This window comes from Rosa chinensis, chromosome 6 (genome assembly GCF_002994745.2).
Source record: "Rosa chinensis cultivar Old Blush chromosome 6, RchiOBHm-V2, whole genome shotgun sequence".
NCBI classification, from domain to species: domain Eukaryota; kingdom Viridiplantae; phylum Streptophyta; class Magnoliopsida; order Rosales; family Rosaceae; genus Rosa; species Rosa chinensis.
This window is the reverse complement of record NC_037093.1, coordinates 11016983-11160685: the sequence shown is the minus strand read 5'-3', so window position 1 is coordinate 11160685 and position 143703 is coordinate 11016983. Positions and strand designations below refer to the sequence as shown.

The 143703-nt window shown below is 38.8% G+C and overlaps 10 protein-coding genes and 1 long non-coding RNA gene across 11 annotated transcripts; 3 read left to right on the top strand and 8 right to left on the bottom strand.

Annotated features, from left to right (window-relative positions):
- The first annotated feature begins 4327 nt into the window (after window positions 1–4327).
- On the top strand, window positions 4328–6365 carry LOC112172572 (cyclin-D3-1). Its single transcript, XM_024309972.2, has 4 exons — window positions 4328–5097; window positions 5208–5409; window positions 5548–5678; window positions 5791–6365. The coding sequence occupies exons 1-4, from the start codon at window positions 4570–4572 to the stop codon at window positions 6046–6048; spliced, it is 1119 nt and encodes a 372-aa protein (XP_024165740.1). The 5' UTR covers window positions 4328–4569; the 3' UTR covers window positions 6049–6365.
- A 20999-nt stretch (window positions 6366–27364) lies between these two features.
- Window positions 27365–30966, bottom strand: LOC112172320 (DNA-directed RNA polymerases II, IV and V subunit 3). The gene is made up of 3 exons (XM_024309612.2): window positions 30441–30966; window positions 29885–30122; window positions 27365–27906 (listed from the first exon to the last, which is right to left on the bottom strand). The coding sequence occupies exons 1-3, from the start codon at window positions 30884–30886 to the stop codon at window positions 27634–27636; spliced, it is 957 nt and encodes a 318-aa protein (XP_024165380.1). The 5' UTR covers window positions 30887–30966; the 3' UTR covers window positions 27365–27633.
- A 5704-nt stretch (window positions 30967–36670) lies between these two features.
- Window positions 36671–39654, bottom strand: LOC112170804. The gene is made up of 2 exons (XM_024308101.1): window positions 39597–39654; window positions 36671–37482 (listed from the first exon to the last, which is right to left on the bottom strand). Exons 1-2 carry the CDS (start codon window positions 39652–39654, stop codon window positions 36671–36673), a joined length of 870 nt encoding a protein of 289 aa, XP_024163869.1.
- Window positions 39655–55369: 15715 nt separating this feature from the next.
- Window positions 55370–58172, bottom strand: LOC112173265 (cyclase-like protein 2). The gene is made up of 8 exons (XM_024310862.2): window positions 58083–58172; window positions 57466–57759; window positions 57208–57252; window positions 56942–57014; window positions 56690–56787; window positions 56439–56509; window positions 55893–56036; window positions 55370–55677 (listed from the first exon to the last, which is right to left on the bottom strand). The coding sequence occupies exons 1-7, from the start codon at window positions 58165–58167 to the stop codon at window positions 55911–55913; spliced, it is 792 nt and encodes a 263-aa protein (XP_024166630.2). The 5' UTR covers window positions 58168–58172; the 3' UTR covers window positions 55370–55677; window positions 55893–55910.
- Window positions 58173–68171: 9999 nt separating this feature from the next.
- On the top strand, window positions 68172–70476 carry LOC112174723. Its single transcript, XR_005801253.1, has 3 exons — window positions 68172–68349; window positions 70059–70129; window positions 70229–70476. It is a non-coding gene; the product is annotated as an uncharacterized LOC112174723 (long non-coding RNA).
- An 18750-nt stretch (window positions 70477–89226) lies between these two features.
- On the bottom strand, window positions 89227–94643 carry LOC112174694 (hydroxyacylglutathione hydrolase 1, mitochondrial-like). Its single transcript, XM_040509610.1, has 6 exons — window positions 94411–94643; window positions 94239–94295; window positions 91758–91858; window positions 90278–90352; window positions 90087–90185; window positions 89227–89508 (listed from the first exon to the last, which is right to left on the bottom strand). Exons 1-5 carry the CDS (start codon window positions 94628–94630, stop codon window positions 90129–90131), a joined length of 510 nt encoding a protein of 169 aa, XP_040365544.1. The 5' UTR covers window positions 94631–94643; the 3' UTR covers window positions 89227–89508; window positions 90087–90128.
- A 4956-nt stretch (window positions 94644–99599) lies between these two features.
- Window positions 99600–101634, top strand: LOC112169555 (cyclase-like protein 2). Its single transcript, XM_024306598.2, has 6 exons — window positions 99600–100315; window positions 100415–100459; window positions 100637–100709; window positions 100884–100981; window positions 101188–101258; window positions 101363–101634. Exons 1-6 carry the CDS (start codon window positions 99889–99891, stop codon window positions 101489–101491), a joined length of 843 nt encoding a protein of 280 aa, XP_024162366.1. The 5' UTR covers window positions 99600–99888; the 3' UTR covers window positions 101492–101634.
- Window positions 101635–101721: 87 nt separating this feature from the next.
- Window positions 101722–110513, bottom strand: LOC121048811 (cyclase-like protein 2). Its single transcript, XM_024306603.2, has 8 exons — window positions 110323–110513; window positions 104670–105082; window positions 104461–104505; window positions 104272–104344; window positions 103480–103577; window positions 102687–102757; window positions 102116–102260; window positions 101722–101942 (listed from the first exon to the last, which is right to left on the bottom strand). Exons 2-7 carry the CDS (start codon window positions 105067–105069, stop codon window positions 102135–102137), a joined length of 813 nt encoding a protein of 270 aa, XP_024162371.1. The 5' UTR covers window positions 105070–105082; window positions 110323–110513; the 3' UTR covers window positions 101722–101942; window positions 102116–102134.
- LOC112169557 (cyclase-like protein 2) lies at window positions 106422–110451 on the bottom strand. The gene is made up of 7 exons (XM_040508337.1): window positions 109910–110451; window positions 109651–109695; window positions 109356–109428; window positions 108554–108651; window positions 107556–107626; window positions 106984–107130; window positions 106422–106776 (listed from the first exon to the last, which is right to left on the bottom strand). Exons 1-6 carry the CDS (start codon window positions 110307–110309, stop codon window positions 107005–107007), a joined length of 813 nt encoding a protein of 270 aa, XP_040364271.1. The 5' UTR covers window positions 110310–110451; the 3' UTR covers window positions 106422–106776; window positions 106984–107004.
- Window positions 110514–119457: 8944 nt separating the features above from the next.
- Window positions 119458–124941, bottom strand: LOC112169556 (cyclase-like protein 2). Its single transcript, XM_024306599.2, has 7 exons — window positions 124451–124941; window positions 122295–122339; window positions 122023–122095; window positions 121235–121332; window positions 120561–120631; window positions 119993–120139; window positions 119458–119782 (listed from the first exon to the last, which is right to left on the bottom strand). The coding sequence occupies exons 1-6, from the start codon at window positions 124866–124868 to the stop codon at window positions 120014–120016; spliced, it is 831 nt and encodes a 276-aa protein (XP_024162367.1). The 5' UTR covers window positions 124869–124941; the 3' UTR covers window positions 119458–119782; window positions 119993–120013.
- A 10483-nt stretch (window positions 124942–135424) lies between these two features.
- LOC112173669 (cyclase-like protein 2) lies at window positions 135425–140941 on the bottom strand. Its single transcript, XM_024311352.2, has 7 exons — window positions 140354–140941; window positions 138216–138260; window positions 137941–138013; window positions 137141–137238; window positions 136460–136530; window positions 135870–136018; window positions 135425–135679 (listed from the first exon to the last, which is right to left on the bottom strand). Exons 1-6 carry the CDS (start codon window positions 140775–140777, stop codon window positions 135893–135895), a joined length of 837 nt encoding a protein of 278 aa, XP_024167120.1. The 5' UTR covers window positions 140778–140941; the 3' UTR covers window positions 135425–135679; window positions 135870–135892.
- Window positions 140942–143703: the final 2762 nt, after the last annotated feature.

The following is a 143703-nucleotide window of genomic DNA, read 5'->3' as shown; positions in this document are numbered from 1 at the left end:
CCAGTCTTATTATAGGGTTCTGGGAGCACGTCAAAGCAAAAAGCGTACGACTACGGCTTCTGTCTTCGTCTGTCTCTCTCTGTGCTCTCACTCTCTCTCTCTATAAAACTGGCTCGCACAGACAGAGAAGAAGGCATTATTTACGACTTTCTAATGAGACACCAGAGCCCTAGAACAAGTCAGCCTCACCCCTCGAACCACTCTCTCTCTCTGCGATGGGTGATGACGCGCCCATCTGGTTTCTCTCTTGCTTCCTGGGAAAGGTCTCATCCTGGTGTCGGGTGATGGAGAGGAGGCGGACGGGGTCGCGTGGGATCGAGGAGAATGCTGGTCCTCTTTCGTTATATCTTGTTTTGTTTTTTCTCGTTTGGACTGGGTGGGTTTGGTTTGTCAATGGGACATTTACTATTGTTTTGCTCTACATTTCCTCTCGTGATTTTGCTTCACTTTTCATCTGTCTTTCTTTTATGCCCAAGTTTTTAACTTCATCGAGTCAAATACCACCACAGGGAGATGAAAAGAAAAGCAGGAATATGTGATGTTATTTTGGTAAGTAATTCAAAGATAAGAAATAATAAATGACTTACTCGCAAGGTATAATTTTCACCTTAATATGTTTGGTTGAGTGCTGACGACCTTAATGAACTGCAATGGTAGCATGTCATTTCATTTTTAATGTGAATGTTATTGGCGATCATTATCATTAACAAATACATTAAAACAAAATTGTAGTTATATTATAACAACTTAGGGCACGTTTACTTACTTGGAATGGGAGGGAATGATTACGGGGTAAAAATATTCCTGCTTTTACTAACACATAAAGGAATCAGAATGATTCGGGGTAAAAGAATTCTTGCGTTTACTAACATATGAAGGAATCGGAATGGATGTAAGTCCCACCTCCTTATCAGGAATCGATTCCTGAATACTCAGGAATTCGATTACGAAGGGGGGAGATGAGTTTAGGAATCATTCCTCCGGAATCAATACCAATTCATTTCTTCTCCCATTCCACTTGTCTCCGATTCATGATTATTTTTCATTCCAAGTACGTAAACGTGCCAATAGAGTTAATGGCTTACTGTAAATATCATAGTTCTTCCCACGCATTAGCGATGTGGGATTTGTGGTATCACAATATCTCATTCTTTTAGATCTCAGCGTGTTCGTTAAGAAGAAAAATCACTCCTATGACAAGTCTCTTAAACGCATGACACACTCATTTACCTTCTTTTGAAGTTCGAACCCACGTTTCTTGCATTGAAACTTAGTGGAGCAACACCTTTTCCTACATTGTTCAAATGCCCCAGTCATAACCATGGCTAAAAGCTCCCACAAAGACACCGGATGGGCTTTGAAAAATCTCTTGTTTTATATATGTCACATTACGTAGTGGCCATACTAATCTTCTCTGGATGAATTCCAAATGTTGCAATGAACGCTATTTGTATTCTTATGACAACACAACTCATTGTTGAAAAACTTAAAAAGTTTTTAGTCAATAAATTTGGAGGATTATTATTGAATATCTTCAAAAAGCATAAGTCAAGACTGATTGAATGTAATTTTTGTAATCATAGGCATGATTAGACACTAATTGTGTGTTTACCTTATGCATGAGTACTCTTACTAGTCTCTTACATATGAGATTTTACTCATTTATACCCTAGTCCACAGAAGAGCTATATATATGATTTATAGTAAGCGCACAATTAGGGGGTTGTATTGTATATGGAATTAGTGGAACTTTTAAAGAAATCTATGGAATTTAAAAGTTTGGGTGTATTCAATATAGACTTTTAACAGTTCATGAAAGTCTTGAGGTATTCAATTAAGATTTTTAAAGACTTCATGAATTCCACCAAAATTTAGGGGTATTCAATTAGGACTTTTAAAAATGAATAAAAGTACAGATGTATTCAAAATATCATTCATACTTATGAAATTAGAAAATCATGAACTTTGTAGTGTTAACTATACATACCAAACTCCAATAATTTTTCAGCCTCCAGACCAAAGATTTGAAAAAGTCTATCAAAGTTCCCTCTTAAAAAAAATAAAATAAAATAAAGTCTATCAAAGTTCTTCTCTCTATGCACGAAGAAGTTAGTCCTTTATTATCTCTCTTTCTTAATTTTTTGTCTTTTCTCTAATCTTTTATGATATCAACGTTTTTTATTTATTGTAATTGTTGAATGTGATTTTTTTTTTTTTCAATTGTGATACTTCGAACCCTAATAACAATAAAAATGATTTATGAAAGCCTAAAACCCAAATATTGTATTCTACCCCTAAGACCTTGAACAGTGTTGCTATGGCATACTAAATTTTATCTTATTAATTAATTATTTTCATTAATTTGAATTTATATTATGGTTCAAAGAAAGGTTGAACAATTGAATTTCAATTGATTGATTATAGATCAAGACATTGACCAATATTGCTACAATCAAGGTTCGAAAAATCGCTAGGCGCTAGTCGGGCGGTGGCTAGAGGACTAGCGCCTAGGCGCCTAGGCGGGTGCCTAGACGGCGCCTAGGCGGTTTTACTTTTTTTAATTTTTTAATATATTTTTATAACATATGAAATATAAATAAGAGTTTATAACTTTATATAGAGTTAAAAAATATATAAAGGCATGTTATAATTTTTAAATAAGAATATAAGAGCAAGCCCAAGCCCATGAATCCATCATCCAAAATAAATCAAGCCGTCCAACTTTCTTTCTCTCTACTAATTCATAAACTCAGCCGCTCTCTCCCCCTTTCTCTCTGCAACTCCGTAACTCTCTCTCATCTCTCTTGAGTAGTTTGCTTCTGATTTAGAAGAAAAAAGATCAATGTCTCGTACTATTCACAAGTTTACAGGAGGCAAGCCTCCAAGGAAGTAATTATTTGAGGCTGGTGGCAGATTGGTTGAAGACGAAGCTCTTGATTTTGGGATCAAAACGTCGGAGTCAAAGTGGTCAGATGCAGAAGAGGAGGAGGAGGAGAGGGAAATGGAGTAGAGTTCAGATTGGGTAAGGAAGTAGAGGTCCGATGTTTGGGGAGAGCAGAGGCTGCAGGTTATTTTTCTAGTTTGGGGATCGAATGGGTTTAGGTTTGGCTGATGTCTGCCAAAAAAAAAAAAGGAGGCCGAAACCGCCCAGGCGGACGCCCAAGCCGCCTAGGCGGCCGCCTAAAACCCATCCGCCTAAGGCCTCCGATTATACATTAATCTCCTCGGTCTGCTGCCGCCCAGCGCCTAGGCGGCCTGGGTGGCCGTTTTTTAGAACACTGGCTACAATATATGTTAATCGGCGAAAACAAAATTGATGAGAGTAATTAACCATAAACATCAAGTGATCTGTATTGTATATTTATGTTGTTGGGAGATTAGGAATGAGAACAAACTCGCTAGACAGACTAACAATTATTCATTTGAGTCAATTTCTATTAGAAGATACTTAAGCATTGAAGAGACAACGAGTTATTATCTTGTTTTGTGTTTAGGGTGCATTTGTTTTGTTTTTTGTTTTTATATTTTGTACATGCTAGGAAATCTATAGAAGTCATTTATAATAAAGTATATAGATTTTCATGAATTAATAAAAGTCTGTTGCTAAAATCAATGACTTTAAGAAATCTATAATAGTTTATCAACTTTTTAAAAAGTCTGTCATTTAAAAAAAATCTACATAAATCCAAATACAATACACTCCGTTAGTGTCTAAATGATGTCGATAACTACAAGCAGATTACATCATAATCAAGGCCAATACTTGTATTCTGGTTTATACCCTTTAACTTTTTCTTTGCAATGAGGCAAAAAGAAAGTTATAAAGCAAGTTTGACATGTATATTTCGAAGTGTCAACAAACCCTATTAGAAAATACTCAATAGTGGGGATTTGTTAAGACCATTTCAAAGAGGGGTCCAAAACTCAAGACTTGTGAATAGCTAATTTCTCCTCCTGTCTTTTTAACCATGACTTAGAAATTAATTAATAAAACCCTTTGAACAAGAAAAGCAATGAAAACGTAAATGTTTGGAAGTATGAAAATCCCAAAAGTGTACAAAAAAAGAAAATAAAATAAAACACTGCTAGGCTTCTGCTACTACCAATAGGACAATAGTCTCTCTCTTTCTCTCTCCCTCTTGACTGAGCAATGAGCACAGTGTCTCTTTATTGTGGAGACTTGTATTGTATATAAGAGGTTGTTTTCATGGGGGTCCGGCTTGGTCTGTGTGCCGTTACAGTTTTCTTCTCCCCGCCAACGAAACGAAACACACCGAAAGCACGAAAAGAAAAGAGAGAGAAAATAAAGAAAGAACTTCCTCCAAAACCCAATATATATAAACAAAGGACAAGCGTGAAACCCACTCTGCTCTAAAATCAATCCCCTACTCTCTCTCTCTCTCTCTCTCGCCTTTTTCTTTTCTCTCTTTCTCTCCTCTCCTCCTCTCTCTAGCCTCGTCTCTCTGCATCCCCCAAAGAAATTTAGAGAGAGAAAAATGGGTGCGAGGGTGGTTTGCTTTTCTTTTGTATAATGAGAAGAGGATTGAAACCTCTTCTTCTTAGAAGAAGATGGCAATGAACCACAATGAGCCACAAAATGAGCAAAGCAGTTCATTCTTGCTGGATGATGCTTTGTTCTGTGGAGAAGAGAAATGGGAGGAGGAAGATGAAGTGAGTGAGGTGTACAATGGTGATGATGATGAAATAAACAACGATAATGACGACATTATTAATGGAAAAACCCAAAAAAACCCTTCTCTGTTTCCTCTGTTTTTGTTGGAGCAAGATCTGTTTTGGGAGGATGAAGAGCTTCTTTCTCTCTTCTCCAAAGAACAGAAGCAGCCGGAAGCCCATCTGAACGACGCCGTTTTGGTGGCTCGTCGCCGGGAGGCGGTGGAGTGGATGCTGAAAGTGAATGCCCATTATGGATTCACAGCTCTCACTGCAATCCTAGCAGTGAACTACTTCGACAGGTTCATCTCCAGCGTCCATTTCCAGAGAGACAAGCCCTGGATGGTTCAGCTCGTCTCTGTTGCTTGCATCTCTCTGGCTGCCAAAGTGGAAGAGACCCAAGTCCCTCTTCTTCTAGACCTTCAAGTAAAGTCTCAGTCTTTGACCCATTATTATTGTTCATCAAGATTCAATCTTTATTGTCATTTTCTGATTGAATTTCCCAAATCTGATATCTGGGTTTTGTTCTGGGTCAGGTGGAGGACACCAAGTATGTTTTCGAGGCCAAAACGGTTCAAAGAATGGAGCTTTTGGTGCTCTCAACTCTTCAATGGAGGATGCACCCAGTGACTCCAATCTCTTTCCTTGACCACATCATAAGAAGGCTTGGATTGAAGACTAGTCTTCATTGGGAGTTTCTGAAGCGCTGTGAGAGTCTGCTTCTGTCTTTGGTGTTGGGTAAGCAAAACTCCATGACGGTTACTAATCAAAGCTTAGAACTTTCGATAAGAACAAAGAAAATGTAAGATGCACTTTCGAGCTTTGGGTCGTTTAGTTAATTTTATTCACTTTTTTTTGTTGATGGGTTTTGATCAGATTCAAGATGCATTGGTTATCTCCCTTCTGTTTTGGCCACTGCTACAATGATGAGGGTCATAGACCTTGTTGAGCCTTGTAAAGCTGTGGAATACCAAACCCAACTTCTGGGGGTCCTCAAAATAAGCAAGGTATGTTTCTGTTTTTGTTTGGGTTCAAGTTTTGTGCTCAAAAGAAAAAAAAAACCTTTAATGCTTAAGATCTTGATTAAGTACTTAAGTAGTGGTGCTGCATTGTAAACAGGAGAAGGTGAATGACTGTTATACCCTCATCCTTGAGATGTCAAACTATGGCTGCAAAAGCAACCCCCTTAAACGCAAGCATGCGCAAATCCCAGGGAGCCCAAGTGGAGTGATTGATGCATACTTCAGTTCTGAAAGCTCGAATGACTCCTGGGCTGTGGGTTCATCGGTTTCTTCGTCGCCGGAGCCACAGTTCAAGAAGATCAAAGCAGAGGCTTCATCACTCAACAGGCTCTTGGGCATTGTTGGTAGTCCCTAATAAATCATGAAATGATTAAATTCCATTCCTCATATTCCTATTATCGCAATTTCACTTTTGATGCTGCTGCAACAAATGCAAGTACTCTGCTTTAAACTTCCACCAATGCCCTCCCCCACACCAGCTGGGAGAGTTGTGGGGATTGGGTGGCATCTTAGAGCAAGAGAAGGGACAAGATCGGGAGGCAAGAAGAAGAATCTTCATGTATATTTTTATCAAGCTGCTTCTCTTAATATTTTCCATATCTATAAGTCTCTTTTTGGACCCATTTGGACATATTATTTTAAATAAATAAATTTAAACACCAATTTTGTTCATCTGGTATTCTCCAATATCATCTGCGTTCACTTGCCATTAGCTCGATCTCCTTAACCAGAATTTATGCAGAAAAATGTGTGTCAGATGTGTCAGGTATCCAATCCTATATTTATTTTTATGGTCATGGAAAATGGGTTATATATTTGATTTATGATATCCCTTAAATTAATCAAGAGGAAAAATTAATCAAGGGGTAATTTTTGGAGGTGGGTTTGCATGTGGAGAGAGGAAGAGATTGTCGGGGAGTGGATTTGGTTTGAAGAGAGACTTTTTGATTGGGGGGTTTGACCTCGTTGAAAGAGCTTCTTCTTCCTCCTCCTTTTTGTGTGTTTAATTTTGTTAATGTGAAATGTTGGTGTTTGTATTAGATTGAGGTGACCATAATCAATCTTAATTAAAATTAAAATCAAAGGAAAAAAAAAAAAAAGACGCCATATATTTTTTTTGGATAAAAAAATATAAAGGAAACAAGACACCATATAAAAAAAAAAACAAGACACCAAATATTGCTGTTAGCTCTTGTACGCATTTTGGCTACGAGTGCAGGTTGGTCATGCAATGCAGCTGGCCAATCTTTTCACTCTAATCAAAGGTATTAGGTACGTATGCCTAGTTGCCAACTGTGATCACTTGGGATGGAAGTGCTTTTGTAGAAATCTCGTTTGCTCACAACTCTAACAGATTTCTTATAATTTTTATATTATAGAGAAGCAAAAGTCAAAGTTTTAATAGAAATGTCAATGAGTTTGCAACGGAGTACATGGCTAAAAAACACCCTTGTGAAGAGGCCTCCGAGCAATACGGAGCGACCTCAATAGGCGAAACCTAGGGTTTCGTTGCTGGCGGTGGTGATCTTACGGTCCCCAGACCAGGCGGCGACGGGGCTACGACGGCAAGGAGAGGCGGTGCAGTCTGGGTCGTCGGCGCCGGTGTTCCAGATCGTTTTGCTCGACGGAAACGTTGAGGTTGTACAGACTCTGATTCGCGGCGGCTTCGGCTAAGGCGGGTCAGTGTGCGGCCTGTGGTGCGTAAGGACTCTTGCGTGCCGGGTTTGGTTTGTCGGAGGTTCACAGCGAAGGCGGTGGATCACAGGCAGCTTCTGAGGCAGGGATTTCCGGTGATTTTGATCGTTTTCTTTGTAGATCCAGGTCAGGGCCAGGTCTCCTCCCTTGAGGCGATGGCCGAGCTTCGCGGCCGGCCACCGGAAGAATGGACGGAGCGCTTCCCTGGGGCTCCGATCAGGTCGTCCTGAAGGTAGATGGGAACGAGGTGGGTGGTGGGCTGTGGGCCCTGTCGGGTTGGGCTGATGCCTAGCTGGGCTCACCATCTCTTTCCCTTCTCTTTTGGGCCTGATTTGATTTGGGCTGGTAGTGTGGCTGGTTCTGTTTGTTTTATTTTGGGTTACAGGACCAATCGTTTCGGTTCAAGACTACTACGGGAGTTGGTAATTATCTGAAATAAGATTGGTGTTCTTTTTTTCAAGCGACTTATGGATAAGGAATTGCTCCTATTTGTTTGCTGGGAAGTGGCTTCTCTGTTGGTACCGCAATTGCGCGCCTGGCTAATGGGGAGGCTAGTCAATGATTTTGCCCTCGAAGACACGGAGTTCTTCTTTGTCTATGAGTTCGCTTACAAAGCGGGCTCAAAATTAGCTTGTAATGAGTTTACATTGCTTAGATAGGAGTGTGGTTGTTACCCCGCCATTTTTCTGTCTTTAAGTGTATGTTAGACTCTGGCTTATTGGCCGGTCATCTAATGCAATAACCCTTTACTTCAAAAAAAAAAAAAAGTCAAAGTTTTAAGTAATTTTTCATCCTCAACTCCAACATATTCTTTATTTTACAGCAATCTCTAAAATCTCCATAATCTTCCTTAAAATTTTAGAAATTACTGTAAATTTAGGAAATTTTGTTTTCTCTTTCCTCACTATTCTTAAAATAGAGATAGTTATAAGGAATCTGTTGGAGCAAAAGAGACTTATTTTTTCCTAAAATAGAGAAAAATCAAAATATGGGGAAGTTGTTGGAGTTTCTCTTAAAGCACCATGAACTTTCATAATCAATCCAAGTGCCGAAACATTTTATTACAGAACACTTCAATCTTACTCTTGCCTATTTGGTTAAGCAACATATGCAAATAAAGATCTACGATTAATTTAAAGTGCTTTTAATAGTGTCAAATAATCATTTTTGAGTTTTTTTTCTACGTTGTTGTTAAAATTGTTGCTATAAAATTTGTATAAGTCCACTAGTGACGATATTACATTACATATATATTGCTTTTACTTAACCACTCTGCTGAATTATAGTATAGGTTTTATTTCAAATGACATCGGTATCGGTAGTGTTTAGGAATAAACTATCGAGTTATATGTTATTGTGCTTCTTTTTCAATACGAGATTTTTGTTTTTGTTTCTACATATTCTTAGCGTGTATCAAGCCACTCGCTCTCAACAAGTGATACAGTAGAACTTGACTAAAACAGTAAAAATTGATGTGAATTTTTACTGTTTCTACATATTCTTAGTGTGTATCAATTCGCTCACTCAACAAAAGTTACAGTAGAATTTAACTAAAACTTGATGTTGGACAAGAAATTTTTGGACACCAACTGATTGCAACAATACTTAACTAAAACATGTTACCTAGTTGGTGGTTATTCGTCGAACTGGCGGTTGACATCTCATCAGCGATCTGGCCTGATCTTGCAAGATGGTGGTGTTGGTATTGCCCTACCAATTGAGCTATATCATTTTATTATATTTTACTTTGTATTGTAATCACTGTTAGATCTTAATGATGTACAGTTTCTAGAATTTACAGTGACCGATAAACAAGAACTTTCTTGAGTTCCCCATGGTGTGACTTCCCCAATCACTAAGAGCAATTGCACCAATGGTCTAATTGGCAGACCAAATAATTGATAAGGACAAAATGATGAATGCAACGGCAAAATGGGGGTGTTCATTTTTAGAACTGAAAACGGACATACCATAGAACTGAAAACGGACATACCACATCAAATTAAACTAAACCGATGCTTTTGGTGCGATTCATATATGTGTTTTTCTTATTGCTATTTTTCATTTCATTGAGTTGTAACTTAGTTTTAATTGTACTTAATTTTATTTACTTATTATTTAAAAAAAAAACTTTTAACTCATCTCACTCTTACATGTGCGAGTGAGAATTGAATCTATGACCTTTTCATTTCATTGAGTTGTAACTTAGTTTTAATTGTACTTAATTTTATTTACTTATTTTTTAAAATATTTTTTATAGGTTTAAATTATAGAATAAATTATAATAAATTCAATTCTACTATCTTGTTGATGTATGTTTATAACTAATTATATACAATCACAAATGAAGGAGTAAACTTTTTTTATTTTATCAAAAATAAGTATTAAATCATTAAAGTCAGTGTGGCCAAAATTAATCGAAATTGAACTTAACTAAACCGATTTATCAGTTAACCAATATAGTTGGTTAACTAAATTTTTCGTGCAGTTTTGTTAGTAAGAAAAAACCGAACCTATTGAACCAAGTCCACGCCTACGGAAAAGTACTGCTCGACCAATCGGTTAGCCCCTACCAAGTTGACTGATTGGGTGATTGAAAATTGGTCACCGCATTGCCTAATTTTGGCGGTGAAATCCACAGGTTGGATATGAAAATTATCAATGGTTATTTAATTAAAATCGTTGAATCTGAGATCTGATGGTTTTAATTAAATGACTATAGTAACTTTATTTTACCCTAAAAATTATTCAGAAAAAAAAATTTCAACATTTCTTTTTGCAAAATTTATTATATTGAAGTTTAAAGTTATATTTGGCTCTTACTAATTATTGTGGTATATAGAACTTAATTTCTTAGAAAAGAAAAAATTAATTAAATATATAAATTTTTTATATAAAATATTATATCATTATTCTCATTTATGAATTAATTTATTAATCAAATTTTAAGTTTAATTGTAGCTTTTAGTTATATTTGGCTCTTACTAATTATTGTGGTATATAGAACTTAATTTCTTAGAAACGAAAAAATTAATTAAATATATAAATTTTTTATATAAAATATTATATCATTATTCTCATTTATGAATTAATTTATTAATCAAATTTTAAGTTTAATATTCTTTTGAATTATTGATACATTCAAATTTTAAAGTGTGGACAGCAAATCGACAGCTGCCAATATTTTTGTTTTTGGTCAAACAGACAGCTGCTAATTTGGTACACAAATTAGCAAATAGCAATTACCCTTAATGACTTAATCTATGAGTGCATTTGCTCTCAACCTTTTACTAAGAAAAATGGGGATCGGTTAGGCCAATTATTATGAGATATTTTAGTTAGTCCAAGACTTTTACTGGTTTGGAATTGGAGGGTCAACTCAGTAAAAGTTGAGATCCTTTTTTTTTTTTTTTTTTGAAGTGCAATCATGAAGGTGAGTTAGTTGGTGGATGGTTGAAAACTATTGTGAGAGGTGAAAACTTCCCATTCTCTATCACATGAGTGTCGTACCATTGATCCTTTTTTTCTGATCTGAAGTTTCGTACCATTTGATTACAGTGTACTAGTGCGTGCAGAAAATCTTAATCTGTCAAGTATGATTGATTAAAAAAAAAAAACATTTTGTAGGTCAAACCAAACCAAACCAAACCAGTCATATTATTCAAAATCATCACTCTGGCCACTACTGCAGTGGAAAATGATGCCTCTGCTTCTTGCTCAGGTGCGATCATGTGCCATTGCAAAAAGATATTATGTAGACACATGTAATTGGATTGCCTAAAAAATAAGATGTACTTGTATTTGCTTCTTTTGGTTATTTTATTTCATGTTGCTTCCATTTGTTTAATGTCTTGCCTTATTTGAGCTATAGCAAATTACCATATACAATGATCCTTTTTCTCAAGATTGTGCACGCATTATTAACTAATATTATCACTCCTTGCCAGCTATGTATGCATGCATGAGTTTGAAGATCTTAGCATTATATTAAACATTTTTTAGCAAATGATAATCATTTTGTTTTCCATTACTTTGCCCATGCTAGATATGTGACTATGATTATTTTTTCCCGTTATTTTGCCATGCTAGATTAGTGACTTGAGCATGTGAGCCTCATAGCCAGATATTGCAGCAATGTCTTTAGAACCTCTCCTTATTTTGCTGGATTGGACATATATTGATCAAATAACAAAACACACTTATCATTAGCTGACCTCTAAAAAGAACATACAACAATACCGGCTATAAAAACATCTACCATTTGGCGATTTTCCGGTAGACCATTAGGTTATTCACGAGATGAGCCAAATTAGGCTCACGGAGCAAATGAACAATCTTGGCCGAATTGGATCCACATTCGAAGAGATCAAGTGAGCAACCAAAAAGTAACCGTGGGCACAAATGGTGCTACACCGATGCCGGTCGATCAGGTTCACCGCGGAGGCACCACCTTGAGCTAGCTTAGTCGTTGCCAATCAATCCATCATAGCTTTGGTGCAGCCATCAAGCCAAACCGAGATAAATAGGGTAGGGTAAAGTTAAAGTTTAAGCATCTCTCTTTGTTGTTGAGAATGCTCTACTTGATGACTCAACTTAGTGCCTATATAACCCCTTTATCCCAGCTTTAGGCCCCTGGGTCTGAGATTCATTCCCTAGCTACTTCGTTCTTTAATCCAATCTTTCCTTGTGTATAGTAATCGGATTAGACTAACTTAGCTATGTTGTACGCCATTACGGGATCTTTTTCAGGGTAAAGTAATGTGAAAGTTTTGTGACACCCATTACCCGTATAAAGTTGCACATTCTCTTGGTCATGCCCCTTTGCGTGGAGATTCATGATGCTCCATTTTAGTGGATCTTAATAGTGCATGCCTCATTCGCCCGGCCCTCCTAGCTTTCTTTGTTCTCTTAGCTTTTTTAATTAATTTTCTTCTTCTTCTTCTCCTGGTAACAATAAAAAGAAAAGTTAATTTTGCTTTCTTCACATGTTTTATGGTGATAGTATTTCATTTTATCTATTTGAATCGATTAGATCGATGAGTCTAAGTAGTGCATGCAAGCTCTTAGAAATTATATGATGCTCATTAGAAAGCAATGTCTTATTTTTCAAAGATTAATTAAACAGACTAATTTGAATCTTATTTCCCATCATATTACTATATTAGCAATCTAATTTGGTATGAGGGGAATATGGATGAAAAAACAAAAAACACAATGTCAAAACTTGTACCTTGATTAATGCCTATCACTATCTTTAATAATGAATGAAGCCATTATTCCTAATCTTTTCCATAAACCCTCCTATAAGCAATAGCAATGTGGCATATATTTGCCAAAGCAAAGTATTAAGTCTTCCCAAATCCCACTATACATAGAAAAAAAGCAAGAGATAGATTTTTGGTTTATGTTTTTGGATAGTAATTTTGATGGAGCACTCACTAAATCTATAAAAGGTAAAAAGACAAAAGGTGGGTTGATTTTGAATTTGGGAGACAAAATCTTTGATTTTGTGGGAAGATTGTCTTTGCTTTGTTCCTTTAATTTTTTTTAATTTTTTTTTGTCTCCCTCTCTACTTTAAGGTTGGTAGAATGCAGATGGTTGTATATGCATGCGAATAGTGATAATGATTCATGAAAGAGAGAGTTGTTCATTTGGAAGGGAAACAGCTTGCTCCCAAGGAGTGGTGAAGATCATTGAGGTCATTTTGTCCCCACTCCAATAATTGTAGAATAATATATATGATGGCTTAACTTTGCCTTGCTGATCTTAAAAACTTTGATATTTCTTGACCTGGTCTTTCTTCTGCATTACTAATTATTGTCTCATTAAATAGAATCACAAGAAATGGAATTGGAAACTAAATTCTGGAAAAACTAAATTCTTCTTTCCTCTGCTTCTGAACTTCTTCTTTAATCTCTTCCACAGCTGTAAAGATCAAAAGGACAACAAAGTAGAGGACCATTAATTCTGGATTGTGGGGTCTGTCTTTCAACAAAGATGAATCATATATAGATAGCCTCATGTACCGGCCCGGCCAGGGGCTTTGTTCTTCTGTAGAACATGGATACAACTTCCTCATATAGGGATTATAGATATATCATTTCTGTAGCCACTGCCATTTTCAGCTCCTTGATTTTTAGCGGACCTTTTGACTGAAATGCTCCACAAAAAGAAAAGGAACACAAATTATGATGGTCATCTCAACTTTTCATAATATCTCAAATTCTCAACCATCAATTATGAACATTGACATTTCAAACCATACTTCAGTGACTGCATAATGTGTTTTGGGTATTAAAGTAAGAGTGTGATTAATAAGTTAATTCCCAAAATACTGGTTCTTTCATTCTTTGAGATATATAGATTAAGATTCCACAATGGGAGTCTAAAATGTTATAACTATTCTGACAAAGAAATCATTTCTCTTGTATTTGTAATTACAGAAGTAATTTGCTCGTACGTACTTGTGTATAAGATACGTATAAGTGTATCCATTAGTAGATTCACAAAATCTTTTTTGAGAAAAATAAAATGCTAGAAGCTTATACATTAATATATTTGAAACATTTTTATCGAATGCATTTTGCTAAACTAAGTGTATGAAACAAACTATCAAGTTCATCTCTAAATTCTCAGCCTACTGAAATAGCTAAGGTGGGTGCATGCATCCTTATTGATATTTCTGTTTGCTGAATTATACAAAAAAAAAAAAAAACTGAAAATTACTTTATCGTTCTAGCTGGTGCTTTCCTTCTCACTTTTCTTGGTTTTACACACAACTACGTACATCTTCATATTTAGGCCTCTAAAAGTATAGTTTCCTTGCAATCTTCCCCATTTGCTGACGTGTCAGCCGGAAGATTAATTGCAATAGGTTGAAAACTAAGGTGAGGGGAAAGTTAAATGTGTACCCAAGGAGACAAAAAAGAAAAACAATGAAAGTTAAGGAAAATGCTGAACTTTAACCTTAAGATAATATACATAAATTTTTCAATCTGATTCCACAAAATGAATAACCTATATATTAAATAAGTAGATTCATTTCTGGTGTGTTTAGTTTTTGGGGTCACAAGGACGAACCTCAAACCTCAATGATATATATATATATATATATATATATATATATATATATATATATAGCAGGGCGTTCTGAAGAGGACGTCCGCACTTTCGCTAAAGTGCCGACGGAGCTGCTGCTGCAGCTTTCAGGGGGCGACTGGGCGGTGGGGCTTGCCTGACGGAGGCCAGAGGTATCCCAGACAGCTTCTGGGTAGCGATCGAGGTTGCAGGTTTTGGGCAGCGACCTCACCTGCAACTGCAATGTTCTGGGCAGCGCTGCAACCTGATCGCCAGCGACTCCACCTGATTGCAGACCTGTCCTTCCGGCAAGCCCCGCCGCCTGAAAGCTGCTGCAGCAGTGTTGTCCGCACTTTACCGAAAGTGCGGATGTCCTCTCTAGAACTGCAATTTACACAAACAAACCAAATCTGTCGAACTGAAACCGTTCTTGTACATTGTTGTAAATTGCAGTTTTGAATGCGTTAACGATCATCAATTTGACTGAAATTTTGCAGAGATGATTTATATATTAGGACATAAAAACTGAATAGTTAAGATGTGAATATGTAATCGTAAAGTGGTCAAAAACTGGAAATCTATACCTAAGCTTAGGTAAGAACATCCTTAGCCAAGAAGGACTGTGTGTGTGTACAGTCTTTTTTATGCTAAGGACCTCCTTAGATTTTAAAATCTAAGGATTTTTTTTGAATAGACTCACTTTTCAATCGCATATTCACATCTTGACTGTTCAGTTTTTAGGTCATAATGCATAGATCAATTTTGCAAATTTTCAACCAAATTGATGATTGTTAAGATATCGAACTAAATTAAATTAATGAACGAATCAAATTTGTCCAATCTAAATCGTTGGTGCAATTAGTTACTCAAAGATAGGGTTTAGGGTTTCACCAAAACTATTCACAGTGATTGCATTGTTTTTTCTTCAGCTTTTGCTGAAACGTTTCCAGCTTCGATCTGGATCAATGTGGTAAATTATATGACAAACCGTTGACTATCTTACATGGAGGGGTCACACAATCACAAGATTAATTACTAGTCATTTCAGCCAAACATGTTAATGATCGGTCGATGTTCACAAACCTCAAAGATAAGATGTGCCCTACAGAGCTTAGATGATGAGATGCAGCTACCATATTGGCCCCAAGAAAATCAGAAAGGGAAGCCTCAAATTTTTGCAGCAGCCACAGCTCCCTTTTCTGAATTGGCATATACTACTACCATGCACATCCAATGCGTGACCCAAATTATTGTAAGTGCCAAACTGGCAAAGCCAATGCATGTCCTTCAATTCAAATCTCTCTTCTGTTGAACGGTTAATATTATTTGACATTATACTCTGCACAGATCGATTGCGCATCCTATGTGATGGTCACTGTCTCTCATATAATTCCAAACCCAGAAACCACAGTTTCACCCCTACATATTCATCTCTACATGTGAAAACTAGTTGGTTCTACACCTAACATAATGTTGGCCAATCTAGGGTTCATTGAAAGGCTTTCTCAAAGCAATTTATGACCAATCTAGCTCAACCAGACAATAGTACTAATTGAACTGAGCTCCACCCTGTTCATGGCCACTTGGTTTTCTGACCATTTAATGTACCCTGGAATTCAATAAGTAGTGGAAGCTGGGCAAACCTTACAAAACCAAAATCTCATACTAGGACCGTTTTACTGTAAAATCTCCTTCAATGAGCCCCAAAATGGGTTCCCCTCATGTGTGACATGCTCACATTTCTATATAGAGGGGTCCAAGGGGAAGAAAATGATGAAGGAGAATAGACAAGGACCATTCTCTCTATGTATATAGAATTTATGTTAAGATCACCCTTAATGTTTATGAGATAGGTGGTCCAAAATCCGAAGATTGATTTCTCTCTGGGAAATCACTATGTAAGTACGTAGTGTTTTGATAGGGTTCTTTTCACCATCCAAGGTTGAAATTAGTTTCATTCTGAACAGTACTACGTACCAAATTAATGTGTATCTATTTACACAGAGAACCTGCAAATTAGTGATTATTAGTTTTTTCTTGATAGGAACCTTAAAAACTAGTTACTCGTTACTAAATCATGCATGAAAGAACTTGTATAATATACAAGACTTAATTATTGCGCAATCATGCTCATTATTTTTCTTGTATGGTATACTGATTACTTTAGGATATGTTAAAATTTCAGGATTATTAAGAACTAGATTCTTTTCGTTATCTACATCTTTCTATCCTTAATTCTTTAAAATTAGTGCTATGTTAGTTGGTATTAGATTCGCACTTCAGATTTCCATTTCCCATTCCTAAAAAATAACCTAATGAATAAACACCAATTGAGGGGATTTCGGGAGTTTAGTAGTAGATTGAGCTCCATCATGCTGACATTGATGTTGGCTAGCCATTGAAACTGTCATTGCTTCACTTGATAGAGTAGGCTCAATCCTTGATGTAGATTGTACCCTCAATCTTTGAGCTATATTGCTTATGGGAGCTCTTTTAATGAGGACCACTAAAATGAGAACTACTTGAAGACTTTCTAATCAATAATTTAGGAGACTCACTGTTCAGATTATATTACGGTAAATCAATCATTAGATGTTTATATATGTATAAGTAGATCAGTTCTAAAAGTTTTATTCCAAATTTCTAATCGTTAAAGTATCAAACTAGATCAAATCAATGGACGAACCAAATCTGTCAAACATGAACCGTTCACGTTCATAACTAATAATTCACTATTATGAATGTCGTAACGATTTTCAAGTTAGTTGAAAAATTGCATAAATAATCTATACATAAATATCTAAACATCTAACAGTTTATCTGTGGAAATGTGATCGAAAAATGGGTCTAACACAAAAGTCCTCAACTATTTCTCATTTTAGTGGTTTTCATTAGAAGGGCTTTCGTCACTTACATATGGTGGTCGATGCTGTAGATATTTTGCTTAACTTAGAGCTGTTATTTCTCGGAAAAAGGGGGAATTGAACTTCGAGCTATTTAAGTTAGAGTTATCCTACTCCCTAATTCTTCTCTCGATTGTCATTTTTAGTTCTTTGCACTCATCTTGTTGTCTCCTTCTTTCTATTCCTAAATCTCTTCTTTTACATCCTCCCCTACTTTACATCTCTTCTCAATCTCTGCACTAAATTTCTAATCCCTCAATTGGTGCTAGGCTAGTACGTAGAACAGTTTATTTTTAAACATGAATAGTAAAAGACATTGCATTTTTCCAGCCATAGACATGAGTTGGGATCAAAATGAAAACGATCATTCAAACCATAAAGATACAGTATACATTCGCTATTAACCACGAAGTTGTAAATAGAAATTTACCAGCAACCACTGTAAAGCCAAATAGGGTTCTAGACCAGAGGGGTAAATGGTCCCTATTCTCTTCTTTCTGTTTAGGGTGAAATTTATTGCAAAGCCAAAAAGGGCACCCATTCTGGGCTCTAGAGTCCCTTTATGTAATCAGAAGATAAGGACAAGAGAAGTTTTAGAGGGTCGTGAAGGGGGGTCAGCCTTTGCCTGTCCCATATCTGTGAAACTTGGCTGCCATTCTGTAAGCATGTCTGGTTTCTCAGACAAAGATTTGGGTATCTTTTGACAGAGCTAGGAGCCTAGGAGTTACCCACCACCCCTCGTCAACAAATGTATTGATTCAAAGGGTTTTTTTGGACTTCAGAAATTCTAAGCTTGGTCCATCTCTATACTATAGTAAAAGGTGTTAGGTGACAACTTGAAATGCCCATCCAATACAAGGCCCACTGGTTAATAGAATGACAATTTCTGCAGGTCCACAAGGAATAAATTGACAACTATATTTCTGAAAACCTCCATTACTTCCACTTCCAACTGATTTATATTTTATAGAACACATCCAAGGAGGAAGGAATTCTCTCTTTTGGTCTTGAAATCAATTTTTCCAAGTGAATATTTACTTGATACATAAATGTTATGAATAATGAAAGAATTGGGCCCTTGTATTTATGATAGATAGTTTTAGGTCGATTGTATCTATAACTACATAACATACACTAATTAACATCTGTTTATTAAGTCAAAGAACAAGGATTGAGAGATAGCAGTTACATTTACTCAAACTTTTCTTAATTTAAAGTGCTTAGCAATTTTACACATTTTAAAAAATGTAAGCACAAAAATATTTGTCAAAATGCCTGTTAATGGATAAGGAAGTACCCAGATTGCAATTAAAGTCTTAAAAAAATCGCCTCAAAAACAGTTAATGTAAAACAACTGAAAAAACGAGGCAAACCTATCTTGTCAAAAAACTCCTCAGAGAGGTTCATAAGGACTATATGATTCTCGTGATGCATTAATGGTTCATGGGGCATATAACCAATCAGTTAAAGGGTATCCCTACAACAAAACGGAATTACATTTCAAAATCTCTACAAAGGACCACAAGAACATGTGTCCACCACCACCTTAAGAACCCGTGTGTTTACTTCACATAGCTGTTGCCCGAAGAATTGAGGCACCTTGTTGGGATTTAGATATTAACATATGGTGTAATAATGTGACATGGACTACACAATTCCCATGTTTTGTAATGTGATATAGACATTATTAAACGACCAATATATTTAGAATTATATATGAATTAAATGAAACAACTAGGGTCTTAGACTTTAGAGTTTATCACTGACTTAGTGGAAACAAGAGGTTCTGGCTTTTATATATGTAGCCTCATACCTCACCCTGCAACTCCAAAAATGGTATTATAATTTTGGCCCACATTTCCTACTAAAAACCAGAGCCCGTGACCATTGTCATAGTATACCGGTCAAAGTTGGTATGCCATCTACTCTTTCCCTTGGGCAGAAACACAGATGAATAGATAACAATAAGGGCATCTCCAACAATAGAGTCAAAAGTCAAAATGACTACGTTGCTTTTTTTTTCATCATCTCCAACCCAAATTAAAAGGGTGTCAAAATGGCTTTTGAGTCATAGCTTGAGTCAAAATGACTAAATGACTAAGGAATGAAGGTAGAAAGCCAAAATGACTTAGGAGAAGAAGGCTGGGTCCCACCTTCCACTATTTAAAATGAGTTGCTCTGATTCACTCCTCATGAATTCGATTCAAAATAGAATGCCAAAATTAATTGATATCAAAAATTAAAAAATAAATATATAATTATTTAATTTCTAATCTAACAGTGAGAAAAATGCGATGAATTAAATTCAATGGCTAATAATAGAGTAATGTAGTTTTAAACGAGAAAAACTTGAAAAAATAGAATAAAAATTTCTATAAAAAAATTAAACGACGATATATTATATAAGATTATTATGTATGATATATAAATTCATATTGTAGTTAAATAATTATCTAAAATAATTAAAATTATGAAATGGGTATGACTTTTGACTAAAGGGGGTTGGAGATGCAAAATATAAATGAATAGTAATGACACTAGGGGTGTCAAATTTTCCAAATGACTTTGGCTTTTGACTAAAGGGTTGAAGATGCTCTAAAGGAGAAGAAGCTTCATTCATCACAACGATCTTATTGTTTTACACTTTTTTGGGACTTGGCCACATGAATTCCTGGAATTATGAGTATGTAACATAAATGACTTATTCTGCCATGTTGTAGAAAACGTCATAAACTTGTCAAGTTTCTTATATCTTCTTGCGAAGTATTCTGTAAAGGCGGGTCTAGGTGTAGGTAGTTTTAGGTCATTTTTCGAATAATTTGTCTAAAACATGACAATACAAAGACGACACTATCTACTCAAAAATCAAAATGTGATCAGCTCTGCGGGGTCTAGTTGTAGGTAATCCTAGGTCATTTATTTATTGTATAACATTTTGTATAGTACACTAAGAATTTAGGGGAAGTTCTAGATCAAATTCCTATAAAATTTTAATGAAAAAAAAAATCCAAATATTTTTTTTTTTTATCACTCTACACCTAATGAATTTCTTTGTTCTAAGAATTACACAAATTACCACTATTTAAATTTGACAAACATTAGTGTTAGCCAAATAACCACCCTTAAGTATAATGAGTACATGTAATAATATAAGAATTTAAGAAAAGTTGTCGAACCCACGAGGATTGGATTCATTTCACTAGCTAGGGTATTAATCTAAGGAGAGCTAGAATATGCTAATGAACAATTACAAACCTAAATTCACAAGGAAATTTAGGCTCATAGTGAGTATGTGCATTGTGGTGGTAGTGAAATTATATGTTGGATAGAGTGGTGAACCAAATTAAAATAAATATTCAAATGTAAACTAAACTACTTTAAAATAAACTAGTAATATAATGGATGAAGTTAGAAGTTGGATTATCTACCACTAACCTCCCTTGCAAGTATTGAAGTTCAAATAAAAGTGATGCTATTCTAATTTCCCAATTACCCTCTTTGCATCCGGATAAGACTACAAATGCTTAACTCATTTAATGTTATCAATTCTAATCAGATAAGTGTTTGCCTCAAAATCGTCTCTGCCGAAATGAGGGCCGAGGGACTTGTGGTTGAATCATCCTTCTAAATTACGCGGGCGTGCCAACTAGCGGCCAAATGGTCGACTGAGGTTCAGATCTGATTTGCGCTTGTATCTGACTACTTTCAAGTGATTGTAGGCCGAGGAAGGAACCCTCTCGGCCGTTAGGTTCTAAAGCCTCTGTTGCAAGGATTTCGATTAGGCATCAATTCTGACCGGGATCTTCTATCATGTCCACTTCTTGGGTAAACTCAAAGGTTCGGGTGACAAGCGAGAGATCTATCGGGTGAAGGTACTCGCAAATCACAGTGAAGACGAAGGTGAAGTGGACTCGATTGTCAAAGCGTTGTGAGATGATATGTGTGTGAACAACGAATCGCATCAATCCAATCCGAACTGACCGAAAGAGATCAATGGACGATAATTCTACGTTACGAACTACTCCTAAATGTGAAAAGTAAAGTACATATAAAGTAAACAAACAAGAAAGTAAAGTGCTTGAATGTCAAGTATTGAATTGAAACTAAGAAACTAGAAATGAAAATGAGTTATGAAAGTTGAATCGAAGGCAAAGTACCTATGAGATGGTAAGAGAAAAGTTTGTGAGTAAAAGTTGTATATTGATTTGTTTGTGTGGTGCAAGACCCTTTACAATGAGTTACAGAGTGCTATATATACAAATCAAAACCCTAGCTAACTTGTCCTCCAAGACGTGGAATTTAATTAGGATTATTCTCCTTCCTTTTAGGATTGATTCATCTCATAAAGCTTTGACTTGGCCAATATCCAAAATCTTCACAATTGAAACCATTAATTGACTTGAACTCCTTCCTTGAGAGGATTCCTTTTTTTGAATGGATTCTCGACCGAAATTACTGTCAGTTGGATTTGGCCGAGCACATTTTTAACCTCTTCTTAGCCCGTTTGTGTAGTTGCCCACATGAACTTGGGTCGTCCAACTTCGTGTCTACGCGATCTATTTTTCTTCATATTTTTGGTCATGTGCCCTAAAATCTTGAACCCCTACTAATGCCTTCATCTCAACCGTACATCTTGAAAGCTTCTAATCTTGGCTGAATGACCGAACAATACTTTTATTTTGGTCGAACGACTCAATGTATCTCTAATTGATCTCCAAGTCTATTACACATGGAATTGCTAAAATCAGGTCCAAACAATAGATAAGTCTAGAATTAACTACCTAAGAACAAATCCTATTACTGGTTAAGACTCAATTCATTGTTCCTAGATGCATAAACCTTTGAGTTTAGATAATCATGCAAGCAAACCAATCCTAGATCTAGGTGATTTTAACTCAACCTTCACATGCACATAGAGGATGCTATCATGCTATCAATGCTTAAAGTTAACTACTCCTAAAACATTTTTTCATGAAATGACAAACATAACACATTCAAAGTAGTTAAGTTTGAATGAATGCATTCACTTCTTGAATTAGCATATGAAGATGAAAATCACAAATAACATCAAATGTAAATTAAAACAACAATTCATACAAGTCTGGATAGGGCTTTCAACCCTATCTCCAATAAAGAAACTACTCACTCATAATCATACAAATTAGCATCAAATCTATAAAGTACATCAAAGTAAATTAAAGAGTTTAGGAAATAATGAACTAGTTGAAACTTGACAAATCAATGGCTAGCTCTTCCCTTGTTTTCCTCCTTCAATGCTTCTTGAATCCTCCTTGATGATGGAATGGATGGATGATGAACTTCTTGTTGATGATCAATGAAATGGTGATGAAGATATGATGCTTCTTTGACTAACTTTAAGTGGTAGTGATGAAGTAGTGGTGGTGGTGAACTGGTGATGGAGTTTTTGGTAGTGGAAGATGGTAATTGTGGTTGTAATGGTGGTGATGGATGAGATGGGGTGGTAAGAGGAGTATTGGTTTTATGGATTTGGATTTTGGGAGGTAGATATGGAGGTTTTGTGGAGGAGATGAAGAGAGAAAGAAGATGTAATGGGGTGGTATGAGTGGTGGTTTAAGGGTGTAATGAAGTGATGCTTATATAAAGAAGAGAGAGAGGAGTAAAATGATGAATGGAAGCAAAAAAGAGTAGCTCAAGCATTGTAAGAAGCATGGAGGTGGAGTATGAGAGTGGTAATAGATCCTAAAAACAAGAGAAAAATGTATGGAAGAGATGAAATAAAAAGAGAGAAGTAATGATGAGCTATTAGAGTGTATAGAGTAGAAAAAGATGCCTAGGGAGAAGAGGGAAGCAACTAGCTCTGTTTATTGTGCATGTGAAGCATGAAAATGAAGAGTGTTGGAGCGGTTTTGGGTCACCAAAGTCAAAGTGACAAGCATGGGAGAGAGTACATGAGAACGCCTATTATCCAAAGGATAACATGATGGATTAATCTTGCCGTAATCTTGTAGGATTCTTCTAGGACTCTCTTTGATAACTTTAGCATCATAAACCTTCCAAAAATGCACAGCAAACCAGTTCAAAAAGGATTCTTAGCCAAGTTACCCTTATTTGACTAGGATTTGTTTTCTGCTTCTGAAGCTTCATTCTTGGACTAGCTTTGACTTGCTGTTGCCATGTTTCTGGATGGTTGTCGACTCCTACATACTATGTGACATCATGTCTTCTATAGTGATCAAAAATCTTCAAGAAACTCCTAGTAAGTTGCCGGAAAAGATCTCTGAAAAAGATTCGTGAAAAGCTAACAGTTTCTGCTTTCTCGGGAAGCCTAATTTGAGTGTTAATTCCCGCTTCCTTAATGGCATTTCTGACCAGCTCTTGAGCTCATGTTGTACTACAACATCATGTCTTGAAGGAATGATAGCCCTTTCTGCAAGACTCTACTTGAAATATTGCAAGAAAGCCTCTCCAAAACTGTTCCTAATAATCTGATTCTGTTTTCTGCTTTACAGCCACTATTTTGCACAATGATTTCTGTGGACTTCCCTTGTGATTTCCGGCCAAATGAGTGATCAAACTTAGTCCTTTGCATTAGTAATTCATGGTCCATAGTTTCATTGCTACATTTAAACTGCTATTTTTCTGGGATTGCTTCACGAAGTACTTGTGCCACCAAAATTGGTGGTGCAAGTAAAATTGGCTGGAATTTCACTTTTTCTCATCTTGTCAAGATTTTATACAAAACAAGGAATTAGATTATTCAACACTAAATTGGATTTTTAGAACAAGTAATTTTCATGTTCTAGGAAGCGCGCACACACACACATATATGAATTATGATCCAACAATTAGTCACTAGCAAGAAGGCCCTCTTTCTTCTTTTTTTTTTAAATGAATTTCATTGAATCAATTAACGATCATAATCGTTTCGAATGGCATCCCTTATAAATTCGGGAGCTATGACAAACCAAGTTTGGCTATACTATTTCTTAAAGCATGAGAAGTAAATCCATGAGCTATTGTATTTGCCTCCCTTGGTACATAATTAATTCCATAACCACCATTATTTTGCAGCACTAGTCTTAACTCATCCAGCAGCACACTCATTGTAGATAAATCCGGTTCAGTTGAATGCAGAGCTTGAACCAATAAAGAGCAATCAGATTCAAAAAGTACCTGCTCATGCTGTAATGCCACTGCCAAATTGATCCCTTCCCTTAACGCCACCAATTCTGCATGGAAAGGCTATGTTACCAAAGGAATAGGCCTAGTAGCATCAACTTGAAAGTCACTATTAGCATCTCGAATCACAACCCCAGCACCTCCCTTTTTTGTTGTCGGCTGGAAGGCACCATCAGAACTAACCTTCACCCAAGTCTCTTGTGTCCACTTCACAGATTGTCTCCTAGACTCTCTTGGCTGCACATTAACTTTTTTAAATTCCTCATACCTACCCATAGTGAGCTACACTGCCTTAGACACATGCGTCTCTTTTGCTCCCATAATTGACTATTTCTATTTTTCCAAATTCCCCATAAGAGCATCAAGAACCTAGCTATCTGCTTCTTTATCAAATTGGTGACTACACCCAAAAGCCAATCTAGAAAATTGATGCCGGACCCAATAGGCATCTACAACCCAGCTCTATGCCAAACTTCATGTGCATAGATGCAATCAACAAAAACATGCAAACTGTTTTCCAAATTATGAGGACAAAGGAAACACCACCCATGTAGGAAGAATAGATTTTTTATGGTCTCATTATTCCAGCACTTTTCATTAAACTCAATATTATTGTTAGAACTATGGAGTTTTTCTTTACAATTTGTTTGAATTCCAAGGTTTTATAGATTTAAATGAATGTGGAATTTTATTTTTGGTAATTTAAACTTTCTATTTTACAGGTACACTTTGTGTTTTTTTTGAAAGGGTACACTTTGTGTTTTGAAACTCTTAATTTTAGTTGTTAGGCTAGAACTCAAGGATTATAAGTTTTGGTTTGGAGTTTGGAACACAACTCTAGATTTTTATTCTTCATCGATTTAATTCAACCTGACTTAAATGTAGAGATTTAAGTTTTTATCCTAACTAATAGGTTGGAACTTTTTTTTAATTGCAACTTAAAGATTGAACGCATATGTTAAACTAACCTGACTTTTAGGAATTTTCATATCAACCTATTTATTAGAATCATTTTTCACATGAACCTTTTTCTTAGGTATTTTATCATTGCATGTTCACCATGTTTATTAGGTTGAAGGTCTCTATCTCATACCTATATGCATTTACCATCTACTAGGTACACTTAAAAAAAAGTAACAATTGAGGTGAATAACCATTAAATTAATATGACAATATACAAAAGAAAATTTTTAATCCTGAAACAAAATACTTTACCATAAAAAAATTCAAGGTACAATCATGACAATAGAAAAGATTTAAAAAACTAAATCTCATGAATAACATAGCTTATTAGTAGATGCCATACTTTTGAAAGCCAAAAATTAGAAAGAGAATATGGCTAAGGGTGGCTCTATTTAGATATTCAAATTTGATATTTGGACCTCCCTTATTTATTAAATCTCCAATTCACTTTTTTAAATACTTAAAAAGCTAAGCACACGTCTTTAATTTTACCAAAACACTCTTGAACAATTAAATCTATATCTTCAACAATTTGTTGTTCTTTTTATTTTTTATTTACTTTTAATCTCTATTAACTCAACAGACACACTTTAGAGAGACAAAAAATGATTCTAACTAACATTCAATGTTAAGTCAACCCCAATGGTTGTCGATAAGAAAAAATAATACCATATTTAATTGTAGATAATAAATTGTAGAAAATATGATAGAGAAGCTATTGGAACTATGAAAGAAAAATTATCAAAATTTTTACTTTTGCGTTCCTATAATACAGATTATGGAAGCTATTAGCTAGACTTTAAGTAACAACACAGGAGTTGCTCTAATTGTAGTAAAACTTCTCAACGAAATAAATTATGTGAGTAATAACATTTTGCCTCATAATCATATATGGTGATTGTTGTTGTTACAACATCTTGTATATATAAAATACCAAAAACCGTGCCTCTCTCTCTGTGTTAGGGTTAGATCTCTTGGTAGCGAGTCGAGCTCCTTGTATCCTGTAGTTTTTGGCTGGGGCTAGCATGTATGGCCTGTTTCTTTCTTCTCCTAGTGTTTTTTCACGGTCTATGTTCCTCGACTTTTCAGGGTCTATTATGGTTTCCGGCTATGACCATTTTTGGGTCTTCTCTCTGTGATGAGCTTCATCGATTTGTTCCTTGTCACTTGTCAGTGCATCTTGATGGAGCGGCCAGTTGTTTAGTCGGAATTGCATGTTGGTGGAGATGGTGATACTTGCCTTTCAAGGTACACCAGTGAGGGCTTCCGCTGAGGCAGAGGTTATTGCTTCGGGTCTTCCTAATACTTCCGCGGATTGTTGGATAAGTTCAACTTGGTAGCATCCCCCTCAGTAACTACTTGGGTACTATAAATTTTTCTGCTTATGACTGCTCTGTCATGGATTATTTTAGCAAAATATAGATGTACATCTATGATAAAAATTAGGTATAGCATGAGAAAAAAAAACATAAAAAAATCGTGTATCACATATGTATAGTACTTTCCTATATTTGAAAGTATGAAAAATTTAACGGCTCTCTTTCAAAAGTACGAATAGAAATAATTTTGTAAGTCAATACTTATATAATTCTTATACACGAGTACTACACAAAAAATGAATAACCAAGCATGAAAAAACGAATATAAATAAGAACGTTCACATTCCAATTTCGTCTCTCATCCTCGGGCCTCGCTCATACAATATAGTCTTTAAACTTGTTCCAAGAATTTCCACGTTACCCACAAGCCCTTCTGTTATTCTAACAGGACTGCTCCAAAATAATTTGAAACACACAAAAGGAGTCACAATGGTTGTGAGAAAATGATTTCCAAAAATCCTGTTACGTAAAGGTCTGCCATTCCACCTTATATAATCTAGCAAAGTACTTTATCGAGCGGCCATAGATTAATACTACTATCCTAGCACAAGGTGCTCAAGTGAGAGGACTCCCACAGAAAAAAGATATTAAACATCTGACAGAAATCCGAGGACATGGTTAGGGGATAATAGTTTAGCATCCAGTCTAATGAAATTAGTACAGGCAGTTATGAACATTTCCGACAAACAAAACGGAAGTCAATTGATCCCATAGACATCACATAAAGATCAATTTTTGAGCTTTGTTTACCCTCAATTAGATCATCCTCCTCGCATATGTGCACCTAACTCACCAAATTGATCATCAGCTTCAACAGTATCCTCTGAAAGGCGCACAGCATCAAGTTTCTGTTTCAGGATTTCTATGGCATTGAGCAGCAGCTGAGAAGCCTTAATTGCACCAGTAGATTCCACTGTGAATATAAAACTATCTTCTTTGGCAGTGATGTCCACAAGCCCAGGCTTCCCCATAGCTTCTGCTTTCTTGATCACTTCATCATCATAAGTGTATGCTTCAGGATCAACCACCAAGACCTTTGAGGTAAAAAGTACAAAAAAGAAAAAGAAAAAAGAGATTAACACAGGCCCAAAGTTAGCTCATGATAATCATAAAAAGGGGCAACAATGAACAGATTATCAAAATAAGAAAAAAACTGTTATTGACCTTTTTTAATTCATTGGAAATTCATAATTGAGCTTGTCTAAGCAAGTTGTTACGGCACAAGACAAGACAACATACAAACTAGCTAACAAATCACAGATCTAAATCTACTGAATATCACAGTTCCATTATGTGTACTCTGCCATTCAGATATATGTAAGGCAGAGAATAACTATATTAAATGCACTCCAGAAATTGGATCAAACCTGTAACACTTCTATCCTTAATTGAGATCCCCAAAATAAAGAATAAATAGAATTAATATATTAATGGTAGCTATAATTGCGCTATAATCATAGCACCACTCATCTGACAGATGGAAAATGACAAGGAACCTTTCCGGCTGTCAAAGTTGAATAAGCTAATCACATTATGTCAAATAATAGCACCATACCGGCATATCAACTTCACATAAAGTGATAAAATCAACATACAACAATTCAAATAACATGGGATGACCAAAGCTGAGATGAATCTCTAGAGAAACTTTGAAAAGTGGTGCTTTTCTATCTCTGAACTCAAATGCCAAACCACTGGTATCTATTCTTAATTACAGTACCTCAATTATAACCTATCAATCATGATGTGTTCCTTCCTAGACATACAATCTTGCTGCGAACATAATTTTCTCCAGTCCCTGCAGCCTAATAACGTTTATGGCATGGTCTCAGCAGAAGCAGTAAACATCTAATCACATACTACTGATGCCATGATGTAACTGTCACAGAAATCCTTTGAAAAGTGGATCAGTATTTGCAAAACTTACATGCTACAGGCTTATAAAGATGTTTGCTCATAAAAAGGTTTGATAACTACAGTTAGTTTCATACACATCACACTGTACCAAACAAAACTACACATCACCCACCCACCCCCAAAGAAGGAAAAGAAAAATGTCATATATAGCAACATACTATAAGATGAGTCATGACACGTCATGAGACATAATAATTACACTGATACATATGCAGGGGTCTAGAAAAACAAACTACACATCACCCACCCACCCCCAAAGAAGGAAAAGAAAAATGTCATATATAGAAACATACTATAAGATGAGTCATGACACGTCATGAGACATAATAATTACACTGATACATATGCAGGGGTCTAGAAAAACAAACTCAAATGGTGAGCAGTTGAGCACCAGTACAACAAATGAAATACGATACTACAGAAAACTCTTTACTCCCCAGCTAATTGTTTATATGTTCTTAAACCCTTAATATATTCACTGATATTCCATAATCTCTTCGATCCTGAATACTAAGTTCTGCAGAAATGTCAGATCCTACACTCCTTGGTTTACCTAGAACTGGTTGACCTTTTTCTAAGGCACATGCACCCTATTAGATGGTTCTGAAATTTCATGGGGTAAACAAGTTTACTTTCTTATATCCTTAAAGCTAAAGAACATGACACAGATTTTAGACATGAGAGAAGCCTAAGCCCAGTATATTTTAAAGGGAAATTGCAGAATTATAGCTTTGATGCAGGCATCTGCCTATAACACTATGCCAAACATTTCATACACATTAATCAATATAATGTACGCACAAGAATGAAAACAGTATAACAATCTTGTCCATCTCCTATGTCACCTGAGAAGCACCGAAGGTACACTAATACTGTATTAAACTTGTAATCATACTTGGTAAAGCTGAGCAAACATGGAAGCGCCTCTATGATTGAACCACTAATGCAAAAATCAGACAGCAGCACACCAAACACTAGAAAGGAACGACCTTTACGAGATGTTTCCAAGCCAAATTCAATGTTGACACAATTTAAATCTCTACACGCAATGCAACTATCATATCAAAATAAACACAGATGCAAACAAGTACCAACCTTGCCAGTACTAGGATCAAGCTCAAAGACTTTGGTAGGACTGCTATCAACCCAAGCTGTCTTCTCCTCGAGTGACAAAGTATCCATCATCTCCTCATTGATGCGAATGTCGGGTTCATACATGAAAGTGACAGTAGCCGCAGGTGACCACTTCGCATGATCTTTCCCAATCCCCTTTCTAGCAATAGCCCTCAGCCTCAGCTCTTGCCCCCTTCGCAACTTCACAATGATAATTCCTCTACACCACACAAAAGTATCCCGATTTCAACATACATTAATCAGATGGCCTCAAAATTCAACACAAAAGTTTACACTTGCAACCGAAATCAAACTAAATGGAAGCAATGCAATGTCGATTCAAACCCTACGAAACCCTAACTCTAAATGAGGGGCTGCATATCCCAATGTCAACATGCATTAATCATACGGACTCAATTCAACTCAAAAGTTTACACTTGCAATTGAAATCAAACTAAATGGAAGCAAATTCAAACCCTAAGAAACAAAAACCCTAAAAATATGAGCTTAGAGAGAGAGAGCGAGAGAAAGGGGAGACCTCTGTTCGGAAGCTTCGTAACCGGAGGCGTCGGAGAAATCGACGGGGACGACGGTGTGGTCGGAGCTGAGGAGTTCCTTGCTGGTGACATCTAGGGTTTGGTCGGAGTGGCAGCGGGCGCGGAGGTGAAACTCGACGGAGCAGTACTCGCACTGGCCGTCGCCGTCGCAGGCGTCGCAGTCACGTGAGAAGCGCATGCTCATGGCGCGGTCGCTGGTCAAGGGGATGAGGCCGAGGCGGTGGGCGATGAACTCGTCGTTGAGGACGGAGGAGTTGATTTCGATCTCGACGAGGTCGATGGCGACGGTGGGGACCTCGGCGATCATCACGCGCCGGAGCGCGTTGGCCACGCTCGCGTCGGTGTCGCGGAGCTCGAACTTGAGGTAGTCGTGCCTCATTTCACGGATTTTCACCCGCGGGAACCTCTGGTACGATTTCCCCTCCATCTCCTCTCTCTCTCTCTCAGACTGTCTGTTTGAGAGAGGGTTTTTAGTGAAAAGATTGAAATAGAGAAGGAGGGTTTTGGCGTTTGGGCTTGTATTTCATTTTACAATTCTTCCAAATCATTAAACTACCAATTTTGCCCTCTCTCGCTCTCGCTCTGGTCGATATTTCTGACCGCCTCTTATCACGCTATTAAAGATATGTCCCGCAAAATTGTGTCATTTTTTATCGTATGCGATTAAACTATCCTACAAGCAGAAATATTGATGTAACAGGATATGAGACTTTGTTTATGAGAATTTCTATTGAGACACTATAGAAACTAGACTTTTTTTTATCGTTCTCATTTCTTAGATGTGTCAATGATGTTTTAGCTTTCATTCTCTACCTATTCATTTCTGCATTAGAATTAGCTAAAAATTATGCAAAATTTAGATGGCTGGCCACTGAATTGTTATTGGATTCTCAATGAATTCTTCTTGTGAAGCTGATTAAAAAAATAAAACAACACAAGTATTGAATTAATTTGATAAACTTAATACGACAAACTGAAATATTTAAATAGATTGAATTAAAGAACTCACATATAGTAAAATTTCAAGCCAAATATGTTAACAATTTATATTTAGTGACGTGAAGAAGTATGTGTGGTACATTGCATCATAGGTAAGGCAAAGTGCTTTCTTCCTTATTTGCCCACTTTGCATTCCTGACGGGCATTGCCCTAAAATAGGTCACATCTCTCACGACATAAGATTGAAAGATTTAAACCTTCCAGAAAAAGCCATCTTTTTCTCAACAATTGTTATTGATCGTCAACATTCATGCTAACACATTTTGACACGATAAGAAAGTCATCCAAACTATCTAATTCTTTTGAAGGCCTTAATGTCTAATACGGGATAAAACTGTTGAGAATATATACATCCCACATGGGAAAAATGGGACCTTGCCTATAGGTTTATAAGGGTTTGAATCATTCCATCAATTGCCAATTAGTTTTGGATGTGAACCCCAAATTACTTTATCAAAAACTGTATACTCTCGACAAGAAACCTCTATGTAAGAAAAAAAAATTAAAGCTGCCTAATAAGGGATTCGATAATTATCGGTGTTATTCATGGAGGGCTAGCTAATTCATGACATGAGTTGAAATAATGTTGAATAATGATGAAATAGATTCACAAAAAATTGTGAAGAAATGTTGTACTGTTCTAGTAAAACCCTAATTTGTGTTTGGCCCAAACTCTAGGTTACTCGATCTAGTGATAATAGGGTTTAATTTAGAAGAATCTAGAGATTATCTTTCCTTGTATGATTCAGACTCTATGCCTTGTAATCCTCTATATAAAGAGGCCCCTATTATCAATGAGAATACACAGCGATTTTCTCTCAATTCCAGTTTCTCTAAAACACATTATCAGCACGAGCCCTAACCCTAGCTTTAAAAACCAAAACCCTAAAAGCCGAAAAAAAATACTTCACCGGATTAGCCTCGCCAGTGCTAACACTGCCCCCACATTGCAACTCAACGCTAACCCTACCAGGTTAGCCTCGCTGCCCCTGCAGCGCCCACAAGCCCTCCTTGCCTTCTACCCCCGCGAACACTCGGCTTTCCGGGCGAACACTCGCCTTTCCCCGCGCACGCTTGCGACATCTCCGCAACATCCTCGAGACCTTTCAAATCTGCGACCCCGCGACCTCGACTCCGCAAACCCGCGCCCTCATGACTCTGCGAACCTGCTGCCTCGTGACTCTGCGAACCCGCGACTTCGTGACCACGCTGCAATCCTACAAGTCTGCTCGCTTGCACTAGGACTGAAGTTCGTCTCCAAATCCTACGACAAGGACCAAATACATTCTGCAATCCTAAGAGGTAAACTTTTCTAAAAGTTCCCGTTTTTTTGAAGTTTTTATTCTTTTCTCTTCTTCTTCTCGGGGACTTGCAACCTCCTTTCTTCTACCCCCCTTTCTTCTTCATAGGGGAGACCAAATAGTCGAAATGGGGGGGGGGGGTTCGTGTTCACTCCAAGCTTAGAGCTTGTAGAGTCCTCCAAACTTAGAGTTTGTTGAGAAGAAAAACGATCGACCACATACGTCATTGTTTCGATCTAATCTAAAACCTCTCTTGGAATCGGATTTTCTTGGAAGCGACTATGCTCAGAAAATCCCTAATTTCTTGGAAGCGACTACGCTCAGAAATTTAATAGTTTTTAGTGGTAGCTTTTTTTCGCTCCGAAACTAACCCTATTTTCTTGTTGTTTTTCAGGATGAGTAACCTGAACAAGTTGATTTTCGTTCCACTAGAGATAACAAGCGCAGGATACCACAAGTGGGTCCGTGATGTGTGCTAGCATCTTAAGGCTAATGGGATCCTGAGTAAGATCCAAGAGCCAAGTCAGGACTTGCTTACTCCTCAACAACCTGCTGCTTTTGAAGCAAATAGAGCTACGAGAGAGGCTAATGAAGCAAAAGCCATCATTCTCATGACAAGGCACATGAATGACGCGCTCCAAAATGAGTACCTCAATGAGGAAGACCCAAGAAAACTATGGGTAGAACTCGAGCAGCGTTTTGGCAACTTCCGTGATTCCCTGCTTCCAGACTTAGAAGTGAGATGACATAGCCTCCGCTTATGTGATTTCAAGTCTGTACTTGACTACAATTCAGAAACACTTCGTATCAAGTCTTTGATTGAATTATGTGGACAGAAAATCACTGATACAATGTTGATCGAGAAAACTCTCTCCACCTTCCCCATCTCTGCATTGATGGTAGCCAAAAACTATTGGATTGATGTCAATGCTAGACGCATCACAAGATTTCATGAGCTAATTGGTGCCATGAACGTAGCTGAAAAGCACGACAACATACTTGTGAAGAACTATAACTCTAGACCCGTGGGAGCCAAGTCAATTCTGGAGTCTAATTATAGTCGCGCCTCCAAGGGAGGACGCAAAGAGCAAAACCCTAAACATAGGGATAATTCTAGACGTTCTGGTCCATATTCTCGCCCCAAAGAGGAAGGAAACCGCCAAGATAGGCGTACACGGAACTGTGGAGGAAAACGTGTGAAGAGAGAGAGGCCAAGCCTCCGGTTATGGTGGTGACGCCACCAAAGGCAATAACCGTCCTCAAAGCGCTCCCAAAGCACCTCGATCAAGGGAACCTGACCATAATGATGCTTGTCTCAGATGTGGATCAACTGCACATTGGGCCAAAGCATGTAAAGCATCCCAGAATGTTGCAGAAGCATACAGGAGGTATTGCGAAGCAAGGGAGGCAAACTACATGGAACAAGAAGATTAAGATGGTGATCTCGATCTAAGGGTGGAAGACTTCCAGAATCAAGACCCAGAAACTGGTGATTTTGATTAAGTCTTTTTATTTTCCAAGAGATGTAGGCAATTGCCATATTATTTTTGTAGTAGATGCCAATGGTATTAGTCTTTCTTCAAAGTAGGCGTACTCAATGTAAGTGTGATGTCTAGGAAGGTTTTGAGATAAGTGGTACTTAAGCGAGCCTTGGTCCACTGACATCTCTCTACTCACCTAGTCACATTTGCATTGGAATTACCGAAAGGAGTTAGACGACTACCATTGTTTTGCATTAGCTCGTTTATTGGATTAGATTTTCTTTGGCCAAAAGAAACAATGATGTAATTCCGTTTGGCTTATTAATAAAAGTCGAGTTCTTTTCTTTATGACTCCTTTTAATTACGAACTTTTCTTTTAGGAATGGATGAACTACAATGTCTCGTGGATAGTGCGACTACGCACACCATTCTACGACATAGGCAATTATTCTTGGAGATGTTGCCTACATATTCCTCTGTGACTATGATGGCTGGGCCATCAGGTTTAGTTCAAGGACATGGAATGGCCCAATTCCTATTGCCAAATGGCACCTTGATCAATGTCGTAGAAGCTCTTTACGCTCCTAAGGCAAATCAAACCTTATTAAGTTTTAAAGATATAAGAGCTAACGGATTCCATGCGGAAACGCATAATGAAAACGGAAAAGAGTTCCTTTGCATTACCTCTAATGATTGCGGACAAAAGTGCATCTTAAAGAAGCTTATGTGTCAATCTAATGGACTTTATGTCACTACAATTCGACCAATTGAATCCAATAATGTAATAAGAGAAGATCTCTTGGATTCTGATACATACTGGCTTTGGCATGACTGACTAGGACATCCTGGTCGTGATATGATGCTCTGTATACTAAAGACTTCACACAGACATCCATTCTTCAGAGTGAGAAGAAGTAAGAATCAAAAATTGATTTCAGGACTTAGTAAGACAGCAGCTACCACAGCATCTGGCACTGCAGCTGTCTTGGGACGCCATAACGCCACCCAAGTTCTTTGTGATGACGACAAGATTAAGCCTTCAAGCACCCCAATGGTCGTCCGTAGTCTTGATCCAAAGAAAGATCCATTCCGTCCAAAAGATGACGATGAAGAAGTGCTAGAGGCAGAAGTGCCATACCTAAGTGCAATAGGCGCATTATTGTACTTAGCGCAATGCACAAGACCAGACATCTCATTCGCTGTGAACTTGCTAGCTAGATATAGCTCTGCGCCAACACGATGCCATTGGACTGGTGTTAAAGATATCTTTCAATACCTAAGTGGTACGATTGATATGGGCTTGTTCTATCACTACAGAGAGAAGATGGATTCGGACCCATCAAGTGCCAGGGATGCCATAAATGGTGGACTAAGTCCCCTCTCCCCATCCCAAAACGATATAAGTGTTTTGGAAGGTTTTGTTGATGCTGGGTACCTCTCTGACCCACACAAAGGTCGCTCCCAAACTGGTTATGTTTTCAACATGGGAAAGACCACTATTTCTTGGAGGTCTACAAAGCAGACCTTAGTCGCTACCTCTTCGAATCATGCTGAGATTATTGCTATTCACGAAGCAGTTCGTGAATGTATATGGCTTCGATCTATAGTTACGCATGTTCGAAGTAATTGTGGTCTGAAATCTACCACAGATGAGCCAACAAGCATCTATGAGGATAATGTTGCTTGCATTGAACAAATGAAGCAAGGCTATATCAAAGGTAACAATACCAAGCATATATCGCCCAAATTCTTCTACAATCAGCAACAACAGAAGCTCCTCAAGATCAAAGTGAACAAGGTTCGATCTGAGGAAAATGTGGCAGACTTGTTTACTAAGTCATTTCCCAAATCCACTTTCGAGAAACATGTGGCAAGAATTGGCTTGCTGAAATTATCTGAACTCCCATGATCGTAGTCATCAAGGGGAGACACAGACATCAGGGGGAGATGTCTACAAGTTCACCTCGAAACGTGATGGGTGTGTTGTGCTTCTTTTCCCCTTCGACCGAGGTTATTTTTGTCCCAATAGGTTTTTGTTACTCGGCAAGGTTTTTAACGAGGCAACGAGAGAAGCACCGTGTTTGGGCAACACAAGGGGGAGTGTTATAGTAAAACCCTAATTTGTGTTTGGCCTAAACTCTAGGTTGACCTAGTGGTAATAGGGTTTAATTTAGAAGAATCTAGAGATTATCTTTCCTTGTATGATTCAGACTCTATGCCTTGTAATCCTCCATATAAAGAGACCCCTATTATCAATGAGAATACACAACAATTTTCTCTCAATTCCAGTTTCTCTAAAACATGTACTTTATTGTCTCGTATTTTAAATACAGATGTAAATTAAATTGACCAACACTCAACTGGAGGTTTTTGTTGACCCTCCAATTACAAATTATTTGTTTCTATGAATGAAACTTGTATACATGTCTCTCAAGACATGCAGATCGAACAATGTCTCATGTATCTCTTGCACACTACTCCTCGACCATCAATCCCACTAGCACAGTTCAAGCTTGGAAACTCCAAACCCTCAACAGACCCTTCATTCTCAGAGTCGCTAGCACCATTAAACCTAGCAATGGCGCAATCCGCAGCGAAAAGTCCTGAAGTTTGGAACTCCCTGTCACCACCCATCACAGGCATGTTGGCTCCAATCTTGACCCGGCTCACGTAATCGGGTCTGTAAGTCTGACCCAACACACCATTAACTCGGTTGCTCAAAGAGAAGAACTTAAACCCAAGATCAAGATGAGCCAACGCATCATCTTTTGTCACACCATAGTTGTGAACTCTAGAGTCTTCTTCAGTTATAGGCACAACCCTGGCTGTGATCCTAAACTTGCCTTCAACTTTAACCATCACATTGTTGGTGTCACCCACCCTTACGAATGAGACATGTGGGAAGCTCTCGGATTGCCACCTAGCGCCTTCGGATTCCCAGAGGGTGATTAGCTCGCCGTCGAAGGAGAGAGCAAGGCGGTCAACGGAGTCATCCCATGTTGTAGTTTTTTGGGCGCCGATGAAGAGTTGGTGTTTTCCAAAGAGGATGGCGATGGATTGGACCCATGTGAAGTCGCGTTTCATGTTGGCATTTCGCTTGCCGATGAAGTGGGCATTGATGTGAAGGTTGGAGTCGGATAAGGGGCAGAAATTGTGGTTTTTCTTGCTGTGGAAGTAAAAGGTAATGTCGTCACCGCCTATGAAACGAGGGTCTTGGCACACTGCTCCGGGTTGATCACACTCTGCCAGTACCAATGAGAAATATGTGCATTAATTAGAAATAGATATATCACTTCCTAGTTAGGTTGCTCATTCTAATTGATTTACTTACCCACAAAATTTTAACTTCAAAATTCTGTTCATGCGCGTACTAAACAATATAATTAACTAACTGTTTTTAATCTCAGTTCGATCTTCAGTAACTTTAGAATGACCATATGAACAATGATCATGCATATATTGTGAATACAAGGACAAAATGTGTTTTTCTGGAAAATGGGGATTGCAGTGCACGGATCAATCCTTACTGGGCAGCAGAAACCAAAATAGCAAACTGAACACAGATTTTGGTCACGCAGTGAAAACCTCAAAAATATGAGATTAAAAACACTGCGGGGCTCTTACTCTTGAGAGCCCAAAATAAGAATCATCTTATTAAAAAGGATATGTTCTTTTACAAACTTGAATAGCACTCGCTCGGCTACAATGTTTAGACAAAAGCTAACACAAAGTTTGTCTATCTTCTTGAACTCCTTCACTTGCACGATCACACGATCTTGCTCTTCTTTCTTCACAGTCTCTCTACTGATCTCAAGAGAGTTTTTATGCATATGAAAACATGATCAATAACACTTATACATGGACCAAGTGTATTGACTCTTTGTGAAGACTCAAACTCAAACAAACATGCAAGACTCTATCAATATTCTTGCGTCTTTGGAAGCCTCCCACTTTGCCGTCTGTTTTTCCAAGCTATATGAATAGCTGCAGCACACACCAAAACAATCAAAACAGCCTTTTTACCCTAATCCCCTTCTACAAGGAAAAACAAATCTTTTTGTGTTAACAAAATATAAACAATTAAGGAGACCAAATATTAAAATACTTAGGAAATTAATAATATACTTTGGTACACAGAAAAATATCTTTAAATAAATAAAAAATATTAAACCCATTAAACTGCACAGATACTTTCCCGTTTTGTATGGAATGCCAACACACCAAGTTGATCAAAACTTGTACCTATATATATAGTAATTGATCGATGTTAACAAATAGACTTGATCCCACTATGCACTGATGCACATACGTACTATGGTCAGCCAATAAGATTGAAAAGCATGCAAGCATTGCTAATGAAATGAGTGGGAGAGGTGATCACTTACTACAGACTGGCTTACAAGTGACACAATCCACCTCACATCCACCAGGGCAGGAGCTGGGGCATGCATGTTCAATGTGGTAGTACTAGGGGTAGTTCTTGTTCTTGCACTTTCCTTTCTTTGGTGGAGTAGGAGTTCATGGAGGTGAAGAAGTAGGGGTTGGCGGTGAGGGAGTAGGGGTTGGGGGTTAGGGAGGAGGGGTTGGCGGTGTGGGAGTTGGATGTGTTGGGGTCGAGGTTGGTGGTGTTTGGCTCCAAACCAGTTGGTGTGCAAACTGTGTCTTTTGAGCTTCGCTGGGTTGCGAGGGCGTTACCTTTGCTTCGCTGGTCAAGAGAGTCTCGGTGGCAGTAGTACTGGCAGTCGGCTCGCGGAGAGACTAGGACTGGAAGCACGATCGCCGGGTTGATCTGGTGATGCTGACAGTCGGCTCTTGGAGAGACTAGGACTGGCGTGCGGTCACCGGGTTTCAACGAGGTTGAAGGTTTGCTCCGGGGAGGCTTTGTAATCGCTGGGATTGATTGATTTTGAGAGAGCTCCTGCTCCTATTCTTGAAACCTAGTATTTATACCTAGGGTTTTGACTGTTCCTTACTATAGAAGGATTATTGATTGAAGTTTCCTATTCAATCTCTGCTACTTGACTCCAATAAGGTTTCGTTTCCTCATGGATTATGGAATGGGCGAAGTTGTAACCCAAACCCAAGTAGGCTTATTTTTGGGCCGCAGGTATCGGCCCGCTGTGCTAAATCCACTAAAGGATCTTGCCAAAATTATTTTTGGGCTCAAACATTGCCCCCCAGGCCCCGAAAGCAGGCTCGCGAAGATGTAACTGATTGAAGGGGGCTAAAACGACATGCCGATTGCTTGAAACGATATCATTAATGAGGGTTGTGTCCTTTCACTTGCGAAAACGCCTTTCTGTCGTATCGTTTCCCTCACAAAATTTCTTATTTAAAACCTGCAGCCATTTCATACCTGTCACATCAGAAACTCTTTTAGTTCCTAAACCCAGAAACCCTTTTACTGCCAACATCTTCCTCACAGAAACCCAAAAATGGCTCCCCCAAAGAAGATAGTCATCGATCAAGAAGAAGAACTGAATGAACATGCTGCCCACTCTTGGGGAACCAACATCGACGCCCGCATTTTCCTCCACACCAATATCCAAAGACCCCTACTTCTCCGGTTCCCGAACTACCATGTTGGACTGGGCCCAGCGCCGCGAGACTCTATCCCGGCCGACGCCATCGCCTTCTATGGCCTGCCCGTTCGTCGACCCACCCCAGTCCTCTGAAGGACTCCTGGGGATTTCAACAGTTGGGGTGCCCAGAATCATCGAGTAAAGATAGGGCACTGGCCATCCTTTATCAGCGCGGCGGAGCTTTCCTGGTATTGCGAAGCACGAACACGAGATTTGGCTTGCTGGAACACGGCAGGTATCACTCACACTATTGATCTTTGTTTTTGTCTTCCGCGCGGTGGCAATCTTTCACCGCTCGCTGCCTTTCTCTGTTTTTGGAACACTGCCACAAACACTTTTGATTTTCGATTTGGCCAAATGGGTATCACTTTACTGGATATTCTCACCATCACTAGCCTACCCATTGATGGCGAGCCTTATCTGCATGGCCAATTCGACTCTGTCACTTTCATTTCAACCATGGCCCAAAACAGTCGCAGCGCTCACAGCGGCTCCTATCTGCGGTGGCTATCTTATTACAGCTGGGAGCACAATGCGACCGGCGGAATTGCTTTCTTAGAATACTGGCTCTGTAAGTTCATCTTCTGTACTTCCTCCTGTAAGCCCTCTGGTGCTTGGACTCTTCTGGCAACGACCCTCTACAACGGCTGCCGTGTCGGGCTCAGACAACCCATGTTGGGCGCCCTTTATCGCACTCTGTACCAGGCCACTATGCATCCTTTCGAGACCAGCGTCTCTGGCCCTTTTTGGATCCTTGACTTCTGGATCCAAACTTATTTCCCATATTTTTGTCGTGATGACATCCCACTGCTTCCACCGGCTGACCAACTCCTGGGTCAATGGTTCAGCCGCGAGGAAAAGTACTCATCTCCTCCTTACTCCGAGTGCTTTACATACCTGTACCTTCTGCATGAGATGCCCTACTGCGACTTAGTACTGGGCAGGAGATTCCCGGCTCCGCTTGAAAACGGATTCCTCCCTGGCGCTCCTCGCTACAGCGATCGCGCACGCGATCTCCTGTTCAGACATCAGGATTGCTGTCGAAGAACTCAGCTATGAGCTTTACGCTCCTAACCATTTCGCTCACCAACTCAGCCTTGTCCAATTAGTGCCATTCCTGCTGTATGATGCCTGGAACTACAACACCTCCTGGCGTAGATTTGGGCCCCCTTCTGGGCCTTTGCCAGCACAAAGCATGCTTGCATTGGTCGATCTTCCTGATTGGGCTAAGGACATCGATGCCGTGGATGGGACTGAAGAAGGATATGAGGAATGGTGGTCAGAAGTTTCTGTCAATTGTTGGAGACAACGGTTTGATGAACTCTTCGCGACCATCTTTGGGGAACTGAGATGTCCCTATGCTGCTGACATTGAGCTACTTGATCGCTTCTCTGAAGATGCTGCACAATCTCCGCCTCCTCCTCCTAAGCCGGCTCCTCAACCGGCGCTAGCCCCGCGCCAAGCCCAGGCTGGTATCGTAATTCGCGAGCCCCCTCAAGATGTAAGTATCTTAGTTCATATTTTATTCCTTCTCTCACTCTTCCTTTTAACTCAAACTTTGCTGCACCAGGGAAATGTGCCACCTTCTGGCATCCACGCGGTTAATGCTTCCCCAGCCACTGGCCAATCTGGGAAGCAAAAAACAGTAATAACGGAGCCTGAAGTAGAAGGTTCCTCTTCCGACGAGGATGACCCGCAAACGATAAAAACTTTTTTGATTAAACAAACAATGCTTTCTTTCCAAGTCGAGTCTAATCCTTTCCTTTGAACCCGGCAGATCGCTGCTATCTTGGCCCGCAAGCGCAGTCGCTCTGACCCTCGAACTGATTCGTAGGCGGAAGATGAACCAATCGCTGACCGGCTGGTAAAAAACTAAAAGTGCACGTTGGAATCTTGTTTTTATTCCGTGCGACCATATAACAATCCTCGCTTGCAGGTTCGTCGTAGGTCCTCAAGACAGACTAGGGAAGGCCCCTCAGCTGTCGGTGAAGGCACATCTGCTTCACAGGCCCAAGCGCCCACTGGTTCCAATAATCCTCCACCTCCTACCAGCATTGCGAGCAATATACAATTGGCCCTGATCCCGGTACAGGTCATAGATGATAGCTCACCTGAAGTGGAAGAAAGACTGCCTCTTTCAGATGCAACTTGTGAGGAGCCAAACATCACACCTGTCCTGGCAGAGATAGCGCCCGATCCAATTCCTGAAGAGGTGGTCCAAGAACCCGTGCCGATAGCAATCCTCGGCGAGCCTCCAACTGCAGAGGTACGTTTCTCTTTAACAAGCATGATGTCCTGATTCTTGCCTGATTCTTTGGGCGTTCTCATGATTCCTCCTTAAACCCAGAATCCTGGCCCTGTCGAGGAAGTAGCTATCACTGTGGAAGAACTTGGCGCTAATCCCACTGACCCAGTTGGTAAAGATGTGGTCAACCAAGAGCCTGCCCCTGCTGCTCCTGAAGAAGAATGAGGGGTGAACGCCGAACCGGTGCTGGAAGCGGTTCCTATTGTGGAGCCTCTTGAGGCTCCAGCTGCTGCTGCCCTAAATCCACTGCCTGTGCCTCCTTCCAGATTGGACAGACTGGCTCGCGTACTTGAGGTGACTCCTCCCGGAGTTATAGATGAAGCCAGGGATGAACTTCACCGTCTTTTGAGTCCCGATATCCTGCTGCCTGGCGCATCCGTGCGGGCTCTGGAATATTTGAGGGTTCTTCGTCGCAAGCATGCCATCACTGAGGACGAGTTCATTGAGATAGACGAACTACTACAGAATCTCCCCAATGGCTTAATGAAAGAGCGACCGCGACTGCGCAAGCCAGGCAGACCCAGGCCCACTATCAGGGCCTCGCTCAACAAATGGACTCTTCTCATGACTTTCTAGGAGATAGGGCTACCCTTGTTAGAGACTTGCGGATCATGCAAAATCATCTCCGGTCCCAAATCCAAGATCTTCAGGCCCAATTGACTGTCGTGACGGCCCGACTTGAGCATGAGGAACCCTTGTTGGAGCAACCCCTAGCGGCTTCTGAAATACTATCTCAGAACCTAGCTCAAGCTCGCGAGGCGGTCCGACAAGCGGAGCGAGCCGCTGTCGATGCCAGTTTTCGCTTGGACCAGCATCTACTTCGTTTAACTCATGCAGGCCGAAAACTTTAGGCCTCTATTGTTAAGCCGATTTTGTATGAACAATATTATTATTCATAATTTAAATATTTAGCCCACTTTGCTTGGCCCAAATATATGCTCAAATTTTTAAGCAGTTCAGCGTTTTAATTTACCTTTATTGCTATTGAAGTTGGAAAAGATAATATCAATGGAGCGGTTACCTCCTTGAAGACTACCCCGCTTCCCACGCGTTTTCAATTACCTTAATTTCCGAGATCCTAGCATTCAATTCCATTGATACTCTTATTGATGGCGTTGAAAAATGCTTCAACTGTCCATCGCACGGTTGAGGCCATTGAGATTGGCCCTATAAATACTTGTACTTTGGAGAAGTGATAAGCACCAGCAAATATGGCTTTCCCAGAGATAGTTTCGCAATCCTTACTTCTCTTCCTTCAGTTTCTGAAAGCTTTTCCTCATGATCTCAACCTTAGCCTCAAATTCCTAAGCCTTATGGCTTAATCTCAAAACCTGGGTAGGTCTTATGGCCTAATCTCAGGTCCAGCCGCATGTCTTTGGTCTCTGGAAATCCGGATGGGATTTACCGGTTTCAGTTAGACCGAAGAACATGTGGCGCTCCTAAAGCGGCAGAACAAGATTCTGAGGGATCCCTCTCCTCAGACTTCTCGCGTGGAGCAGGAGGGTGAAGGGCGGAAGGCCACTTTGAGGCCTATTGTTCTTCTTCCGAAGCCTACCTCCGGGGTCTGACTATCAGGCTTCCATTTTTCCCCTGGAGGTAGATGTGGTTGTGAGTCGCGCTCTCTCTGAAGACCATCTCCATCCCGGAGGATAATCAACTGAAGACCATCTCCATCTTCATCTCTGGTTGCGATGGATTATTTCCTTCCCTCTTCCTCCGGTACAGATGATAGCAGCTGTGACTCATATTGGAGGAGGGATGTGGGTGAAGAGAGGAAGAGCATGAGCGATCACATCACTTCCGCTTGTCGCCACAAGATCCAGAAACTCGTAGAAGATCTGCAATCCTTATGATTTTTAAGCCACTTTTGGCCTTATAATTGTGAATGTAACCGTTTCAATTTGTACTGCTTTTGGCCGCAAAGCCACTCTATGAATGAATGTTTCTGAGTATAGCTAAAAATATTGTTATAAAATAAGGCCTCATGTACAGGCCATCATGTATATTCTTAACACACATGGTCAAGGAAGAAAAAGTTACAACAAAAACAAAAGCGGAAGTTGAAATTGTTAATAAAAAATAAGGCCTCAACTAAGGCCTGAATGTATAGAGTGTTGCCCCCCTAGTGTTCATAGGCGAAGCAAACACATGAGACTAAGGCCACACAAAAGGGCCTGAATATATAGATGATGCGAGCCGATGAAGACTATGGTTGCCCCCAGTCTGGGAAGAAGGTTGATCCAGTGGATCCTCGAACTCCCAAACACTAGGGTAATATTTCTTCAGGAATCGCCCGTTGATGGGATTGCGATGGATTTCGCCATCCAAATCCTTGAGGTGAAAAGCCCCGCATTCCAAAATGAGGTGAACAACAAAGGGTCCTTCCCATCGTGGAGTCCATTTACCGCGACCGGTCAATTTCTTGCCAAAGGGCAAAACAGCTTTCTAAACAAGGTCCCCCTCTTTGTAACTACTGCCACGCATCCTCTTATCGTAGGCGTGGGCGATACGCTGTTTTTCCATCACTAAATTATCCAAAGTCGCTAAGCGCTGCTCGCTCAGATCTTCGTATTCTTGCCACATCGCGTGGACATAATCTTCACCGATCAAGTGATGCTAATCTTGCACCCGTAACGATTGAACGTTGATTTCCAAGGGTAAAACTGCATCATGGCTAAACATTAGTGCATAGGGAGTTGTAGCAGGGTAATAATAATCTTGTTACCGGCTTCCGCTTGACTGTTGGACTGAGCATAATATGGAGTGCTGTGGATGAACTGGATGCCCAAGTCGTTGACAAGTTTCTCCACCTCACCTCTCATGAATGCTCCCCCCCTGTCGGAAACAAGCACTTCAGGGATACCAAACCTGCAGATGATGTTATGAAATATGAATTGGCGAATGGTGGCACCTGAAGCCTCTTTCAAAGGCTCAGCTTCGACCCACTTGGTGAAGAAATTAGTAGCGACGATGATAAACTTGTGATGGAGAGAAGAGTGGGGGTGAATCATCCCAATCAAGTCCAGTGCCCAGCCTTGTGCAGGCCAAGGTTTAATAATAGGTTGCATGGGAATATTGGGAATGTGCTGGACTGGACCGTGTGCCTGACAGTCTTGGCATCCTTTGGCGAAAGCGATACAGTCCTTCAAAATGCTGGGCCAATAATACCCATGTCTCCTGATGAGCCAACGCATCTTAGGTCCCGCTTGATAGGCTCCACATACTCCTGTGTGTGCTTCGCGCATTAATCGTTTCGCTTCACGGCCATAAACACATCGGAAGTCAATGCCATCTTCCCACGCCGTCTCAGCTCGTCACCCCTGAGGAAGTAATTTAAGGCAAGAAAGCGAATCTTCCTGTCTGCTGTAAGAGCTGGTTGTTTGAGGTAATCGATCAACGGAATGCGCCAATCGATGTCAATAGGCTCTAGGACAGCGACGACCGGCTCATCAGGAGGGTCAGGCCGCGTGAGCCATGAAGGCAGTGTGCGGCACTCGACTTTCAGAATGCGCTCGCGAACCCCGTACTTCAATGTAATGCCTATAGCCAGTTGAGCAAGTTCATTGGCCGCGAAATTGCGCTCGCGAGGGATGTACTCCAAATCCGCGTCATCAAACTGATCCAAAAGCTCAATGGCGCGATTCAGATATGGGACGAGCAAATAGCTTGCACATCTGTATTTCTCTTGAAGCTGATTGATCACGAGCAAAGAGTCGTTGCGTACCTGAACATCTCTTACTCCCATTTCCAGTAAGACTTCTAGGCCAATAATAAGGGCCTCATACTCTGCTTGGTTGTTTGTACACTTAAACTCCAATTGGAAAGAGTAAGAGAAACGATCGCCCGCTGGGTTCTCCAGGACAATTCCTGCCCCTGCTAATGTTTCAGTTCTTGAGCCATCAAAAGACAATACCCAGGGTTGCAAGGAGACTGTGGCTTGATACCATATTGCGTACTCTGGAATGCGCGCCAAATCTGATCGAGTGGTAGTTACGGTTGCTATCTCTAACTCCTTCACTGTGGGGATATCCAAGATAGGGTGATGTGCCAGAAAGTCTGCGATGTCATGTCCTTTCACTGCTTTCTGGGGAACTTATTGTAGCAAGAACTCGAACAGGGCCAATACCCACTTGCCAATGCGGCCTCTCAGAATAGGTTGCGACAGCATGTACTTGACCAGATCGGTCTGAGCGATGATGCAAGTAGTAAAGGATAACATGTAGTGCCGCAACTTGCATGCTGAGAAGTACAATGTAAGACACAGCTTTTCCATTGGAGTATACCTGGTTTCACAATCTGTAAGTGTCCTACTGAGGTAGAAAATGGCGTGCTCGACGCCTTCCTTATCATCCTGGGCGAGTAGGCTGCCAATGGAAGCCTCAACTGCTGAAATATATAACTTCAATGGAAATCCAGTTCTCGGGGGAACAAGCACTGGCGGACTCGCAAGGTAGGCCTTGATTCTATGGAAAGCCTCTTGATGTTTAGGCTCCCATACAAACTCATTCTGACCTTGCAGTTTCAGCAATGGAGAGAAGGGTTGGATTTTACCTGCAGAGTTAGAGATGAAACGTCTCAGAAAGTTGATCTTACCCAGCAAATGCTGCAATTCCTTTTTCGTTCTTAGAGCGGTTGCATTGATGACTGCGCTTGCCTTGTCTTCAGGGACCTCAATCCCTCTCTGATGGACAATGAATCCCAGAAAATCTCCTGCTTGAACTCCAAAAACTCATTTAGCGGGATTCATTCTGAGCTTGTGTTGCCGCATGCGCTCGAATACCTTTCTGATATCAGTGATGTGGTCTCCTCTCTGTTGAGACTTCACAACTACGTCATCGATGTAGACCTCTAAAATCTTCCCCAAGATGTCATGGAAGATCAGGTTCATGGCTCTCTGATACGTTGCTCCGGCATTCTTCAGTCCAAAAGGCATAACCACATATTCAAAAACTCCCGCGAAGCCAGGACAATGGAACGCGGTTTTATGTATGTCTTCTTCTGCGACCGGAATCTGGTGATACCCTGCGGTGCCGTCCATGAAGGACAACAATTCATGTCCTGCTACGACGTCTACTGATTATACGCATTTATATGCGTGTAATTATATCTAAAACACTAGAATTAAGCTAATCCTCATGTCAATTAATATGTAATTAATCTATTTTTATTTACTTTGTAGAAAATAAGCGGAATTGCGGAAACGAGAGAAAATGGTTCCAAATTGGAGCAAATTGGAGTTTCCGACAAAAGAACGAAAAAGTCAACGCGGGTCAACCGTAGTCAACACCATCAAGAGAGCGGAATCAAACCATCTCTGATAATGTGTGGAAGTGCGTTGAGGTAGAAGAGAAGAAAGAAAAAAAATGGGGAAAAGAAAAGAAAAGAAAATAATGCAGCTTAATTAATTAAGTTAATTAATCACTTGATTAATTAGCTTAATTAATCAAGCTTTGGTTGAACTGTAGAAGCCATGCACGTGCAGGGGGAGGGGAGCCACAGCCGCTTAATTATGGTCCAATTAATCAATAGGTGCAGCCATTCAATTTTTGACACGTAGCAACCTTAGCTCCTCTCTTCTCTGCAAAGATGACTCTCACCTCACATGCTTTCACGTGCCTATTTAACCCTCAGACTGCAGCACCATATATAATCATCCCTTCACTCTTCGACAGAGAACCCTATTCCCAGGGAGGACGACTCTCTTTCTCTCAGACACCAACAACAGTAGCCGCACCCTCTCTCTCTCACTCCACACCATTTTCCTCTACACCAAGAACTTCCTCACCAAGATCCACTCCACCTCACCAAGATCCATTTTCCTCCTCACTAAGATTATTTTTCTCCTCACCAAGATCCACCATCACCTCAACAAGATTCACCACACCAAAATTCCATCAAATCCTCATCAATTTCTCAAGGGATTTCAAGAGGCATCAAGATTTGAGATTGGGTATAGTGGGAAGCCATCAATCAAGGCTTGTCATAATTGCTCCATAGCAATTTGTGACTTGTTCTTGTTACTTCTCACTCTTCTTCACCTTTACCTATTTAATTGATGAATATTGTTGTTGATTTGTGGATGGATTGTGAGTAGTCTATTTAGGAAGCTAGGGTTTGAGCCCTAGCATGGATTTAATGTAATAAATATGTTTTGATTTAATGGTTTTCAATTTCGTGTTTGGCGTATGTTCTATTCTATAATATTTGGCTTAGATGCATGCTTAGGAGCTTGATTAACTCTTGAATGTGTAGATGAGCATGTCTAGAACAAATTAGGGGACCTAATCACTTCTCTAATTCATGGCTAGGACACTTGTTTAGAACATGGTTAGTTACAATACCAATTTCGATTGCCGTATTGGCTAGCTTGGGAACCTTGATTCTAGGACTCTTCGCCTTTTGGTGCAACTAGAGGCCCTAACAAGACTCTAGATTGTCCCAATTGAGTTTCTACGACCCTTGATCCGGAGTAGGAATACTCTTTAAGGAATCTATTGATCCATGAGCCTTGAAAAGCCTTGGGTACGATTCTTGATGCCACTATGAATTGAATGACCATTGTCCGAATATATTTGTGCATTAAATTTGGCTAGGAGGATACCCTAGTGACCTAATTTCCATTTCTTGATTAGTTTCTATTATCTTTATTTTTAATTTTAATTTTAATTTTCAATTGTCAATTTTATTTTCTTCGTAATTAAAAAAATCAATTTTCACAAACCACTTTCATTGTCCATACCATTTGGTTGTGAGCTTCCGCATTTATTTGTGGTTCTCTTGACCCATTTTAGGCTTGGTTGTTCCGAGCCGGGTATGTAAATAGCTTGGTGCTATTTTTAGGTTTTTTTTGTTAATTGTTAGTGACTTAGTAATCGGCATAACCAAGGATTGAAGTTACCTTTTCAATCCCCGTGGTACGATAATTTCGGGTCTAAATATTTGCCACTTCTTTGATGACCGTGCCCTTATTGCGCGAAAGTTGCATTCAAGCACTCAAATCATCTACCAACATATCCGCGACCGGCATGGGGTAGACATCTTTAGGTGTAGCGATATTAAGGTCTCTGTAGTCTACGCAGACCCTTATCTTGCCATTCTTCTTGCGAACAGGCACTATATTAGATAGCCACTGATTGTATTTGGCTACCTTGATAATGCCCGATTTGTGCATTTTTTCGACTTCTTCTTTGATGAGGACTTGGGTGTCTGAATTCATTCTTCGTGGCTCTTGTTTCACAGGCCTCTTGTCAGGGAGTGTTGGCAGTTGATGGCAAACCAAGTTCGGTGACAGGCCGGACATGTCTTCATATTTCTCCGCGAAGCAGTCTTTGAATTCATGTAATAAGTCAATGAGCCTCTGTTTCTCGCTAGGCCCTAAGTAAGCACTGATAACCACTTCCATAGGTTCATTTGCTGTTCCGAGATTGACCTTCTCGGTAGTATCTCTGACCTAAGGAGGTGTGTCGTCCAGCGCTGCCGGAGCGAGCTGAATATCGACCTCATCTTCTTGTTCCTGTTCAGAGAGTGTTTCATTAACGGCCTCTAAGATCGCGACTCGATCATAGGCCTCTTTTTCCACTAAGTACGAAGATAGTCTTTCATACAGCGAGTGGAAGGCCTCTATCCCTTCCTCTGGAAGGTCGTAATCCATTAATCGTTTAAGGGCTTGGGCACAGCGTGGCCAGGCCTTTCCAAGCCTTCTTTTGCGAGCGTAAGCCCCCACTGTGCCAATTTAGAGGCGGTCACCCTTGTGGGGCGACCTTTGTCATCGATGCCACTGACCTGCAATGGAGTGATAGGCTCTAAATAGTACCCGACATCTACATAATTCGCGGAAACTGGGAATGGACGAGGATCCGCTTTAATCACCTCCGCTTTATCTGTCTCCCTGTTCCACATAACTAGTTCCTGATGGAGAGTTGACGGAACACAGTAGCTCCGATGGATCCAGTCTCTGCCCAGAATAGCACTGTAGGCCACATAACAATCTGTCACAAAGAAAGCATAAACTCCCTCAGCAGGGCCAACCTTGATGCGCAAGAAAAGTAATCCCAGGGTTTTTGTTACAGTCCCCGTGAAGTTTTTTAGGGTGAGGGATGTAGACTGGATTTTCTCCTTCATGATTCCGAGCAAGTGCATGGTCCTGGTAGTGATGACATTAACGGCAACTCTGGTATCAACCATGATCTTGCTAACTTTGGTGCCGCCAACTTCTGCTGTGATATATAAAGGTCTCATGTGTTGGACCATAGCAGGTGTTAGCTTGGTGAAGCTCATGACGAATTCTTTGCTGTGAGCATCCTCCGTTTCAAGAAACACAGCTTCTTCCACAGGTGTCGTGACTGCCGATGTGATCTGCAAGGGCTGCAAACTACTTTCCTCAGCTTCGACGTAGTCCTGAGCGGCGACCGGTAGCGCATACCGCGCGGGGAGTACGTAAACCATGTTGCAAGACGTGTCAGTCATATCTGTCTCCTCCATGTCATCTTCCAGATTAAGCTTGGGTTCGTTGACATGGGCGTCAATGTTGAATTGCTTAGCCAACCGATCTACTAACTACTCCTCTGTAAGGCCTTTTACCTCACACTGCTTGTGTTCTTGTATCACAGGAGCCTGCTTGGGCGAGTCTGACTTCGGTTCCCTTGCTGTGCTTACCTCTAGGGGAGCGACCACTACACTCTGGACTCTTTTTGGTCTCCACTGTAAAGTATCGGTAGTCTTGTCCTTGCCCCCCAGTCTCTCAAAAATCGAAGATTTAGCTTCTGGTTCTTCGCGAAACAACCTGCGCCTGACATGTGGTCGCCGAGTCGGCGAACTCTCTTTTCGAGCTGGAGGAGGTGTTCTCTCTTCAGTGATCCTGCAAAAAACACTGGGCTTAGATGCCCCTGTTGCTTGTTTCTGAAGGCTGCGGGGAGCCATTAATGGCTTAGCACCTAGTGCCTCCATCTCCTTCTGATACTGCTCAGGTGATTTGACCAATTGCAAAGGCTTGATCAGGCCCTGGTCAAGAGCCTCTAGCGCGCGCTTGGCTTCCCCAAACCTGCGCTGCAGTTTCCTCTTCCTGGAAGGGCTTATTTCCATTGCCTTCCCCTTTTCCCTGGTGTACCATTTTCCTTCCTTGATGGTGGCGGATGGAGCAGGTGGGATATAGGGCTTGGTCAGAATGTCCTTGCGCTCGTTCGTGGCCTTCTCCTCTTGTTTCTAAACAACCGCGGCCGCTCTCAGTTTCTTGAATAAATTGGAGTCCTTTGGGGATGGTGATGACTCCATTTTCTCTTTTTCTCTTGGGCTAGAAGGTTGATAGTTCCGCGATGGCGAGGCCCACTTAATGGGCGGGAGAGAGCCAAAATGAAATGTCTGGTCGACCTCTTCATGTGACACTTGGATGCCACACTCTTCTTTGCATCGCGAGCATAGGACCACGGGTGAGGCTTTTCCGACTGGTCTTGCTTTCTTCTTTGCAGGGGTTTCATCCTCAGCAGACTTTTCTTCTCGTTCCCTTGTACTCGAATCCAAGGTTGGTTTCCTCTGGTTCTGCTTGGCCCAATTCATATCGACCATATTGATCCCAGTGTCAGGAAAATGGTTCAAGTCTACGAGCACTGTCGCCGTTACTGGAGCTTCCACCTGCAAACTGCCGTTATTAAGCCATACCTGAATCTGGTCTTTGAGCTTCACACAGTCCGCGGTATTGTGATTCCACAGGTTGTGGAATTTGCAGTACTTCTTCCCTTTCAGCTGGTCTGGTCGAGGAAAAGGTCCAAAGTCGGTCTTCACCATCTTCGCGGCGATCATCTCATCCATAATCTTATGTGCCTTATTGGCATCATAAGTATATGTGGCGAATTCAGGTTTGGTGAAGGCCATCAATTTGAGCTTGACAGGCTCCTTGGAAATTTTCAGTTGCTTCAGGGCTGGATTCTTCCTCCCGGTTAGTTCATAAGCAGCGATATCATTCTCCTCTTCCTCATCGTCATCTTGAACCACTTCTTCAATGTGATAATGGTAGTAAGGGTCATAAGTAGCCGGCTGGTAGCTCAGGGCCACTACGGTGCGATGTTTTCCTGGTACATAAGTCCCTTTGGACGCATTCTTCCTTGCGTCAGTTTCTCTGAGGAGATGTTCAAAGCTGCCTACCTCTGTGATGAGCTCTCCCATTGACTGGATCATGCTGCCATGTTGCTTCTTTCGCTGACGAGGTTCCAAACCCTTGATCGCCAGTTTGACTAACTCTTTCTCAGGTAGGATGACATTCAGCTTGGCTTTCTGAATTTGGAAGCGCTGAAGATAGGCCACAGCGGACTCTGTAGGCTGTTGGGCCATCTGAGTGAGAGAAGCCAAGTCAACCTCAGGCTCAATGGCTCCAAAGGTTTCACGGAAAAGCTTTTCCATTGCGGGCCAATCCGCCACGGTCTCTGGCTGAAGTTTGGAAAACCATCTAAAGGCAGCTCCCGAGAGAGAAGTGCCAAAGATCCTACATTTGAGGATATCATCATTCTGGTATTGGCCGCATTGTACCCTAAACCTGGCCAGATGGGTAGCCGCATTCTCGGTGTCTTCTCCTGAAAAAGTAGAAAATATGATATTTTTATAACCCCTGGGAAAAGGCGCGAGCATTACATGCGGCGGGAAAGGTCCCTCATAGACCCCATCCACTTGGGTCCTAGGATTAGCCAGCCTGATCATCTCCTCTACCTCTTCACATCTTACATATTCTGGACCCGAAGGCGGAGGAGGGGGTGTTGCCACAGTATGGCGAGTAGCCTGCAAGGGTATTGCTTGGTTTAGAGTCACTGTCCCTTCTCCTACATGTACAACGTGGGTTGTAGCTGGTTGCTGAAGAGTCACTGTTGGTATGGGCATCTCTTTTGTTAAGGCTATTATCTTAATCGGGTTGCCAGCCTGGTCAATACCATAATAGCTTCCTGGCAGTTCTTGGTATACGTTTTCTGCCCCGTCGCTGTCGTATTGAACGAATGTGGTAGAGCCGGACGAGGTTCCACCAACTTTTGATGCCTGATGCTTTTGTCTGGTGGTCTATTCGCCTGACGGGGTGGCATTTTCTTTGCTGCCTCCAATAACCAAAGCTTGCTCTTTACTTTTCAGTTGCGTAGCAGTAACGGCTGTGGAAGGTGTAGCGGTATTGCTGCTAACCTTCTCTCGCTGGTTTGGCGGCACGTACTTGCCCGAACCAGATGGCTGGCCAAGGGAGCCGAGGATAGCATTAGGATCCCCTAAAGCTTTGTTCAATACTTCTCTTGCCCGGTTCAATTCTGCTCTTTGCATGGCCACCTCGGTTGCGAGGTTAGCGCCATCCTTGCGAAGACCTGCCATATCTAACGCAGTCTGCTTGGTTTGGTTCGTGATAGCCTCCATGATCTCTTTTTGGCACTGATTCTGCTCACTAGCGATACCTGTGGCATGAGCCCTTACTGCACTCTCTGATTGTGCGATTTGTTGCTTAGTATCTTCTGCATGTCGGGTAATGCGCTGGTCTAGTTCGCCTATGAGCCGGTCTGTTTTCGCGGTTTCCCTTTCAAAATCAGCGGCTATCTTCTTGCGATGATTTTCAATATTCTCCATGATGATCGCGAACCTCACCTCGGAGGTCGCTCCCTCTGGAATAGGCTTCGCAACGAAAGCCTCTCTTCCTCCACTTTCCACTGTATTGGAGACAGCGGTAGTGATGACAGGCTCACTGGCCTGATTAGTAGTGACATTCTGACCCTCAGTAGCGGTCGGGTGATTCTCTCCTCGTTCAGTTGACATATCGGATGATTGGGAATGACGAGAAAATCTTTGAGTCACTTGTTCTTCAGAAAGACCACGACAGTCTGCACGAGAATGCAGTCTGTAACTGGAGGTCTTATGCTTTGAGTAGTTAGCGTAAGCCTTTTGGTAAGGGTTTTCGCTCGACTTCCCAATGGCTACGTTCACGAAGAGACACTATTGTCCGTCCCACTGGGCGTGCCAAAATGTTTGGCTCCAAAACCAATTGGCGTGCAAACTGTCTCTTTTGAGCCTGTGCGCGGGTGTGCCAGCACCATGGGGTGCAGTCGTCGGGGGAGTCCCTTGACCTGATTTCTTCTTCAAGCACTGTGGACGAGGAGAGCACCAACCTCGCCACTAGGTTCTTCTCTAGCCTTCCGAGAAAGGACTTCTTGCCTTACGGATAAGGACTTTGGATGTGATCTCTTCGCGTCACCGAATCGATACTCAACGTTGTAGGCTGAGCAGAGCAATCACTGGGAAGTTTGGAGAAAGCACGGGTTTTGCTAAAGCGTGACTTTAGCTTCGCTGGGTTGCGAGGGCGTTACCCTTGCTTCGCTGGTCGAGAGAGTCTCGGTGGCAGTAGTACTGGCAGTCGGCTCGCGGAGAGACTAGGACTGGAAGCACGGTCGCCGGGTTGTTCTGGTGATGCTGACAGTCGGCTCTTGGAGAGACTAGGACTGGCACGCGGTCACCGGGTTTCAACGAGGTTGAAGGTTTGCTCCGGGGAGGCTTTGTAATCGCTGGGATTGATTGATTTTGAGAGAGCTCCTGCTCCTGTCCTTGAAACCTAGTATTTATACTTAGGGTTTTGACCGTTCCTTACTATAGAAGGATTATTGATTGAAGTTTCCTATTCAATTTCTGCTACTTGACTCTAATAAGGTTTCGTTTTCCTCATGGATTATGGAATGGGCGAAGCTGTAATCCAAACCTAAGTAGACTTATTTTTGGGCCGCAGGTATCGGCCCGCTGTGCTAAATCCACTAAAAGATCTTGCCAAAATTAATTTTGGGCTCAAACAGGTGGTGTGGGAGTTGGAGTTGGCGGTGTTGGGGTTGGAGTAGGCGGTGTGGGCGTTTTAGGAGGAGGAGGGTAATATATGGGAGGTGATGGAGTAGGAGTTGGTGCGGTAGGTGTAGGTGTCGGTGAAGGTGTAGTGGGAGATGTTGTGCCCCCAGAACAGATGGGTTTACATGACACACACTCAACTGTGCACTTATCGGGACAAAACTTGGGGCACACATGCACCAAATTGTAACAGTGCTTGTACTTCTCTATCAAACACCTTGCATTGCTAGGATTCTTGGCAATTCCCGGAGGAGTTGCTGCCTCGGTCATCATTCCCATCAGAATTAGGAAGATAATTGGAACAAAAACTAGCAGTTTGGAGAGAGCCATATTGAAGACTAAACCCCTCGAATTGATTGAGTATTCAATGCTTGAAATTAAAAAACCACTGTGAGGTTTAAAATTCTCAACAATCTAACTCCATATGTCAATTTTCTTTTGTTTCTTTATAATTTGGTTTGAAAGGGCAACTTTCATATGGAATTGTCAACTTATGAGCACGCAGTACAATTTCTAGAAGTTGGATTAGAGTATTATATTTTTTAGAGCCTGCAGTACCCTGTCTAGCAGTAGCAGATGCCATACACAACAGGCATAGCTCTGTCTCTATATATTAACAACAAGAGTACGAGAGAGAATTATCCATAACATCTACTGTTTTTTTATTCAGTTCAAACTTCAAAGCCTTTGTAGACCATCTCGATCAGCTCCTATAAATTAATTGGTAACGAGTTTTAATTAGTACATCATTCGAATTGATTCAAGATGCTACTAGCAGAAATGTGTTCTGCCATAGTTGAAACTATGATGAAAGCAGTTGAACAGTTAATTAAGCTGGTGGCCAACCTATAATTTGGTTTAAAGTTAAAGCTAGCTGTAGTTCAGTGTTTGCAACCAAGTAACTTAAATATATATACATATATACAATGGAATAGAGTCCGGATCATTTGATGAGAATGCATCTTGTTGGTGCTCCTTCAGCACCAAGCAACCTTAGAGGTAAGCAATGCACAGAATAATTTCCTGGTTTTATGCCATCAAGCTTTAGGCCTTCCACAGGTATGATTTCCTGAAACATAAGTTTAAACATTGAACTGCAGGGTATAATTAACAAATTAAATCCCTATTACATTTTAACGAAAGCTCAGAAAAGCATGGGCAAGTAGGTTTGGAAAACAAATTAAGTTCTTTGTAATGATAATTAACAATTCACATATGCGAGTCCAGTCCAAATAGTAAGTCTGTTGATTCGTTGCAAAAATGTTGACAGAATTAAAACTTACAGATGCCTAAATGGAACTCGGACAAAATTAATAGAGCTACCAAAATCATAACTTGGCCCAATAAACATAATGAAATACTTCCAAGAAAGATGACACATTGGTTTAAATAAGAAGCAGGCAAGCAGCTGTACTAGTATAGGGCTGTAAACTAGAAGAAGCTCTCTTTTCTATTGAATAAGAATTCTTACCCTTCTCTTTAGAAAAGCAATATGTGCCGGAATAGCTTCATCATAGGTAGCAATGGAAAAGTAATCAGTTCCTACATTCATAACAGATCAACAGGAGTGCATCAGATCAAGCACAGAAATGGATTACATGTAACTAATTACTGGAAAGTGTGGGATGAATTTATAAATGCAATCATCTGCTTGGGGTTGCATAGGTGATCAAGGAGAGGTTCAATCTTTAAAATTAGCTAAAAAATGAAGTAATGTTGTACCAACAAGTTTGATGTCCGTGTTCTTAACCACCCATTTCGCTCCATCCTCCGTGAATCCCACAAAGCTTGAGTCAAATTCCTTTTTATGCATAAGACCCCTAAAAATTGCAATTGATTAAGTTTCATAATGCATAAGAACAAGTTATAAGACGTACTCCATTTTTCTTTTCCTCTACGTGTGTTACAAAAGTACGTTATCAACAATTCAACATATAAGAACATAAGCAGAGGATCCGATTTCTCATGGTTTACCTATCAGTATTTAATGTCCTGAAAAGTACTCGGCGAGTACCCTTGGGAATATTTAACGACTCCATCACTTCAGCTGTGAAGGTAAGCCAAGAGCAAGTATTTCAAATACAGAAAAATTGAAACCAGTTTCTTGAAACATGAGATACAAAAGTGCTAGAACAATCTAAACATTTTGATAGTAAGAAATTGAACAAAATTGAAACTGCTTACTGGAAACATGGGGAATTTGAAGTATATACAGAGAAGTCGAAGTAAGAAATGCGCACCAGTTAGGTTGCTATCCCTGGGAACATCAACAACAAGGGCAGGGCCTATTCAAAGGAGTAATGACCAGTGAGCATTGAGAATAATCATCAACAGATTACCTAAAGAGCACTACTGTTTAGAAACTTTTAACCCATTACGTGAGTGACCAAAGTGATATATTTGAAATTTGAGTAACCAAAGTGTCGAATGACTCATAGGTGAGTGACCATTTGTGTAACTATTTCAAAAAAAAAGAGAGGCCAAATATGCATTATTACCATTGAGTACCTCCAAGTCAAGCTGATCTACATCAAACCCAGCATCATAGTAATCATCAAACACATGGCCAGGGGCATCAACATGGGTTCCGGTGTGAACAGGCAGCTTGAATTCCGAGTTGTTGGTAAGTGAACCATTCTTCATGCTCAGTTGGAGCCAGCGGAAATGTCCGATCCCAAGCTTTGAACCATACACGGGAATCTCCGGGGTGTACCTGTGGGTGATGTCAAAGATTCTCCCATTGCCGTATACTTCCCTCCTAACGGGTTTTGAAGTGTCGCCGGGACCGTATCCTGAGGAGGAGGAGGAGGAAGCAAGGAAGAATAAGCAAGAAAATGTGAGAAAGAGGGGATGGAGAAGGGGTCGGTTCATGGTTTTGGCCTTGGTGGAATATTGAGTAGGCTGTGTAATTTGAGTTGGTGAGAACAAAAGTGATATATAGGAAGGTAGAGGACTGGAGAAGTGGAGGTAATTTATGCACGTTATTTTCTCACTGTTCCACGTTTTTCGATCCAAAATGACAGTGTGGTCCTCTTTTAGGTAAGTCCTAATTATTGATACTCTCTTTGGGCCAAAAAGAAAAGAAACGAAAAGATCGAAAAGAAAAAATAAGTACCTTGAGTGTGAAAATGGCTTCTAGTTGAGAGTAAAGTAACAACAAAAGAGCTTCTTATTTTGTGAAACTTACTAGCTTGAAACATTGCAAGTTCAGCTCGATCCGTGCAGTTTGGAGCAGTGAAGTCCATTTATGCATTAGCATTAGATTCCCAACCCTACATGCAATATTTGGTATCAATTACTTTAGTCCATTTATGCATTAGATTCCCAACCCTACATGCAATATTTGGTATCAATTACTTTAGTCCATTTATGCATTAGATTCCCAACCCTACATGCAATATCTGGTATCAATTACTTTAGACAAAACTTCTCTGGGAATTTTGGATTTGGTTCTAACTTTTATTTTTCGTGCTTTTTTTGGGTGAAATAACAGTATGAGTCTTCCAGTTCCAAGTACACCCACTAGATTTTACACCCAGCAAAATCATAAAATCTCCAACTACACCAATCAAGGCTTGAGGGCAGCCGCACCGGCCCTTATTTAAAAAAAAAAAAAAAAACTACACCAATCAAGTTTCCAATAATACCCTTATTTTTAATTAAACCCAGCAAAACCCATTACACCTGGCAAAATCTAAATCATTGATGAAGATAAACTCCACAACAAAACTTTTGTTCTTCACCCAAACTTTTATTTGTCACCTAACCTAATTTGATGAGAATAATGTGATTGATCTCATTCATGGCTTTGGGTTGACTCAATGACCTATCTTAGTTCTTGACGCAGTCGGAAAGTAATCTTAGATTTACAAGCAATAAACCTAAACAAGAATTCTGGAGTCCACAAGAGATAAATGAGAAAACTCTCAATTTGATTGATAATATGATAAAAGATAGGTTATGTAGCCGTTTAAGGTTGCTTATATATGAGAAAAGAAACACTAGGGCGACTAACAATGAAACCCTAAACCCCACGGGTAAAAACAAAACAAATCCAAAACAAACTAGAAAGCCAAAAATTCTGAAAAATAGTAAATTGCAGTTTTGAGGCCCTAAATGACCCCTAAAGCCTGAAAAAACCTACACGTCTTGGCAAAGCGATGAGTTTTGTTCCTGGCGTCGTTCCCTTTCTGGAAAGGTATAGCAATCACGATTCGGACACCGAATGTCAAAGTTGTAGCAAACCAGGTTTTCCTCATTTTCCACGATCGAGCTGTTCTTCAATTCAGATCGCCATTCGTTCTACATCAATTCTAAGGTATAAGAGAGGCCTAATCAAAATTCGATCAATCATTTTTATAGTTTAAAGTAAGGAGTACTCTTATAGCTTTATAGTAATTAAGTAATATATAGTGACATATCAACAAAACCACTCTCAATGCAAAGACATATAAGACAATTAAATCAGTTTTCCACTATATTGATAACTAAAGATAAAATCGGCAACACTTTGTTTCATCCTGCTGCTAGGAAGTTGTGTCCATTTGGCGAAGCAACCGGCTTGCCTCCTTGTTAGGCCACTGTCACTACTGCTCAATCGCTAACCACCAGCCTCGCACCTCTCCAAGCAACACCCCCGTCACTGCTAAACAGTCCAGTCGAGACCAATATGGAGGAACCCATCTCGTAAGCTCACCCCCCTACCGCTCAGGTTGCTAGAAGGATCGGCACGTCTGACGATGACAACATCCCAAGACAGCACATGATCCGGGAGAGATTTGTGACCAAGTGCGTGAGGCGCATTCTAACTTTTCCTTGTGTTAGAATTGTGTACTGTACTGATTTTTTCTTTAACCTTGATTGATGACAATCGAACGGAAAAACAGAACACTGTAGAGTAGCACTAGTCCAAACTATCTTCAATGAGGGTAGAGGTACGTTGTGGTGGTTCAACTCCCACCCAAATCAGCCGTAAACTAAGACTAAAACAAACTGTGTTATGCAGTGTGCATGCAACAACAATACAACATTACAACTCTTGGGGCATACCCCCAACTATAAGACAGGCCTGAAACTTGACTTATACTTCCATTTTTTTTTTTTTATCGAAAATTCTAAAGCTAGGGCTTTGTCTGCTCCTAGTCCTAAAGTGGTTTATCGTGGTCCAACTTTCGAGTTCTATCCCAGGGAAAGTGCTAGGGTAGTCTGGTGGCCGGGGTTATGAGTTTCATTTGATCTTGATATATATAGTAGCCTTACGTCAGAGGAAGCCTACGCTATCCCCTTGCTGAGAGCAGATCGGGGTGAAAGCGAGATGAGGAGCAGGACGTGTCTTCAAAAAAGCTCAACCTGAGCTTGGCAGTGATTCGTTCTCCCATGGACTCTGCTTGCCTTGGTTTGGATACCAGTAACTAAAATTTTGGTATATACAGGGTGAAGATAATCAATTCCGTGGTTGAGAGTCAATTGCCTGCTCAATCTGGCCTATAGTTGATATTCGTTAGTTTTGGCCTGTAATTTCTTCCCTGTTATAAAGTGAAAGAGCATTTTTATATATCTTCTCCTCGTGTAATCGCCCACCATATTAGAAGATGCGATTTCACTACAGGGTATGACAAAGACAAAATATAATTTTTAACAACTCACCAAACCATAAAAAAATGTGGTCTACTGCATGTGAACTCGTTTCCTTGGTCGATATTACTTTCATCTTTTGTTCTTGATTACTCTAATTTGAAGGATTCCAATTAATTAAATTCAAAAATTCATGATCGACTTTCTATTATGTTCAAACTACTACACAATCTTTATCAACTTTCTAGCACACAGTACATTTTCCTTGCAATCTCCATTTGACTAACTCTGATTGACAGATTATTTGTGTTGTATATGCATGCAAGATATACATGTTATTACTAATTCTACTTATTTTAGTATGTGGGGGATCTTGCACCTTTACTGTGATTTTTTTTCTCTTCACGGTGATCTTTTCTTAGTTACCACATCTACAACACTTAAACAACATGTTTGTGCAAAAAACATGCTTACATTAAGGGTCTCGAAGTTGACATTATAACATATCCTCAGAAACCATCATAAATTTCAGGACCGAGTATTGACTGACCTTCTTTTCGGACCAAAGACGAAATAAGAGTTGAAAACTTGATGGGATACAACCATGACCATGATCTATATATCTACATACAAAGACCGAAAACGAGGATGAAGACCCGTATAAGAAACGATAACTTCGTTTTGCATTTGAAAAAGTTATCCTCAAGATCGATGCGCTTGACCTCGAATTCTTAAATGGTAACTAGTATAGCTATTAGCTAGCAGCCTCTTACTTAATTGATTACTCTTGGTCAATATCATTTATAGTATTGAGGATTGGTGATGGTTAATGCTATACTCTTAACTCTTGATATAGGTCCTGCACTGGTGGTTGATGTTCCGAGAACTGGTATGCTCAACAATGTTTGAATTTGCTCATCACAGTATGTATACACACATTAAGCATTTTATTGCAATAAAAGAAAAAGTCATTCGGAAGGAGCTATTCAAGATCTGAGGATTCTCTGTTAACATTACAAAGCTAATTAAATTGTTTGTTTAGTTTTAGACTATTACAATTCACGTATAGATGTCAACAACTCATGAGTTAAAGGAACAAAATGCATCATGAGTTAGAATTTTGTCTCTGTTCTGAATATGTTATTGATTCTTAGTCTCTTAATTAGTGTAGTGTAGTATGTTACTATTTATTATCCTTTTGTAAATTTGAATGGAGATTAATAAGTGACTTGAACATTTATCAGCTGAAGTCATGGAGGCTTTAAATATTCCTAAAGTGGTGCGTCGTGTGCTTTTCAGAACCCTAAATACCGACAGGTATGATATCTTACTTTTTTCATTGGGTAGAACTAAATTAATCAACTGCATGTAAGCATGTTGTTAGTCACCAAGGTAATGGCTAAATTAATTATAACTAGCCTTAGCCTTATGCAAATAAGAGAAAGAAGTAGGAAATTGTTCTTCATAGAATACGTATTACCAGTGTAAGGAAAATACTTTTTTACGTTTTCAGGAAGCTTATGTGGAAGAAAGAGTTTGATACAAGTGCTGTAGGGCTTATGGAGGATGGGGCAAAATGGCTGGTGGACAACACAGACATTAAAAGTCAAACAGAACAAAAACAAAGAGAAAGTTTGGGAATTTCTGATGTATTGATCTTCTCCAAATATGGAGTACATATACAGTGTATACACATTCCTAATAGGAAACTAATTACACCGTGATATTCTCCCCCTTAACTACATGATATCCTCCTTAACTATACAATCCTAATTATACTACAATTCCTACAATTATGGAGAGTGACTCACGCCAACACTCCCCCTCAAGTTGGAGCATACAGATCACGGATGCCCAACTTATCAAGTGAGTCACAAAACGCCTTGCTAGAAACTGCCTTTGTAAGAATGTCCGCCAACTGCTCCTCAGTAGGTACAAAAGGAAAAGAGATGATTTGTTGATCCAGCTTCTCTTTGATGAAGTGTCTATCAACCTCCACATGTTTTGTGCGATCATGTTGGACAGGATTATGAGCAATTTCAACTACAGCTTTGTTATCACAGAATAAGGACATGGCTTTCTTCTGCTTGAACCCCAAATCCCTCAACAAGTGCCTTAACCACAACATCTCACAAACTCCATGAGCCATTCCTCTATATTCCGCCTCAGCACTAGAACGAGCCACCACCTTCTACTTCTTAATCTTCCAAGTAACTAAATTCCCAACTAAAAACGTAAAGTATCCGGAAGTGGACCGTCGATCAGTTATACAACCTGCCCAGTCTGCATCTGTATATCCCAAAACGTCCAAATGCCTATGCTTAGAAAACACCAACCCCCTTCCAGGAGCAGACTTCAAGTATCAAGATTCGAACAACAGCTTCCATATGAGCCTGTAGAGACGCTTTTGATCGGGGTTGTACGGCAGTGAAATTACCATAGCCGAGCCCAAAATCTTGTCCCCTTTATCTGAGTTAGCGAAGACTAGGCCCAGTAAACTTCGAAGGACCAGAAAATCCTGGGAAGCTTGCTGTTGTGTTACTCCCGGCAGCTCTTCTTCATGTTCACGACAGTGAATTAGTGTGCAACTCTAGTAAAGACTTGGCAAGATGTGCGTGGCGTGGGAGCTAGAAAAGCATGAGTTTCGGAAGAAGAGATTCCGACAATGGTATGATTTTTGGTTTTTTTTTTTGGTTAAGATTGATTGGGAGGAATTGATGGCTAGGGATTCAGAGATAGGGCTTGATCTCTTGCTTGATGTTTCTGGGTTGTTGTGGCTTCTGTCCTTCTAGTGGGAGAGTTGCTTGGGCAGTTTACTAGTTAGCTTCTGCCCCCTTTCACAGCAGCTATAACCATCGCTTTATAGAGTGGTGTTGGCTTAGGTCTGCTGCTGTAATCCTAGGAATCCTGCTGCTGCTGTGATTCTAGGAATTTTGCTGCTGTAATCCCAGGAATGATTCCAAGATTTGCTGCTGGAAAAAGGGAAGTCAAAGGTAGAGAATTGGTATTTGTGTAAAAGGATGTGGTATGGTATTTGAGATGTATGGTTTTTTAAGTAAAATGGTTTGGTGTTGGGTAAAAGAAATGTTGTCGTAATTAAGGGTTTTTTGGGTTCTTTCTTCTTCACTTACTCATAATCAGAATTGGGCTGTTGGGCTTGAATTTCGGTCCCCAAGTCTGAAATTATCGACAAGCCTAAAACTAATAATGGGCCTCATGCATTTGTGTTACCTTCCACACCACACCCGTTCTTACAAGCCCCAAATGAGTGAATGTGGCTGGGGTCCACATGCGTGGCATGATGATTGTCAGTATAATTTGGTTATTGGGCTTGAGAAATGAATTGGGCCTGATAGCTGGATTTTTTGGCATCAACAGAGCCTTACTAGGATTATGCATGAACTGATTCACAACACTAACTGCATAAGCTAAGTCTGGTCTAGTATGTGACAAATAAATTAATCTTCCAACTAACCTCTGATATCTTGCCTTATTCATGGGTACTTGATTTGGATACTCAACTAACCGATGGTTTTGCTCAATGGGTGTGTTAGCTGGTTGGCAATCGAGCATACCCGTCTATGCTAATAAGTCAAAGACATACTTTCTTTGGCTCAACATAATACAATCTTTTCCTCTAGCAACTTCAATTCCCAAGAAATATTTCAAACTTCCCAAGTCTTTCATTTCAAATTCTGCTAACAATGCACTTTGCAACTTCTTAATCTCCTCAAGATCATTACCTGTCACCACCATGTCATCCACATAAATAATTAAAGCTGTAACTTTACCCTTCTGATGCTTAAGGAATAGGGTATGATCTGAATTGCTCTGCTTGTACCCAATCCTCCTCATGAATGTCGTGAATCGACCAAACCAAGCTCTAGGAGATTGTTTGAGGCCATATAGGGACTTCCTTAAACGACACACCACCTTGACTCCAGTGGAAGTACCATATCCTGGAGGCAAGTCCATGTATACTTCTTCATTCAAATTACCATGCAAGAAGGCATTTTTAACATCAAATTGTTGCAGAGGCCAATTAAGATTAGCAGCTAGAGACAGAAGTACCCGGATTGTATTGATCTTTGCTACTGGTGCAAAAGTTTCATCATAGTCCACACTATACTTCTGGGTATAACCCTTCGCTACTAGGCCTTGCCTTATATCTGTCTACCGAACCATCTGAATTGTGCTTCACTTTTTACACCCATCGACACCCAACTGTTTTCTTTCCAGGTGGTAGTGATACTAATTCCCATGTTTGATTTTTTTCAAGTGCATCCATCTCCACAGCCATTGCTTTTTCCCACTTCTCGTCCTTCATTGCATCCTGCACTTTACTAGGAAGTGACACAGAAGATAATTGATTCACAAAGGCTACATATGGTTTAGACAACCTATGAGTAGACACATAATTAGCTACAGGATATTTGGTCTTAGCACACAAACTTGGTTCATATTTCTTGCCAGGCTGGCCACGATTGGACCGTTCTGGTAAGACTCGTGTTGGAACATGTGTAGAATCAGTTAAAGAAGTAACACTATCAGACAAAGGTGGGTTATGGGACAAAGGCAAACTACTACGTACCTCAGATGAAGATTGAATAGGGGGAGACCATTGATGGAGAGGGAGAGATTGAATGATTAGGAGCTTCTTCTTGAAGGGTAGATGATTCTGCAATTGTCTTTTCTATTTCAAAATTCACAATGCTCTGTTCGGCAGTTGCATGGCAAAGAGTAGACAATTCAGTAATTGCCTTTTCTATTTCGGAACTTGTAATGCTCTGTTCGGCAGTTGCATGGCCAAGGCTAGATGATTCAGCAATTTCCTTTTCTGTTTCAGAACTCGCAACGCTCTGTTCGGCAATTGCCTTTTCTATTTCTGCAGGAGTGTCATTGGTTTCTGGGGCATTGGACACGTCCTCTTCACTAACTGATCGATCGTTTGAGATAAAGCGATCGATCGTTGGCCCTGTTTGGCACTGTCCTTCATAAAAAACACCCTGCTCCCCCTGACTATGAGTCGTAGAAGGTGGAAAATAACATGTATCCTCACTGAATGTCACATCCATAGTGACATAAAATCGTTGAGAGGGAGGATGATAACACTTGTATCCTTTTTGCTAAGTCCCATACCCGACAAAGACACACTTGAGAGCCTTTGTACCTAACTTAGAACGTTGATTCTTATAGAGATGGACATAGGCTACACAACCAAAGACACGAGCAGGAAGGGTATTAAGAGATGGGATAGAGACATAACTAGACAATACCTCGAATGGAATATGACCTTGAAGAGAGGAAGATGGGAGGCACACAACACTGCCTTTCCCCAAAGGTATTTAGGCATATTGGCACTAAGGAGAAGGGCGAGACCCATGTCTAACAAATGACGATTCTTCTTCTCAGAGACCCCATTCTGTTCTGGTGTTTGTGGGCAAGTGGTTTGGTGAACAATTCCATGAGATTGGAAGTAATCACGAAATGAATGATTAACAAACTCCCCCCCATTATCAGACTGAAAGACCTTAATACGAGCATCATATTGGGTATGAACAAGATTATGGAAGGCTGTAAAGGCAGAGAAAACTGCATCTTTTGACTTAAGCAAAACAACCCAAGTTAATTTGGTGAAGTCATCAATGAATAAAATAAAATAATGCATTCCTGAAAGAGTTGAATTTTTGGAAGGTCCCCATAAATTGGAATGAATTAATTCAAAAGGAATTGTACTAGCCTGAAATCTAGAAGGATAACTAGACCTATGACTCTTGGCTAAAGAACAAGTTTCACAATGTAGACTAGAATCACTTATTCCCAAGAAAAGGGAAGGCATGGACTTATTCATGACACCAAAGGATGGGTGGCCCAAACGGCAATGCCACAACCACAATTCATTCATCCGATCAGAACTCAATGTCGGGGCAACATGACCTTGTGGACTTGATGGTGCTTGTGTCAGTTCTCCGTATATGCAATCCAAGTGAAACAGTCTCTCCCTCAGATCTCCCTTGCCAATTATCACCTGAGTACATAGATCCTGAAAGATAACATACCTAGGATAAAAGGTGACAGAACATTTGTTTTGTGATTTTAATTGAGACACAGACAAAAGATGATGAGATAAAGAGGGTACATAAAGGACATTATGAAGAGTAATGGACGGTGTAACCTGAACTGACCCAATTCCTAAGACCGGAAAGGACTCACCATTGGCATTAGAGACATGTACGTGTTATGGATGGGGAGGACAACGTGACGAAGAAAGACTTATCATAGGTCATATGATCAGACGCATCAGAATCAATTATCCATGTATTACTACCAGTAAAGCCAGAAACATTTAGGGCTAGTTTGGGATTGTTGTGACTTTTGAAAAAAACTGCTTGCTGCTGTGTTGTGAGAATAATCAGTTGTGAATTAAAACAGTTTCGTGTTTGGTAAATAATATTTTTAAAAGTGCTACCAGTACATAAAACAACTGCAGATCATGTTTTGATCCACAACAGCTTCTAAAAGCAACATCTAGGCTGCTTCTAGAATCTGCTGCCAGTGACCTATAACTTTCAATTAAAGCTGCTTTTTATTTATTTACCAAACACAATAAAATCTAAAAATTTTGAACAAAAGCTGATTTTTTAAAAAACGAAGCAATCCCAAACGGGGCCTTAAAGCGACACCAATTTTACCTCGATTCTCCTGAGTTAGGGAAACATTACCCTTAGTTTGATCTTGACCCTCCACATCATAGAAATCAGGTTCTTGCTCCTGCACCAGTTGGATTGCCGCCTTGCTTTTCTGACCATTGTTAGTTCTTTTCCAACCAAAGTTATTGGAGTTGAGTCTTAGCAACTTGGGGCATTGACTCTTGTAGTGGCCAACAGTTTTACAATAGTTGCAAGTCACCTGACTGTTGAACAACGAACTAAGGGACAAATCTACCATTCTTCTTCTTCAAGCAACAACACACACCACAAAATTTGACACGGCTAAGGAAGGAGAGGTTGACGGCAAGGTATTGCAAACTTTAGGGCAAAAGGAACAGAGGATGAAGACAAAGGACAAACTCTAATTACACGTATTTCTATACATGTAATTGTATCTAAAACACTAGAAATAAGCTAATCCCTAAGTCAATTAATATGTGATTAATCCATTTTATTTATTTTACAGAAAATAAGCGGAATGGCGGAAATGAGATAAAATGATATAAAATTGAAGATGATAGGAGTTTTCGACAAACTCGGTCAACTGTGGTCAACGGTAGCAAAGGAAAAAAGAGGAAAAAAAGAAAGAAAAAAAGGGGTTAATTAAATGTGGCAGTGCATCAATTAATTAACCAATTGGTTAATTATGCTTATCAAATCCAAAGCATGTGCTCTTTCCCTTCTTTTGACATCACTCACATGACCTTTTCCCTCTCATTCACTCTCTCTTCCTTGACGCATAGCAGCCACCCATCAATCAACCACAATTCTCTCTCTCTTCTTTGCGAATCCGAGCCACATAACACACTGACCATATTTTATTCTTAAATCCCAACCATCCATTCATCAGTTCTTCCCTCCTCAGCAGCCCACATATATATTCAATTAACCCTTGAGCATGCGAGAGGAGAACCCTAGAGCAACAGTAGCCGAAACCACCAAAACAGAGGCAGCCCCTTTGGGCTGCTCTCTCTCCTCCTTTTCCTCCATTTTTCCTATTTAATTTCTTTCTATTTTATTTTGAGATTTGAAGAACTACTCACACAAAGCTTCAAGGATCCTCCAAGGGACTCAATTTCTACAAGATTTAAGATTTTGGTATTTTGTGGGGTTGTAATTCAAGGCTAGTCATGCTAGTTTCATAGCTATTTGTGACTATCATTGTTTTCTCCTACACTTCTCTACTCTTTGCTATTTGAATTTTGTAATTTTGATGTTCATGAATATGGGTTGTGAGTAGTTACTTTTGGGGGCTAGGGTTTCTAACTCTAGCTCAATTTTGATGTAATTGACATATTTTTCAAGTGATAAATAATGTATTTTCATATGGGTGCACTCTAATTTCTATGTCAATTGATTCTTGATGCATGAATTTAGGGAATTAACCACTCTCTTTGTTATGTGTTGAGATTTGTGATGTGTGATACAATTGGTGGTTCTTTTGTTCACTAGCTTCACGTAATTAGTGTGGTATGTCAAGAAGTTGCTTAATCGAGAATTAATGATTGCCTAGATTCCTATTTTCTTGTGCCCTTCGCCTTTAATTCTAGACGTTGTGGCCCTAACAAGGCATAATGATTAGGGTTAGAGAGTTCATTCTTGCCTTAACAGGAAGAATGGATACCAAATAAGAGAAATTGACTTAGTGGCCTTAACCGGCATTAGGTAGAGAACTAAGTAATCGTTAAATTTTAGGTTGTAACTATTGCATGCTTAAATCCCTAATTTCTAGAGCTCTAGGCCTTTAGTTCATATTTTGGTAGCCCTAGTAAGGTACTAACTCATGAGTTAGAGAGTTCATATTTGTCCTAACCGAAAATGTGAATACCCTTAAGGAAATTCGGCTTAGTGGCCTTGACCGGCATTAAGTACGGGATTTGGTTCTCAAGAAGATATGTTTGTTTGCTTGAAATATGTTCGTTCATTGAAATTGCTAGAGAGCGATCCCTAGTACCCAAAATCTCTCTATCTTATTTTTCTTCATTTTTAATTGTTGTTGTTCATTTAGTTTTTGGCTTAATCTTTTAGAAAATTACAATTACAATTTCAAATGACAATTTCTATCTCATTGTAAATAGCCATCACTAGGCTCTTAGTTTTGATTAGGCTTTGGTGAAAAGTTGAAAACCAAAGCCGAGCATTGCTAAGGCTTGGTGCCTTAGAATAGCATTTTTATTTATTTATTTATTTTTTTTTCTTTTTCTTTTGTTTGCTTAGTGACTTTAGTTCCGACTACCCAATGATTGTGGGTTAGTCACTAATCCCAGTGGTACAATAATTTTGGGCTTAATATTTCCCTATTTTGACAATGATACATACGCTTGTGTAAATGTGTATCAAGTCAAACTCTTAATGAGTACAAAGACAAATTTGCAGCGGAAACGAACAGAATCCAGACGGATCTCTGCTCTGATACCAAGTCAAACAGTTCAAAGACAAAGAGAAAGTTTGGGAATTTTTGATGTATTGATCTTCTCGAAAGATGGATACATATACAAAGTATACACATCTCTAATAGGAAACTAATTACACCGTGTTATTCTCCCCTTTAACTACATGATATCCTCCTTAACTATACAATCCTAATTATACTACAATTCCTACAATTATGAAGAGTGACTCACGCCAACATTAAACTTATTGGTAACACATTTAAGCAAGCCCTGCAGTAATTTTTTTTAATTAGAGTTAACTAATTAGTGACCTATATACATTATTCTTGGTATATATAGCTGATGCATTCCTTTTTCTTTTTTTTTTTGAATAAAGGGCCTGATGCATTCCTTTTCTCCACATGATTAATGCAGGGCTTGATTACTTAAACGTCGCAGCTTCTATTGATGTATTACCAGTTCATTATGCGTTTCTACAAGGCCGGGTAAGATTATTAATTCATCTCATCATGGATTAGAACTAATTGAATCTATAAATTATTCAAATTAGTAAGAGTAATTAGATTGCCAATTATGTGGTTCAGGAGATGCTTCTTGTTGAGGGTTTAAAGCTCGATGGAGTTCCAGCAGGAATATATTCTGTCCATTGTTTGCCTTTAAGGTTGATAAGTTCTGATGGATCACCAGCAAGATGCATCCTCATCAAATAAGCACTTAGGGTTTAGGTTTTCAACAGCCACGCTAATCGTAAAAATAAAACTTGTATCCTCATACACATATCTTGTCTGGTCTTGATCTTTTGTTTTGCATTTTTTTTAGTCTTTATTGTGTCTTGGGCATTCTTGTTACCCTTGCTTTCCTAGAATTTTGGGTTTTTATCGTCAATTTACTAAATTATCATCGTGGTCAATATATTCAATTGCTAGAGAAGGATACACGCTCGTTGGTTAATTAATTACTTAATTTCTATATACATCCACAAAAGGATCTCTCGACACGGTATCTCATATAGCACATTCTTGATGGCATGTCAACCTATCTGAATTGGTATCCGATCTCCACAATACCTTCTTGATTGAGTCTTTTTGAACTCCAAAAATGAAAATCTATAAAACCCTCACATCTTCTCTAAATATGTCTCACTCACATATCGGCGTTGCAGCTTAATTTTGTTGATACATTTAGTTACATTTGTTAGTTGACTACCAAAATCTCTAGAAGTTTCAGGAACTATTTGGACACGTGCTTCATACCAGCTGGTTCCAATCATTAAGTCTCTTTTGTCAGTTAATTAGTTACTAATTAGCTGATTAGATTAATTAGTTAGGTGTGTGTAGGCTGTTTTACGTGGTGTATAAATAGCAAACTGCTCTCTCATTCTAGGTAACGAAGTATTAAGAATCAATATACGAGTATACACTTTTCTCTCAAACTTCCTTCTTCTCCATTTCGTTGTTCTTCTTCACAAACCCTAGGTCTTCACTGGTACCATGACTATCATGGTATCAGAGCCCTCATAGATCCAGGACCTGTGATTCATGCTTCCGCATCCATTATCTTAGTGAAATCTCAATTCTTGATTCAGTCGTACTGTGATTTGGAGCTTCGATTCTCTCTGGAGCCTAGATCGAGTGAGGCTTTGCTTCGTCTTTCAACTTCAAGCTACTCTTGTGATTTGCTGAACATCTAAGGTGAATTGCCCTTGTCTCTGATGCTTTGTGTAGTGATCTATGTACTTTGCACTGTGATCTTGAACAAATGAGCAAAAACGTGTGTAAATCTTGAGCACTGTGATTAATTGAGCAAAACTTGTGTGAGTTAAGTGTGGAATGAAAATCAGGGAGTTCAATTGCATGTAGAGCAAAACTAGAGGAAAGATTGTGTTGTTTGATAGCTAAATCAGAGCAAATCGAGTAAATTGAGTTGTGATTGAGTAAATTGAGTGAAAATTCTGAGCAAAAATAGTGTCGATCTGTGTACACTCTACTGAATCTGCATGTTTCGAATTAGTATCCTCTAGAAATTGTTAAGACTGTTACATTTGATATCTACTGTAGAAGCATCGTGTCTAATCTTGCAGAAGAACTATTAATGGCACCTCGTGTTATTACTACACATGCTCTTACTCACTCGGATGTGCACTCACTTTTGAGTATGGTCACAATTCGACTTGGAGAAAGAAACTTCATCAAATGGAGTTTTCAGTTTGAGTCCACTCTTGCTGGCCTCTTTGGCTACTATGATGGTACAGAGTTAGCACCTCCTCGATATGCTCTTACAACTGAAGGTGAAGTCACTAGTGAAGAAACTGCAGCATGTAATGTCTGGAAGCAAACTGATATGGCATTATTGAGCCTGCTTATGGCAATACTGAATGAAGACATTGTGGACGTGATTATTAGCTGCAAGACATCTAGACAAGCCTGGCTTGCCCTTCAAGAACATTTTTCTGCTGTGTCAAGAGTGAGCATCATGCAACTAAAGACAGAGTTACAAACACTTCGTAAAGGTGGTGAATCTATTCAGAAGTACTTGCAACGTGTGAAAAGTGCTTGTGACCAATTGCTATCTGTTGGAGTTGCTATTCCTGATGAAGATGTGATCATTGTTATTTTAAATGGACTGCCTGAAGAATATTCAACAGTTAGAACTGTGATAGAAGGAAGAGAGACACCAATTAATCTTCGTGATTTGAGGTCCCAATTACTCTTTGCAGAAAGGCGCATTGAGGGAAGTTTCTCTTTTCATTCCAACATGAGTGCCATGATAGCTAGAGGAGATGAAACCAGGACTGGTGAGAGAGATGGTGATAGCAGAGGATGGAGTCTCAAGGATGACAGTAAGGCCAAGAGTGGAAAACAAAGTGGTGGTAGTGTTGAATGTCAAGTGTGTGGGAAAAGAGGTCATACTGTGGACACATGCTTTCGTGTTCACAAGTGTCAAATCTGTGGCAAACATGGGCATCTCACAAGCACATGCTATCAAAATCCTGAGTATAAAGGCCAGCAAGCACCTTCAGCCAGGCCATCAAGCAATGCACTCACACCTGAGTGTCAAATTTGCTCTAAGAAGAGTCACACTGCTGCTAACTATTTCTACAGAACTGATGTACCAGCTAGATATCCATCCTTGTCCATTCTAACTTGTCAAATCTGTGGATTAAAAGGTCATGTTGCTTTGAATTGCACACATAGGACCAACTTTGCCTGCCAAGGATCTGATCCTCCTGCATCTCTTACTGCATTAGCTGCTCAATCTTCTGGAGGTTACAATAGTAGCTTTCAACAATCTCAAGGTGGATATCTTGTATCAACTAGAGCATCCAACTCTTGCTTTCCTGGTGGCTTCCATCCAAGCAGTGGTGCTTCAACATCAACTTCTGGCTTCTCTATGAATCAAACTGGCACATCTACTACAACAAATGCTCATGCCAACAATGAAGTGTGGGTAGGAGATTCTGGAGCTACACACCATATGACCTCTGATCTTCGAAATCTTACAATTGCTCAACCATACACTTCTGACAACAAAATTACCATTGGTAATGGTACAGGTTTGAATATAGCACATACTGGTTCTGGTTATATCAAGCCTGCTGATCATATCTTGAGACTTCACAAAGTGTTGCATGTTCCTAATCTTGCTATGAATCTGCTATCTTTTACAAAACTTTGTCGAGATAATCATTGCTTTATAACACTTGATGAGAATGATATTGCTGTGCAGGACAAGGCATCCAAAACTGTTCTCTATCAAGGAAAGAGTAGTGAGGAGGGTCTGTTCCTCTTCAAGACACCATCTATTACTTCCATACCTGAGTTGTCTCATACTGCCTTACTTGGCTTTTCCATATCATATCCTGTGTGGCATCAGCGTTTAGGTCATCCCACTCAACCCATATTGTCCAAAATGTTATCTTGTTCTCAAATAAAGTCACCTAGTTCAGCTTCTAGTACTGTTTGTACACACTGCTTGGAAGGCAAGATGCATAGACTACCTTTTCCCATTTCAGTAACCAAAAGTCCACATCCTTTTCATAAAATACACTCAGATGTGTGGGGACCTGCTCCCTGCCTTTCTCTTGAAGGATATAAGTACTATATTACCTTCATTGATGATTGTACAAAGTTTGTGTGGATTTATCCACTTGTTAATAAATCAGATGTTCTTGCTCAATTTGTGAAATTTTGTGCTTATGTTCATACACAGTTTGATTCCACAATTAAAATTCTTCAAACAGATTGAGGGGGTGAGTTTAATAGCAAAGCTTTCCATAATTTCTTAGCTTCTAAAGGAATCCTGCATCACATTACTTGCCCTTATACTCCTCAGCAAAATGGAATTGCTAAGAGGAAGAATAGGCACATTGTAGAAACAACCATTTCCCTTTTGTCTACTGCTGGTCTCCCAAAACATTTTTGGTTTCACAGTGTAGCTCATTCCTGCTATCTTATCAATAGGATGCCAAGCAAGTCACTCAATATGCATTCTCCCTATGAGCTACTGTTTCACAAGGTTCCAGATGTCTCTCAACTTAAGGTGTTTGGTTCTTCTTGTTATCCATATCTTCGCCCTTATACTCATGACAAATTAGATCCCAGGACTACACAATGTGTGTTCTTAGGATATGCCTTTGGCTACAAGGGAGTCTTCTGTTATAGCATCTCTCATAACAACTGTGGTTATCTAGACATGTCATTCATGATGAGTGTTTTCCCTTTCTATCTCCTTCTTCATGTGTGTCTTCTCCTGTTGATCCTGTCACATTCTTTCCCTCATCTACACCTCCCACTACTCTTCCCAGGGACATGCCTGTCCTTCATTCTACAGTTCCACTCAGTGAGGTCCCCACTGAGTTGGAGGGGGACAATGGTGATGGTAGTAATAGTGTAAGCAGTGGTGATATAAGCATTGGAGTAAAAGCTACTAATGATGTGTTGATAGAAGTAGAGGCAAGTGCTAATCAAACTACTGATAGTACTGATGAAGTGAGAACCTGTGAGCAGAATGTTTCTAGGGTCAGTCAAAGTGATGATATTGTTGTTGGTGTTCCTGAAATAAGAAGTGCTGATCATCTTGATCAGGAGAATGATGTGAATAATGTTGTTCAACTTGTAGCTACTCCAGTTGATGGTCTGAATACAAGTGAGGTTACTGCTTTACAATTTGGTGGAAATATTAATGGTGAAAATCTACCCCAGGAATTGGAGTTCATTGTGAACCAGAATTACAATGATCACAGTATGATGACTAGAGCCAAAAATGGGATAGTCAAACAGAAAACTTTTGAAGATTATTATTATTTCTCTGCCATTACACAACAAAAGCTCTATGATGAGTATCCTTTTTTTAGTGGCTTCACTGCTATATCAGATATTAGTGATGTTGTTGAACCTAAGTCTTTCAGGGCAGCTAATGGTAGGTCTGAATGGGATCAAGCTATGTTGGAGGAGATTGATGCCCTAAGGAAGCATGGTACTTGGTCTCTTGTTCCATGTCCCAAGAATAGAAACATTGTGGGAAGCAAGTGGATATACAAGGTTAAGAAAAATCCAGATGGCTCTATTTCAAGATACAAAGCCAGGTTAGTAGCTCAAGGATTCAGTCAAGCTAAAGGTCTTGATTATGATGAGAATTTTAGTCTTGTTGTAAGGCATAGCACAGTAAGAGTTATATTGGCACTTGCAGCTATGAACAACTGGGAGTTAAGACAATTAGATGTTAAAAATGCATTTCTACATGGAGACTTGAAGGAAGAAGTTTATATGGCCCAGCCTCAAGGTTTTGTTGATCCTAAACATCCTGAGTATGTGTTCTTACTAAGAAAATCTCTCTATGGTCTAAAGCAAGCTCCACGAGCCTGGAATGAGAAGTTTACAAGTTTCTTACCAAGTCTTGGATTTACATTTTCTCACTTTGATCCAAGCCTCTTTGTTAGACACACTACAAAAGGAATGATTGCATTACTACTGTATGTAGATGACATAGTGATTACAGGCTCAGACTCTAGAGGTATTCATGAGGTTATCTCTGAACTAAGTATGGTCTTTGACATGAAGGATTTAGGTGCATTAACATACTTTCTCGCATTGGAAGTAAACAAAGTGCAACATGGCATATTTCTCAGTCAAACCAAGTATGCTAAGGATCTGCTTGCAAAGACAGGAATGAATACTATCAAATCGTGTAGCTCTCCTTGTCTTCCTCATTATCAAATGACAAAGGATCAAGGTACTCCACTTAAGGATCCCACTGCTTACAGAAGTATTGTAGGTGCTTTACAATACCTAACCTTCACTCGCCCTGATATAGCTTATGCTGTCAACACTGTTTGTCAATTCATGACAAGCCCTACTGATGTGCATTATGCTGCAGTTAAAAGAATCTTAAGGTACTTACAGGGATCATTGCATAAAGGTCTCTTCGATAGTTCTACTGGTGCCTTGAGAAATACTGTGGATGTCAAAGCTTTCTGTGATGCTAATTGGGCTGGCGAGGTTATACAGAAGCGTTCTACCACTGGATTTGTTGTATACATTGGTTTGTGTCCGGTATCATGGAAATCTAAGAAGCAAAGTACTGTGTCACGAAGCTCCACTGAGGCTGAATACAGAAGTCTAGCCAACACTGCTGCCGAGGTTAGCTGGATCAGGCACTTGTTATGTGATTTGAAGATTAAGATTTCTCATGCTCCTCTACTTAAGTGTGAAAACTTGTCAGCTCTGGCCTTAGCATCTAATTCAGTCTTTCATTCCAAGATCAAGCATTTAGATAATGATTTTCACTTTGTTCGAGAACGTGTGCATCACAATGATCTTTGCTTGGAATATGTTTCCACCACAGAACAGACTGCTGATATTTTGACAAAAGGGTTACCTTCACCTATCTTTCGGACACATTCTGTCAATCTCAGACTAGTTACCCTAGCTGAGCTTGAGGAGGGGTGTTAGTTGACTACCAAAATCTCTGGAAGTTTCAAGAACTATTTGGACACGTGCTTCATACCAGCTGGTTCCAGTCATTAAGTCTCTTTCGTCAGCTAATTAGTTAATTAGTTACTAATTAGCTGATTAGGTTAATTAGTTAGGTGTGTGTAGGCTATTTTACGTGGTGTATAAATAGCAAACTGCTCTCTCATTCTAGGTAATGAAGTATTAAGAATCAATATACGAGTATACACTTTTCTCTCAAACTTCCTTCTTCTCCATTTCGTTGTTCTTCTTAACAAACCCTAGGTCTTCACTGGTACCATGACTATCAACATTATGCTATTACGGATGTCAGAGTAAGGATCCGAGCTTCATTGTTATTGTTACTTGAATATTACAATGAAGATGTTTTAATGAGTTTGCTAAGATGACTAATTGACATCATGAGATAATTCTTGTTGAGTGTTTACAGATTAATGGTATTCCAACAGGAATATACTTTTACGTTCATTGCTTGCTTTAAGGTTGATGGTTTTGATGGATCACAGCAAGATGCATTCTCATCAAATGAAACTTTTTCTAATCTTGCATAAATGTCCAAAATGAACTCAACTATAACTAATAACAGAGTTTTAAAAACGGAGGATCTGTAGGAAATAACATACATTATGTTCCTCTCTACTTGAGTTAATTTTTACAATTTCTTCCAACTTTAAAGGTCTTCACAAGGTACAGATTTCATGCATAAACATCTGTCCCCTAAACCGAAAAATCCCAAACTGCATGCACCTCGAGGGGCAGGGTAACCCATTTTCTTGCACTCTTCTATACAGAATGCAAATCCAGTGACCCATTGTTTCATACATAAAGTTTTTGGACCATCTTTGTGTCCCCTATAACATATGTGCGTTCTTGGGTCAACATCTGCAATATTCATCAAACTTTAATTACATCTCTATCACTGCACATTTGAAAATGATTCATGCTTAAATAAATTGCAGAGGAGTATGAGAGACTTACACTCGTACGAAGTTGCAGTCGAACAGATCAGGAAGAGCATGAGCATGAAACCAGATAACCTCATAGCCATGGCTAGCTAATTGAGTGTTGTATTCTTCTGGATCTTCAATTCTCCTTTTCTTTTGAAAGTAAAATTTTCTTCTCAATATGTGTTATCACTAACAACAATAACTATTTATGCAATTTACATGCATCAGGAATATGAAGGAAGGTAAAAAAAACGTCATCACTAGCCGATACAACCTCAAGGAATTATGACAAATAATCTCATTCATTAGCAGTAATCTAATATAACGTACCATAATTTATATTTTTGGACAAAAACGTACCTTTATTAATAACTTCAACTTCGAACAACTCCTTTCTTAGCTGTGTAATTAATAAGCAACTGTTTCATCATTATCTTCCTTTTCCTACAGAGTAATTATGGAGAATACATATCACTTTCTCAATCCGATGCTCTTCACATATTTCTCGAAAGTGGATTTAGGTAATGACTTAGTGAATAAGTCCGCTACATTATCATTTGATCGGATTTAATTCACTTCAATCTTTAGAAGTGATTGTTGTCACTGATTATAAAAGAACTTAGGCGATATATACCTGGTGTTGTCGCCCTTGATGAAACCTAACTTCATTTGCTCAATACAAGCTGCATTATCCTCATAAATGCATGTAGGTCATCTGTGGTAGACTTCAAACCACAAGTTCCTCGAATATGTCTAATTACAGACCTTAGCCATATGCATTCACACATAGCTTCATGTAGAGCAATAATCTCTGCATGATTCGAGGAAATAGCAACAAGAGTCTGTTTTGTAGACCTCCAAGATATCGTGGTACTTTCCATGGTAAAGACATAATCCGTTTGGGAGCGACTTTTGTGAGGGTCAGAGTCCTGCATCAGCAAAACCTATCAAAACATCACCATCATTTTGATGTAAGGTAGGTGGTGAGGTTGGCCACCCTTGGTGGCTGCAGCAGTGCTGGCGATGGCGACATGGCCGGCCATGGCGGTGTAGATGGCGGCGCTTTGCCGTATGGGGTTCGATCCCATAATTTTGTCATTCCTCTTCTCTCTGTAGGGATAAAACAAGCCCATATCTATTATACCCTTTAAGTATCGAAAGATTGTCTTTACACGAATTCAATGGCATCGCGTTGGCGCATGACTACATCTAGCCAACAAGTTCATAACAAATGAGGTGTCCAGTCTTGCATTTTGTTAAGTACAATAATGCACTTATTGCACTTAGGTAAGCCACTTCTACCAATTAACACGTCTTCGTCATCATCCCTAGGATGAAATGTATCCCTCTTAGGGTCAAGACTACGTATCCCTCTTAGGGTCAAGACTACGGATGGTCATGGGAGTGCATCTTGACTTTATCAAAATGCCAAAGCATTCATTAACACGGTATACAAGTTCTAAATCTATACAAAACTGTGTTCTCCCAAGATCCTTCATCTCAAACTCAGATTTCAGGTGTTCAAAGGTTTCCCTTATCTCTCAAGGGTTCCAATTATGTTTATCAACATAAACCGTGATAATTGCAAATCCGGTACTTGTCATGGAAACGCGCGGGCATAGTTCATCATATCCCTTCCCAATCAAGTAGTCACTTTTGTGAGCATTTCAAGTTCATTGCAAACGCGCTCCGTGGTCTAGAGCCACTTGACTTGGGTAAATGAAGTTCAGAAGAACCTTTATTATATTCTGTATCTAGATCCCCATAAAGGTATGTTGTGACCACATTCGTAAGCTGTATGTTCAGTTATTCAGAAACTACCAAACGGACAAGGTAATGGAGTGCAATGACATCCATTATGAGAGACTATGTCTGTAATACCCCGAAAATTTGTTATTAATTCCTAAATGCTTCAGGAATTATTAAAGTGTTCATTGGTATGATTTCGAGGATCGTGAATGGAGCGGAAGTGTTTCGGACGATTAATTATTTGAAAAGTATGGTTTTAGGAGGGGTGCGAAGGTTGACATTTTATACGTTAGGATTCTGTGAAAATTTTCTTCACGAAAATTGTAGAGTGCGTTGATACGAGTTTGTGGACATGTGGAACGCGAAAATCGGAGTTCGTATGAAGAAGTTATGACCTTTGGAAAAAGTTTCCATTTTGGTTAAATAGGAAAAAAAATTAGAAAAATCAGAAGTTTCCAAATCGGGAAACTTTTTCTCTCTCTTCAGCCCGACCTCGTTTCCGCCCAGCCGACTTTGCCGGCTTCATTCTCTGTCATCCGGCCACAATAGGCCGAGATTCTTATCCCTATTTCTTCACCTCACTCCTATCTACAACCCTGTGAAGTTTCACGATGTGGGTCGGCCCGTGTACGACGCAGCAAGGCCGGGAAGTTTGGCGGCGAGGCTGCAAATCGCCTTGGTCGGAGTTCACGTTTCCGGCCACCATAGCCGGAGATTATTGGGGGCTTTTGGAGCCCAAACGATGTAGAAGCTTTATCCCAAGGTGGCTTGCAACGATTCAACTCGTGGTGATCGAATTTTGAAGATTGGGAAACTAGGGTTCTTCGGGTTTCAAAGCTATCGAGGTAAAATTCGACAATTTGGCTTATAATTTGACTTTAGTGTAGTTATGAAAGTTGTAATTAGAGTTGAGATGAGGAACTTTTGTCTAATTTTGACTTTGGGTGGGTGGCGCCGCCGCCACTGTGGTGGTGATTTCCGGCCACTTCCGGCCACCCCAAGAACAATTTCAGTTCCTCTTTTTATTCTACACATTGATACGATCATTTCGATATATAGTTTGTAATTTTTGGAAATCGAATGAGCAAGTTGTGAATTTTCTGGTTTTCGATTGTTTCGGTTCCGATCTGTGTGGATCAAACCATCCGATCGACTTGTAATTCTGATATGTTGATCGTAGAACTGTTCCGATGACCTTGTGTGGTCACGGATGTGGATCCAACCATTGGATCGTCATTTAAGTGTGTTTATTGAATCGGTTGCTAAGTTAAGGTCGTATTTGTTTAGGTGATTGACGGATTTGATTGGCGAACGATTTGTGAATCGTTATTTTTGAGCTGTTACGAAGACGCAGCTGGATTAGAGGTGAGTAAATCTACGTAGTTCATTTACGAACCGAGTTACATTATTGTTCGGTTTAATCATTAAATTGTGAAATCGTTTTCGAAACAAATTATTTGTTTTAAAATATATGAACTTGATTGACAACGGTTCATGGGTAAGTTAAAACAATGTTTTGATATAAAATGATTTTCAAGAAGTATAATTTGTAAAACTATAGTTGGTATTAGTGGCATCCCTGAGTGGATGACTACGCGCATATATATATATATATATATATATATATATATTTACGTGAAAAATATATATCTTGGTGGAATTGGGTGTGTTGTTCACTTTTGTTGTGCGATTTGATGTTGAGCAAAATAAATGGAATTTGAAAGAAAAGAGATTTTTGTCGGTTTGAGCGTTGATTGAAATGTGTACGATTTTGATGATGGTTTTGAGTTGAGAAAACAATAATTGGAAAATGACTTCATTATTGTTTTGAGGTTGTTAGAGTTGAGGAAACAATCGTTTGTGATATCAGTGTGGTGATATGTGAGATGATTTGCGTGATGATTGTGTGTAAACGATGTGGGTTGTGGCTGTTGAGTGATTAGTGTATCAATGGTTGATGGTGTATTGTTTCTAGTTTATTTCTATTATTAAATTGCTATTGTCTTTCGTAATCTCTTGAACTAAATTATACGTAGGGATTACCGTTTTCTGAATTGATTGGTTTTAATGTAATCTCCTGAACTAAACTATATGCAGGGATTACTATGATTTTGGATTGTGTGCTCTTAGTGATCTCCTGAACTAATTTTCTAAGCAGGGATTACTGGTTTTATTTACTTTAATGATGTGAGTGCAGTTGTGGTTGAGACTCGTAGTGAGTCAAGAAATGTTTTATCACGTCATTGTGGTGATAAATGCTTTATGTTGTGAGGAAAGAAGTGTGATTTCGTGGTTGTGTTGTCGAGACTAAAAAAAATTTGAAACGTCACTGAGGTGACAACTACTTTTGTTGAGACAAATGAATGATGGTTTTGTATGTTTGGTTGTGTTTTGTGGAGTTAAATGTTGTTGCTTTAATTTATCTCAAGAGTTGAGAAATTATAAGCACGCGTAACGTGAGTCATTTTAATTGAGTTTACTCACACGAGCTTGCAAAAGCTTACCGGGTTTGTTGTTTCAACCCGGCGCACTATTCCATGGTGTGGGGTTTATTGTGCAGGTTAGAATATTGATTAATCGTCGTCGAAGCTGAGGTGTACGTTTGGTAGCCTGGACGTCGAATGGTACTCTTAGTTTTAAGTCTTCCGTTGTGTAGTGAGTTGTGGTGGGTGTGTTTACTTATTGAATTGTCATTCAGTTTAATTTATAAACTATCTGTAATGTAATATGTGACTCTAAAGAATGAATCGGTATTGACATTGTGAGCTCAGTTTGTTAGTTGCTTAATTTAAATGAAAAAATTTCTATGTGTTTTTCTTGTGCTTGTTAAGTTATCGCTTTTCGGATTTGAATTTCTTTATTCTAAATTCGGGGCTTAACAATGTCTTCTCGTAGTTGATTTCAGAGAGTTTTGTGAGAAGCCTTGCGCCATAAGGCGATATTACCATCTCTTTTTCTCATCACGCTATCTAATGAAGACCTATTAATGTCAACAGATTTTATGTTAGGAGGTGTTGGCCTCTCAGGCACGAAATCTTTCCTCTTCGTTAGTGAATCCAATTCAACCTGGATCACATCTTTCCATTTAGGCCAATTTTCTCTACGTTGGCATTCTTCAACAGAGCAAGGTTCGATGTCATTAGTCTCAATAATCTCACGTCCTCATGTACACTAGTGTAGTTTGTAGAGATCTTTATATTCACATGAATTGGTTCTAACATTGAGGCATCCCTCAACGATGTCTTTTGGACATAACCACAATCCAAAATATTCTCATGAGACGGATTTTGAGTATCAATGATCAATGGATCAAGTTGTTCCAAACTCGCCCTCTTCCTAGGGTGAGAATACATCGAACCTATGGGTCTCCTACCCTCTCTAGCGGAACCCATGGCCTATGAAGCCATTATGCCACCTTGTGGCGTCATCATACCACTATCCATGGTGGTGGTGCCGTGCCCATCTCTTCTGGGTGGCGCTATGTCCTCTTATGGGGACATCAATCCTAGCAGGCATATTTGCAGTAAGTATGTGTGATCTTGTTACTTTTAGGGGAATCAAGATGAGACATAGTGGGGACAGACCACAAAAATTCCTGTCGTTCCTGTTGAACATTGAAGTTCTAATCAAAGACCGTCTCATCAAAGTGACAATTCGCAAATCTAGCGGTAAAGAGATCGCCTGTCAAGGATTCTACATAGCGGACTTATAGTTGGAGATTTATATCCAACACAAATATATATATATATATATATATATATATATATGCATGCATTCATTGCAATGATCCATTTTGATGCGTTGTGGCGGCACAATTGGCACATAAACCGCGCACTTAAATATGCATAAGTATGAGATATTAAACTTGCACCCAATCATTAGCTGTAACGCAAATAAAAGTTGAGTGGTTATGAGTCGTAGACGAATTAGCATAGCTGTATGCGATATTGCATAATCCCAAGCGGAAATATTGGTGCGCATTACCAATGTCCGGTTTAATGGTGGCCTTTTTGCAAGACCATTGGGGTGTGTACATAAGAATATGATGCCTAATATCAATCCCCAATGATATGCAATAGTCATAGAAAATTTTTGATGTAAAATCTTTAGTATTATCAAGTTGAATTGACTGAATGAGATGATCTATAGCCATATGATCTCGGCTAGGAGTTTAGCATAAGCAGCATTACGAGTGAACGATAGCGCGACATGTGACCAGCGTGTCTACACATCAACCAACACCATAAAACATCTAAGCAGTCCTCAAGTTGGTTGAATCGATCCATAGAATCCCCTTGGGTTCTATGTAAGAACAGAATTATTTCCTTAGTGTTCTTTGCATAGAATGGTCTCGATCCTAAAAAGTAAACTTTACAGAATAAAAGATGGGTTTTAGAAGCAACCAATGAGAATTTTGGTTGAGCCATGAAGTCACAATTGACTTTAGAAGTAAAAGAGGAGGTGAATTGGGGTTCTTGGCATCAAAGCCAAGTGATGGCCGCAGGGGGTAGGCGGCACCGGCCATTGGTGGCCGGTCTAGCATGGTGGCGGCATAGTGAGGTTCAGGGGCGTGTCATGCTTCTCATCGAATCAATTTTTGATTCTTACTTCTCTTCGTTCTGAAGAATGGATGTCTGTGTGAAGTCTTTAATAACGGATCATCATGTCACTACCTGGGTGTCCCAAGCGGTCATGCCAAAGCCTATATGTGTTAGAAACCCATAAGTCATCTCTCATGACATGGTTTGATTCAATGATTCAAATAGTGGTTGCAAACAACCCACTAGAGCGAAACATAAGTTTCTCTAATACTCGTTTATGTCCGTAGTCATTAGAGGTAATGCAAAGGAACTCTTGTCCATTCTCACAATGTGTTTTCACATGAAAACCATTGGCTCTTATATCTTTAAAGCTCAAAAGGGTTCTTCCAGCCCTAAGAGTGTAGAGAGCTTGAGTGACATGAATGATTGTGCCATTTGGCAACAAGAATTGAGCTGGTCCTCGACCATGAATCAATTTAGATGACCCTCCTATTGTAGTCACTGAAGATCGAGTAGGCGTCATCTCAAGAAATAACTGCCTATTTCGAAGTATGGTGTACGTAGTAGCACTATCCATGAGGCATTTTAGCTCTCTGGGAAACATAATTGAATGAATAAAGTTCAAATCAAAATTGACACTTTATTTCAATGAAAGCCAATGATTACATCAAAGTTTCTAAATCAAAAGTTAATATAAACATGATAATCAAGCTTAGACAAGTAGTAGTTACTCAATCATTTTGGTAACTCCAGTTTGACTGTGACTAGGTAAGGTAAGGCGAGAATTTGGTGGAGCTATGCTCACTTGTATAACCGTTCTTTCAGTTCAAACCTTTCCTAGACATCACAATTAATTGGATGAGCCTAGTGAGAAAGAGTTATAACCACTATCTTTGTTGATAATTTCCAAAATTTGGATTTGGATTGAAAACAGTGACGTTTGTATGGTCAAATTTTGATGCTCACGAACGCTCTTAGTCCGTAGCATACGAACGCTCTTAGTCCGTGATTTACGAACGCTCTTTGTTTGTAATTTAGCATGAACTCCCCACGGTTCCATTTTTGTGAATCGAACCCACGTTACAACAAAGGTGGGATGTAGGAGAAGGAATTTTGGAAGTCTCCGAGTACAAGAAAACACAAATTAAAAGAAGCAAGAACTTTTATAAAAACTTACTTGGTGTTTTCTTGTTACTTGATCTTGCTTAGCGAGGCTGACGCACGCGCGCGAGGCTAATCCAGTTTTGCCTAGGTATGCAGGCAAGCACAGGTAGCGGTGCATGGAGGCCCACTAGGTAATCCTAGTAGGGTTCCAGGGTTTCACAGCTTAGAGAAGAAGAAAGAATGATTTTTGGCTTCTGATTCAGGATTATGACTCGTACTGATAACGTGTTAAAGGAAATTGGAATGCAGAGAGATTATAGAGAGAATTGGAATAGCTCTATATATAAGAATTACAAAGTACATAATCTTGGAGTATAAGGATTCCTATTCTAACTCAGAGTAGGAAATCTCTTCTATTACAACTGTAGAACTAATCCTAGTTTGACAAGGCACACTAAATGTCAACATTCTTCATCATCAACCAATATGTTTATAACGGTGATTCTCCCCAAGTTTGATTATAGTCATTAATTATACAAACCTAGTGCTGGTGTCGAGGCATATCACCCACCCTGATTTGAATAGACATGCATAATTTGATAGCGAAAGTCTAACATCGTTGAAACTCCAACCGATCTTAACCTCCTTCCAATCAGACAAAAGGTCTTCACATTTTGTCTATATTGCACTCTTCAGTTCGTTTTAATTAAACCAGAGGAATTAGGAGCCGTAATTTAAGAGCCTCAAGTATTCGAAGCTCAAGTGGAGGAGAATGTCGATGTCTTTGTATGCAAGTGTCAACTTTTTGAGAAATTAGATAAAAATTAAATAAAATCTAAGACCAGATGATCAATACTTTTGATTCATCTGTTGGGCAAGGGCCATGGATGTAGAGAGATTAAACTAATTATTTGATCTTTGCATTCTAGCTCTTTGTTGTTCATCCCAGATTTCACAAGGACTGTTTTCCAGTTACCTTCCATGTATTGCAGTGGCAAATCCATAAACCTGACGTGTTGTATAAATTCATTTAGTATACAGGTACATTTTCTCTTAATTGCATAGTGGCATCACAACTCCATTCATTGATGAATTCTACAATGTTGCTCCATAAGTTTACAAAACTCATAAATTTGAAGCCTTACATAACTTACTAAACATCTCACTCAGAATAGTTGACTCCACTCCTAAGTTACAATATTAGGTATATAGTGAGAATAATAAAAAAACGACACCAAGGTACATAACCAGGTACAACTTTGTAAAAACTATGTTCATTCCTTATAATGTTTGATAAAAAATAACCCATCAAACGATAATGATTTTTTCTTATGTTTTTAACTCTTTTCAATTCCAATTATTGATCACTTTGGTAAAAGATTGTCCGCTCTTTGGTGCGCATGTACCTTCAGTCCTTATGGTTTGTGAATCAATAAAACCAATTACAATTTTGAACTATTTTTTCTTCCCACCCCATCCTGATGTTAGTGAGATTTGAACACATGACCTCCACGGTGTTAGTTAGGCTAATTAACCAACAGGTCATGGCTCACCGATGATCTATTATTGTTGTAACTATTGTTTATAATTTTTTTTAAAAATTTTAACATAAAGGTTAGTAATTTGCTTAGTGTAGTAAAGTATACTAGTCTTTCTCCACACATGCAAGTTTTTTTTTTTCTTCAGAGAATAGAAAAGAGAATGGTTATTGCAGAGAATCACAGAAATAATAGAGTGGGTTGTGGATTTTTATTTTTTATTCTTTTAATAAAAATATATTTTGTAAATGTCATAATTGTCTTTGTGATTTAATTAATTTTCAATTTTTTTTTTAATTTTCTAGGGTCATTTCTGTTAAAATAACTTATTTTGGCCAATAAACCCTCTTCTCTATAATAGCATAGACTCTAAAAAATAAAATAAAAAAAACTAGTGTATTTATTATTTTTTTTCAAGAGATAATAAGATTCGTGAAGACTTGAAAATTTTAAAATCTTTCATTAAAGACATTTTTTTTTTTTGAGAAACGAAAATCATTCATTCATTCAACCAGAAAGCAATACATTGGGGAGGACATGACCACAACCCCAAACCGCAGTTATAGAAACCATCAGGCTAAAGGGCCCAAACTCTAACTGCCAAACGCCCACGTCTAGGGCTACCTTGAGACATATGACCAGAAAGTTCCAGTAAAACCTCGTAATCAACCGCAAAAACGACAGCGTCCTCTTCAACACCATGTCCAAAAGTACCAGACCACGTGTAAAGGATCACATGTCAACGAATCGACAACAAAGATAAATCAGAATAGAACCAAAATCGTCCACGGGAATGACACCATATACATGGCATACCACCTAGACCTAATCCTAGCTCCAAGGAGTAGGAACCCAATCCTAGCTCAGAGAAGTAGGGACTTATTAACACAAGACCAACCAATACCACAACTGAAAATAAACAACTAAAACCTAAAAAACTGGAAACAAAACAACACCAACACGGCCAAAAATCAAAGGCCCGGCCTAACCACCCTTTCTCCCAACAGAGAGTATCTGCAGTCGACAACCATTCCTACCACCGGCGAACTCCATCGTCACGACTCCTCAACCTCGCCGTACCTCACCGCCTCACCACATCCCTACGCCACCGCTCTGCCTTGCCAAATTGCAGACAGACCCGGCCCCCTGCTAAAAACCTTAACTAGATCCAAACCCAAGACCGAGGCAAATCCTAAAAGGGATCGCCCCTTCCGAGTTCCGATCTCCACTGCCATAGCTCAGATCGTCGAGTCGGAAACGCCAGATCCCACCGCCTGAAAGAACCAGCACGTCGCTGCACCGCTACCTCCGCCGCCCCTGATTCGAGAGGGACAAAACGATCTGCCCAACCCGAAAACAACAACCCATCCTCCTTCCCTGAATCTCGCCTCTGCTCGGAAAGCCCGCCCTTATTCAGAAACAACATCCTCTCCCGGGCCGGAAACGCAGCGGCAACATAGTCGGCAGCGTTCGGCTGGGAGAGAAAACACTACTGTGGGTTTTCTTTCTTTTTTCCTCCCGCACGTGGGGCGCGTTCTAGGTTTGATATTTCAATATTGAATTGTGTACTATGAAACTAGAATTCATTAAAGACATATTAAACAACATAAAATAAGAAGCTTATGTTGACGCACCTGGTCACGTCTTCGACCATTAGTACCATGCTGGCTTTGATGTCGATGCTCTAGATGTCGAAGTGTTAAATGGTAAGTAACTAAGTAGAACTTGATTCTCAATTAGTTGTTGAACTAATTTGTGGGTTGGATGTTTGTTTATTTATTGCTTTGAATTTTTGATATAGGCCATGCGCTGGTGATTGATGTTCCCAGGGACAAGAACATAACTGGTATGTAACTATGTATGCACTATGTGATTTATGATGAATAGGCTCCTTGATAGCCTTAGTGTGAGGTTGCTTTTGATCTGACCAATCTGAGTTGACATTAGCTGAACAATACTAAATGGTTTTCTGTGATAATTGCAAAGTTTAATTATCAACTGAAGTCATGAAGGGTTTGAACATTCCTAAAGGAGTGCATTGTGTGCTTTTCAGAACCTTAAATACTGATAGGTAATATGTTTCAACCTGTGTTTGTATGTATAAAATACCAAAAGATAAAAAATAAAAAAAAGGGACATAATATTCTTTTGAATTCATTTTTCCATTGTACTTTTTTTTTGACTTTGTCAAGGGAAACTTAAAGGCTTCCTAAGTCCAAGATAAGCCTCTTCAGCGAATGTGAAATGCTCCAACTATACATTGCAGCACAGTGCCTGGCTACTTTAACAGGTTCGAGGTTAGAACCTAGCACTATGCCAAAAACCTTATCAGACGACGGGCCAAAACTGTGGTGTGATTTGGAGTGCCACCGTTGTGGAGAGAGTCGTTGTCTGATGAAAAATCAGACAACAGTGGAACACAGTTGTCTGAAAAACACACAGACAATGGGTATGTGTTATAACTGTTGTGTGATGGCTCGGCAGATGCCAAGCGCAGCAATTGAGGCGCTGCTTTCAGACAACAGAATTTGTTTAAATCCGTTGTTTGTTAAGCCTTGTCAGACAACAGGATTCTAGTGCTTTCTGTTGTGTGACAGTAAATTAGAAGACTTAATTTTTGAAAAAATCATTGTCTGGTAAATGAGAAATCTGTTGTATGATCGTTTAAACATTCATTTTACCCAATAAACAGTAGTGATCAAATGGAAATAAAATTTGATGCAAACAATCAATTGAACTAATAGTACTCCAACCCATATTTTAAACTTCAAAGTACATTGGATCCACCAAGATACAATTCGTATTAGTCATTGTTCCACAAAATCATGAATCGATGACAATTTATTGTTTAACATTGCATCCGGGACAAAGACATTAGTGTGCTAGAAATGGATCATTGTTTATTAATGGACTATTTATGATTGCTTGCCCACTTCGGCCACGACTAATGCTTGCTCCTGCTGCTCCTCTTTTTTTCTTCTGCTTCTGCCACCACATCAACTTGTTTCAAGAAGCTGCAAACAATACTCCCACATCAAAAGCCACACTACCCATGAGCAACATGACACAAGCAAGAAGCTGCAGAGAAAGACAAAATACAAAGACTTATATTTACATCTGGTATTGCAAACCCAAGTTTGGAAGACAGGTGATCTTTCAAAACATAACAATATAGTCACGCCTTGACAACATACCTTAATTAATAAGTCAAAGTATCCCCAGAGATGTGAAACAAGATTCTGCTTTCCTTTTATACATAAATATATACTAGAAAAATGTTGCTCTTATGAAAGTTTTTGAAAACTACAGTTAATTAGTAGTTTGCTACACTGCAAGTACTTAGGCATTGCTATTTAGATTTGGCTTGGAATGTAATCTAGTCTATTGAATAATAGAAACCTTCCAAAACCATAAGTCATAACAGCAAATTGAGACCTAAAGGGTCACAAAACTTTCAGATATAAGAATTTTGAAGAGATGTAATCACATTCTCACTATCCAATTAGTGGCTTTCCAACCAGATCCGAAGTCAAAGATCACTAAATGCAACCTCAAAAGACCATACTATTAAAATAAAAGCCAGGGTATTTACCGCAGGCACGCCTTTGCTGCGAAGATGTGTGACACGGGCTGCTTAGGACTGAAGTGCCTCGTTCTTAGGTTCAATAAATAAGGCAAACTTAGAGCTACTCTGTCACAAATGGTTGCCTCAAGTCAATTCCCTGTTCTGAACTTTAAAACGTTATATAGCTTACAAAAAACTGAAAAGGTGACATGACTAACCAATGTATATTCATGACCAAAGTATACTTCTGTATCAGCTGGTAAAGACATGATCTTTGTAAGGGACGACTGCATCTGTAACAGACAATGAACTGATTAATAAACAAATTTTGAAACACACACATATAGTATATATAAAGTTGAACAAATGTAACAAGATAATCATTGCTTCGAAGTGTTCAAAACCAAAGGACCACCTGTTTGACACAAAAATCCAGTATGGTACAAACTGTCTCTTTTGAATGCGCGAGCATGCCAACACCGTGGGGTGCAGTCGTCGGGGTGTCCCTTGACCTGACTTCTTCTCAAACGATGTGGACGAGGAAAGCACCAACCTAGTCACAAGGTTTTTTTCTCTGCCTTCCGGAAAAGGATTTCTTGCCTTACGGGTAAGGGCTTTGGTTGTGGTCTCTTGCATTCACCGAATCGATACTTAGTGTTGTAGACTAAGCAGAGCAATCACTAGGAAGTTTGGAGAAAGCACAGGGTTTTGCTAAAGCGTGACTTTAGCTTCGCGGGGGTTGCGAGGGCGTTACCCTTGCTTCGCTGATAGTATCGGTGGCAGTAGCACTAACAGTCAGCTCTTGGAGAGACTAGGACTGGAAATACGGTCGCCGGGTTTCAACTAGGTTGAAAGTTTGCTCCGGGGAGGCTTGATAATCCAAGGGATTGATTGATTTGAGAGTTGTCCTTGATTTGTCCTTGAAACCTAGTATTTATACCTAGGGTTTCGACTGTTCCTTGCCATAGAAGGATTATTGATTGAAGTTTCCTATTCAATCTCCGCTACCTGACTCCAATAAGGGCTCGTTTTCCTTATGGGTTTCAGAATGGGCGAAGCTGTAACCCAATTCCAAGTAGACTTATTTTTGGGCTTCAGGTATCGGCCTGCTATGCTAAATCCACTAAAGGATCTTGTCAAAATTACTTTTGGGCTCAAACACCACTTTCACTATTAACTACTTTGAACGACCATTAAGTTGCAAAGCTTTGCTTTTTATGTTTTATCTCAAGGGCGAGCATTAATCACAGAAGGCAAATGCAACACATAACTACAATTGTTGTAGTGAAAATGGAATTGCAGAGAGAATAGATGGGAGAATTGTGTGTGTTATATTATTGATAATAGGAGCTTTTTATATAAGGATTTACAAAGTACATAATCTTGTCATACAAGGAAATAGAATCTGAATATAATTAGGAAATCTAGGACATTCTCTCCTATTACAACTCTAGAACTAAACCCTAGTTTGAAGAGACACACTCAATGTTGATATCCTTCAACAACAACATTGTTCTTTAATATTTACTGCAAAATTCTATAGGATAACGATTTCATCTTCCGGTAGTAACCCCTCAAACAAACTTCTGACAGAGACTCTCACTATTTTACAGGATGGTCCCTCCTCGAACTCAAACATAGCACCAGTTTTGACTGATTAAAAAGTAGTAAGGACATAAAACATAGGCCAAGAATTACCTGGTCGGGTGTTCCTTCAAACAACTTGCCACATGATAGGCTGAACAAAGTGTCTCCTATAAATATTGACCCTGATCCAGGAAAGTAAAAGTTGATGTGACCTGCATGCAGCAAATTAAGACATAGATAAATTACAAATCAAAAAGCAAGGAATGATGGTTCATCTGTAACTATTGTGGAAATACATCTATAACGCTAATTTGCAGTTTTCAATGTGGGGACTCTGATTTTCTTTTATAGGGGCTCTGATTATTGGTCAGCACATTTACAACAATACTAGTAATCTTTGTATACCACAATTCCATTTCTAAAAAATTTCAAATATTAGTTTTAAGAGAAAGGAGCCAACAACGTGATTCCCTGATCATATCCAAGCTAAATGATATAATGCTTACAACAGTTTAATTATTCACAGTAACTGAAGTGGAAAAAAGAAAAGGTGGTAACAGAATATCATCAATATGCACAAGAAGCACGCACATCCAAATACATTAAGAAACACTAGGATTAAACCAAAAGAGAATAAAAAGTAGATTTCACATATGGATTAGGTGTCCAATCAATATGATTCTAGGAGGAAACACTAATGAAAGAAACTTGTACATTGCTTTGAGAGCTACCGTCAGAGTGCTAGTTAAACACCAACAAAATAATCATATTTTATAATAATGGAATAAGGAAATGGGATGTTTAGCAGGAGAGTTCAATGGATTAGTTGACTAGTAATGAAAATGACCTTTGGTATAACCAGGCATACATCCCCATAACATGGACCTCATGGCCTGCAAACATCCATTTGTCTCCGTCATTTAAAACTATGTCAATGCCAGGAATTTTGTCTTGGTCTATTCCTGAATCAATCACCTAGAAAACACAATTGCATAAGTACATATGCAGAAAACTAGTGAGCCTAGAAGGAAAAGTTTTCTGTAAAATACGTAGCAACTATTGGCCAAAGAAGATCAAAGCATTTCTAATGTTTGACATGGTGCCATAAGTTCACCAAAAAGAACGGTAATTATCACAAAAAAAAACAACAGGGCTTTATACATATGATTGATCTACATATTCTTTTTTAAGAATTCCATGTCAATTATACCTAAAGGGCTACAAAACTTGCAGATATACCACTAACAAAGCAAAAGAACAACACAGCATTATACATATGATCGATCTACTCCTATTTTTATTCACATTCATAGCTGCTCCTAACAATACTCAAAGCTTGGTAATTTATCAAAAAAAAAAGGATCATAGCTTGTTTTAATTTATCAAATTAATATATAACAAGTAACTAGCAATGACAGTATATAAAATCAGTCTCCCATATCAAGCATAGTAGAAAAAAAATATGCTTGCAGAGAAGTAAGCTACATTCAAAAATATGTTTCGGACTCAATACAACAATATTTATTGCTTCAAATACATGTAAAGCAACTTTCTATGTCTCATTACGATATTCACATCTTCCTAATAATGCTCTAGCTTCCTACCAATTAAAGGTTTTTAAGCTTAGGAATCAGAAAAATATTCTTTATACTTTAAATCACCAAGACAGATATTGTATTGCTGCACACGGGCTCCTAACTTCCTAAGATGCAATCTGTTTTCATTCTAACATTAGTAACATGAATCATGAACGGATATGCAATCTTTGCCATTAACGAGTTTGATTGGGGATTTAATAACTAGAAGAGAAAGGAAAATAGGCACCATTGATAGATAGCAACAATCACAAACTTAATGACGAAATAGGCACCATTGATAGATAGCAACAAAACATGATTAGCCAACTACTACTGATGAATCAATGTCTAAAATATGTCAAAGACCAAAATCACCCAAAACAACCATAGTATGGTTGAACAAAAACACCCAAAACAAAGAGATCGAGTCCGAAATCACCGAAACACAACAAATTGAAATCAATCTTAAACCCAAAATTTTCCCCAAATTGAATCAATTGAATTGAACAAATTGAAATACATACTTAAAATTTCTTTGGAAGAAGAAGAGTAGAAGATGAAGGCTTTTTGGAAGAAGAATATTAGAAGACTAGAAGACGAATTCCTCGATGTCTCAGCGAGATGGCTGTAAATCGTAGTCGCAGTGTCGCACTGAGGGAGTGAGGTCTAGGCAGTTTGACTTCGGGTAATCGGGTGGGCTTAACCAAGAGACAATACATTTACAGTAACAAAAAATAGCATATATATAGTTTTTTTTTCATCCCACAATTCAATCCCTACCAAAAAAGGCTTGGATCCGCCCCTGCGCTACATCTTTTGGAACTCCAACCAAAACCCGAATCAGAAGTTCTGTTGCCCAAATATGAAACCCAAGTTTTTAAATCACACACATAAACTTGAAATCAAAATGAATACTAGGACATACCTAAGTTTCTAAAATTTTATTAACCCAAGCTGAAAGAGAAATTGAATTAAGAGATCGGAAATCATAAAAGAGAAACTAGCTTTTCCTCACCAGAATTCTCCTGTAGTAGCTTAGTTGAAGAGAGGATGAAGAGTATCTCTTCCCGATCTGAAAAAACAAAAATATAAAAAACCCTAAAATCAAAATCTGGAAAATATGGAAATCCAAAGATGGTAGATTAGGGCGAAAAGACCAAATCTAGAGAAGGAGAAAAGGGAATTACCTTGATGGTGATGTTGCTTAGAACCAAAAGTTTGAGCTTCTCCCTTTTTGGTTTGCAGGTGATGAAGGGAGATGAGAGGGGAAATGTGTCGGCCTCTAAGAGATAGATAGAAAAAGAAGAGGGATGAAAAGGCAGAGTTATTATGTGTAAGTGATAGGAAAGCTATTTTGTCCAAGTGGGGAGACAAAGTCGCCCTAATGAAGCTGTCAAAGCCCGGCATTTGTTTTTTTTTCAATTTTGTATTCATGAATCACACAACACAAAAATAAGTTTCCGTTGTCTGATAATGTACATATTAAATTTGAGTTAAGGGAGCAAGGAGGGAAAATTCTCACCTGTGTGCAATTAAAGTATCAGTTTTGGCGCTAGGGACAAACATTTCTCATTCAGACAACACAAATTACGTATTTGTGTTGTATGAGCTTACAGTCATCACACATATGTCGATCAAAATTTGTAGGCTTTGGGGGCATAAGTGATATTTGGGGGCAAAATCCAAACTTTCCCAAATTATCTTCCTTGATCTCACAACACAAAAGTCAAAAACTGTTGTATGACATTTTATAAGTTACACTCAAACAATAGATATAGCTATTCTGTTGTACAATGTAGTATAAATTTGAAGTCAAATTTGAGCAAGCTAGGAGGGAAATCTGCCGCTCTTTTTTTTTTTTTTATTCACACAACAGACAATTTTTGTAAGTGTTGTGCAATGACCTTCTAGCTAAAAATTTCTGAATTTCAACAGCCTTATACAACGTAAGTTCTTTAAACGTTTTATCTGAAGCCATTTTCATCAACTCACAACAACAACAAAAATTTCGTTGTGTGAAAAGCATCGTCTGATAAGGATTTTCCCATAGTGTAGGTTGGATTTTTCCATTGTACTTATGTAAGTTAAAAACTTCATAATTAACTCAAAAGAACTTGGATATTAAATTATTTTCTTAATACATTCAGGAAAATTATGTGGAACAAAGAGTACGACACGAGCACCACAGGATTTACGGAGGATGGGGCAAACTGGTTAGTGCAAAACACAGACATCAAACTCGTTGGTAAGTTATTTGAGGCAAGGCTGACCTTGAGATCTAGGAACTCAAAAGAGAACTAGAATATAAGTACCTGGCCCTTTTACACATTGCCATATCCTTTCGGTGAAAAACAAACGGTGCTTCATTATTCTAGTATCTTATTAGTTGACCATAAAAAAATAAAAATAAAAAGACTTCTTACTTCTAAACTGAAAAATAAATAAATTAGCTGACACATTGTTTCTCCAAAAAAATGCAGGACTTGATTACTTAAACGTTGCAGCTTTCGTTGATGATATGTACTTCCAGTTCATTATACGAAGGCAGGGTACGTAAAAATCAAACTACATCATTGTTGTTCCTTTCATATAGATCATTCTATTATCTAGCAATTGGATTACGCTTTTAATCAAAGAATTCATATGACTTTCAAGAGATAATTCTTGTTGAAGGTTTAAAGCTCGTAGGAGAGTTCCAGTGGGATTATATTTTTCTATTCATTGCTTGCCTTTAAGGTTGATTGGTTCCGATGGATCACCAGCAAGATGCATTCTCATCAAATGATACATTCTGTTATCTCATTCATATGTCAAAGATGAAATAATAGTTTGATAAGGCAGTATTTTCAAACTAAATGTATCCAAAATAACATTATGGCATGGTCTTATGCAAGTTAATAGGGGTTTTCCATTAATCTATCAATCCATTGATCTAGGAAGTGTTTAACTGTGAGTTAATAGGTTCAACTTTGAAACCATTCAGTAAATCTTACATATTCAAATCTCAAAACTCTCTTAACATTAACTGTACTAGTGAAATATATGAAGAAGCTACCAGATAAAGTTATTACTCTATTATGAAACTACAGAAATAAATAGTACTTGGATATATACATTCAGGAATATATGTTGTCATGATTCTTCATTGGTCATTCTTCAAACTAGGTCTTTAGCATCTTATTCAATGAAACATATCCTGGGGCCATTAGTCAATTCCTGATACAAATATAAGGAGTTCAAAAAAGTTCGAAAGTAGTTGATAATGTACAAAAGTATTCATGTGCTGATTCTCACGTCAAACACAAGTATGATTGTGGCAAAGACTAATGTCGTCGTAACAATGGTTCCAGAATTTCAAATTAGACACTGATACAGACTTACAAGCATATAAAGAAGACCATCATTTGATAAGAATGCATCTGATTGGTGATCCTTCTGCACCTGTCAGCCTCAAAGGTAAGCAATGGATGAAATATATTCCTGGTTGGATGTCATCAAGTTTTGAAAATACTAGATGGAACAGGTTTTCAATAAATTGCCCTTGCTTGAATAGAATAATGAAAATCGATCAAATCATAACACAAGAACTTGCTACTGTTTATGTAGCCCACACACGAAAAACAATTCACTATGAAATCAAGGTTTTACAAGACACAAGTTGTGGTATTCAACGCAACCACATTACAAGCAATATAGCTAACTTGTTTACAACTTGAACAACCTATTCTACACAAGAATAAACTGATCTATTGTAGTAATCAAAACTTGAATGTCTTGTCTTCCTTTTTGAATCACAGGTTCTCTGATCTCATGTAATATAAGAAGAATCAAATGAGCAAGAACCAAGAATCAATCAAAGAGAGTTTTTCATGAAAACTATTTGCGGAGACTATGCAACACATACAACACACTTAGATCTCAAAAACTCTCTTTCTATGATACAGTTTGAAAACCTTTTATAGAGGAGCAAGACTCCCCCTCAATCAAATCTCTTCTTATCATGGAAATAAGCAAAACACATAAAGGTTTTAAAATTGATTTCGATAAGCAATCAAATCTTCCTAATTGTAAGTAGACGAGATCTTTATCTGATTTACATTTTGAAAACCTTGTAATGCTGATAAGGATTTTATTAGATCAAATAAAACATATGCATATCAATTTAGAATCATGCAAAATGATATGAAGTGTAAGCCACATTTATCTCAAGATAAGTGAGCATGATTCCCCTTGATTTCCTCTTTGTAATTGATAGGAGCATATTTATGCAATGTTATTATTATTTAACCCTATGCTTTTCTTTGTTAGTTTATATTATTTTTAGCTGATCTATTTGTTTTTGTGTTTATTAGGTTTTCCGAAGCAAATTAGGAAAAGAAGGCTTAAAGAAGGAAAGTGCGTGGAATTTTGATTCAACAAGGATTTTCGATGGATTATGACTTTTCTTTGAAGCAAAGATTTAGAGATCCACAAGGAAACAAAGTGGAAGAGTTTTAAGACGGAATAAAAGGCTTTTAGAAGTCACAATTAGGGGAGACAACGCAAAAGAGAAGCAAGAAATCGTTGAAGCAACGCAAGGAGAAGAAGTAAAGTTCAGAGTCCAGAAACGATCGATCGTTTGCCCTGTTTTCCATCTTTTTGATTCTTTCTTCTTTCCAAAACTCATGTATTTCTTTTGTGTGTTTTCCAAGATGATGAGTAGCTAAGTTTCTTTTAGTTAGGGGCTGCTTTCAGCCCTAGACATGGTGTAACTATGATGCTGGTGTTTATTTAATAAGTTCTTTGGATTTCGGATATTCATTGGTTTATTGTTTGTTCATTGATCAACTTTGTATGTCTATTGATGGTGCACAACATTAGTATGCATGCTAGGTTGTAAAGCTATGAGTGTCTTGTATGATCATCATATCTATTTGCATTCTAGAGTAGCGAGTGAATGACTTGAGCCCCATTCATATAAACCAACGTCTAGGTAGATTAGGACAACATCAGTACCGAAATTGCCTAGCCTTATTCATAATCTTTTAGACCTTAATGACTTCTAGGTGAGAGCTGTGCGAGAACATCACTCTAGGTTCCATTCTAGAAGCTAAGTTAAGTTGAAAACATCATTCTCTTAACATACAAAGTAAGAAAGATTGATAGGTTAAGTACAACACATCATTGGCTTAGCTTGAGTAAAGATATCCGAATAAATTGAACATGTTAGTAAATACATCAGAGGTGTAATCATTGTCTAGTGGTGAGAAGTAGTTCCTAGCTAGTTTTCTCATATTTGATCAAAACCAAAATCCCCAAATCTTTTTCTGTTTTCGTTAGTCTTCTGTCCTTCGTTTTCTTCATTTTATTTAGTATAGTAATTCAACTTCTGTGTGCGTCTTTTTCTGTGTGTCTAGTTGGTGTATATTTAATTTTATAATTTTTGGTTGAGTCTAGGTATAGTTTTTATTTTCATCTTTGTCTAGTGTCTGTTTCGAGTTTTCAGAATCTGTTTTGCAATTGTTAAGCCACAATGCTCTGTGGGAGACACCCTCTTTCCTATACTACCATCGATAACCATTGAGATTGCAGGGATTTATTTATACGCTATTTTAGGTGTATCAGTAATCCGATTATGCAATCTTCTTCTGTTTCCTTGAACCACCAGGAAAGTAGGAGAAATACTCTCCTAGTCCTTTGCAACCTCTGATCTCCTAGTGGCCTTGGGAAAGTATGTGTTGCATGGTAATAGCCCAACATACTTACAAGTTTTAGACCTTCTACAAGAATGCTCTCCTGAAACATTAAACGAGTGTTAGTTTTGAGACTTGATAACTGCTTTTCTACTTCACAATAGACATCCACATAACAGAACTCGATATTCCTTTTATGTGAAGGTATTTTCAGCACAAAAATTACAAGTTTCTCTGACTGCAAACATTATGCTTCACCTAGTGAACATGGTTTCATCGACTAAAACAATAGAAAATGAAGAGGCCCAGATGGAAGATCACAAACAATCAACTTTAGTCGAATAGAAAATCATTTCAGTATGAGAAGTTGTGTGATTTATAATTTATTTTTGTATCTTCTTTTCATGATGTATATATCACTGTTGGATTATGATTGGATGGAAACAATCAACCAACTGTGAGTCTGTGACTACAAGTCAGGATCAAAAGAAAAAGTCATTCATGATTCAAATCTGAAGATCAAGTGGTAGACATTTTCACCAAAGCTTTGCCAAAAGAAAGGTTCACTTATCTCAGAGGTTTACTAGGAGTTCAGCAACAAGACATTAAGGAGTGTTAGAATTAATGTCTTCTTATACTACACTTCCTAGTTAAGTTGAATGGTCAAAGTTTTGTATTTTATAGTTCTTTGACCTTTAGTTCAAGTGTTTTGTGGGTGAGAAACATCTAGTCTTGTGCTTGTTAGTTTGTTCCAGCAGCACTCCAAGTCTTAGGATACAAGCCTAAGCATTTGGTGTAATCTTTTGAGATCTGAATAGAAATTAGAAGAGCTACATGGTCTGCTCTCTATTCATCTCATTATCTTTCTGAAGTTTTCTCATCTACATCTTTCTTCTTTACTTCAATATATGTCAAGAGAGTGATTGTAGGTGAGAGAGAGAGAGAGATTCCAACAGTGCAGCTAATCCCCTCTTCTCAACTCATCAACTAATCATGGATCACATTCACCATTTTCTTCCTCTTCTGCTGCTACTACCTTGCACGGTGATGTGCACGGCCGTTGCCACCGTCACCTCATCCTCTGACTCAGCTTACCCCACAGTCACCGAGGACTGCTCGGTGGGCTCCGGCGAGGCCGTCCCTGTCCCGGTACGTAGAGAGGTGTATGATAACGGTCGAATATTCGACATCAGCCACAGGTACACCGCTGAGATGCCGAGTTTCGCCTCCGAAAACGGTCGGCTGGGCAGCGACTTCTTGTGGCTGGGATTCAGCATCAAGAACGGATCGCTGGCAAATGCCTCCATGATGAAGTTCTGTGTCCACTCGGGCACTCACGTCGACGCACCTGGTCACGTCTTCGACCATTACTACCATGCTGGATTTGATGTTGATGCTTTAGACCTCGAAGTGTTAAACGGTAAGTAACTAAGTAGAACCTGTTTCTCACATAATTAGTTGTTAAACTAATTTGTGGCTTGGATGTTTGTTTATTTATTTCTTTGGATGTTTGATATAGGCCCCGCGCTGGTGGTTGATGTTCCCAGGGATAAGAACATAACTGGTATGTTTCCATTCTGCGATTAGACTACTTGATAGTTGATAGCCTTGGTGTGATCGAGCTTGCTTTTGATCTGACCAAATTAAGTGACTTTAGATGAACAATATTTACCAAACCCTTTTCTTTTTTTAATAAATCAGTGACAATGTTTTCTGTATAATTGGAACCTTTATATATCAGCTGAAGTAATGAAGGCTTTGAACATTCCTAAAGGAGTGCGTCGTGTGCTTTTCAGAACCTTAAATACTGACAGGTAATATACATAATACTTGTTTCTTTTTTGGTTCAAAGTTCAAACTGTGTCTGTATGAAATACCAAAAGATTTTTTTTTTTTTAAAAAGGACATAATATTATTTTGAATTCATCTTTCGATTGTATGCAAGTTCGTAACTCAAAAGAACCTGGATATTAAATTACTACATTCAGGAAAATTATGTGGAACAAAGCGTATGACACGAGCGCCACAGGATTTACGGAGGATGGGGCAAAATGGTTAGTTCAAAACACAGACATCAAACTCGTTGGTAAGCTTCTTGAGGCAAGGCAATATAAGTTCCCCTTTACACATTGCCATGTCCTTTTGGTCAAATACAAATAGTGCTTCATGATTCAAGAATCTTTTTAGTTGACCATAAAACAATTAATTAAAATAAAAAGTCTTCTTACTTCTAAACAGAAAAAAAATATAAAAAAAATTAGCTGACACATAATTTCTCTACATAAAATGCAGGAATTGATTACTTAAACGTCGCAGCTTTCGTTGATGTAGTTCCAGTGCATAATACTTTTCTGGAAGGCAGGGTACGTAAAAATCAGAACTTTATCATTGTTGTTCCTTTGATATAGATCATTCTATTATCTATCAATTGGATTACGTTTTTAATCAGAGAATTCATGACTTTCAGGAGATAATTCTTGTCGAAGGTTTAAAGCTCGAAGGAGTTCCGGCGGGATTATATTCTTCTGTTCATTGCTTGCCTTTAAGGTTGATCGGTTCCGATGGATCACCAGCAAGATGCATTCTCATCAAATGATACATTCTGTAATCTCATTCATATGTCAAAGATGAAATTATAGTTTGATAATTCAGGCTGTATTTTCAAACTAAATGTATCCCAAATAACATTCTGGCATCGGTCTTATGCAAGTTAATAAGGGTTTTCCATTAATCTATCAATCCATTGATCTAGAAAGTGTTTTAACTGTGAGTCAATAGGTTCAACTTGGAAACCATTAACTGCTCACCCTTGAATTAAATCTTACATATTCAAATCTTGAAACTCTCTAACATTAACTGTACTAATGAAATACATGAAGGAATTACCAGATAAAGTTATTACTCTGTTATGAAACTACGAATATAAATATTTGGATATATATACATTCAGGAATATATGTTGCCATGTTTCTTCATTGGTCATGCTTCAAAACTGGGTCTTTAGCATCTTATTCAATGAAACATATCCTGGGGCCATTCATCATTTCCTGATGCAAATATAAGGAGTTCAAAAAAGTTCGAAGGTAGTTGATAACGTACAAACTAACAAAAGTACTCATGTGCTGATTCTCACGTCAAACACAAGTATGATTGTGGCAAAGACTAATGTCGTTGCAGCAAATGGTTCCAGATTTCAAATTAGACACTGATACAGACTTACAAGCATATAAAGGAGACCATCATTTGATAAGAATGCATCTGATTGGTGATCCTTCTGCACCTGTCAGCCTCAAAGGTAAGCAATGGACAGAATATATTCCTGGTTGGATGTCATCAAGTTTTAGACCTTCTACAAGAATGATCTCCTGAAACATTAAACAAGTGTTAGTTTTGAGACTTGATAACTGCTTTTCTACTTCACAATAGACAACCACATAACAGAACTCGATATTCCTTCTTATGTGAAGGTATTTTCAGCACAAAAATTACAAGTTTCTCTGACTGCAAACATTATGCTTCACCTAGTGAACATGGTTTCATCGACTAAAACAATAGAAAATGAAGAGGCCCAGATGGAAGATCACAGACAATCAACTTCAGTCGAATAGAAAATCATTTCACTATGAGAAGTTGTGTGATCTATAAATTATTTTTGTATCTTCTTTTCATGATGTATTTATCACTGTTGGATTATGATTGGATGGAAACAATCAACCAACTGTGAGTCTGTGACTACAAGTCAGGATCAAAAGAAAAAGTCATTCATGATTCATCGAACACAGATTTCTTACCCTGCCTTCTAGCAAAACAAGGTGAGACGGAATCAAATCATCATATGCAGCGGCAGATAAGTAATCAATTCCTACATTTCATAAAGACAATTTGATCAGCTTCAAATGAAATAGCATAATCGATAAGATACTAAACAAGCTGAAAAAATTTGAACAGACATATTATACTAAATATTGATGCACACTGACAATAGGGTCGCGGTTTTAAATACATGCTACAAACCCAAAAGTTCTCACTCAACAGAAGTACACTGAACATAGATGCATTTTGCATCATCCATAAATACTTATGCATGTTCAATTGCACAAATCAACTGAGATTTGTCTGTGATCCTTGTGTGGTATACCGAGAAGTCATATAAGTCCATCAGAACAGTAAAACACCATCTATAATTTACATGTAGAGAAGTGGTGATACCCAACAGTCTCAACGCATGCATAAAAGGAAAAGTAGGTGATGTTAAGTGAGGTACTGTGGGCTATTTGGCCATATTCTTGAATCTACTTGAGAGTTGAGAGAGGTTACTATTGATTCCTCTGGTTTGGTATACTGAGATGTCATATAGGTCGATCACAACAGTAAACAAACCATCTATAAACTACATGTAGAGATTCGACACGGGCACAAAAGGAAAAGAACGTGATTTAAGTGAGAGGTAGTTTGGGCTATTTCTACACCTCAAATGGCCACATCCTCGCCCCTATTTGAGACTTGAGAGAGATTATTTTTTATTCCTCTTCCAGCGGTGGGGCAGTAGTGTTATCCAAAAAGAAAAAGAAATGTATATCTTACCAATCAGTTTGATGTCAGTATTCTCCACCAACCACTTAGCTCCATCCTTCATAAATCCCACATAGCTGCTGTCAAACTCCTTTTGGAACATAAGCCGTCTAAAATTGCAAAAGCTTGTTAATATAAACTTTCTTGCATCAAACTGTATGTAAATATTCAGCAACATTTACATGCTTGCATATCAACATGATCTAGTAGAAGACCAGCAATGCAATTATTGATAAAACCATGATCTTTTCAATACATTTTGGAAAGAAGAATGGCAGTGGTGATAGAAAATAGGATAGGTGACCCCTGACACAATAAGTCCTTGCTTGTCTAATAATCTGGTTAAATATATAAGCAAGACATTCTTGTTCACATGAATCATCATAATCACCAGAAACTAACATCGACTCTCACAAAACTCAGAAAACTCGGGAGAAGTTGAGTATTTGTAACGACATGCATTGCCTCTAAATAACTGGTAGATGTTGTCATTTAGTCTATATTTGCTTTTTCTTTCTAACCGAGTGATTCCGAAATTTCCATTAGGCATTCTAACCAAACTTCAAAAGAGGTTAACTTTTTTCTAACCAAGCTGTCGCTACTGCATATCTAAAACAGGGAGCGGACAAGCAATACAACATAACTAGTACACAAGTAAGGTGTCTCACTTGTGTGTATATAATTCAAGATTGTGCATACACCCATGTTACAAGCAATAACATCAACAGAAACTCGTATATGACATTGATGATGAACAGACCAAACAGTGGCAATTGTATACAAAGACGATTCACATAAACTTACCTGTCTGTGTTCAAAGTTCTGAAAAGTACACGACGCACGCCCTTGGGAATATGTAAGCCCTCCATGACTTCAGCTGAAATTATTATATATAAAGTCAGAACAGTAGAATCCATGGTATCTTCTCTATCACTTATTATCAAAAGATTAATCTATCACCCACACAGAGCACAAATATTCAGAAATACATACCAGTAATGTTCTTATCTCTCGGAACGTCAACTAACAATGCCGCACCTATCAATACAAAAAGAAACAAACTTTCATGATCGGTGGTCATATAACAAACAAAAGTTACAAGTACAACCTTTTTCTCTGGCCAAAAACAACTGATTCTCAATTCATCAAACACCACCTGGCATGGCAGCGCTTGATGAACTCAGTGAAGATATGAAAATTACCATTAAGGACATCCAAGTCGAGCGTGTCGACGTCGAAGCCGGCGTCGAAGTAGTGATCGAAGACGTGGCCGGGGGCGTCGACGTGGGTCCCGGTGTGGGTGGGGAGCTTCATCTCGGAGTTGTTAGCAATGGAGCCGTTCTTCATGCTGTTGGGGAGCCAGAGGAACTGGCCGACGCCGTCGGCGGAGCCAAACGCCGGCATGTCGGGGGTGTAGCGGTGGCTGATGTCGAAGATTCGGCCGTTTCCGTGGACTTCGCGGCGAGGGGGGATCAGGTTGGTGGCGGTGGCGCCGGAGGAGACGTCGACGGGGGTGGTGCCCGGAATGGAAGGGTAGGCTGTGGTGGCGTGGGAGAGGGTGGCCTGAAGGGAGAAGAGGAGAAGGAGAAGGATTGGATTCATGGTGAGAGTGTTACTCTTTCACTAGAGAATTTGATTAGTTTGTAGTTTTATATAACACTCACTCTTCTGTGCCACTTGGACGGGGAAGATCAAAACTACACACTTCCATGTAGCAAAGAGTGTGGACTTTCTAAATCCTTTCTATTGGTTAATCTAGCACACACCAAGTACAGCGTAATCAAAAGTCAAAACTCTCAAATCTATGTTTTAATCATCTTGTTTAAATCACACTTTCAAGTGAAAGATGATTTTTTGCCAGTGGTAGGAGATGTGGTGCTAAGAGACAGCCTAACATGTGCTCGAGAGCAAGGCTACAGGTTATACCAGAATTGAAGTTGAAGGTGACTCAAAATTGGTAGTTGATGCGGTGAATGGACTCGTTAAACCGCCACGAAGATTACTCAAGATTGTACAAGACATTAGGCCCCTTACAACTTCTTTCAATTCCATTACTTTCAAACACATTTTTAGGGAAACAAATTTTGTGGCTGATGTCATTGCCAACTTAGGTCATAATCTTGTAAATAGCTTCTCTTGGACCAATATGAAAGAGTTTATTTTGCTCAATTATGAAATTTATACACCATATAGTATTTATTACTTAACTAAATTACTCGTTAGTGAAATGAATAATTCATGTAATTAAAAAAAAAAAATTTGGATAGTTAACGTCTATGTAGGTCAATTTATACAAAACCAAAATAAAGTTTCAAAAAGTATGTTCTTAGAAATTGATATTCTACCTTAAAGTTCATGCCTCCCAAGCCTAGATTATTTGCCATGAACGGTATGCGAGAATTTTACCGGGGATGAAGTAATCTCCAATACGATATTCATTCTTGGAGTGCTCGAGTTCTATCTTGATTACTCCATGAATGTAAGGTATAAGGGGTCACGGTAGTCGAACCATTTTGCTAGCCCCTGATAAGGAAGGTGAATCCCAATAAACCACACCTTACTTCAATAACAAGTAACCGACCCCTAATGCCTACTTTGAGCTTACAGGTTATATTATCCTCGCTTGTCGAAGAGTTTTTGTTCGGTACCATGTTTTGAAGGTAACAGCAACTATTTATCAACAGTGAGCTTGATCATAGCTCTGACACCGGCGAACTAAAGAAATTAATGCTAATTGTCGTGAGTCGTGACTATAGAACTACTTGCCCATTTTCAGGTCAAATCAGACGTGACCAGATCTCCGCCTTACAACCACCTGTCAACGGCGAATCGGTACAATTGTGTTCCTATCGCCGGCGTAGTTCGATCCATACCATGATTTCATCCGATCAATGATGGCAGCAAATCAAGCTCTAAAAGCTCATGATTCTCAGACAGTATCTAACACCGATTCAGGTATGAATGCTGGGTCTACTTAGAAATAAGTTGGATACAAATAGATGAACCCTTGCAAATTCAAGCTCCACTGTTGACTTGTACATATGATGGTAAGGTGGAGGTTTTTTTATTTAATGAATCAACCACCACCTCCTCCAGTCACATTACATTACATTACATTTCTTGTTTCATACATTACATTACATTTCTTGTTTCATATAATGCTTACAGGCTATGAACATAACTACTACGGTATTCGTGTGCATATGGTACATTGTGTTTCTTCTTCTCACGTCGTTTCCATTCCTTGCAAGAACTCAGATGCTGTCCGTTTCATTGCTATGCAACTTTTCCTAGGGCTGTTTCTGTTTCCTACAACATGTATAAGAAGTTCAAGGTTTGTGTAACACTCAAAATTGGTACAATCACATCTAAATGCAGCAATCCAAATTTAACATCAGACAGATGGCATATGGAAAAGGTGAAAGAAATAGAAAAAACAACTTCCATTTGTTCGACCGGAAACTAGTTTTTTTTTAATCAGTTCAAGGGTAGATTAATCAATGATAAACAACTTACAAGGATATAAAAGGAGTCTGCTCATTTGATTAGAATGCATCGGATTGGTGATCCTTCTGCACCTTGCAACCTCAAAGGTAAGCAATGGACAGAATATGTTCCTGGTTGGATGTCATCAAGTTTTAGACCTTCTACAAGAATGATCTCCTGAAACATTAAATAAGTGTTAGTTTTGAGACTTGATAACTGCTTTTCTACTTCACAATAGACAACCACATAACAGAACTCGATATTCCTTTTATGTGAAGGTATTTTCAGCACAAAAATTACAAGTTTCTCTGACTTCAAACATTATGCTTCACCTAGTGAACATGGTTTCATCGACTAAAACAATAGAAAATGAAGAGGCCCAGATGGAAGATCACAGACAATCAACTTTAGTCAAATAGAAAATCATTTCAGTATGAGAAGTTGCGTGATTTAAATATTATTTTTGTATCTTCTTTTCATGATGTATTTATCACTGTTGGATTATGATTGGATGGAAACAATCAACCAACTGTGAGTCTGTGACTACAAGTCAGGATCAAAAGAAAAAGTCATTCATGATTCATCGAACAAATATTTCTTACCCTGCCTTCTAGCAAAACAAGGTGAGCCGAACTCAAATCATCATATGCAGCAGCAGATAAGTAATCAATTCCTACATTTCATAAAAGACAATTTGATCAGCGTCAAATGCAAGAGCAAATCGATAAGATTCTAAACAAGCTGAAAAAATTTGAACAGAGATGATATAATACTAAATATTGATGCACACTGAACAATAGGGTTGTGGTTTCAAATGCATGCTACAAACCCAAAAGTTCTCACTCAACAGAAATGTATGAACATAGATGCATTTTGCATCATCCATAAATATTTATGGGTGTTTAACTGCATAAATCAACTGAGATTTGTCTGTGATCCTTGTGTGGCATACCAAGACGTCATATAAGTCCATCAGAACAGTAAAAGACCATCTATAATATACATGTAGAGAAGTGGTGATACCCAACATAGACTCAAAGCATGCATAAAGGAAAAATAAGGTGATGTTAAGTGAGGTATTGTGGGCTATTTGGCCATATCCTTGCCTCTACTTGAGACTTGAGAGAGATTACTTTTGATTCCTCTGGTGTGGTATACTTAGATGTCATATAGGTCAATCACAACAGTAAAAAACCATTCACAAACTACATGTAGAGATTTGACACGTGCACAAAAGGAAAAGAACGTGATTTTAAGTGAGAGGTAGTTTGAGCTATTTCTACACCTCAAATGGTCATATCCTTGCCTCTATTTGAGACTTGAGAAAGATTACTTTTGAATCCTCATGTGGTACACTGAGATGTCATATAGATATATCAGAACAGTAAAAGACCATCTATAAACTACATGTAGAGAAGTGCTGATACCCAGCATAGATTCGATGCATGCATGTTAAGTGAGAGGTAGTTTTGGCTATTTCTACACCTCAAATGGTCATATCCTCGCCCCTATTTGACACTTGAGAGAGATTACTTTTGATTCCTCTTCCAGGGGTGGGGCAGTAGTGTTATCCAAAAAGAAAAAGAAATGTATATCTCACCAATCAGTTTGATGTCAGTGTTCTCCACCAACCACTTGGCTCCATCCTCCTTGAATCCCACATAGCTGCTGTCAAACTCCTTTTGGAACATAAGCCGTCTAAAATTGCAATAAGCTTGTTAATATAAACTTTCTTGTATCGAACTGTATGTAAATATTCAGCAACATTTACACGCTTGTATATCTACATGATCTAGTAGAAGAACAGCAATGCAATTATTGATAAAACCAAGATCTTTTCAATACATTTTGGAAAGAAGAATGACCGTGGTGATAGAAAATAGGATAGGTGACCCCTGACACAGTAATTCCTTGCTTGTCTATTAACCTGGTTAAATATATAAGCAAGCCATTCTTGTTTACGTGAATCATCATGATTACTATAAACTAACATAGAGTCTTACAAAACTCAGAAAACTCGGGAGAAATTGGGTCTTTGTAATGACATGCATCGCCTCTAAATAACTGGTAGAAGTTGCCGTTTAGACATATTTGATTTTTCTTTCTAACTGAGTAATTCCTAAATTTCCATAGGCATTCTTTCTGGACCAAACTTCAAAAGAGGTTAACGTTTTTCAAACCAAGCTGTCGCTACTGCATATCTAAAACACAGAGTGGACAAGTACTGAAACAATACAACATAACTGGTACACAAGTATGGCGTCTCACTTGTGTGTGTACAATTCACGCTTGTGCATACACACATGTTACAAGCAATAACATCAACAGAATCATATATGACATTGATGATAAAAAGACCACACAGTGAAAATTTTATACAGAGATGATTCACATAAACTCACTTGTCTGTGTTCAAAGTTCTGAAAAGTACACGACTCACCCCCTTGGGAATATGTAAGCCCTCCATGACTTCAGCTGAAATTATTATATACAAAGTCAAAACAGTAGAATCCATAATATCTTCTCTATCACTTATTATTAGAAGATTACACACACTTTACTAGCCTTCCATATTATCACACTTAATACTTATAATTCCCTCTTTCCTTTTTAAGCATTAGTTCAATAGTTTCACTGATTTGAAACAGCAGGCTATGTTTTCAACGACACAGAGCACAAATATTCAGAAATACATACCAGTAATGTTCTTATCCCTCGGAACGTCAACTAACAATGCCGCACCTATCAATACAAAAAGAAACAAACTTTCATGATCGGTGGTCATATAACAAACAAAAGTTACAACCTTTTTCTCTGGGTAAAAGGAAAACACCACAGCAAAGAAAACCCAGATCATAAAATCAAACCATAAAGTCAAAAACAACTGATTCTCAATTCATCAAACACCACCTGGCATGGCAGCGCTTGATGAACTCAGTGAAGATATGAAAATTACCATTAAGGACATCCAAGTCGAGCGTGTCGACGTCGAAGCCGGCGTCGAAGTAGTGATCGAAGAAGTGGCCGGGGGCGTCGACGTGGGTCCCGGTGTGGGTGGGGAGCTTCATCTCGGAGTTGTTAGCAATGGAGCCGTTCTTCATGCTGTAGGGGAGCCAGAGGAACTGGCCGACGCCGTCGGCGGAGCCAAACGCCGGCATGTCGGGGGTGTAGCGGTGGCTGATGTCGAAGATTCGGCCGTTTCCGTGGACTTCGCGGCGAGGGGGGATCAGGTTGGTGGCGGTGGCGCCGGAGGAGACGTCGACGGGGGTGGTGCCCGGAATGGAAGGGTAGGCTGTGGTGGCGTGGGAGAGGGTGGCCTGAAGGGAGAAGAGGAGAAGGAGAAGGACTGGATTCATGGTGAGAGTGGAAGCAAGAATTTGGGATTTCAGTTTGGGAAGAAAGCAATTTGGATAGAGAATTTGATGAGTTTGTAGTTTTATATGACACTCACTCTTCTGTAGCAAAAGTGTTTGACTTTCTAAATCCTTTCTATTGGTTAATCTAGCACAATGGACTCATTAAACCGCCATGGATATTTCTCATTATTGTACAAGACATTACAACTTCTTTCAATTCCATTACTTAAATCTCAAGATTTTTCCACCTAGCCATTTTCATCTTCAATTTATTTTTATTTTTGTCTTGACTATTTTGTCCCTCTACAAACAAAACAACCGGTCTCTCTCTCTCTCTCAAATCAAAACTGTTTCTCTCTAAAATCCAACTGCAGTTCTCTCCCTCACTCACTCTCTCAGCCATGAACCGCCGTGCACGAACCACCCACCGGTCCTCGCCGAACCTGTCTGAGCCGTTCCTCAAGCACCTAATACCAGAGCCCTAGCCCAAATTCGAGTCTAGCGAGTCAACAACTCCAGATCTCACAGAATCAACCGGATCTCCCATATCCGTTCAACTCCGCCGTTGTCGCCGCCAACGGATTCCGTTGCTTTTCCCACATATCGACAGCGACGACATCGTCTCCGCCTTCGAAGAAAACTCCAACCCGGCGACCATCCTAGTGCAATCTTGCCTCTCTCCAGCATCGTCGAACTAGAACTCTGATATGGAAAGTCAAACTCGACGAGATCCGGCGGATACGGTGTGCTGTCAAAGCCATCCAAGACGAAAACTCAGACCTTAACTGCGTCATCTTCACAGGCGACAATGACTTCTCCCCCGACTCATTGACCGCCCGAGCTGCATATCGATCGCTTTTGGAAAGCTTTTTGATTGCATATTTTCTTTAGCTGAATTTCAATTTAAATTGATATTAATGTTGCATAAGGAACAATTGAGGTGGAAGAACTGTGAAATTTATTTTTTTGATGTGCTAATTTTTGTTGTCAATTTACATAGGTCGATTGCAAATTAAACATATTATGATCCGATGCAATTTTTTGTTTTTATTCTCACCCTGAATATGTATGGTAGCATGATTCTTGTACGCAATTTTTAACTGGGAGGTATTGTATAGCTTTCGTCTAGTTTATCATACGATTTTACAAGTTTTAGTTTTATATTAGAGTTTACAATGTGATCTTGCTTATGTGGATTCATTTAACAGTTTAAAATTTCTTTTGGCAGCACCGCGCAATTTCAACCTATTTGATTTGAAATATGCTACTCTTTTGCCTTCTTTCTCTCAATTCGTTCTTGATCTCTATTAGATCAAATGATGATCGCCTGGTGCCCGTATATTGTTGTAGATTGATTATAGTTTTATGATCAGGTTAGATTATAATTGTAGCAGAGAATGAGAATTGCTGAACTTTCAGTTAAGAATTATAGTTTTGTTCCAGTTTAGATGGATGAATGTCAAGATTACTTTATCAAGTCCTTGTTGTGTTTGGTTGAAATCAGAGTGTTTTGATTCGAGTATTTGATATTGTAAATTTATAGCTGTTTTGATGTTTTGTCAGAGTAGCTTTTGTATTGGTTGGTAATAGATTTCTCAGTCATTAGGAGTAACTTTGTTAGCAGTCTCTATGAGTAGTTTTGTTTTCATTGGTAGTAGGTTTTAGTGTTAGTGAAAGTAACTTTTGTTGTTTGTCAGAGTAGTTTTTGGCGTTGATGAGAGTAACTTTTGTTGTTGGTGATAATAGCTATTTTTGTTGAGTAGCTTTAGTTTGTGGTGAGAGTAGCTTTTGGTGTTGGTGACAGTAACTTTTGTTTCTGGTGACAGTAACTTTTGTTGCTGGTGAGAGTAGATTTGTAGTGATGGTGAGAGTAACTTTCTAGTATTTGTGACAGTAATTTTTGTTGGTGAGGATAGTAACTTTTAATTTTGGAGAATGTAATTTTTGTTGGTGACAGTAGCTTTTGTGACCTCGTCGGAGGTCGCCGGAAATCTCACGAGAGTAGATTTTTGTGTTAGTGATATAGTAGTTTTTTTTCTACTTGGTAGTAGCTTTTTGTTTTTGTGAGAGTAGCTTTTTGTTTTTGTGAGAGTAGTTTTTAGTGGTAGTCAAAATAGTTTTTGTTCTGCTTAGTAGTAGCTTTTTGGTGGTGAGAATAGGTTTTGGTGTTGGTCAGTGTAGTTTTTGTTATACTTGATAGTAGCTTTTGGTAATGGTGAGAGTAACTTTTGTTACTGGAGAGAGTAGTTTTTTGTTGCTGGTGAAAATAGTTTTTTATGTCAGTGATAGTAGCTTTTTGTGTTAGTGACAGTTGCTTTTGATTTTCGGAACTGTATCCTTTATTGGTGACAATAACTTTTGTTGCTGGTGACAGTAGCTTTTGTAGTTTTGTGACCTTGCCGGAGGTAGCCGGAAATCTCACTAGGGTAACTTTTATTGCTAGTGACAATTTTTGATTTTGGGGAGCGTATACTTTGTTATTGACAGTATACTTTGTTATTGACAGTAGCTTTTGTTGTTAATAATAGTAGCTTTTGTGACATCGCCGGAGGTCGTCGAAAATCTCACTAAAGCAGGTTTTGTTGTCAGTGATAGTAACTTTTGGTATAAGCGATAGTAGCTTTTATGGTTGCCGGAGACCTCACCGGAGTTGGCCAAAAGTCGTCGGAGACCCCACCGGAGTTGGTCGGAAGTCGTCGAGACCCGCCGGAGTTAGCCGGAGGTCCGCCAAAGAGGAGGGAGAAATATTGTTGACTTTTTGCTCTAGTGGCATTTATGTAAATATGTTGGTCTTTATATCTTAAATTTAGCACACTTTTTAATCTAATGACCTTATGAGGGAAAAAAAAAAATAGTTGGTGGTTGTTGGTATATATACCGCCTAGGCACAAATATCAGAAGCACAAGGCTCACTAGCTACTTAAAATGATGCCGACAACGCCCAGACATGATGCCGATACTATACACTAGTGGTATCGGGTGGACCACAGGTAGTCCCACATTTGAAACAAAAGGGTGACAATCTCATCCCCACACTATAAATACATGTCTCTCCACTCATTCAAGGTAAGCCACCACTCTCCATTTACTCCTACCTAGTCTACATTCTTACATGTGTCTGACTTAGGCATCAGAAGGTCGAAGGTCGAAGGCCGGCTAGCCCGGTCTTCCCTCTGACCTCTGTTCATGGTTGACAGGTACGGATATCGGAAGTGGAAGCTCTCATGACAACCCTATTTCTACCACTGAAACATTTGGCCCTAGAATGAGCCCTTCGATGGTGCCACAAGCTCACCACGAGCAATTTCATCATCTCACCGGAAATTTTTTCTTTTTCTGAGCAACAAATGTTCTCTCTCCTCTCGGATCTTTCTCTACACACATCAAGAGTTCATCTTCTTCACATATTTCTCTTGATTTTCATCTCCCTCACACCAAAAATCAAGCTTTTCAGCTTCTGGGTCTCTGTTCACAATGAGTTTTGAGGAGAGAGAAAGTGGATCTGGAATTTTCTCTCTCCTCCATGACTGATCTCTTGTACCACTATGCAACTCACCTCTTTCATACAATCTCAATCCAACGTCAAATGATTCTGGGTTTTGAAAAATCAAGCTCTTTTTAGCTTTCGGTTTTCAACTTATAGTGATTTTTTAGGAGAGAGAAAGTAGATCTGAGTTTCTCTCTCCTCCACCAATGGGTCTCTGGACACCAGCGTCATATATAAGCCGAGATCTTCTACGCCCAAGCTTATTCTTGCATCATAATTGAATAATTGATGTCGTACCTATACCATGTGATAACGCATATATTTACAACTGATTTAAGTATATCAATCTTTAGCTCCATATCGCCATGCATATGTGATGTTGGCAATCAAACTTGCTTCTTTGTCTTTCGTCAAGAGTAGAAAAATTTCCACATTGGGACAGTCACAATATGTATCGCCCGCATTACCAAGGCACTATCACCCCAATCTTATATAAGCAAAAGAAAGTGCACTATATCGGAACTCGCTAGCCTGCATGGAGTCTTATATATATGGACAACTCCAATTTTTCTACAATATCTTCACCACTTATGAATAGCTCTAGATAAGTTCTCATCTATACCCTTTCAATTTAAGCTAATGCCATATTTCACATGCTTCATTGATTACTACAATCTAAGCATTTCTACAAAATGCAATAATTTTAATAGCATATTTACTATGCCTTAATGTTGATGCAATATTGTTTTAAATGTCTCCATGATTATCAAGCATGACTAAAATGCATAATGTTATTTAGTATCTCCACTGCGAATACATGCTAAACACATGCTATGCCTTTATCTCGATTACATTACTACGTATACACTTGCGATACTCGCTTTACAAATGATGACATGCATAGATGTCTAAACAACGTCATGCACACAAAATTGCCCATTGAACAATACTCAACACTCTTATTTACACACTTCAATCTTATATCCCCATACTGTTACATGCTTAGCACCTCTGTTGCTTATATACACATGAAATCTCAATAGCGAGATCAATCCTAGCTCTCGTCATGATAAATGTCCTCGATACTGGGGGGACTTGTATACCATACTCGCCATGCCTGTGTTATACACTCTCCATGGTAAATGTTCTCGATATTGGGGGACTTGCACACCCTACCTGCCATGCGTGGATGGCACATCCCCTCCATACTTCAGCAACATATCGCCATGCTATACTCACCATGTTTCAACAATATCTCACTTCTGCTTCAACAATATCTCATCTATGCCTCAATGTATCTCACCTATGCTTCAACGATACACTTGCAATGACTCAATGATATCTTATATATGCCTCAATGTTATGTTCTCCATGCTTCAACAATGTCCTCGAAATATTTTTGCGACAAACTCGCTATGCTTTAACGATACACTCGCCATGTTTTAGTACCATACTCGTCATGCCTCAGTGGCACATTCTTGACATGCTTCAACGGCGTACTCTCCATGCTTCAGTGACGTACTCGCCATGATATACTCGCCATGCTCAGCAACATCTTATATATGCTTCAGCAGTCTATTATCTATGCCTCAGCGACCTATACTCGCCACACCTCAGCAGTATATTATCTACAGATCAGCAATATCTTCTCTATGTTTTAGTAGTATCTCCTCTATGCTCTAATAGTATCTCATCTATGTTCTAGCAGTATCTCACCTATGCTTCAACGATAACCACCCAATGTTTCATTTGTATATTATCTATCTTTTAGCAGTGATTCTCTATGTTTCAGCGATACACTATCCATACTTCAGTGATGTCATATACATGCTCCACGATATGTTATTCATGCTTTAGCGACATCTCACCCATGTCTCAGGCGACCTACATTCGCTATATCTCAACGTGGCATACTCACCATGTTTTGAAGGACACACTCGCCCTACCTCAATGATACATACTCGTCATACTTCAATGACATACTCCCAATGCTTTCCAATGCTTCAACGATACACTCGCCATGTTTTAGTAGCATACTCGTCATGCCTCAGTGGCACATTCTCGCCATGCTTTAACGACGTACTCGCCATGATATACTAGCCATGCTTCAGCAACATCTTATATATGCTTTAGCAATCTATTACCTATGCCTCAGCGACCTATATTCGCCACACCTCAGCAGTATATTATCTACAAAAACATCAATAGTATTTCATCTATGCTCCAGCAGTATCTCACCTATGCTTCAGCGCGATGATATACATCCGCTATATCTCAAGACGACGTACTCACCATGTTTCGAAGGACACACTCACCATGCCTCAGTTGTACACTCGCCATGCCTTAGCGCCATATACTCGCTCATATTTTAGCTTCACGCTTACACCCTAGCAGGCACTCTTAACTCCTCAAACGTGCCCTAGAAACACTCGGGACTATACTCTTACAACCCTATCCCTCCAGGACTCTACCAATTCTCCAATGATCGCCATGTATTCTCTAATACTTTTCTCCAATGATCACCATATATTCTCAGATGACTGCTATGTCTTCTCCAATGATTTCCATGTATTCACCCACGATCGCCTTGTATTCTGTCACTGCCTTTGACAATTTTTAATGAAATCGACTCGATATCGCCATGATTTATCTCTTCACCAAAATATCGCTAAAGTCATGGGCAAGCTTTATAGCAATCCCAAACAACTGCCTAATGCGAACAAGCTGAAATGGCTATACAATTCAATATCGCTAGAGGCATGGGCAAGCTATATAACAATCCCAAACTACTGCCTAATGCGAACAAGCTGAAATGACTATATAATTCAATATTGCTAAAGGCATGGTTGTGCTGATATAGCACTATAAGTGTTATCACTCGCAACCCTTGTGTTGCCAATGCGATCACAATGTGAAATGCTCCAATGCAATCACAATTTGAAATGCTCCAATGCGATTAACGTGAAATGCTCCAATGCGATCAAGGCGAGATGCCTAAATGAAAGGCGATCACGGCGAGATGCCTAAATGAAAGGCGAGCAAGGCGAAATGCCTAAATGAAAGGCGATTAATGCAATCAATGCTTCAATGCGATCAATGTGAAACACTTCGATGAGATCAAGGCAAAATGCCTAAATGAAATGCGAGCAAGGCGAAATGCCTAAATAAAAGGCAATCAAGGCAAAATGCCTAAATGAAATGGCTGAATGCGATTAAGCCAAAAGGGCTAAATGCGATCAAAGTGAAATGGCTGAAATGGCAAAATGCGATCAAGATGAAATAGCCAACACACACCACTACAAACATGGTTGTGGTGACATAGACTAGCACTATCCTAGAAAGCATCCAATATCACCACAGGCATAATTACGACACGCTCTCCATTATATGATATTGCCATGCTTTATCTCTACCATATAATATCGCTATGTTCTACCTCTCCATTACACGATATGGCCATGAGTTGTTTTTGCAACACGCGATATCACCATATGCCATTATCTGATATCGGCATGAGTTATCTTTCTCTAACACGCGGTATCGCCATCTTTTCTCTATTATACGACATTGTCATGTTTTATCTCCATCACACGATATCGCCATGTTTTATTTCTCCATTACATGATACGATATCGCCATGTCTTCTCTCCATCATACAATATCGCCATGTCTTATCTTTCTCCATTATATGATTGCATGCCACTACATGCAAAACAAAAGGCTGTGCCAAGCTTAACAACAGTGATATCACCACGTACCTTCTAGCCACTATTGGCTACATTCATTACAGCGATTATCGGCTTCACGCCAAAATTATTATTATCGCCATATGCAAAAATGGTCTGACATAACCAAGGCTATCCTTGCAGACATCAAATGTATCGAGTACACCTTATATCGAGCATATCTGATGCCATATGCTAGCAGACCTTGGTCTAAACCCTCTGACCTTGGTCCTAGGGGACTGGGGGACTAGTCACCCTAAGGAAGCCATTCTCGCCAAATGTCCAATGAATGCTTGCGCCGTTTTTTTACTTGAAAAATGAAACCACCACCCCAGTCAAGACTATTCTTAGCTGGGGATTTGGGGGACTAGGGGTAATGGTTGTATGGAAGTCACGTGCCGAGAATACTCGCCTTGCACTTCCGATATTTCTACCATGACAAACTCCCCACCCAAGAGAACTCTTGACGGGGGACTTGTTGGTATATATACCGCCTAGGCACAGCTATCGGAAGCACAAGACTCATTAGCTACTTAAAATGAAGCTGATAACGCCCAGACACAATGCCAATACCATACACTAATGGTATCGGGTGGACCATAGCTAGTCCCACATTGGAAACAAAGGGGTGACAAGCCCATCCCCACACTATAAGTATATGTCTCTCCACTCATTCAAGGTAAGCCACCACTCTCCATTTACTCCTACCTAGTCTACATTCTTACATGTGTCTGACTTAGGCATCGGATGGTCGAAGGCCGGCTAGCCCGGTCTTCCCTCTGACCTTTGTTCATGGTTGACAGGTACGGATCTCGGAAGTGGAAGCTCTCATGACAACCCTGTTTCTACCACTGAAACAGTGGCCTTATGAGTAACAAAACATTAAAAATTGCAGTTATATGTAATTAATCCTACTTTCAAACACATTTTTAGAGAAACAAATTTTATGGCTGACGTCATTGCCAACTTAGGTCATAATCTTGTAAATGGCTCCTCTTGGACCAATAAGGCTTCCAGAGCTTTTCTCTTTGACATTGTAAATTGTGGTTGACTGAGAGGTTTGTAAATCTAATCTATAGTCTTTTCGTATCAAAAAAAAGAAAGTGAAACGATTTTATTTTACTCAATTATGAAATTTGTACGCCAGTTAGTATTTATTTTGTAACTTTTACTCGGTAGTAAAATGAATAATTCATGTAAACTAAAAAAAAAAAAAATTTGAATAATTTAGATAGTTCACGTCTATGTAAGTCAATTTCTACATAACCAAAATGAAGTTTCAAAAAGTTTGTTCTTAGAAATTGATACTCTGTCTTAAAGTTCATGCCTCCCAAGCCTAGATTACTCGCCATGAACGGTATGTGAGAATTTTACCGGGGATGAAGTAATCTCCAATACGATATTCATTCTTGGAGTGCTCGAGTTCCATCTTGATTACTCCATGAATGTAAGGTACAAGGGGTCACGGTAGTCGAACCATTTTGCTAGCCCCTGATAAGGAAGGTGAATCCCAATAAACCACACCTTACTTCAATAACAAGTAACGACCCCTAATGCCTACTTTGAGCTTACGTTCGAAGGGTTTTTGTTCGGTACCATGCCTAGCACATATCATGTTTTGTAGGTAACCGCAACTATTTATCAACACTTCAACAGTGAGCTTGATCATAACTCTGACACCGACGAAGCAAAAAAATTAATGATAATTGTCGTGACTATAAAACTACTTGCCTATTTTCTGGTCAAATCAGACGTGACCAGATCTCCGCCTTACAACCACCTTTCAACGGCGAATCGGTACAATTGTGTTCCTCTCGCCGGCGTAGTTCTATCCATACCATGATTTCATCCGATCAATTATGGCAACAAATCAAGCTCTAAAAGCTCATGATTCTCAGACAGTATCAATCGCCGATTCAGGTATGAATGCTATGGGTTTACTTAGAAGGGTTTACTTGGAAATAAGTTGGATACAAATACATGAACCCTTACAAATTCAAGCCCCACTGTTGACTTGCACATATGATGGTAAGGTGGAGGTTTTTTTATTTAATGAATCAACAACCACCTCCTTCAGTCACATTACATTACATTTCTTGTTTCATATAATGCTTACAGGCTATTAACATGACTACTACGGTATTCGTGTGCATATGGTACATTATGTTTCTTCTTCTCACGTCTCTTTTCCGCTCCTTGCAAGAACACGGACAGCGTCCGTTTCATTGCTATGCAACTTTTCCAGGGGCTGTTGCTGTTTCCTACAACATATATAAGAAGTTCAAGGTTGTGTAACATTCAAAATTGGTACAATCACATCTAAATGCAGCAATCCAAATTCAACATCAGACAGATGGCATATGGAAAAGGTGAAAGAAATAGCACAAACAACTTCCATTTGTTCGACCGGAAACTAGTTTTTTTTGCATCAGTTCAAGGGTAGATTTTCAAATCAATGAGAAACAACTTACAAGGATATAAAAGGAGTCTGCTCATTTGATAAGAATGCATCGGATTGGTGATCCTTCTGCACCTTGCAACCTCAAAGGTAAGCAATGGACAGAATATATTCCTGGTTGGATGTCATCAAGTTTTAGGGCTTCCACGAGGATGATTTCCTGCAAACATTGAAACCAACCTTAGTGCTCACGAGTCTTGACATTATACTTATCCTAAACTCAATTTTTTTTTTTTATTGCATATCGTGAAGCTAGTTCTATACAGGAATCATGAGTATTTGGGGATGACAAAAATAAGTTCCACCTAATAGATATGATTTCATCAACTAAAACTGATCAAGATCCTCTTTGTTTCTGTGTGAAAGGAAGAGGTACAGCTGATGGCCCTTAATCAAATTCTCATCAATTCAGTACAACTTATGCATTTTAATATATTTTGGCTCTTTCGTCCTGCATTAGCACTGGTGAACTACGAATGGATCAAAATGATCTATCAAGTGGACCTAATCCCAACTAAAGCACGCAGTGCAGGTGTAGGAAAAACTGCCATTCATGAATGATAAACGAAACATTTTCTTACCCTGCTTGCTAGAAAAACAAGGTGGGATGTAATCAAATCATCAAATGCAGCAACAGATAAGTAATCAATTCCTACATTTCACAAAAGACAAAAGCATCAGTTTCAATGAAAGAAGATAGATTATAATTACTGAGCGTAGTAAGTTAACAAACATTTTTTTCACTGAGGAAAGGCTCAACATAAGAATCAATTCTCCTATATGTATGCACACCAAACAATAGTAACAGTTTCAAAAGTTCCAAGTTAAAAGAGCAGATAGTAGGCACAAAATGCCATTTGCATTATCTATGAAAATTAACATATCACAGTTAAATTTGCCTCAACTGCAAAATCCAATTGAGATCTGTGACTGATCCTTGCATGAAGTACTTAGACATGAATGGTTATTTTAAAGTGAAAACAGTATTTGTTGTATTTTATAGACTTCATAAAGACAGACAGAGACATCAATTCTGGTATTTCAACATAGATTCAAGATGCATGCACAAAGAAAAAGGAGAAGCCAAGGCTCCATAGAAAAGCAGTGGGGATATCCACACCCAAATGGCTATATTCGCACGCCTGAGGCAGTTGACTCCTGACATTCTTACAGGGGTTTGAGTACATTGGTTTAGGGTGTAAAAATAGTTTTACTTAAAAAAAGAAAAAGAAAAAAGGCACAACTAATATCTCACCAACAAGTTTGATATCTGTGTTCTCCACCAACCACTTGGCTCCATCCTTCATGAATCCCACATAGCTTGTGTCAAACTGATTTTTGAACATAAGCCGTCTATAAATTGCAATAAGCTTTAGTTAATATAAAGATTCTTCTAATTGGCATATTGTTAATCTGCTCAGAAATATTTTCAGACTAGCAAATCAAACTGAATCAGAACTTAGTACATAGTTTAAACATCAGTAGTTCAGTTACTGATAGAAACAAGATTTCACAGATTGGATAAATAATTGGAAACAAGTAAGAAATTGTGTCTATGAAAATCATCAGAATTACTAGAACTGAAGAGTAATTGATCAAACTACAGTGCCCAAACAGCATCCACAATTTCCTAAACTAAAACAATAAATTTTGTTTCCATTGCAAGACACATATTGCACCAAGTATCATTCTAATATTCACTTCCCTTATGGAGCAACTCTTAATTTTTTCTGTTACATCGGGTACATTAATGGACAAACTCATATGACTTGGGACAGCAGTAGGACTGATGTGGGATTTAGAAGGTGGAAATTTTACTTTTGGAAAGAGGTTTAGAGGACAAAGGATTCACAATTTCTCATTGAGAATAATAGGAACATGTAAATAGGAGATGTCAACACAACCAAGCATTTTGACATTAACTTATATGCAAATAATAACATCAACAGAAACTTACAGTTCAACTGATTGTAAATGTCCAAAAAGTAGCAATTTTATACAAATATGAATAATTTCAAAGTAGTTAATTAATAAGTATAATACCTGTCAGTATTTAATGTTCTGAAGAGCACACGACCTACTCCCTTTGGAATATTTAAGGACTTCATCACTTCAGCTGCGATAAGTATGTAAATTAAAGGAATTCGAATACAAAAAAAAACTCTCGTCACGAATATATTTCTTTAGCAACTAAAAGGCTATGATCCATGTCAACAATTCTGAGGTTGCATCCCTGGAAAAATTAGTCAACAGGTTCTATTCATTTAAACCAGCAGAGCAGCATAGGAATATGATATTAAAGCAGAGATACATACCAGTTATGTTCTTGTCCCTCGGAACATCAACTAACAATGCTGGACCTATAGGCACCAACACATACAAACATCACAAAAATATTAGTGATGGAAAGTCTGCCACAATATCAGTAACATGCTTGTTTTCCTGTTGTCTACGTCACCTCTAAAAACAGGGTAAAATGTAAGTATGTAACATGCATGGAAAGATACGAAGGACAAAATTTCATAAAGAAAACAGAATGTATACTTCTATGCTATAATTTAATCAGAGTGAGAGAGAGCAGATCCACAAAGTATAATCCCCAGTTATGGAGCATAGGGTCAAGGTTAAGAAACATATTATGTATTGTTTTAGCAGAAAAGCCAATAAACTAGTTTCAGTCCCTTTGCACCACAGTTCCCCCAGGGTGTTAAAAAAAAGTAGATGTGCTAAGGAAGAAGGTTATGTCTATTGCAATGGAAAATGTTCTCTCTGGGTCAAGGTTGAAATCTAAGGCTTTAGTACCCAATCTTTGATCTTCGACGCCTCCTTTGATATTGTTTGTGATGGTTTTCTTTTTCTACAGTTCTAATTCCGTTCTCATGTTTCATAATTCTAATGTTTCCTTATAATTTCTTTCGGTAGACGCTTGTTTATATTTATATCCAGGGGTATTTTAATGATGAAAAGACGAAATGAATTTTCAATCAGCCATGGTTTTTACCTGGCTGTTTGAATCCTCTCACATACTCTGTTTCATTCATTTCAGATTTCCCTCTCTAGTCTCTCCTCACACAAGCATAAGCTAATCTCTCACATGGCTTATCTGTTAAATTAAACTTTCTCAGAAGCAAGACTGACAGTAAGCAAAAATTGTATGACTGAGGCAGAGATTTGGCTATTTAAGATCACTACGATCAAATATACAAAAAAGCAGATTACTATAAGGTAGAGGGGATCAACAATCCTAAGAAATCAACGTTCAAATATACTGCAAGAGTATTGAAGTTTCTAGAACACGGATGGGAGAGGGAATCAAGAAACTAGGAAAAGCCAATTTTATCTAGCAAATTAACTAGATCCAGAGACGTGACTATAAATTTTGCATTTCTTTCACGTGCCCTCCCCATAATATATGACATATCTAAACCCTCATACATGAGCATAACTTCGTTGGAATACATAGCAAACCATCCACTCAAACGGTTCAATGTTGATGAAACAATGGATAATTACCATTGAGCACATCCAAGTCAAGCGTATCGATATCAAACCCCGCATCGTAGTAGTGATCAAAGACGTGGCTGGGGGCATCAACATGGGTGCCAAAGTGAGAAAGCAGTTTCATCACAGATATATTAACCATTGAGCCATTTTTCATGCCATCAAGAAGCCAGAGGAACTGCCCCACCCCATCCATAGAATATTAGGAAGGCATGTCAGGGGTGTACCGGTGGGTAATGTCAATGATTCGACCATTTCCATACACTTCACGGCGAGGTGGAATCAGACTATAGGAGTCCCCACGGGAGAGGGAGCAGTCAACAACTGTAGTTGAAGGATAGGCTGTGGTGGCGTGGGAAAGGGTGATGCTAGTAAGCAAAATGGAGCAGAGTAGGAAGAGGAGTACGAGTTTCATGGTGCGTTGCAGTAGTTGCCTTGGGATTTCAGTTAGCTAACTATACACTAATAATTTCCAAATTCCACTTCCAGTCTACCGATGGTCCAGGCCGTATACAAGCTTTCGACTTGTAATACTCTAATGGCAGTCTAATGGAATCCGATGCGGCCAAAACAAGAACGGCTGGCACAATTCGGCCTGTTTTGTCCATTTTTAGTATAACTACAAGAGGAGGAATCTCTGATAGTCCTTCTAAGGCCAACGATGCAGTCTATAACTGTCTTTTGAACCACCTCAAGCAGCATATACTAACACACTATCAGACAATTATACCATTAAAATAATTTTTGCTTGCGTTTATCATTTAACTAATTAGTACCACAAAAGGTGATGGTGGAGGAGGATATGACCACCATGCATGCAACTTAGTTAATTAAGATAATAAGAATAAGCATAAGTTTTTTTTTTTTTAAGAATAAGCATCTAGCGGTGATCCAACATCTAACATGCAACTAAGTCAAGCCTTAGCAAATCAACCTGAAACGAATAATAAGAATGAAAGCAGTCAATTACCATTAAGCACCTCCAAGTCAAGCGTATCGACGTCGAAGCCAGCATCGAGGTAGTGATCGAAGAAGTGTCCGGGTGAATCAACATGCGTGCCGGTGTGAGTAGGAAGCTTGAAAACTGACATGTTTGCGATAGAGCCGTTCTTCATGCTGTGGGGGAGCCACAGGAACTGGCCCAACACGCCGTCCGGGGAGAAATACGACGGCATCGCCGTGGTGATACGGTGGGTGATGTCGAAGATTCGGCCATTTCCATAAACTTCGTGGCGAGGGGGAATTAGAGGGGCGGTGTCGCCGTCGGAGAAAGAACAGTCGGCGGAGGCGGTGCCGGGAACGGAAGGGTAGGCGGTGGTGGCGTGGGAGAGAGTGGGGAGTGTGAGCGAAAGGGAGCAGAGTAGGAGGAGAAAGAATAAGGTCTTCATTTTTTGTGAGGCGGTGGTTTGGGATTTTGCTTTGGCTAACGACAATTTGTTGAGTTGTCGTAGTATTGATTCTCATTGATCGAATGAATTACACGAATACAAATTACACTCACTTGTAGCCACCTAAATTATACCAAGGCAGCGATCTGTGTCTAGGTATCTAATTGTACAATGAGTAGGTCTATATTTTTATGTACCGTTGTGTGTACTACCACTATCTTCTTGTCTGTTTAGATGACAGAAGGGTATGTAATGGCCTATTCTGGCTTTCGATGAATATATGTTTGCCAATTGGCTCTATTCAAAAAAAAATAGCCACCTAAATTATAGTTAAGATTATAATAAAATGTTCAGTTTCAACCCAAAAAAAAATTATAGTTAAGATTATATTCTAATTATAAACTATTAGATCATATAACTACTGATGGTTGAGATTGAATAATAATTTCTGATTTGAATTTTTTTTTTAAATGTATATTCTAAAATACAAAGGTATATTATCCTTTTTCCTTTTATATCGATCCTTTATTTACGGTAGACAAAGCCTGATTTGGAATATCCAATCGATTAAAATGATCTATTTAGGTACTTTCTTCTCTAATCTCATTCACGTAAGGTATCAATTGAAAAACTACTTTTAAATTTTCATGTAACATAGAGTAAGAGGTTAAGAAAAAAAAATCTTCATTTGTTGGTTTTACTCCTTAAGTAATCATGTTGTAGGTCTATCAAAATGATTTTTTTTCTTAATTAATTATTTTTTCTACAACAAATGAATTTTTTTTTAAAGTACAACAAATGAATTTAGAGAAGGAGAAAAAGAAAAAAATAATTTGAGGAGATGGATTGCATGTAATTATTGAGCATTTTTAAGTTGTCTATAATAAATGAATTTGAAGAAGAATGGGAAAGAAATTAATTATAATGAAATTCTTATTTAAAAAATAAATAACATATATCAGGAGGGTAGGAGTGAAATCCTTTGATATATCAAGAGGCATCCCTTTTTTTGTCACTTTTAACATTAAGAGATCACTTATTAGACCCATTTTTCAATCACACATCCACATCTTAATAGTTAAGTTTTTAGGTCTGTATCAATATATCACTTCTGTAAATTTTCAGCCAAATTGATAATCGTTAAGGCATTCATAATTGCGATTTACAATTATAAACATAAATGATCAGGTTAGACAGAGTCGATTCGTCAATTAATTTAATCTAGTTTGATACCTTAACGATCATCACGTTAGCTGAAAATTTGCATTAGTGATCTATACACCAGGACCTAAAACTTGAACGGTTGAGATATCGAAATGCAATTAAAAATTTCTCCCACAAGGGATTCATTAGTGGAAGAGCTCTTATATATATATATATATATATATATATCTATATATATATCTATATATATATATATATATATATATATATAGATCTCTTTAAACTTAAAACATGAGGATGTTTTTATTTTTAGCGTGTAGCTTAATAATCTCAACCATTGAAAATGTTTAACCATTTGATTAGCACAATGTCTACATTTGTTTACACAATTTTGAGTGACCAAATGAGGATTTAGTTGATTTTTTGTAGATATAATTCTTGTATAGGAATCTAAAGGATCAATGGTTGAAATCTTTGAATTAGGTCATATATATATTAGTGTAAAAATAGTAAAAATCCTCAAAATCTTAAAGTAAGGATGTCCTCTTTAAAACGGGTCTATGTGTGTGTGTGTGTATCAAATCCTCCACTGTTAATATACCGAATTAGATCAAATTAATGGGTTTACCAAATCTATACGTCTAACCTAAACTATTCATGTTTAGAAACGTATATCATGATTATGAATTTATTAATGATCATCAATTTGGCTGAAAATTTGTGTAAGTGATCCACTCATAAGGACCTAAAAATTGAACAGTTGAGATATCGATATGTGATCGAAAAGTGGGTTCCACAACCATAGACGGGTGCAGCTAAGGCCCAATGAGGGCCAATGTCCCTGTTGTAATTTTAAGTTTTGTTATATCAGCTTCAAAACCTTTACATGTTATACTAATTTGGACTTCTAGTTATATCGTTGTTGTCACGCCCCGATTTTTAAACACACTTAAAAATCAATATATATAATCCTATAATTATACATGCGTTATGATTCAACCATCAATACAAAATACCTGAAAAAGTTTTTCCTTTTAAACCAAGTACATACTAATGCCTTGAACTCACAACGTCAATATATACTCGTTTCGCAGAGTTATATATTACACGAGTTACGAATTAAATTGCCACAAAAAAATAATAAGTAAATGCTCCTCAGAGCTTACTACAAGCAGAAGTCTAAATAACGGTAAAGTCACAAAATTGGCTTCCTACCGTAAAACTGCTAGCACGCTACCTCAATTTCAGCCACGATTATCCTGACCTGCAGGATTAACCCCTACACCATTGAATAGTGCACCGGGTTGCCACACAACAAACCCTGTAAGCATATGAAAACTCGTATGAGTAAACTAAAATACAACAACCCAAACAATTCACACAAATCACAGGAAAAACCCACACATTCCAGTCAAGGAAACAACTCACACAAATCACAGAAAAAAAAAACTCACACGTTCCAATTAAGGAAACAACTCACACAAATCACTGGAAAAACTCACACGTTCTAATCAAAGAAACAACTCACTCAAATCACGGGAAAAACCCACACATCCCAATTAAGGAAACAACTCACGTCCATCATAGACAATAAAAGAAAGAATATACTCAAGACTCTCTTTTAAAAACTCGTACTCATGAGTCACAAGTAACCTAGCTGTTACCCCCATGAGATACCACGGCGGACAGACTAGAGCTCTAACTAATCGTATCCACTCACCCAGCCAAAGGCGTGAAGTCCCAATTTCCCACCCTCGGTCACATTTGCGACCCTCAATCACATTTTGTGATCCACGATCCTCGAATCTCAAATCTTTGGGTCCATGGTATAAAAACCAAAACATTAAGCAAGTCGCGGACCCAAAATGTTACACAATCCTGAGCACCATCTGTGACCTCTCGGTACAAAGACTAAAACATTAAGCATGTCACAATGGACCCAAAATGTTACACGAATCTAAAATAAAAGATTTCCCATAATTGATCTCTATCAATTACTCCCAGTACATGATCCACATTTAAATAAGTCACCCGTAACCTAAAAATGTTCCACATTACACAACACTTTTCAAAACAGTAAAAATCAACCCTTTCCACAATATATTGTTTCCCGAAAAGCCACACACCAAAATAATAAAATGAACGCACCCACAAATATTGTTTTATCATAACAAATCCACCAACACATATATATTTCACGTAAATATATATATATATATATATATATATATATACGTAGACATTCACTCAGGAATGCTATTAATACAAACTATAGTTTGTAGTTAACTAAATAACTCTCAACACGATAAGGTAAAACGAACATTGCGAGATTACTCACCTCTGAATCCTGCTGCGTCTTCTATATAGAATTGAACAAACACTCACACCAACAACTTGTCCAAATCACCTTAAGAACCACCTAATCACCAATGGTCTCAAATCAGTATACGAATCACCAAGTGATTAAAGTTTGAATCCCCTAATTAAACAACAACCCTGAAAGCAACGCCAATCGAGGCGAAACCTCATCCGAGACCACCCAAAGTCTCCAGAATGCTTTTACGATAGATGTGACAAAACCACAAGTCGATCGGATAGTCGAATCCACATGGATTGAAACCTGAACTGTTCGAAATCACAAAAACCCTAACATGCTCATACAATCTCCAAAAATTACAAACTATATATCAAAATACTCGTATTAACGAGTAGATCACAATGAGGAGCAGCAACTGCCCCTGAGGTGGCCGGAAGCCACCGGAAAACTCCTCCACAGAAATTGGCAGAGCTGCTGCCGACCTCCAAATTAGGTGGCGAGACCTATGCCAAACTCTTCCTCTCAACATGCACATCAACATTCATAACTACCACAAAGTTTAAATCAAAGCCATTTGGCCGAAATTTACGTCGAAATATCAAAAAATCAATGAACCCTATAATCCCAATCTCTAAAATTCGATCTCCACAAGTTGAATCGTTGCAAGCCACCTTAGGAGGAAGCTTCTACGTCCTCTAGGCTCTCAAATCCCCCAAGAATCTCCGCCTGAGGTGGCCGGAAAAGTGAGTTCCAACGAGGCCAAGAATTTCAGGGCCGCCACCACTTCTCGCAGTCGTAGCGCCGCCCACAGCTTGACCCAGGTGATGAAACTTACCAGACTTGGAGAGGGAAGTGAGGTGAAGAGAATGGATCAAGTGGTATGTCGAACGGTGGCCGGAGGAGGAAGAAATCGACGAACGAAAATCAGTCTCCGACTGCGGCTCGGGAGAGAAGAGAGAGAAAAAGTTTCCAAAAACAGAAATTCTGATTTTCTGATATTTTTCTGGAAATTTTCCTATTTAACCAAAATGGAAACTTTTTCGGACGGCCATAACTTCTTCATACGAACTCCGAATTCTGCGTTCCACATGTCCACGAACTCCCCCCCCCTTTCTCTAAAATAATGCTTCCTGAATAATTATTCGCCCGAAACACTTCCGCTCCATCCACGAGCCATGAAACCGTCCAATAACCACTAATTAGATTTCAGAAAATTCTTGAAAAATAATAACGAATTTCTGGGGTACTACAGTTTCCCCCAGTCCACAACAATAGAAGTCCCAACTCTAGAGCTCTATTCAAGTGAAGACCTTTGTATATGAAATTCCATAGGCTCAAGTAAACTTCTAACCCACATATATTAAACAAAGAAATTGAATATCTCTCTCTATAGTTACTAACTTACTAATTAGTTAAACTTTGAAGATTAGTTTTCGAAGTTTACAGGTTAGTTGATTGATTATATCATAGATGATTATATTTCTTTTTTCTTTTTACTTGGAAAATTTTAGGGTCTAATTGGACCTCTAAATTTGATATTTGGACATCTCCTACTTATTACACCTCCAATTCATTTTTTTGTATACTTAAAAAGGTAAGTACTCCTCTTTAATTGTACCTAGAGGTCATTAATGGGCAAAGACGGGCTGCGCAGGGCCACTACATATTTTACTTAATTTCGGCGCAGGCAAGCTCAGGCTATTTCTTAAAAATCAAGGCCCAGGCCTAGAGTTTTTTTTTTTTTTTTGAGCTGGGCCAGGCCAGGTTTTTGGGTGGACATGGCCGAGCCCATTATATTTATATTTAATGTTCTTTTATTAACAAAATACAAAAGACAATGAAAAAATTAGGGTATGTTAATGATTGAACAAGATAAAATACAAAATTAAAAGAAAATATGGCCTAATGCAATAATTAGTTCACATATTCAACTAAAAACTACATAAAAATATATTGATCTAGAATTGAATGGGCTTTCGGGCTGGGCTTATAAGGTATCGCCAAGCAGGCTGTAATGGGCATATAATGGGTCGGGCCGCGGCCAGACCTAGGTTTTGAACCCTCTGCCCTAACCATGCTTCATGCCTAACAGGCAAGGCCTTAGATTGGGTTTTAGGCCCGCGGGGCAAATAATGACCCCTATTTCTACCAAAACACCCATTAACAATTAAATCTGTATCTTCAAAAAAAATTATTTTTATTTTTAATCTTGGGAAAATTTTGCAAACAGTACATCAAGTAAAGGCCACTAATAATTCTTATACATAACGTTCCAAACCGATCATTTTGGTACACAGACTCTCGATCCCGACCCACTATGTAGACACGACGTCAATGACACCGTTAACTCTAATGTCATTATGCATTTGTCAAAGGGTAATTTAGTACTATCACACTCTGGCTCATTTTTTCGGTTAAAAAAAATAATAAAAAATTTCTCCTTATCTCCTCTAATTCTCTCCTTCTCTCCCTCTCTCTCTCTCTCCCCCCACATGCCCAAACCCAGAAACCTTGACCCCGGCGACCACTGCATCTCCTCCACCTTCCAAATCCATACCCACGAAACTTAACCCCACTTCTAATCCCAGCCCCATCCCCACCACCGATCACCACCACAATCCCTATTCCCATCTCCGGATCTACCACATCTACCTCTGTCAGCCCAACAGTTCTCACTCCTTGCCTGGCCTTAAACCTCGCCTTCTCCGTCACTGAAAATTGATTCCTCTCTGGCTTCCACTCTAGTTTACGTCACGTATGACCAACATATTCTCTCCTCTTATTCTTCGAGCAAAGCTTCGGTGCTCTCTTCCCGCACTCTCATCACAACCTCTTAGGATTTTCTAGCAAATTGAGATGTAGAGAGAGAGAGAGAGAGAGAGAGAGAGAGAGAGAGAGAGAGAGAATCGCTGAGATGAAGGTGAGGAGAGAGAAATTGGGTATGCGTGTGATTGATTGGTTTTGATGATGAAGAAGAAAGATTAAATTGGAATTGGAATTGGAATTGGGGTTTTGGATGATGAGCTGTGAGATGGATTACGATCTATTCAGTCGAGGTCTTGGGCGGCTTGGTGGCGGAGCAAGTCGGGTTCTGGTCGGGGAGGATCGGAAGAGGCGGTGAGAACCCGGAGTTGTTGTTGCTATTGTTGTAGTTGTTGTTGAACACCGAGATTAGGATTATGATAATGGTTGTTGATTCAGCAGAGGTGAAAAGTTGTGGATTGATTAGGTTGGAATTGCAGAGGTGATCGAGATTGGGAGGGAGGAAGAGAGATGGGTGCCCATAGTGAGAGAGAGAGAGAGAGAGAGAGAGAGAGAGAGAGAGAGCGTTGGGTGCCCAGAGAAAGAAAGCCGGGTGCTTAGAGTAAAAAATTGAAAAGACCATATTACCCCTCAAATTAACGGCGTCATTGACGTCGTGTATAGATAGTGGGTCGAGTTTCAGATTTCGTGTACCGAAATGCTTGGTTTGAAACTTTATGTATAAGAATTATTAGTGACTTTTACTTGGTGTACTGTTTGTGAAATTTTCCCTTTAATCTTTGTCAATTAAATAGTCTTGTATGTTTGATCCCCCCATTTTGACTTGATCCACCCCCTTTTTTTCTTGGTTAAATTTCTCTGTGTGCTTATTGTGAAAATACACACACACAGGATTTGAGGCACGTCCGCACTGCCCCAAAAGTGCGGACGTCAATGCTTATGTAGCGATCGGGAGCCGACAACAGTGCGAATCTTGCTGGATGGAGGCCGGGGGCATCCCAGACAGCTTCAACATGAAGATGAAGGCCAAGGAGATCGAGGTCGAAGGTTCTGGGAAGCGACCTCACTTGAAAATTCAAGCCCAATCAGGTTGACTATATACTGGTATCTGACAAGTCCACTAGCAAGAAGAAAGGTCAAGATCGACTTCTGGCCTCCGTCTGGCAAGATTCTCGCCTCTATCGGCGCCTAATCGCTGCAAAAGCATTGACGTCTGCACTTTTGGGGCAGTGTGGACGTCCTCCTCAGAACGGATCTGACACACACACACACACACACACCTAGTTATATGAAATTTTGGGTCCACCACTGCCCACAAGATCCCTTAAAATGACCCAAAAAAAAAAATCTCTCACTAGAATAGGCACACTCACAAACATATATATATATATATATATATATATATATATATAAACAGATGACTGGTTGCATACAATAATTAGATATAATTACAAGATGCATAAAATCAGATCAAGTCATTTCAAAGATTTGGGAATGAGACAATCTTGCTAACAGCCCCTTTAAACTGGGAAGCTCTTAGGCCTGTAAAATCAGCCCAAGGCTAATGGGCATGCCCAAACCCAGCCCTATTTTTTAGACTATGGGCTGGCCCTGCTTTTATTGTGTGGGCTTAGCCTAGCCCATTTTACATAAGGTAGGGCTTGGGCTTCACTTTTGAAGCCCTGGGCCACCCAGGCCATACTCATTATAGTGAAATATAGAGCCGGCTCAGCCTAGTTTGCTAAAAACAGTATTAAAAAAAAAATTATTATTAATATAAATAAATTATTTAGAGCATATTAAATAAGCATGTTAAATGTATCATAATTTCATTTGAACTACAAATAATAAATTTAAATTTGATGTCATTTCTCAATCGCCATATATTATTATTACTATTAATTTCTCATTTAATAAGTGGATTTGAAAAGATTAAAATTTTTAAAAAAAATTGGGTCAATTTTTAATTGAATCAAATTATTTTTAAGAGAAGTTAATATTATTTCACAAATCACTAGCCACATACAAGGCGGGCCGCGGGCGGGCTTATTGGCTCGAACTTTATAGGCTCATGAACAGGACGTGACTTCACATATTTGTGAAAAGACCGGCTTTGCCCTACCCATTTAGCACTTTAGGATATAAAATCTCACGGTCGAGTAGTACTTGGGCCACATATCTTAGGGTCGGGCCAATCTAGCCCTACTCATTTTACAGGCCTAGCGGCTCTGGAGGCACAAGTTTGTGACATAGGAGAAAATGACGCTACTTATGAAGTAGTTTAGTAAGGAGGTCAGTTGGTTGATTCACCAAAGGAACAAAACAAATATGATGACGGCCAAAGTGCTTCCTTTTCACAAACAAAGTGGTAATCCAAGTCAATGTGTTTTGGTATGAGTGGAAATGCAGATTAGAAGCCATATATGTGCCGCTAAAGTTATCATAGTAAAGCATGAGAGGAAAGTGAATGTTGACACTAAGTTCATAGAGAAAAAAGCCTAACCATTTCGTTTTAATTAGCACACGTGTGAGCAAGAAAACGGTATTCAGATTCAGCACTTGATTTGGCAATAGTAGGTGCTTCTTGGAGCATCGATCAAGACACAAATTAGAGCCAAGATAGATAAGATAGCTAGAAGTGGACCCCCTTGAATCAAGACAACCAGCCCAGTCGGCGTTTGAGTAAGCTGAAAGATGCACAGGCTGACATTGCAGATAAAAGAACATACCATGGTCAGGTGTGCCTTTGATATAACGAAGAATTTGTTTCACAACAATTAGGTGAGAAACCCATGGTTATGACATGAATTAAGTAACAGAGTTGACTGCAAAAGAGATATCAGGACAAGTGATGGTGAGATATTGGAGACAAACCAAAAATTTCTCTGAATGGCGTAGGATCATCCAGCCGATCACCATTGATGTTAATATAGTTTTAGCAGAGGAATGGGGGTTCACAGGCTACCCGATGCTTGGCAGAAATGTCATGTGCATTCTTGACCTGATTAATGTGAAAACCATCAGAGTGGGAGGACACCTAAAGACTAAGAAAATAACTAAGAGGATCAAGGTCTGTAATAGAAAAACCACGACCAAGAGCATCAATAAAACTCTGAAGAAGACTATCATAGCTTCCTATAATAACAATATCAGCAACATACAAGAGCACATAAATGATGAGTGGCCCGTAATGAAAAATAAACAGCGAAGAATTAGCACGACTTAGATAGGTACCGACAAAGAAAAGGAAACCTAAGGGGCTTGTTTGAGACTATAGAGTACCTTACGAAGCATGCAAACATAACTAGGACAAGATAGATCTACAAAACCTGGTGGTTAATTCATGTATACACCTAAGGTATGAACATAACTACTAAGGTATTCATGAGCGAATGGTATATTGTGTTTCTTCTCCTCCAAAGCCAGCCTTGGGCCTAGGGCCTCAGATTTCAGGGGCTTCAAAAAAACTTTTATGTTGGCCTGCATAAAAGAAGAAGAAGGAAAATGTAACGAAACGAGTCAAACGACAGGAAGACGCAACACACAAACGATCAGATGATCATCTCTTTCCCTTTCTCAATTCAAGTTTTCGAAGTCGAGGCCAATGATCATCTCTTTCTCAATCCAAGACATAAATCCAATTATGGTTAAACCATTGAAGATCATTACCATAAGGAAATTATATTTCCCTGAAGATTAAAACCCAAAAGGAGAAGGAGGGTAGGAGAGGATTTAAGATTTAGCGTTTAGCGTTTAGGGATCAAACGAAAAAGTTGAATTTAGGGATTGAAGAGTTGGAATTATATCTTGTCTTCCAAAAAGTCAAAAAAGTAAGATCTTTGAAGTTCTTTCTTTTATGTTTTGAAGAAATTTTATAATTCCCATTCTCACTTTTTCCTTTTCTATTTGTGTTTCTGATGCAATTGCATTCCATTCATTGTAAGCATATGGTTTGGAATCATGTAATTACAAAATTGTGATTTATTGAAAACTAGGACTTGTGAGCTATTTAATATGCTGCAGAACAATGATTCTGTTTCATATTTTTTTTTAATGATTTTAGTAGATTACATATTATAGGAAATTAAGATGTTGGGAGGAAACCATACAATGTACTTCATATTAGTTCTTTTGGTTTACATATTAAAAGATGGGAAATCAAGTAAAATATTACAAGTATTATTTAGTAATATGCTATATGCCTGAGGCATTTTATATTGTATTCTATAGGGATTCAATTGTTGAATTTGTTATATTGTTGGTTGGTTCTGAAGTTGTTATCATTAGAAAGTTTAAGTTCGGGCTCAAAAAATAAAAGAGAAAGAGAGGAGAGAAGCTTTACATAAAACTCAAGTTGGTTCTCTTAATAAGTAGTTTAGTAGCAACAAAGAAGAAGCATATCAAGCCTTGAAATTTTGATTAATTAAGTTTAATTTTTTTGGGCCTCGAAATTTTGTTCTCCTTGAGCCTCCGAATACACAGGGCCGGCCCTGTTAGCCTCACATCTTTTCCACCTTGCAAGAACTCAGACATGCGATGCAATATTTCCTGGGGCTGTTGCTGTTTCCTACAACATAAATAAGAAGTTCAAGGTTGTGTAATACCCAAAATTGGTACAATCACATCTAAATCCAGCAATCCAACTTCAACATCAGACATATGGCTCATGGAAAAGGTGAAAGAAAAAGAACAAACAACTTGCATTTGTTCGGTCAGAAACTAGTTTTGTTTGCATCAATCATTTATAAACAACTTACGGGGATATTAAAAGAAGTCTGCATCATTTGATAAGAATGCATCTGATTGGTGATCCTTCTGCACCCTGCAACCTCAAAGGTAAGCAATGGACTGAATATATTCCTGGTTGGATGTCATCAAGTTTTAGGGCTTCCACAAGAATGATTTCCTGAAACATTGAAAACCAGTCTTAGCGCTGATCGATCCTTAATTGACATTGTACTTATGCTTAATTAGAAAAGCATGCTAGAAAACTCAAATTTCCTATTGTATATTGTGAAGCTAGTTCTATACAGGAATCATGAGTATTTGGGGATGGCAATGAGTTCCACCTAATAGAAATGATTTCATCAAATAAACTGATCAAGATTCTCTCTGTTTCTGTGAGAAAGGGAGAGGTATAGTTGATGGCCCTTAGTCAAACACTCGTGAATTCAGTATCAGTTATGCACTTTTTTATTATTTATTTGACTCTCTTTCGTCCTGCATTAGCACTGGTGAACTATGAACGGATCAAAATGATCTATCAAGTGGACCTAATCCCAATTACAGCAGTGCAGGTGAAGGGAAAAACTGCCATTCATGAATCGTAAAAGAAACATTTACTTACCCTACTTTCTAGAAAAACAAGGTGCGATGGAATCAAATCATCAAATGCAGCAGCAGATAAGTAATCAATTCCTACATTTCACAAAAGACAAAAGCATCAGTTTCAGTGAAAGAACACAAATTATAATTACTGAGCATAGTACTCAACAGACAATTTTTTCATTGAGGAAGAGCTCAACATAGAAATAAACTCTCCTATATATATGCACACTGAACAATAGTCACAGTTTCAAATCAGTATTAAGAGCTAATATTCATCTGAGTTAAAAAAAAACATATAAGCTTAAGGTAAGGGGCACGGCATGCAATTTGCATTATCTCTTAAAATTAATTTTGCCTGAACTGCAAAATCCAATTGAGATCTGTGACTGTTCATTGCATGAAGGTACTGAGACATAGTCAATCATAAAAAGTGAAAACAGTATTGCTGTATTTTATAGACTTCATAAAGAAAGTCAGAGACATAAGTGCTGGTATTTCAACATATATAGATTGATGATGCTTGCACAAAGGAAAAGGAGAAGTCAATGCTCCATTGAAAAACAGTGGGGATATCCACACTCAAATGGCTATATTTGCACCCCGAAGAAAGGTGACAGGAGTTTGAGTTCATCGGTTTAGGGCGTAAAAATAGTGATACAAAAAAAAAAAAAAAAAAAAAAAAAAAAAACTAGTATCTCACCAACAAGCTTGATGTCAGTGTTTTCCACCAACCACTTGGCTCCATCCTTCATAAATCCCACATAGCTTGGGTCAAACTGATTTTTGAACATAAGCCGTCTATAGATTGCAATAAGCTTTAGTTAATATAAAGCTTCTTCTAACTGGAATATTGTTAATGTTCGCAGAAATATTTTCAGACTAGCGAATCAAACAGAATTAGTACATAGGACAAACATCAGTAGTCCAGATACTGATAGAAACAAGATTTCAACCCTTTCATAAAGAACAAAGAGATTGGATAAATAATTGGAAACATGCAAGTAAGAAATTGTGTTTATGAAAATCATCAGAATTACTAGAAACTGAAGAGTAATTTGATCAAACTACAGTGCCCAAACAGCATCCACAATTTCCTAAACTAAAACGATAAATTTTGTTTCCATCGCAAGACACATATTGCACCAAGTATCGTTCTAATATTCACTTCCCTTATGGAGCAACTCTTAATTTTTTCTGTTACATGGGGTACGTTAATGGACAAACTCATATGACTTGGGACAGCAGGACTGATGTGGGCTTTAGAAGGTGGAAATTTTACTTTTGGAAAGAGGTTTAGAGTAGAAAGGATTCAGGATTTTTCGTTGAGTATAATAGGAACATGTAAATAGGAGATGTCAACACAACCAAGCATTTTGACATTAACATATATGCAAATAATCACATCAACAGAAACTTACAGTTCAACTGAGTGTAAATGTCCAAAAAGTAGCAATTTTACACAAAAATGAATCATTTCAAAGTACTTAAAAAGTACACTACCTGTCAGTATTTAATGTTCTAAAGAGCACATGACGTACTCCCTTTGGTATATTTAAGGACTTCATCACTTCAGCTGCGATAAGTATATAAATTAAAGGAATTAGAATACATGATATGCTCTCGTTACTAATAGATTTGTTTCGCAACTAAGAGGCTATGATCCATGTCAAAAATTCTGAGGTTGCTTCCCTAGAAAAATTAGTCAACAGGTTCTATTCATCTGAACCAGCAGAGCAGCGTAGGAATATGATCGATGTTAGTGCAGAGATACATACCAGTTATGTTCTTGTCCCTTGGAACATCAACTAACAATGCTGGACCTATAGGCACAAACACATATAAACATCACGAAAATATTAGTGATGGCAAGTTTGCAACAATATCAGTAACATGCTTTTTTTCCTGTTGTCTACTTCACCTTGTAAAAACAGGGTAAAATGTGACATGCATGGAAAGATAAGAAGAGCAAAGCTTCATAAAGAAAACAGAAAGTATACTTCTAGGCTATAATTTAATCAGAGTGAAAGAAAGCACAGCATCCACAAAGTATAATCCCAGTTATGGAGCATAAGGTCAAGGTTTAGGGAACAAAGAAACATATTATGTATTAGTTTGAGCAAAAAAGCCAATTAATAAACTAGTTTCAGTCCCTTTGCACCACAGTTCCTCCAGAGTGTTAGAAGAAGTAGATGTTCTATGGAAGAAGGTTATATCTATTGGAATGGAAAATGTTCTCTCTAGGTTAAGGTTGAAATCTTAAGCTTTAATACACAATCTTTGATTTTCAACTGCCTTTTTTGATGTTGTTTGTCATGGTTTTCTATTTCCAGAGTTCTAATTGCGTTCTCTTCTTTCATAATTCTAATGTTTCCTTATAATTTCTTTTGTTGGATACATGTTTATATTTATATTCAGGGGTATTTTAATGATGAAAAGACGAAATGAATTTTCAATCAGCCGTGGTATTTACCTGGCTATTTGTATCCTCTCACACAGAGTGTCTCATTCATTTTGATTTCCCTCTAGTCTCTCCTCACACAAGCATAAGCTAATCTCTCGCTTGGCTTATCTAGTTATCTTTTATATTAAATTTTCTCGCAAGCAAGACTGAAAGTAAGCAAGAATTGTATGACTGAGGCAGAGATTTGGCTATTCAAATCACGACAATCAAATATATGAAGCTGATTACCATAAAGTTCAGGGAATCAACAAACCTAATGAAATCAACGTTCAAATAAACTGCAAGAGTATTGAAGTTTCTAGAACACATATGGCAGAGGGAATCAAGAAACCTAGGAAAAGCCATTTTTATCTAGCAAATTAACTAAATGCAGAGACCTGACTATAAATTTTGCATTTCTTTCACTTGTCCTCCCCATAGTATATGACATATCTAAACCCTATACATACAGGAGCATAACTTCGTTGGAACACGTAGCAAACCATCCACTCAAACGGTTCAATGTTAATGAAACAATGGATAATTACCATTAAACATATCCAAGTCAAGCGTATCAATATCAAACCCCGCATCATAGTGGCAATCGAAGACGAGGCTGGGGCCATCAACATGGGTGCCAGAGTGAGAAAGCAGTTTCATCACAGACATATATTAGCTATTAAGCCATTCTTCATGCCATCAAGGAGCCAGAGGAACTGCCTCACACTTTCCAAAGAATGACAGGAGGGCATGTCCGGGTTGTACCGCGGTGGGTAATGTCAAATGTCAATGACTTGACCATTTCCATACATTTCACGGCGAGGTGGAGTCGGACCGGAGGAGTCCCCACTGGTGGTAGTGAAAGGATAGGCTGTGGTGGCTGGGAAAGGGTGGTGGTGGTGGTGGTGGTAAGCAAAATGGAGCAGAGTAGGAAGACGAGTACGAGTTTCATGGTGCGTGGCAGCAGAAGCTTTGGGATTTCAGTTAGCTAACTATAGACTAATTTCCAATTTCTTCTTACAGGCCAACAATGGTCCAGGCCGTATACAATCTTTTGACTGGTAGTACTTTAATGGTAGTCTAATGGAAACCGATGCGGCAAAAGCAAGAACGGGTGGCACACTAGCTTCGGCCCATTTTTAGTAAAACCAAGGAGAAAATGTCTCTGATACTCCTTCTAAGGCCAATGATACAGTCTATAACTGTCTTTTGAACCACAAGCAGCATATACCGACATATATAAGACAATTATACCATTAAAATAATTTTTGCTTCGTTTATCATTAAACTAATTAGTACCACAAAAGCTGATGGTGGAGGACAATATGACAACCATGCATGCAACTTAAGAATAAGAATAATCATCTAGCATAGGCGAGTGTAATTTCATCCAACACCTAACATGCAACAGAGCCAACACTCAGCAAATCAACCTGAAACGAATAACAATGAAAGCAGTGCATGATCAATTACCATTAAGGACCTCCAAGTCAAGCGTATCGACATCGAAGCCAGCATCGAGGTAGTGATGGAAGTAGTGTCCAGGGGAATCAACATGCGTGCCGGTGTGAGAAGGCAGCTTGAAAACTGACGCGATGGAGCCATTCTTCTTTCTGTGGGGGAACCACAGGAACTGACCCAGCACGCCGTCCGGGGAGCCATACGATGGCGTGGCCGTGGTGATCAGGTGGGTTATGTCGAAGATTCGGCCATTTCCATACACTTCACGGCGAGGGGGAATCAGAGGGGCAGTGTCATGGGCCTCATGGCCGTCGGAGAAAGAACAGTCGGCGGGGGCGGTACCGGGAACGGAAGGATAGGCTGAGGTGGCGTCGGAGAGAGTGGGGTGTGTGAGCGAAAGGAAGCAGAGTAGGAGGAGAAAGAGTAAGGTCTTCATTTGTGTCGGGCGGTGGTTTGGGATTTCGTACGCTCTCTTGATTTCTTGACCTGTGCCTCTAGCTGAGAAATTATCATCATATTATGTGGTTCCGGACTACCACGTAGTAGTTGGTACTGTCATATGGTGGTATTATAATTCGGGGACCATGTTATAATTTCCTCATTCGTATGCTCGATCTCTTTTCCCCTTCCTCCTCAGAGTGGATATGGTTATGATTTTTTCTATACTTACGAGTCAAACTCTTGCTTATAAAAAGAGAGATTTATGTCTTTTCAAGAGAGATTTATGTATGACTTACATGTATGATTTTTTATTAGGTCTTCCATAGGTCGGACCTAATATTGAAAATTCATAGAACGGGACTGAGCTGAACATATTTAATTTCGTCGGAACTTATAAATATTGAAAACAAATTCCAACTAAGAACTTCACCGACATTATACTATTCAGATTTCGGTCCCTGACAATTTTTACACATAAGAAAGAAAAAAAAACAAACAACTAAACTCACAAATTTCTACAAGCATTTTTATGATCTCACAATCTCTAAAATGCATTAAATAACATCACTTTCACAAGTACTAGAAAACTTAGTCCAAAATCCACAAACTCACAAAGCAATAAAAGCATTCAATCCAATTCATCCAAAGTCCAAACAGTGAAAGTATGAAACAATAGTAAGTAGGCTTAGGCATAAAACAATAGTAAGTTAATTGAGCGAAATTAGCAGAGTCCATACTTCACAGCAAGTCAGCAACTAAACTTGAACTTCAAATGATTAAAGAGCAAAGTGAAAAGTGAAAAATGCAAAATGCAAAATGCTAAATCCTAAATCCTAAAGACTAATTAAAGAGCAAGCTGCAAAGTCTTAAAGATTAAAAAGATTCACTGAAATATGAAAAATTCAAAATTGGCAAGCCTGCAACAGTGCATCCTCAATCATTCAATCCCCAACAAAGACAGTCAAAACTTTGTATATCCTACACTGAAACAAACAACTCTCTAAAATTTTGCCTATTATTGTGCCCTGGTGATTGATAGTTACACAAAAATTTAAGATTCTCTCACTACTAGAAAAATACCATTTAAGGACACCAAACAAGGACACATAATTTATGTAGTGTCCTTGAAGGTTTTTAAGGACACACAACGTCAAATTGAATTTTTTTTAGTGGGTGGACAGTCTTTAAGGACACCTTAAACCATTTAGGTTGTGTCCTAATATATATTGGGCTCCAAAACTTAAATCCAATTGAAATAAAAAAACGCGGCACCACGTACAGTACTTCGCGTTTTCAGTTCCCTTCCCAAATTTCACTTCCCTCCTTCCCCATTTTCGACTTCCCTCTTCAATTGAAACCCTACCCAATTAGAGAAAAGATGTTTCACTCACTCTATTTCCAGTTTTTAGTTGTAATAGGAAAAAAAAGAAAAAAAGAAACTGGAGCTGAAAACATATTCGATCTGTTTCGACTCGGTGGAGGAGATGGCTACTATTTGAGTGGGTTCAACTCGTATTGAGGTTACCCGGTGTGAGACATCTCTGGGTTGACAGATTCTGGGAAGAATTTCAATACAAGGTGAGATTACACGATCGAATTTGGAGGTTGCTCGATCCCAATTTTGTTCTTTTTTTTTGCTTGCTATTGTTGGGTTCTGTTACTCGGTGACTTCCAGCTATAGTGCCCCTTTTGTGTGGAAGATTTTGATGTCGTTGGGGTATAATTTTGCAAAGAACGGGGTATGAAGCTTTGTGCAAGTTTTTTTAATTTGAAGTATGAAGCTTTGTGCGTAAATTGGTTGATTGGAGCTTGCCTTGTTGTTAGCATTGTGTAAAGATGCAACCTTTCGAGTTGTGTTTTATTCACTGTAAATGAAACTGTAAGTTTTTGGGTGGCTTTTAGTTGCAGTTTAGGTTACAAAGGAACGAACTTTGGAGTGTTTGTTTCATTAGTTTGTGATATGGGTAGTGTTTTTCTTTCCTACGAGTGTCCTTCTATTGACAAGGCATGCTAGTGGCTTAATTGGTTCCTGATTCGTTCAGTTACTTGAAGATCCGAATTATGTTAGCGATCTATTGTGGTTTCGTTCGATTGGGCTTTTGAGTAAAGCGATCTGTTTATGTTACTATGGAGTTTTATCTTTGACTTTTATGCATGGGTTTGTGTTATTTTTCATAGGTGGAATCAACTCGTGGTAGCATGGGACGGTTACTAATAGCTCAGTTTGTATGACTATTGGAACTATTGGGAGTTGGAATTATTGGGTAGGTTCGATTTTATTAGTTTTATGATCTCTTTCGTGGACTATTGGAATCCTGTTGTTTTTGAGTTGGATGTTCTCTAAAGATTTTTATCCACTAAATTAATTGAATCGAGAAAGAGCTTTGAATCTCCCTTTGGTGTTTATGGAAATTATAGGCATAGCATGAATTATTGCTAAATGAACAGAAGCTTGAGTACCTGGATGTCCTACTCATTAGTTATCATGTTCTATATGATGAACTTGGCTTGATATCTCATAAATTATAGGCATAGCATCAATTACTGCTAACTGAGTTGACTTTGAATTTGCTTATGTAAGGAACAACTCGTCTTACTCATTATCATGCTCTATATGATGAACTTGGCTTCTCAGCGGATGACTTGCAAGACCTTGTTCATTCTTTATCATATGTGTAAGTATACTTGTGTTCATTCTTATGTGTTATTTTTATTTTCTGGTTCTGTTGTTCTGCTATGGTTGTAAAGAAGCTAAGTAAGTTGTATACCTGACTGCCTATCTTTGAATTTTGTACAGTTACAAAAGGAGCACAATGGCCATATCTGTAGGTAATATATTATCTTCTCTTTTGGGCTGTTTGATACGTAATTGAAATTGAACTCTTGACATATGCTTAAGAAAGTTCAAGGAATTAAGGAAA

Coding starts and splice junctions, on each gene's coding strand:
- LOC112169556 (XM_024306599.2), bottom strand. CDS start 124,868: ATGAAGACCTTATTCTTTCTCCTCCTACTCTGCTCCCTTTCGCTCACA. Junction 122,340..124,450: donor TGACTTGGAGGTGCTTAATG/GTAATTGACTGC, acceptor TGGTGCCTATAG/GTCCAGCATTGTTAGTTGAT. Junction 122,096..122,294: donor GAGGGACAAGAACATAACTG/GTATGTATCTCT, acceptor TACTTATCGCAG/CTGAAGTGATGAAGTCCTTA.
- LOC112172320 (XM_024309612.2), bottom strand. CDS start 30,886: ATGGAGGGGAAATCGTACCAGAGGTTCCCGCGGGTGAAAATCCGTGAA. Junction 30,123..30,440: donor TACGAAGCTTCCGAACAGAG/GTCTCCCCTTTC, acceptor TGTGTGGTGTAG/AGGAATTATCATTGTGAAGT. Junction 27,907..29,884: donor TTGATCCTAGTACTGGCAAG/GTTGGTACTTGT, acceptor TTTACCTCAAAG/GTCTTGGTGGTTGATCCTGA.
- LOC121048811 (XM_024306603.2), bottom strand. CDS start 105,069: ATGAATCCAATCCTTCTCCTTCTCCTCTTCTCCCTTCAGGCCACCCTC. Junction 103,578..104,271: donor AGAACTTTGAACACAGACAG/GTAAGTTTATGT, acceptor TTGCAATTTTAG/ACGGCTTATGTTCCAAAAGG. Junction 102,758..103,479: donor TACTGACATCAAACTGATTG/GTAAGATATACA, acceptor TATGAAATGTAG/GAATTGATTACTTATCTGCC.
- LOC112173669 (XM_024311352.2), bottom strand. CDS start 140,777: ATGAAGACCTTACTCTTTCTCCTCCTACTCTGCTTCCTTTCGCTCACA. Junction 138,014..138,215: donor AAGGGACAAGAACATAACTG/GTATGTATCTCT, acceptor TACTTATCGCAG/CTGAAGTGATGAAGTCCTTA. Junction 137,239..137,940: donor AGAACATTAAATACTGACAG/GTAGTGTACTTT, acceptor TGCAATCTATAG/ACGGCTTATGTTCAAAAATC.
- LOC112173265 (XM_024310862.2), bottom strand. CDS start 58,167: ATGTTTCAAGCTAGTAAGTTTCACAAAATAAGAAGCTCTTTTGTTGTT. Junction 57,253..57,465: donor TGACTTGGAGGTACTCAATG/GTAATAATGCAT, acceptor TCCTTTGAATAG/GCCCTGCCCTTGTTGTTGAT. Junction 56,510..56,689: donor CACGGACATCAAACTTGTTG/GTACAACATTAC, acceptor TTATGAATGTAG/GAACTGATTACTTTTCCATT.
- LOC112169555 (XM_024306598.2), top strand. CDS start 99,889: ATGGATCACATTCACCATTTTCTTCCTCTTCTGCTGCTACTACCTTGC. Junction 100,316..100,414: donor AGACCTCGAAGTGTTAAACG/GTAAGTAACTAA, acceptor TGTTTGATATAG/GCCCCGCGCTGGTGGTTGAT. Junction 100,460..100,636: donor CAGGGATAAGAACATAACTG/GTATGTTTCCAT, acceptor TTTATATATCAG/CTGAAGTAATGAAGGCTTTG.
- LOC112169557 (XM_040508337.1), bottom strand. CDS start 110,309: ATGAATCCAGTCCTTCTCCTTCTCCTCTTCTCCCTTCAGGCCACCCTC. Junction 109,429..109,650: donor GAGGGATAAGAACATTACTG/GTATGTATTTCT, acceptor TAATAATTTCAG/CTGAAGTCATGGAGGGCTTA. Junction 108,652..109,355: donor AGAACTTTGAACACAGACAA/GTGAGTTTATGT, acceptor TTGCAATTTTAG/ACGGCTTATGTTCCAAAAGG.
- LOC112174694 (XM_040509610.1), bottom strand. CDS start 94,630: ATGCCGGGCTTTGACAGCTTCATTAGGGCGACTTTGTCTCCCCACTTG. Junction 94,296..94,410: donor TAAGCAACATCACCATCAAG/GTAATTCCCTTT, acceptor TTGTTTTTTCAG/ATCGGGAAGAGATACTCTTC. Junction 90,353..91,757: donor TTGAAGGAACACCCGACCAG/GTAATTCTTGGC, acceptor TGTCTGTTACAG/ATGCAGTCGTCCCTTACAAA.
- LOC112170804 (XM_024308101.1), bottom strand. CDS start 39,654: ATGTTGGCAGTAAAAGGGTTTCTGGGTTTAGGAACTAAAAGAGTTTCT. Junction 37,483..39,596: donor AAGAGTTTCTGATGTGACAG/GTATGAAATGGC, acceptor TGGTACTGGCAG/AGTGTGATCAACCCGGAGCA.
- LOC112172572 (XM_024309972.2), top strand. CDS start 4,570: ATGGCAATGAACCACAATGAGCCACAAAATGAGCAAAGCAGTTCATTC. Junction 5,098..5,207: donor CTCTTCTTCTAGACCTTCAA/GTAAAGTCTCAG, acceptor GTTCTGGGTCAG/GTGGAGGACACCAAGTATGT. Junction 5,679..5,790: donor GGGTCCTCAAAATAAGCAAG/GTATGTTTCTGT, acceptor CATTGTAAACAG/GAGAAGGTGAATGACTGTTA.